This window comes from Pinus tabuliformis, chromosome 4_2 (assembly GCF_031772625.1).
Source record: "Pinus tabuliformis cultivar Carrire ecotype Pingquan chromosome 4_2, CPIR1, whole genome shotgun sequence".
Classification (NCBI taxonomy): Eukaryota; Viridiplantae; Streptophyta; class Pinopsida; order Pinales; family Pinaceae; genus Pinus; species Pinus tabuliformis.
The window spans coordinates 328,146,581-328,290,759 of NC_142304.1; the positions used below are offsets into that span (position 1 = coordinate 328,146,581).

Sequence of the window (144,179 nt, forward strand, 5' to 3'; positions counted from 1 at the left end):
AAATTTCATTCCAAGACTAAACATATACAGCTCAAGTACCATTTCATATGATCAGTGTTGGAAGATGGACAGTTGAAGTTCGAAAAGATACATACTAGCCATAATCCTGTAGATATGTTAATAAAAGTTGTAACCAGGGAGAAACTGAGATTTTTCTTAGTTTCAATTGATATTCAAGTATGATGATGAAGATGAGAAATAACCAGGTCCAAAGTGGATTCATTTTCCAACAAATGAAGCGGTGGTGGAGTTGTTATAATCAGTCTCCAAGTGGGAGATTGTTAGATGTGGAGCCTGATTATCTTCTTTATTTAGAGGTATCATCGCATCGGACCCCAGTTCGTAATGTGGCGGAAATGTCACCCGTAAAATGCATGCCGCCAGGGGGGTCCAGGGGGAAGATGGTGATTATTTGGAGCCCCCCCCCTGGTGGGGGGTCGGGTGCAGCGCCCCTGAAGCTAAAAATAGATGTAAAATTGCCTTGTAAAATGTTGTAATTTCATAGTCAATTTGGGTCGTTCATTAGGTGGAGATATGACGATAGAAGTTATGTTTAATTTAGGGGTTTTTTTTCCCTAGAAGGAAACCCCTTGCTATATATGATGGAATTGTATTGCGTCTATGTAGATTGGTATTCTGAGTGAGAAAGAGAGAGGAGATTGTGTGAGAGAGAAGAGTGAATTACAACGGATTTGTTGTAGGTTTTATCTCTTCATTTTGCTCGATAATACAAAAGGAAGGGTTGGTTGTTTCTCCATGGACATAGCCCAAATTGGGTGAACCACGTATATATGTGTCTCTCTTGTTTTATGTGTTTTCTATGTTTATATTTCTACAATATATTTTATGTGTTCCATTGCTCTGTAATATATAATTTTCTAACAACTTCCTATGTAGCAACTAGCATGATGAAAAAAACTCCTTGATTTCGATGAAGATCTATCTATGGGAAGGAAGAAACAAATAATGATGTTGTAATCAAAGGTGCAATAAACAAGTGGTTCCTAATTAGATATTTCAATGTACTATTCCAATGTAATTCAAAACCCTATGTGTAATGAAAAAAATGATTCTTTTATTTTCTTTTAAATTTTCAAATGCAATGAAAATGAAAATGTAGCTAGATTATTGACCAAAAGAACTCACATAGACTGGAGTTGTAATATGAAAATTAGTTTAGTGAATCAACAATCATGCCAAGTGTTCACAAACCCTAATTGATAAGAATAAAGAAAAATCAAACAAAGTCTCATCAAAAGAAAATCAATATCCAAATGAAAACACATTGACGACTTTACAAAGACAAAGACTAATTAAGAGACTTGGGTCGTTCTAGAGAGAGAGAGACATGTGCGTTGGGTCGTTTTATCTCGGACAAGAGAGTGCACTGTGGCTAATTTTGTTCAAAAAATGAAACAAAAGCCCTACCAAGATCTGAATTATGTTTTCCTAAGATTGATTACTGCCTAAAAAAGTCAAATTGAGTCAGATTGAAAGTTCTAAAATGACTAGGAAAAGGAAAAAACTATAGGAACACATCGGTCCTAGGTGGAGTATCCAAGTTGCTTGAAAGAAAAGTCACTTATACAGACATAAGTGAACTCCCTAGATCTAGTGGCTTGATCTAGAAACAAAAGAAACAAAATATGTGCGCTCTCCTTAGAGAAATTAGAATATGGAGGAAAGATTTACCTTGAGTCCAACGCAAGTTCTCCTCTTCTCCCTTCTTGTGAACTTTAACTCCAACTCCATTTTCTATAAATGGAACCTACAAAAAAACTTAGATAACAAGCACACGAAGTAAAAGATACAATTAACATAATATAATATCTCTAATCAATGAGCCAAGAAGGCATTTAAATACATATGCATCAGATAGACATAAGTATAGGAAAACAAAGAATTTTGTATTAATGAAATGTAGGAGAATATTACAAAATTTTTATAGATCTTGATAATGTAGATGTCTCCCACCAAACTTGTCCTTCATTAGCCATAAATCCATATTACAATCATAACTCAAGGATGGTAATGGATCCTTAGGTAAAACGCAATAGCATCAGGGCATAACTAAGAGTTTCCAAAATCCAACCCAGACTATATGGCAGGCAGTGAATTTATAGGGTAAATAGGGTAGTTTGGGTTTTACCATTATAGGACTTAGATCCACATATGAAGGAGGATAAGCTCTAGGGATAAGAGACAAGACCTTTAAGATAGGAATTTGAAATCTCAATCAATAGTAAATGGTTAAAACAATTTTAGAAGATTCTCGAAAGAGAAGATTCAAAATTATATTTTATTTTTCTCAAAATTCTAGAACCATCACACCTATAGCAAAGACAACATGTGTTGGTTAGTGTAGGTGCTGAGTTATGCAATATGAAATTGTGCATGTTGCTAAAAGAGAAAGTTTAATGGGTCCAAAAATTGTGTTTTTGAGCTTATTAGCCCAAAAAATTGGATGTTTTGGAGAGATAATGCTTAAGGTTGTGCAAAGGGATAATTGCAAGGTGTCAAGGAAGTTGATTGATTTTATTTCCAAGCCATTTGAGCAGATGTGACAAAATGACCTGTAAAAACCCACATTGAGATTAATGCAACTTTTGAGATTAACCATAGCTTCAATTGATTCAACATTGCAATTTTTAATACCCAATCTCTAAGCTTTCTAAAATTTCATAAAAAAAAATACAATAGTAAGATACTTTAAGACAAAGAAGGTACTTACACTTTAGAATGTATGTATTTAACAAGCTTAATGGAATGTCCTTTTGTACAAAACACATATCTCATATATATATGCACCATAAATCATGCATTCTACTTATACGCATTCTATTTTCACTTGATGAATTCTAGTTATCATTTAACTTGAAACATACATCACTTGAAAAGTTGGTTTGTGGAAACTATGACTATTATAAACGGTATCAAAATTTGGGTTCTAAAACTCCACATATGTGAGCCATACAAAGTACCATCTAAATGCAAATTTACTTTCATTTATTCATATTCATGAACTTAAATGTAAAACCTTTAAGCATGAAACCATGCGTCATGCAAAATGTACCATGTTTTATAATGTTGATTTTTTATTAAATTCAAAAATTATAACTTGAGACCTTACATCAAACAAAGAGTTGGAAGTTAACTAGAACAACCAAGAAAAGTTTGATAAATGTGTAACACCCTCCTCCAACATTTACCCAAGTTAATCATTCTGATGGGGTAAACATGTGACGAGAGGCTACTAGAATATGATTCAACCTCCTAGGTCACCTTAAAGAAGTGGAACTGACACAACCCAACTAATCTGAACTTCTGCACACACCACAAAACCTACGGGAGCCAACCAATCCTTCTAGATGATCAACCCTTGCAACAAATTGACATTTCATTACCCTAGAGCCTCAATCACTCCCAATGAATCTGACTGGGACACTCCAGTCACTCTCACAGCATGGGCTTGCAAGCGATTGGGGTCCTTTTCAGCTAGTTCAAAACCTGCGACCCTAGATTTCGTGCCAGTTTTTCAAGGCTAGGACTCAGGCCACTACCCTAAACTCCATGAAACTTTCAGGAATGAAAAGTAACATCAGAACAATGATACAAATGAAAATACTTGAACAAAGACTTGGTTGGACCCCTACTAGCCATGATAGGCATTTCTCAAACATGTCAAAAATATGCATTCTACAGGTCATAACAACATATCTAAGCATAGGGGTATTGTGTGTATCTAATAATCGCTAAGAAGCATTGATGTCTTATCACATTAGTTGCATTATCATCTATTAGTTCATATATTCATTGTACATTCATTCACAAATCAAAACATGATGAGAGTCATACATCATCGTTGTCATAAAACATGCTCAAAACCAACATATAACCAATATAAATAAAAAGGATACATCAACCATAAATTTATCATATGAACAAGCATATTCGCTCATAGAATACCAAGGAGAAATAGTTCTTATTAATGAATGATTAGGCCAACTAGGTTCATGACTTCCACGTACCACCCGACCATAGAATTAGCTGAACCAAATCTTTATTTCAGCCAATCACCCCCTACCATATTCCAAGAATGAAAGTGGGACTTATAATAACCAAAATCAACCAGGATTCTTGAGGCTATTCCACCTCAACCTAAACAATAGAACTAGGATCTACCGCAATTTCCACCAGATCACTAGGCCATAAACAATAAACATAAAATACCAAGATTTACCACAATCCTCACCGGATCACTAGGCCAAAAACAAGCATGGATGCTACAAAGATCTCTCCACCTACATCGTGAGGAATTTTTCCATCCTAACCTCTCGGCTTTACCATGTATCCTGCCATTACCGATCAATGGATTCCCAGGCCTACGAGGTCTCCACCCTCTGGGATTTGTCGTGTATCCCATCCCAAGTTTCATAGGCCTAATCAAGGGTACGCAGCACTGAGCTTTACTGTGTATCACTCCATTCACTGGTCAAGGGATTCCTAGGCTCAATTGAGGTGTTCACATTCAAGATTTATCGTTTATCCCTTCCCGGGATTCCTAGGCCTTGTGAATAATCCTGGGACCACCCCACTCAGCTTCGAGTCCATCCAACAATCCAGCTCAACCACATACAAAAGAACCCACCACACCATGGTTATCCAGAAATGGCAAGGCTATGTTGAAAAACCCATGCCCGTGAAAACAAGAGAACCACGAACACACATAAATAACCATGCATGCTAAATCTGGCAAATCGATACCTGCAAATAATCTTGTTGTAGTTGTTAGATCCTACTCTTTCTTGCTTGACCTTTGCTTCCTCTTGCCTTCTTTTCTTTTCTTGATCCAATGTTGAAGTGCTCCAAGAAAACTCTAAGTGTCCAAGAGTGTGTGAGAGGGAAAATAAAGAGAGAGCTCTAAAATTGAACTGACAAAAGTCTGAGCAAAATACAAGGAAACCAACCCCACACCTGATCCCAATGAAAATGGTACCCAAAACAATCCTGATGCAAAGGTCCCCGCGGCTAGAACGTATATAAGACTACAATCCTTAGAAGCCATTTTATTAATAATACCTATGTTTTCTTCATTTTCCATTATTTTCCTTCATTTTCCTCCTCACATGCAACCTATGACCTTTCACCTTCCTTTTCTCCTAATTTCCTTTATTTTCATAAATGAAATTCCAATTAATGCCTCTTGCCTTTCCAAAACCTTTTCCACTGCCTTTTCCACTTTCCTTTAGCCATAATAAACCAAAATGACATCCACACTAGGATGTTGTTCCCACCATTCGACTTGGAATATGTGTCACATGACCTTGGTCTTATTTTTTTTTTACATGAATTTTTAACCAGGGTTGTTACAGAACCCTCCCCCTTGGGGGAACATCATCCATGGTGTTCAATGACACCTATAACCAACAAGACTGTTGAAAAGCAAAACATACTTCCTATGGATATTTAGAACACAACACGTTTGAGTATTTACAATGACCACTATTGAAACATGACAAACATACCGTTTACTGGAGGTTTATAACATAGCTCATTATGGTATTTACAATAACAAACACATATACTCATGCACATTTGCTTCAACCAACAAATAACGATATTGTCTATGGAGCTTTATAAATCCATCTCGATATAGTATTTACAATAATATACACATATACACATATGAACATCTTCTCAACCAACAAATAAAGGGATATGATGTTTGCATATGCAACAAGGGAATCCAGAAGCTCGCACCTACATCCTCAAAGTAATATTAGGATTCACCTCCTTCTCGAGAAGTCCAAAATTCACTGCCAAAGTCAAAGTTTCATCCAATGTCCAGTGCTACAATCCTGTGTTCTTGTCCTCTTAGTGAACAATTACCGGCTCATTGTTCGAAGGCACAGTCCCAATGTGCATCTAATTCTATCTGGCCATGCTAATGACCAAAATAAATCCATCCTTGCCCTTCTCTTCTCTGTTACACAGTGCCTCAGACAATCTGGTCACCCCCTATCCTTGGTGATCCATTCCTTGGCATGGCTTCCTCACATCGGAAGGTCAAACAACCAAGGCATATCCCTACCTCAAAACCATCATATTGGTCATAACATGCTCAAGGAAATCAATGGACATTATTGGGCACCAATGTCCCATAATGGCCCTACTCCTGAAGTGATTTACCAACATAATGTTTCCTGTTCGAATTCCTTTTGCTGCTACTACTAATCATTGTAGTCAATTTCAACCACCCAACAGAGAATTTTCATGCTTGTTGTACCAAGCACATAACTTCCACTAGCTTTAAAATAAATTGAAATAAATTCACATCATACCTCATCGGTAGCTTGTTAACAAGGTACACTTGCAATCTTGTTTACTTCCTGTCACAACCAGTCAAACTAGCATCTTTGATTAAATCATTATGTATAAACATATCACATCCGGTTAGCTCAAAATGAAACCATCATAATCAAAATCATAGATCACATGTAACCATCATAAACCAAAATCATAGATCACATATAATCATCATAAATCAATGTCACATATCACATGCATAATGAAACTGAAGTAAAATATTGATACTTATCCTTTAATCAATCATTATCTTCTACATTTATCCTTTTTCCTTTCCATATGCACACTAGATCAATTTCCATACCTGAAAAACACCCATTGCCTTCTCTTCAACCACGTACACAGACACATAATGTGCATCACACACATACAACCACACACGACATACAACACATACACTTACACATGGCGTACAACAAAACACATAAACCTACATCCGGTGTATTGCACAACACATACACCTACATCCAATGTACGACACAACACAATACATACGCCTACACCCAGTGTACGAGACACCACAATACATATACATACACAGACTACAACACAACGAATACACATTTTGCGATACCAGGACTACACAATGCACATTCACTGTACCATAGGTACACAAAACGACATGTACAACATGTACACAATACCACATATACACAGCACAGCATGTACGACATGCACATAATACCACATGTACAATAGTACCACATGTAAAACATGTACACAGTACCACCTGTACACAACACCACCTGCGCAACATGTACACAACACCACATGTACATAACACCACCTACACAACACCACATGTACACAACACCACATGTACACAACACCACATTCACGACATGTATGCAACACCACTTGCACATAACACCCCATGTACAACATGTACACAAAACCACACGCACACAACACCACATGTACAATCATACACACCACGCCATATGTACAACATGCACACCACACCATATGTACATAGAACCGCATATGAAACATGCACAGAGCACCATATATACATAGCACCACATATCCAACATGTACATAGCACCATATGCACACAACACTGCATATCCAACATGTGCACAGTACGATATGTACACAACACCGCATATCCAACATGTACGTAGCACCATCTATGCCCAACACGGCATAAACAACATGTACACAACACCATCTATACAAACCACTGCATAAACGACATGTACACAATGCCAGTTGTACATAGCATTGTATAAAAAACATGTACACAATGCCATATATACATAGCATTTTATAAACAACATGTACACAATGCCATTTGTACATAGCATATCTTAAACAACATGTACACAATGCCATTTATACATATCCTTGCATAAACAACATATACACAATATCATATATACACAAAACCGCATCTACACAACATCACAAGTACAACATGTACAACATATACACAACAATAGTACTACACATCCATAGACCACACACTAACTCTACCAAGCAACCTTGCTTCTAGGGTCCTTTCACGATTCACGCATGGCACAACATGCCACCAGTCACACTGCTTCCATTATGTTGATGTATCCCTTAGCATTACCTGTCCATAACATAAACATAGGCATAGTAAAAACATATAATATCAATTCATATCCACTTGATATTGACCTTGTAGATCTTTCAGGTTTACTCTTTCCACTTGATTCCTCATAAGCCAGGAACCTCTTCATGCCATTCACCTGCATAAGTAATCATTCATCCACAAGAATGATCCCTGACAACCATGTCAGACAACTACACACACACACACACAGATATATACACACATGTGAACACTAGCACAAAACAATCCTAATGACCCTGTCAGTTAACAACGTGCATACATACATACATATATGCATATATAAACATAAACATAATCATAGTCACAATACAATTACTAGATATCATAAGGTGTTAGGTCCCTATGCTACTAGTGTAGCCCCTCATTGTTATTAGTGAAACCCCCTTATGGTATTGCTATGCCCATGTAGTCCCCATGTTGTTATTATTGTGCCCCGTAGAAGCCCACTATTGTTATTGTTGTGTCCCTAAATTATTATTGTTATGTAGGCTTTGATTGTATTGGGACCCCTTAGACTTCTATATATAGAAAGGAGGCCTTGTCATTTGTATCATCCAAGAATTTTTCATTTGTGTAATGTAAAGGAGGTTTTCCCCTCGAAAATGTTGATTTTTAAGTTGTTGATCTATCTTTTCTATCTTTTTGTGAGCTGGTTTCATAACATGTGGTATCAGAGGTTTGGATTCTAGGGTTTTGCTGCTCCAAATAGGTCGTCATGGAATTTTTTCTATAAATTTTTTTCTATGAAGTTTCAGAAGCTGAAAAAAACATCCATTTGAGCCGAAATCATTCTAAACCTCAAGTAAAATTTCAGATCTTGTCCCGCTATATTTTCAGAGCTATGGTTCGAGGAGGTTAGGGTTTTCGCAAGCTCCAGAATTCCATCTCAAACCAGTCATCCTGGAATTTTCGCTATAATTTTGTTTCTACGAAGGTTTAGACTCTGAAAATAAAACCCATTTGATCTAAAATCTTGTTGAAACTTGGGCCCAAATTTCAAATCTTGTTTCGCTATATTTTCGGAGATAGGGTCCAAGACATTTAGGGTTTTTGCAGGCTCCTGAATTACATCCCAAACATGTGACCTTGGGAAAATCATCATAACTTTCTCTTTGAGTATCAGATTGAAATTCGCAAGAAGTCACTAAAATAGGATGGATTTTACTTTTCTTTGTATTGTTTTCAGGTCCGAAGGTCGAAAAAGTGACATGTGGCACTTCGTACAATTTCTCTCTACTCAAAAAGTATATAATCAGGTCGTCTTGGGAGATTGCGCATAACTCCTTGGAGAATCCAATTTTGATCAGACTGGTGGCATTGGAAAGAGGGCACAGAGGGCTATTGCAGATCATAATTTCAGACCTTGGAGATTTGAAATTTCAGAGATACAATAGATTCAAGATCAAGCTGCTAAAAGAAAGAAAAAGAATGACTCGAATCAAGAAAATAGAAACACCTAGTAAGAAAAATTGGATGGATGATTTGAAGAATGCGATCGAAGCTAAGATAAATAGTTTTATATGTGCCATGGAAGCTAATATCGATGGTAGGGAAGCATATTTGAAGAAAGGCATGGAAGATTTGAAGAAAGACATGGAAGGTTTGAAGGAAGGTGGGACAAAGCTGCTACAAGAAAGGCCTCCTAATGACGAAAAGGTAGTAGAGGAAACTCATGATGAGAAAAAAAATAAATGTTAATCATGATTTCATAGAATCTAACATTGGATTGAAGACCCACCATATTCCAAAGATCGATATGAGGAAGTTTGATGGCAAGGATCCCATAACATGGATACTATAGATGGAGAAATATTTTGATCTACATGATGTGCAACTGTTACAAAAGGTATGTATTGCATCTTTATATTTAGAACCAAATCAATTTTTATGGTATAAAGGAATTTATTCTCATAAACTACTTGTCACCTGGTATAAAGGAATTTCAGAGAGGAAATGATAGCACATTATGAGGACACAAAGAGAAACACCTTCTTTAGTCAATTGACAAATCTCAAACAAAAGGGTTCAATGGCAGAGCACATTGAGGACTTCCAAAAACTGAATATAAGGGTAAATGATATTACATAAAAGCAGAGGATTGATGTCTTCATAGGGACCTTAAAGGATAACATTCAACATGAGGTTTGTCTTTGGGAACCTGATTCATTGGAGAAGGCATTTAGGTTGGCAAGAAAAATTGAAAGAAAAATTATGGAAACAAGAAATCCAACCACTCACAATTATAAAGATGGAAGTGTTGTTGCTCCTAGCCTTCCACAACCTACAAGGTTGACACCAAAACAATTAGAAGAAAAAGGAGAAAATGACCTTTGTTACAGTTTTGATAACAAATACACTAAATGTCATAAGTGTGTTGAGAAGAAATTAATTTGCATAGATGGGGAAGAGGAGCAAGAAAAGGAACAAGAAACGTCAAAAGAAGAGGATATACACTAGGAACCAATCCTAGAGAAATAAGAAATGAATCTGACCATATCTTGTAATGCATTGATAGGAATTACCACTCCTCAAACTCTCAAGATAGAAGGACATATCAAGAAGAAAAAGGATAACCTCACTTTCGTGCAAAATCGAATGAACAACGGGCAGAACAACATAATAGCGAAAGAAGTTTTGACATAGGCGATGGGGTATTTTTACGACTACAACCATACAAACAAATGTCCCTCAATCAGACTAAGAAGGATAATAAATTATCACCAAAGTACTATGGTCCTTATAAAGTGCTGCAAAATATTGGTACTATGGCATACAAATTGGAGCTTCCTGCATCTTCTCGAGTGCCCCCAGTTTTCCATGTTTCATGCTTAAAGAAGGTTATAGGTGACAAGGTCCCAATTCAAACAATATTATCAGAACTTGACGAGGAATGAAAAATCATATTTGGACCTGAAAAAGTCACGGAAACAAGAACCCGACAACTACGAAATAAATCAATTTCAGAGTATCTCATTAAGTGGAAAAACTTAACCACTGAAGATTCCACATGTGAGGATGAGAATTTTATACAGAAGCATCCAGAACTACTCAAGTGTTAAGGAAAACACTTTTTGAAGGAGAGGGGCATGTTAGGTCCCTATACTACTAGTGTAACCCCTCATTGTTATTAGTGAAACCCCCTTATGGTATTGTTGTGCCCATGTAGTCCCCATGTTGTTATTATTGTGCCCCATAGAAGCCCACTATTGTTATTGTTGTGCCCCTACAATTTATTGTTATGTAGGCTCTGATTGTATTGAGACCCCTTAGACTCCTATATATATAAAGGAGGTCTTGTCATTTGTTTCATCCAAGAATTGTTCATTTGTGTAATTTAAAGGAGGTTTCCCCCTCGAAGAGACTGATTTTTAAGTCGTTGATCTATCTTTTTTATCTTTTTGTGAGCTAGTTTCTTAACACGTAAGGTCTAGGTTAAGATAACTCCCTTTTTCTATGCAACACATGCACAACGTCGAGAGCAACAGTTCCCAACAAAGCTAAGGAATCTGATGCCACAAGTCTATTCACTTTACCTTGATTACTTTTCTCATGATCATCCTGCCACCATCCATTTACACCAATGGACCCAACCAATCCAATTCACTATCATATTCTTGCCTTCAACTGCCCTTACTTAGGCACCGAGCTTCATCTGAGTCTTGCAACACCTGTTGGGTTTCATTCAACTCTCCTCAAGCTCCATTAACTTTCGTCCTTCCCAACCAATTCCCAAGACTCTCAAAACATAAAAGGAAAGAACAAGAAATAAACCAAAAGAAAACCATGAAAACCAATAGCAATATGGCACCAAAAGCAAAATAGTATGGCCATATACTAGACATAAAAGAAGACGCAAACCAAGTGAAACAATCATAAAAGACAAAAATCACAAGACTAGAAACAAAATCCATTACTTAATCCCCATGGTTCCTAGTGCTTCCAAGGGAAAGCTAAACCCGAGCCTTCTCCAAGATTCCATGGAAGTATTTTTCCATGCAATCCCCTACATCATACTACCATAAACACGTAAATGCCAGTGCATAAGTAAACATAACTATATATAAGTGATCTTACCTTGTTGTTTCAAACATGCTACCTTGTAACTGAACACACATCTCATCCACATGTTCCAAAGATCAAGACATCATATCTATTAATTGAAATCAACCTTTACGAGGTTTAAAAACCATGTCATCATCATCAATCATTCAAATTCATCGGTCATAATACATAATGCTACAACTATCACCTACTTACCCTCAAGCACATATCAACTGCCTCAACACATACTCATATCATGCAATAAATCAAACATTCAAACAACAAATATATGACATAATAGACACCAACCACTCAAACACCAAATAGACGACATAATCAAACAGTCAAGCACCAATTATATGACATAAGAAAACTCATACCTTAATGTATCTTAGGGGAGGCTATCTTGTTTGCACAATCAATCTAGATCAGCACAATATAACTTCACAACATATCAACTTAAATGTAAATGAGGTCATGATATCCACAATAGTAACTAGATAGTATCCTCATATCATAAACTCATAAACAATTTTTATTCATGCATAAAAATAAAATATGCACATTCAGTCTAGATTAGTATAACACAATGTCACAAATAGGTTGACTCATACCTGATTGTCAAAACCATTATCATCTGCATAGGTCAATCCAAATTAGCACAAAACATAATAACATGAAGAATGAATATCTTAATGTGATAACCTTAATCATCAAGTTAATAACATACAACAACAAGTTAACATACAACATAATCATCAACAACATATAACATAATCATCAATTTAACTAACATATAACATCAATGCATATAACAACAATTTACTATCCTACATGACCATATAACGCACATGCATATGACCACACCTAACTAGCATCTACCATGCATGTAATCAAAACAACAATAGAATGACAAGTATATAAGTAACCCTAATTATTTTAATCACATACCTACATGCCAAACATACAAACCTATATGACGATCTACTCTCACCCTGAAGTCTAATGCCACAACTTCACTTGATGATTTTCATATCCTTCTCTATCTCAACCAACACATTAACATCATAACAACCAACAACATCATGATGACCTAAAATGCATATAATGACCTCAGGCACAACAACCATTCCCATAATAATGCATGCATAACAACATATAGACACTGACATGCATAACAAATTCATATACAATCAACATGCATTCATGGCTAACGTATCCCAACAACAACATCATCAACTTCCACATGTCAAAACAAATGTAACAATTACCATAACCATGCGTACATAACAAGAACATATGCAACCTACATGCATGCATGACAAACACATTCCACCCTTCCACTCCAAGTGTTGAACCATGCTCTAATACCACTATGTAACACCCTCCTCCCACATTTACCCAAGTTAACTGGCCCGTTGGGGTAAACATGTGATGAGAGGCTACTATAATATGATTCAAACTCCTAGGTCACCTTCAGGAAGTGGAACTGACACAACACAACAAATCTGACCTTTTGCACACACCACAAAACCTACATGAGCCAACCAATCCTTCCAAATGATCAACCCCTGCAACAACTTGACATTTCATTGCCCTAGAGCCTCAGTCGCTCCCATGAAATGGGCATGCATGCAACTGGGGCCTTATAATCACTCCCATAGCATGGGCATGCAAGTGACTGGGGTCTTTTTCAGCTAGTTCAGAGTTTGTGACCCCGAATTATATGCCACTTTTTCAGGGCTAGGACTCAGGTCACTTCCCAGAACTCCATGAAACTTTTAGGAATGAAAAGTAACATCGGAACAATGATAAAAATGAAAATAATTGAACAAATACTTGGTTGGACCCCTGCTAGCCATGACAGGTACTTCGTCAAACATGTCACAAATATGCATTCTACAGGTCATAACGACATATCTGAGCATAGGGGTCACGTACTTATCTGAGAATCACTAAGAAGCATTGATGCTTTATCACATTAGCTACATTATAATATATTAGGTCATATATTCATTGTACATTCATTCAAAAATCAAAACATGATGAGAGTCATACATCATCATTGTCATAAAACATGTCCATAACCATCATATAACCAACATAAATAACAAGGATACTGGTGGGCTCCAATATTGTAGCAATAATGCTACAACTCCTGGAGCTTCCTATCTCTAATTTTATCAACCCGGTAGTTCGTAACAAACTTGGAAGCGACGGTGCTGTATGCACAAGTACTAGCTCTTGTCGCAGCTATCACTTGGTCAGCTGGCACAAGTCCGCTAGGGCTCAAGCCAACTTCTATGTGTTCTCAGAAGAAGCTTTCTAAATGATGGACGAAGGCTATCTCAAAGGAAAGTAACCTACTTTGCAAGAATGAACTGAAAGCCAACCAAAACATGGAAACCCTAGTAAACCCTAATCTGACTAGTTTAATCTCTATGATGCAATGGTGGGAGTGCAAATGTCTAGAAATGATGCCATTAATTCTAGTGAGATGAGATGCATGAATTTAAACTACTTTCATTGAAGAGAACTCATTTTTGTATTTTTGCTCAAGTGGGTGGAGTTATTGTGATTGTGCTTCTTACTAGGTCTTGACTGTGCAGGGGTAGTTCAAAGGGAGGAAGGCTTGGGAAAGGTCAGGAGGGCTCTGAGAGGTTCCAGGGGATCCATCACATCATTCCACAGAAGTCCACAACGTTCAGGTGCTTGGCAACCGTGTTTGCAGGCTTCTACAGGATGTCTGCAGGGGATCCTACAGGAAACTCGGGATTTCTACAGGAAGTCTGCTAACTTCTACAGGATGTTCTGCAATGGGAGTTTTGGGTGATGGAGGAGTGAAGGAGCTGTATGGGTGGATAGGTAAGATGAAAGAGGAGCTTGAGATGGCCTATGGACAGAGAGGTGAGGTGGAGAAAGAGTGGGTAAAGTTGGTTGGTGGATAGAAGGGTGGAAGCAATGAAAGGTCAAAAAGATGGAGCTACGTGAAAAGTAGAAGGGTTGGAAGGCAAACGAGTTGAACAGAGGATGAGTAGATGACTTTAGGCGCGGTTTAGAAGAAGAAGAAAATAATAAAGTGATGCTACGCAGTGTAAAAGAAACAAATCCTCTATGTCTTGCACAAAACCAAGAATTCATCAACCTATCCTAACTGTGTTATTAAACCAACGAACAGCAATGTAAATTGTGGAGAGAAATCGTGCATGGTGTTGGAACGAAGAAGTATTGCTCAAGATCAGAATGCATGGACAGTTTTATGACTGAAATGATTGTGTTGCAGCTTGCATGAACGTATAAGATTGCGTTTTTTGGTGGTTGGTACGGTCCACACCCCCAATCTCTAAACAGAGATGGCAGCGAGTGCACTATCAACCTTTTCTTGGAGCTCTGATGAATTACAATCCTCCTACTCTAATCTAAGCTGCTAAAAGCACTTTAACCATAAACTAATCCTACTCAATCACATTAAAGAAATTAAATCAGCAGACTGTATTTTTCAAATGCATGTCAAAACAAAGAAATGAAGTGCTGAAAGGAAAGACAAGTAACAATACAAGGGAAAGGAGGTCTATTGCTCTCAGGTTGGGCCCTAACCTGAGAGCTATAACTCCCTTAAGAACTCAGAATTGAATCCAAAGCTGCCTTCCTTTATTAAAAGATCATAATCATGAGTCTAACATCATGCCAAAACTGGCTTACAAAAAGCAAAAACCGAGCTGTAGCTCGTACTCAGAAATTGCAACAGTAGTCCAAAAGTTCAAAAAGCTCCTATCAAAGGCTACGGCCTCAATATTTATACATGATGAGGATCAAGCTGGATTCCTCAATTAGTGGAGCTTGGCTGTCCAACTAAAAGTAAACTGCTGTTCCTGTAGAATCCGTTGGCTGCCTTCTAGTTCGGTGGGGATAGCTGTTGGAGCTTGGAGTTAGGGTGGAGATCACAAGGAAGGTCATTCAAGATTGTGGACAACCTCCCTATAAACCCGCAATGCCACCTTTGCTGTGTCCTTGTCTCCATCTGCGTGGTCTTTGCTCCCTTTAATGCCAAAAAACCTGAAATCATCATGTATTAGCCACATAGATATAATGCCTGCCCTTCTTCCTACAAATAACACGAATATACTAAGAAATGATGCATAAGTGATAAAAGATGAAGGGTTGAGCAAGGTAAGTAAGCCAAATGAGCCCAAATTGTTACCAAAAATTGGGGCTCATCATCACCCCCCAGCTAAAATATTTGCTCATCCTTGAGCAATTTTGCTCTGGCTCCTTGTCCTTGGCCGAGAACTAGGCTCCGGAATACGCTCTTTCTTTCCTACCCTTGGTGGCTCTGCCTGTTCTTCCCTTGGTGGCTCTGCCTGTTCTGCCCTTGGTGGTGATGAGGGTGCCACTCCTTCCCTCTTCTTTGTTTCCTTGACCTTGAGCCGGGCTTTTGAAGCCGATTGGTCTAACTTTTCCTTCCAGGTATTTGTTTTTGGGCTCCCCCTCTCGTAGGTGACCGATGTCTTCGAGGGGGACCTCTCACTGGGTGACGTAGGGGCATCCCCTGTAGTGATTTGGCTACTGGATGTAGGCTGTGGCTTGCCCGTCTTTATTCTCACACTTCTTCGAGCTTTAAAGTATAGAGGGGTCTCCCTCTTTCTCTTCTCCTTTGGCTTAGGAGGTGTGTTGAGACCGGCCAGCACTGCTGCTGCCTCCCTTTCATGAATATCAACTTTCTTCTCCTTGGGTTTCACTTTGTCAGGGCTTCCTGTAGAAGACCCTGTTTTAGTCAATTTCGGGCTTCCTGTAGAAGACCCTTTTTCTGTTAATTTTGGGCTTCCTGTAGAAGCCGGTTTCGGCTTTCCTGTAGAAACAGGTGTTGCCGCCTTGGTTTGCTTTGCTGCATGGGTTTTGCTTTTTGACTTGGTTGCGGTCGCTGTCGAGGCACTCTTGCTGACGTGGACCTTCTCAGCCTTGTCCACTCTGCCTTGCAACCTTTTCTCTCTTGCTGTCAAGATGGTTGTGTCATCTTTTTCTTTGTCATCCTTTTTCTCATGCTTCTTCTTTTGCTCTTTCTTCTGCACTGTGGTCGGGGTCTTCTGGCCTGTTTCTTTCTTTCCCACGGCCACTGATTCCTTCTCCTCACTACTGGAGGAACCGCTTTCTTCAGTCAACATCCTTATGTCTCCATCTCTTGTCAAATTTCTGAATGCTTCCCATGAGAGAGGAACCTTGTATGAATGAAGCGCATCCTCCACGAGAAGTTTGATCAATCCATGGTGGGCTACCTGGTCTGGTATGCCTTCTTTTAACTTTGTGGCACACTCAATTAGAGACTGTAGCAGGAAATAAGGGTTGCTCAGTTTATTTTCTGCAGGAAGATCAATCTGGTGCCTCAATTCAGTGAGCAACCGAAAGTGATACCTGTACACAATGCTAAAACGGCCTTCGCAGGTTATATACTTCATGATCTGCAGGCTAACTTCATTCCATGGTGGCAGCAAACTGGTTCTACGGACCCCATTTTTGTCCTCCGAGAATTCCTCCTCTGGGGGAAAGAATTCTTTCTTGGCCTGTTGGCTCAACTTCCTTTCTTCCTTATCCCATGGCAAACCCATTGGAAGTTCAGTAATTCGACTGATATATTGCGGGGTGATCTTGAGGCTTAGGCCCCTGAAGTTCACGGTGGCCAATGTTTTGGATTTCGACCTCAGAGCCTGCAAAAACTCTTCTGCCACTTCGTCGTCATAACCCTGCAATTTGTCACAGAAGGCTATCCATTGTGCTCGTGTGAAGAGCTCCACCACCTCCGGATTTTCTCTTAACTTTGTTGAATCAGTGGGTTCCCTTCTAATGAACCCGCCCGGCATGATAAAAACTGTTGCTTTAACTAGAGGTGGCGAACGCAGAAGAAGTTTGGTCTACTGAGACAGAGCGTAGAATTACGCTTTTGTTATGCACAAAATCCACGAAGCTTATCTCTGAGGACCTTAACACACCTTTAATTACACTGACATCCTATAGAATGACAGTTTATGCACAACAGACAACAATTGCAACAATTTTCTACGACCAGACTGTAGACGACGATTCTGCCACCTTAAAAAGCCAATTGCATGGGGAGTTCAAGTTTACCTTTTTAATCCGCCACCTTTTGATGTGAGGAACCTGCCTTCCTGTAGAAATAGCTTTCCTGTAGGAGCAGCGCGCGATTTCCGGGGAATACTGCAGTGGGTCTGCGCTCTTGCTGTAGCTTCACAGGCGTTCTGATGGCCAAAGACTCAGAGTATCGAACTGCAGAGGGATCCAGATGATCACTCGAGTCACAAACGGTGAATGATAAATGCATGAGGTTGATAATCTAGCCGATTAGATTTGAATCGGCGGAATCCATGGCGCGGGGGTGAGCTGTCCCTGCCGGACCGTTGGTCGACATCACACCATCATTCTTCTGCACGTTTACTTACTGCCGCATCATTCCCCATAGATCCGCCGCCGCCATTCTCGTTAGAACTCGTTTCTCCCCGAGTGGACGGTTCTCACGTGTCCACTGCCCGTTTTTTCACGGCCACCATTCACACATCCAGCTCGACCAGCTGACTGGTCGACGTGGCCAATCGATTGACCATACCACCGCTCAACCCATCCATTTCACACTTTGCAAACATTTTCAAAGTAAAATTCATGCAATTCGTTGGAAGAAAGGGTCGAGACACTTACCTGTGCGGCCGCAACACGATTGTTCAGGCCCTTGGACGACGATGAGTGGATTTGGTTGTTGCTGCTTGATTTGCACAGGCCCGGAGGTTCACATTCATAGGCCGCTGACGATGGATTGGATGCTTCAGCTGCATGCGCCTGCGTTTTCCTTGTATATGGCGTGCACTCTAGCGGGCTTAACTGTTACGGGACTCCTATAGGATGTCCTATAACAGTTTCTTCCTCCTAGGGTGCATGCTGCACGACGAAGGCAATGGCCCCACGATCATGCTCACAGAGCTCATGGACGGCTGGGATGGATATGGTATGACATCTCAGCATTTTTTTATCTTAAAAATTGCTTTCTCTTTAATAACTCAACGATCTGCTTTGCTGGTGCAGGTAACTTTATTGCATGTCGACAAGGACGGTAGAACGAGGTGACAGCAGTGTGCAAGGGTGACAACAGTAGCTTGCATGCATCCAAACCGATCCTTAGTCGTTAGATCTCCTCATAAAATGAATTCTGGGCCGTCCCGAACTTCTACAGGAAGTTTCCTGTAGAAATACAGAACTTCCTGTAGAAAGGTTGCGTTTCCTGTAGAGGGTCTGCACCTTCCTGTAGAAAGTCTGCATCTTCCTATAGAAACTCAAGCCATGGTGAAATTGTGCACATACCTTGGAGGAACTGAATATTCTTGGAGGAGGTGCTGGTGAGGTCCCCTGGCAGCATGATAAGGATCTTTGGCTTTGCATTAAGACCTCCTCTTCTTCATAGAACACCTGCAACCTGCATGCATTTTCACATTATGAACTTGCTGTCCCTATCTTTTTGCTTATTGTTTTTTTTTTTTTTTTTTTTTTGAAAGATAACAGGGGCGCCTCAATGAGGTTTTCACCCTTGCCATCTGCCTTAAGCGCCTCAGAGAGGTTTTCACTCAAGGATCTTTTCAAATCTCTCTTTTTTTTTTTTTTTTGAAAGACAATAGGGGCGCCTCAATGAGGTTTTCACCCCTACCACCTGCCTTGGGAGCCTCAGAAAGGTTTTCACCCAAGGATCTTTATTATTTATTTATTTATTTATTTTTAAATCTTTCAGGGTACGCCCAAAGTAGAGGCAGAACCCTTCTCTATGACCAATACAGATTTCTCCATAGTTTTGACGAACTCTTGTCTTGAGAGAGGTTTCCTGTAGATCTTCAATCGATGCCCATTGACAAGCATGCGGATGGCTTCCTCATCAATGGTCCGAATAAGAACAGATCCATTGTCATGACATTCTTCCACTGCATATGGTCCTAGCCATCTGGTTCTCAGCTTCCCCTTGAAATCTTTGTATCTGGAGTCATACAACAAGGCCCAATCTCCCGAATGGAGTTGCTTGTCATGGAGGTGTTGGTCATGCCACACCTTTCTCTGAAGTTGAACCACTTCCGAGTGAAGGAGGGCCTGCATCCGGTGCTCGTCCAGTCCATTTAGCTGCAATAACCTTTCTTGCTGTGCATGGCTGAGATCTAGGTCCAGCTGAGCTGCCATCCTCAAAGTGTTGTATTCAAATTCAATGGACAGCAAAGCTTTCTTCCCATAGACCAGCTCATAAGGTGTGAAGCCGGTGGTGGTCTTCTAGGTTGTGTTGTAAGCCCATATGGCCTCAACCAGGCGATCTGCCCAGTCCTTTCTACTGCTGCTCACCACCTTAGTCAAGATCCCTTCTAATGCTCTATTGGTGACTTCCACCTGCCCATTTGCTTGAGGGTGATAGGGGGTGGAAGTCCTATGCTTGATCTTGTGATGAGCTAGTAAGTCTTCAACCAGGTTGGATGTGAACTGGCTCCCTTGATCGGTGACCAGCTCTCTTGGGTAGCCAAACTTGTAGAAGATGTTTTCTCTTAAGAACTCGGCCACCTTCTCTTCTGTTGCTGCTTTGATTTCTTTAGTCTCTACCCACTTTGTCAGGTAGTCAGTACACACAATGATGTAAGACCTTTGCCTCGAAGGAGGGTTGATTGGACCCACAAAGTCCATACCCCACTTCTCAAATGGCTCAAGAGTCACTTGAGGTTGGAGAGGCATCTCATCCCTTTGAGTCGGTTTACCCATTCTTTGGCATTGGTCACATTGGCTGATATATCTTCTGACATCTTGATGAAGTGTGGGCCAATAGTAGCCTGCCTGCAGGATTTTGAAGGCAGTCCTCCTTGCTGCAAAATGTCCTCCACAAGGCCCATCATGACAGGTGAGGAGGATATCAAGGACTTCCTCCTCCCTTACACAACGCCTTAAGATCTGATCAGGGCCAAGCTTGAACAGGTTGCCCCCGATCCAAGTAAATGAGGCACTTTTTTCTGATGATTCTGCTCTTCTCTCTTGAAGATAGGTGCGGAGGGAACTGTGCTAAAACAAGGTAGTTTGCTATATCAGCAAACCATGGAGAGAGTGCTGAGATAGCAAACAGATGTTCATCGGGCATCTGGTCATCCACTGTTCCATCCTCATCTGCAGACAAATCCAATCTAGATAAAAAGTCAGCAACAACATTTTCTTTACCTGGTTTGTCAACAATGGTCAAATCAAATTGCTGCAACAAAAGTAACCATCTAATAATACGAGCATTCACATCTGGTTTATTCATTAAATATCTAATTGCAGCATGATCTGTATGTACAAAGGTTTGATAGCCAGTAATATAATGTCGGAACTTGTTCAATGCATGGACCACAGCCAAAAATTCTTTCTCGGTTACAGTGTAATTCAGCTCGGCTTTGGACAAGTTTTTGCTAACAAAGTAAATGGCATATGGAAGTTTCTGCTCAACTTGTCCTAAAGCTGCACCTATGGCTTTGTTCGAGGCATCAGTGTGGATGTGGAAAGGTAGGGCCCAGTTTGGACCTCTCAAGATTGGGGCTGACACCAACTTGTCCTTTAATTCATTCAAACTCCTCTGACAATCGTCAGTCCACTTAAACTCCACATCTTTTGCCAACATGCCAAACAATGGCGAGGCTAGCTTGCTGAAGTCTTTAATGAATCTCCGGTAATACCCTGCTAATCCTAAGAAACTCCGAACATCCCTTACCTTTTGAGGAGGTGGAACCTTCTTGATGAGAGCAATTTTGTTAGGATCCACTTGTAACCCTTGGCAAGAAATGGTATGGCCTAGCACAGTCCCTTCAGTCATCAGGAATTCACATTTTTCAGGACTAAGGGACAAGTTCATCTCAATGCATTTGGTTAGGACCTTTCCTAGATTGGACAATGCTTCCTGGAAGTTGGACCCATAAGGAGTGAAGTCATCCATATAGATTTCCACTGCATCATGGACCAGCTCCGAGAAGATGCTTAAGACAACTCTCTGGAAGGTAGCAGGAGCATTGCATAGCCCAAAGGGAAGGACTCGGTAGGCAAAGGTACCCCAAGGACAAGTGAAGGTGGTCTTATCTTGGTCTTCCGTGCTGATTTGGATTTGGTTGTACCCTCTAAACCCATCCAGGAAAGAGAAGAACTTCTTTCCTGCCAGTCCATCCAGCACTTGATCTATGAAAGGTAGAGGGAAATGGTCTTTCTTGGTAGCTTTGTTCAGTTCTCGGTAGTCCACACAGATTCTCCACTTCCCATTTTTCTTGGGAACCAATACCAAAGGGGACACCTATTCACTATCTGAGATGGGGTAAATGAATCCGGAATCCAACAGTTTTTGCAATTCTTCCTTGACAATGTCCTTAAGGGCTGGATTCATTCTCCTCTGAGGTTGCCTAACCGGTTTACAACCCTCTTTGATGTATATATGATGGGTACAGACCGAGGGATGGACTCCTTTCATCTCCTTATAGCTCCAAGCAAAAGCATCTAGGTGACTGGCCAACAGGCTACACAGCTCCTTTTCCTGGGAAGGAGATAGGGAGGAGCTGATCTTTAACGTTCTCTCAGGGCCGAACTCCACATTCTTGACTCTAGGTGTGACAGGGTTGGTGGCACAAAGGTCCACTAAGGTGCTGGCTTGGGCATCCTCCACCAATTTCTCTAAGGATAGTGCACTGGAAGGTGGATTCTGGATCAAAGTCTCGATCAAGTCATCCTCGGTTGGGGGGTATCTTCTAGCGATATCTAGGGCGCACAAAGGTGCTGAGTACACCTCATCTTCTTCTCCTTCCTCCAACCACAGAGGTAAGTCATGCTCTAAGGAGGGTTGGGCAGGAGGGTATAGGACTAGCTGCTTAGACATAGGACCGTTTTTGATGGTCATGTTTCCTGCACGGCAACTGATGTAAGCATCTGCAGTGGCTAACCAAGGCCTTCCCAAAATGAGAGGATATCCAGTAAGCTTTGCCTTGGGTTGCAGAACCAAGAAATCTGCAGGGTATTCCCAAGAGTCGATAGAGACCAAGACATCCTCCACAATCCCTTCGGGAGTCACAGTGGAGCAATTTGCTAGTTGCAGTATTGTCGAGGTCTTCCTCAAGGAACCCTGAAGATTGAGTTTGAGCATGGTATCCCTGGTCATCACATTAATGGCAGCCCCCAGATCAATCAAGGTGTGAGGTATGATGGTGCCATTGATGTGGACATCTACTACAGGACTCCCAGGATCTAGGTACTTTGGGCAGATGACTTGTCCTAACATAAGATCAGACAGTTGTCCTAAGACATTGATGGTTGAAGCATCTCTCTTTCGCTTGCCTGGGTGTTTAAAACACTTTTCCTTAACCATTTTGTTGTATATTGGCACATCCTTGATGGCTTGGAGAAGTGGTATTTTCACACACAACTGCTTGAGCTCTCCTAGAAGCTCATCCTCCTCTAGGTTGGGTTGTGTGGTGGCTGTTAGTCTCTCAGGAAAGGGTGGAATAGCCTTGGGTTCACTTTCCTGTTTATCCTCCTCGTCCTCTGGGGGAGGAGGTTGGCGATCTGGAAGAGTCTTTCTAGATCGAAGATTGATCTCCTGGATCTCCACAGCATAGGTAGGACATGATGTTTCCCCAGTGTATACCTGCTGGGCCTGTCTATTGTTGGGGTTCAGGTTCGGTTGAGCAGGCATTTGAGGTTGCCTTGGAGGAGCAGGAGGTAATGGTTGAGGTTGAACTGGTGGTGGAGGCAAAATGGCGGGAGGAGTGTTGTACTGGGGCCTCCACCCCGACTGAGGTGCATTCCACTGAGGCTGTGGCTTGGCATGTGAGTGATAGGAATGAGTAGTGGGTTGAGTGGGGTACTGAGGTGGGTAAGACCATGGAGGAGGCATAGACCAGGAAGGATGAGCAGGGGGACCCCAGGAAGGCATAGGAGTCGATTGGTTGGGGCTGTAATAAGCTTGGGGTGCCCCTTGCATCCCCTGCTGGTAAGGTCTAGGTCCTTGTGGCCTCCTTTGGTTGAGGAAATAGAGAGGTTCAGTGGGAGCTTCTGTCCCTTGGTACATGGCTTTGAATCCAGGTAAGGTTGGACATTGGTTTGTGGGATGGTCCTCCTCACAAACGAAACACACTTCAACCGAATGCAATGGACATTCGTTCTTAGGGTGTCTCCTTGTACATCTAGGGCAGAAGATAGCCAAGGCTCTCTCAGCTTCTTCCTTCTTCTGCTGGATCCTGAATGTGTCCAGTTGCATGGCAATGGTCTGTCTCACCTCACTCTTAAGATCTTCTAATTGATTTGCAAACTCATGTTTGGAGAAAGGAATACCAGCTGAGAGAAGGTTTCCTCTACCTTGTTTCCGGGCTTCCCTAGAGTGATTTCTAAACACAGTCTTGATGTCTTCATAAGGCAGTTGGTAAATATCCCCCCCAGCTAACATGTGAAGGGTATCTAAGAGGTCTTCAGGGACTCCTCGGAGCAGAACCAACTTGAGGGATTCAGGGTCAAGTGTGCACCTGGCCCGCTTATAGCTAAGTTGGAACCTCTCCTCATAATCCTCTAAGGACTCATCATTTCCCATAATCATCCGAAAGATTTCTCCCTTGGTTTCCTTGGACCTACAGTAATCCTGGTACTTGGTATTGAAAGCTTGCTGCATCTGAGCCCAAGTGGTGATATTATTCCCAGGTAAGCCCATGAACCAGCGTAATGCTGCATCCTTAAGAGTGGAAGGGAAGAGTTTCAGCTTCTGCTCATCTTCAGTATAGTCATAGGTTCTACAAAGGACAACAAACTCAAACAGGAAGGTATCAGGATCTTCAGTAGTCAGTCCATGGAAGTGGGGTAGAGCGGAGGGACTAATATTTTTCATTTTCATGTCTGCATTGGTTTCTCGGATGGGGAAGGCACTTTCTATTCTCTCATCTTCTCTTCTATTGTCAGCCATAGCTTCAGATGGGATGGTCTCTAATTCTTCTTCTGCTATAGGATCTTCGTATATCTCAGGAGGTTCACCTATAGGTTCTTCTGGATCACTGTCACCTAAGAAGAGAGAAGGGTGACTCAGTGATGTGGTGGGGGTATTGGGTAGGAATTTGCCTGTTTTATCTCGGTTCCTACGAGGCATGAAATGGAAAGACTTTTTGATTGCTTTTGTTTTTTCTTCTTTGGTACCTGCAAAATTGAAACAGATTGATCTACAACTAACTATCTTACTGAAATAAAGATGCAGAATTGAATTGAAAGCAGGAAAGAACTAATCTACTTTGCTCAAATGAAATTGCAGGAATGGAAATGCTAGTCTACGCTTGCAGAATTGAAATACTAATCTACGCTTGCAAAATTGAAATTGCGGAATTGAAATGCTAATCTATGAAAGCAGGAAATGTCTATGCTACTTTTGCAGAATGGAAATGAAATAAACTACTTGGCAGAAAGCAAGAGTAAGAAAATATAAGAAAAGCAACAATTACTAATACTCTGACGCTTCCCCGGCAACGGCGCCAAAAAGATGGTGGGCTCCAGTATTGTAGCAATAATGCTACAACTCCTGGAGCTTCCTATCTCTAATTTTATCAACCCGGTAGTTCGTAACAAACTTGGAAGCGACGGTGCTGTATGCACAAGTACTAGCTCTTGTCGCAGCTGTCACTTGGTCAGCTGGCACAAGTCCGCTAGGGCTCAAGCCAACTTCTATGTGTTCTCAGAAGAAGCTTTCTAAATGATGGACGAAGGCTATCTCAAAGGAAAGTAACCTACTTTGCAAGAATGAACTGAAAGCCAACCAAAACATGGAAACCCTAGTAAACCCTAATCTGACTAGTTTAATCTCTATGATGCAATGGTGGGAGTGCAAATGTCTAGAAATGATGCCATTACTTCTAGTGAGATGAGATGCATGAATTTAAACTACTTTCATTGAAGAGAACTCATTTTTGTATTTTTTCTCAAGTGGGTGGAGTTATTGTGATTGTGCTTCTTACTAGGTCTTGACTGTGCAGGGGTAGTTCAAAGGGAGGAAGGCTTGGGAAAGGTCAGGAGGGCTCTGAGAGGTTCCAGGGGATCCATCACATCATTCCACAGAAGTCCACAACGTTCAGGTGCTTGGCAACCGTGTTTGCAGGCTTCTACAGGATGTCTGCAGGGGATCCTACAGGAAACTCGGGATTTCTACAGGAAGTCTGCTAACTTCTACAGGATGTTCTGCAGTGGGAGTTTTGGGTGATGGAGGAGTGAAGGAGCTATATGGGTGGATAGGTAAGATGAAAGAGGAGCTTGAGATGGCCTATGGACAGAGAGGTGAGGTGGAGAAAGAGTGGGTAAAGTTGGTTGGTGGATAGAAGGGTGGAAGCAATGAAAGGTCAAAAAGATGGAGCTACGTGAAAAGTAGAAGGGTTGGAAGGAAAACGAGTTGAACAGAGGATGAGTAGATGACTTTAGGCGCGGTTTAGAAGAAGAAGAAAATAATAAAGTGATGCTACGCAGTGTAAAAGAAACAAATCCTCTATGTCTTGCAAAAAACCAAGAATTCATCAACCTATCCTAACTATGTTATTAAACCAACGAACAGCAATGTAAATTGTGGAGAGAAATCATGCATGGTGTTGGAACGAAGAAGTATTGCTCAAGATCAGAATGCATGGACGGTTTTATGACTGAAATGATTGTGTTGCAGCGTGCATGAACGTATAAGACTGTGTTTTTTGGTGGTTGGTACGGTCCACACCCCCAATCTCTAAACAGAGATGGCAGCGAGTGCACTATCAACCTTTTCTTGGAGCTCTGATGAATTACAATCCTCCTACTCTAATCTAAGCTGCTGAAAGCACTTTAACCATAAACTAATCCTACTCAATCACATTAAAGAAATTAAATCAGCAGACTGTGTTTTTCAAATGCATGTCAAAACAAAGAAATGAAGTGTTGAAAGGAAAGACAAGTAACAATACAAGGGAAATGAGGTCTATTGCTCTCAGGTTGGGCCCTAACCTGAGAGCTATAGCTACCTTAAGAACTCAGAATTGAATCCAAAGCTACCTGCCTTTATTAAAAGATCATAATCATGAGTCTAACATCATGCCAAAACTAGCTTACAAAAAGCAAAAACCGAGTTGTAGCTCGTACTCAGAAATTGCAACAGTAGTTCAAAAGTTCAAAAAGCTCCTATCAAAGGCTACGGCCTCAATATTTATACATGATGAGGATCAAGCTGGCTTCCTCAATTAGTGGAGCTTGGCTGTCCAACTAAAAGTAAATTGTTGTTCCTGTAGAATCCGTTGGCTGCCTTCTAGCTCGGTGGGGATAGTTGTTGGAGCTCGGAGTTAGGGTGGAGATCATGAGGAAGGTCATTCAAGACTGTGGACAACCTCCCTATAAACCCGCAATGCCACCTTTGCTGTCTCCTTGTCTCCATCTGCGTGGTCTTTGCTCCCTTTAATGCCAAAAAACCTGAAATCATCATGTATTAGCCACATAGATATAATGCCTGCCCTTCTTCCTACAAATAACACGAATATACTAAGAAATGATGCATAAGTGATAAAAGATGAAGGGTTGAGCATGGTAAGTAGGCCAAATGAGCCCAAATTGTTACCAAAAATTGGGGCTCATCAGATACATCAGCCATAAATGCCTCATATGAATTAGTACATTCACTCATAAAATACCAAGGATAGATAGTTCTCATTAATGAATTATTAAGCCAACTAGGTTCAAGACTTCCACTTGCCACCCGACCATATATTGGTTGAATCAAATCTTTCTTTCAACCACTCACCCCCGTGCCACATTCCAAGAATGAACGTGAGAATTATAACCAAAATCAACCAGGGCTTCCCAAGGCTATACCACATCACCCTAAACAATATAAATAGGCTTGATCGCAATCCCCACCAGATTACTAGGACATAAACAATAAACATACAATGTCAAGATTTACTGCAATCCTTACCATATCACTAGGCCAAAAAAAGCATGGATGCCACTGAATCTCTCCACATACACTATGAGGGATTTTTGCATCCCAACCTCTCGACTTTACCGTGTATCCCGTCATTATCGGTCAAGGGATTCCTAGGCCTACGAGGTCTCCACCCTCTAGCTTTACCATGCATCCCATCCAGGGATTCCTAGGCCCAATCAAGGGTACACACCACTGAGCTTTACCGTGTATCTCACCATTCATTGGTCAAGGGATTCCTAGGCTCAGTCGAGGTGTTCATATTCAGGATTTATCGTGTATCCCATCTTGAGATTCCTAGGCCTTATGAATAATCCTGGGACCACCCCACTCAACTTATAGTCCATTCGAAAATCCAGCTCAACCACATACAAAAGAACCCACCACACCATGGCTATTTGGAAATGGAAAGGATAGACTAAAAAACACTATCACAACTGGAAAAACCCATGCCCATGACAATAAGAGAACCAAGAACACACATGCATAACCATGCATGCTAAATATAGCAAGGAAAAAACACATGAAAATCAATACCTGCAAATAATCTCGTTGTATCTTATAGATCCTACTCTTCCTTGCTTGATCTTTTCTTCCTCTTGCCTTCTTTGTTTTTCTTGATTCAATGTTGAAGTGCTCCAAGGAAACTCTAAGTGTCTAGGAGTGTGAGAGAGAGAAAATAGAGAGAGAGCTCCAAAATTGAACTGACAAAATTTTGAGAAAAAACTACCAATTGATCCTCATAAGCCTTTTTATTAATGAGGTCTCTATTTTCTTCATTTTCCATTATTTTCCTTCATTTTCCTCCTCACATGCAACCTATGACCTTTCACCTTCATTTTCTCCTAATTTCCTTTATTTTCGTAAATAAAATGCCGATTATTGCCTCTTTCCTTTCCAAAGCCTTTGTCATTTTCCTTTGGCCATAATAAACCTAAATGACACCCACACTAGGATGTTTTGCCCACCATTCAGCTTGGAATATGTGTCCCATGACCTTGGTCTTATATTTTGTTTTACATGAATTTTTAACCAGGGTTGTTACACAATGAGAACTTTGGTGGGTAATAATGGCATCCAAAATGTGACTTATATGTGACTATGTTCACAATTTTGATGCATTCTACTTATCCACATTTTAACTATATGCATTCTACTTATCACTTGATGCATTCTACTTATCATTTAACTTGAAACATAAATCACCTAAAAACCTGGTATGGGGAAACTGTAACTATTACAAAGGGTATCAAAAGTTGGGTTCTAAAACTCTACATATGTAATCCATACAAAGTACCAACTAAATGCAAATATACTTTCATTGCTTCATATTCATGAAATTAAATGTAAAATATTTAAGCATCAAACCATGCATCATGCAAATATACCACATTTTATAATGTTGATTGTTGATTAAACTCACAAACTTTAACTTGAAGCCTTACATCAAAAAAAGTTTTGGAAGTTAACTAGAACAACCAAGCAAAGGTTGATCAATGATAATTTTGGTGGGTAATAATGGCATCCAAAATGTGACTTATATGTGAATAGATTTGTTCACAATTTTGATGCATTCTACTTATCATTTAACTTGAAAAATACATCACTTGAAAATTTGGTATGGGGAAACTATAACTATTACAAAGGGTATCAAAAGTTTAGTTATAAAACTCTACATATGTGAGCCATACAAAGTACCAACTAAATGCAAATTTACTCTCATTGCTTCATATTCATGAACTTAAATGTAAAACCTTTAAGCATCATGCAAAATGTACCATGTTTTATAATGTTTATTGTTGATTAAACTCACAAACTATAACTTGAAACCTTACATCCAACAAAGAGTTGGAAGTTTATTAGAAAAACCAAGAAAAGGTTGATCAATGAGAGCTTTGGTGGGTAATAATGGTATCCAAAATGTGACTTATATGTGACTACATTTCTTCACAATTTTGATTCATTCTACTTATCCACATTTTAACTATATGCATTCTACTTATCATTTAACTTGAAACCCACATCACTTAAAAATTTGGTATGGGGAAACTATAACTATTACAAAGGGTATCAAAAGTTGGGTTCTAAAACTCTACATATGTGAGCCATACAAAGTACCAACTAAATGCAAATTTACTTTCATTGCTTCATATTCATGAACTTAAATGTAAAACCTTTAAGCATCAAACCATGCATCATACAAAATGTACCATGTTTTATAATGTTGGTTGTTGATTAAACTCACAAACTATAACTTGAAACCTTACATCAAACAAAGAGTTGGAAGTTAACTAGAACAACCAAGCAAATGTTGATCAATGAGAACTTTGGTGGGTAATAATGGCATCCAAAATGTGACTTATATGTGACTACATTTGTTCACAATTTTGATGCATTCCACTTATCCACATTTTAACTATATGCATGATATTTATCATTTAAATTGAAAAGTACATCACTTGAAAATTTGGTATGGGGAAACTGTAACTATTACAAAGGGTATCAAAATTTGGTTTATAAAACTCTACATATGTGATCCATACAAAGTACCAACTAAATGCAAATTTACTTTCATTGCTTCATATTCATGAACTTAAATGTAAAACCTTTAAGCATCAAACCATGCATCATGCAAAATGTACCATGTTTTATAATGTTGATTGTTGATTAAACTCACAAACTATAACTTGAAACCTTACATCAAACAAAGAGTTGGAAGTTAACTAGAACAACCAAGAAAAGGTTGATCAATGAGAACTTTGGTGGGTAATAATGGCATCCAAAATGTGACTTATATGTGACTACATTTGTTCACAATTTTGATGCATTCTACTTATCCACATTTTAACTATATGCATTCTACTTATCATTTAACTTGAAACATACATCACTTGAAAAGTTGGTATGGGGAAACTGTAACTATTACAAAGGGTATCAAAAGTTGGGTTCTAAAACTCTACATATGTGAGCCATACAAAGTACCAACTAAATGCAAATTTACTTTCATTGCTTCATATTCATGAACTTAAATGTAAAACCTTTAAGCATCAAACCATGCATCATGTAAAATGTACCATGTTTTATAATGCAATTTTATAGTATTTTTTCTTTGAACAACTTTATATTAAAAGTTAAGTATCAACCCACATCCATAGTAGCTCTTCTATACAAGATGATGATCTATTCATGAATGAAAAATGTATACCATGTTTTATAATGAAATTTTAAGTTATGATTGTTTTAGACATCTACGCCATGATAAGATTCACGAATGCAAAATGTACCATGTTTTATAATTTGAAATTTTACTATTCATTAAACAATTTGACCAAACCTAACAATCAACCCAAATGCATATTATCTTCTACTAACATTATAAGAATCATCATGCAAAATGTATAAAATACAAAATTTTCATATTAAAGATCAATTCATAATAAAGAGTTATATTTAAAATGTCCAAAATTTATATCATGATAAAAGTAAATATAATAAACAAACTGTCAATAAAAATACACATCAAAGGTATTGATTCATAATAAAAATTTATATTCAAAATATGTCCAAAATTTATATCATGATAAAAGTAAATATAATAAAAAGATTGTCAAATAAAAATATGCATCAAAGAGAATCTTGCTAAAATCTACGATCTACAATCATCCTTGTCGTATCATCATCCTCATCCTCATGGGTCCCTACACAACATGTCTAATATGCATATATACATAAGATTTTGTACTTTTAAATAAAAAATTAATGTATTAAAATTAAATGAGAATTTTATCATGAAAACAAAATTATAAAAGGTTTCAAATTCCATGCAATACCTTGTGGTGTTCCCCCTGCATTGCGCCCTCGTGGATGCCCTGTACAACACATGTACATGTAGATATTAAAAATTTAAAATTGCATATGAAAATGCATGAACTCTTTTTAAAATTACTATTTAAAATTATTTGGAATTCAAAAAATTAATAAGACAAATAAATGTAACTATCTAAGGGTTTCTTAAAAAATATTTGGTGTAAATTTTTCATTTCAAATCTACTCAAGACTAGAAACACAAATGCTAAAGTGCACATCTTGATAATTAAAAAAAAAAATTTAACTTCTTACTCTGATAATTCACCTAATAATTCATAAAGTTGTGATTACCCAGCGCGGGCACACTTAGTATAGTATTGAAATAAACACATGGTCATTAAAGATGCCACATTTATAACTAAAAACACACACACATATCAGAGAAATATTACAATGTCCATCAATAAATTTTGATGGAGTGGTTCTTGCCACCAATTCATATTTCACACACGAATCTTGAATTGGCATTGCCCCATACAATATATCAATAGACATCCTATTAACATTTGCATAATGACTTATGCTCAATGATTGAAATTAACTAGCAATAAAGTTTGCTTCTCTATGCAGTTGTTTTAACTTATCCTTTTTTACTTGGTACATGTCTTTCATATGGTTGCACATAAGTTCAGAATTAGTGAATACTACAATTCCATTGGATCCATAGTTCCTAGTTGTTCCTCTGCCTTCCATAAGTGCAATATAATATGCTTCATTGTTTGTTTTCCTTCTAGATACATCCATTTTCCTTTGGAGGACTCTATTCATCGCAATATTTCATAGCACATATGTAATCACTGCTTGTCTTGGATTGGTATAACAAGAAAATTCAATGCATAATTTTATTTTTTCAACCATGTTTAATGGGTTTTATGATCCCTGTAAAAAACAAATTCACTAAAATGAATAATATATTTCTTTTTGCAAATGCCTTGGCCATAAAAAGTTTGATCTAGAACTTTATGGGAGAATGATGAAAAATAGATATCTAAAATCAAATTCTATAATGAAATACATTCTAAGTCTTGGGTAGATGGTTAGCATGGAGAGTGGGGAGTAGTATAATTTTACTTCGTTTTGGCAACATTATTCTCAATTGCTTGTTTCAAGTGGAGAGATATAGAAATAGATGGAAAAAACTAGTGAATATGGTTGTTATTTGGTTCACTGAGTTCAAAGTAGTAAATAAGTATGATCTTAGTTAACATTACAGTGATCGTAATTGTGATACTCTTAGTAACATGAGTGTAATTTTGTAATTCAACTTCTAGTTCTTATATTAGCCAAGTTAAGCCCATTTTAGAGTCATATAATCCTCCTAGTTTCTCATAGTAGGGGACCCATTAAAGGATTGATTTTTTTATCTCGCTATAAGTCTACAAGAGACTTAAAGAGGTGACCTCCAATCTTCTTGAAATGACAAGAGGTGACCTGGTGCATCTAGGGAATACTTGAAACAGCGTACATGTGTCGGTTATATATGTGTGTGCCGAATACAAAACAACATAAACTCTTATTGAATTGGATTTAGTTTATTATGAAGGTCTATATGGAAAATATTAAGGGTTAACCCTCCTATTTGATGTGAGGAATTCCCATGATATACTTGAAGGAAAGTTGATAATGTCCTTGCCTATTTTGATGATAGAAGTATGCTATATGGCATGGATTTTTATAAATGCTTGGAAGTACTGCTTAATAAATTATTTATGAATTATTCAGGATTTGGAGTGAACTATTCGACAGATTCCCATGCGTTACGCACTCGTTCGCCACTTTGCTTGTTGTGCCCATCAGGCTCCAGTTTTGGCAGATTTAACACTACTTCCTCATCTCCTTTGTAAAACATGTACTAATTGAGTAGCTAGTTTTGATGTCATCTCATCTTAATAATTTATGTGATCGCCCTAATTCTGTCACAAAAATTTAGCATCTTAGATATTGCAACATTTCACCTTTGTATCTATCCATCATTTTCCTTAGGCTTGTGTATCAAAGGTAGATTGTAGGAATTTATTTAACACATTTGAATTTTTTGAGGGGAGAAGTGTTTCAAGCTTAGAGATGGTATTGTTGACTATATGTCTAGCCTCTCCCCTGTTGAATCTGTAAGTATTTGGCTTGTGATCAAAGGAAGCACCTACTAAGAATTGGATTAAACCTAACTGAGGCTTTGAGACAAATTCAATAAAGCATTGATTAAAGAAATTGGTCTTAAGGTTTATGTGAATATTGATGAATTTAATGTTAACTAAATATGTTAAAGCTCATATCATAGTCCTATAAATATGTTGGGAAAAGAATGATTAAAAGTATTACATGTTGTTAAATGCTTAGACACAGTCTAGCTTTCCTAGTTTATTCTAGTGTCCTAGAAAGACACGTCCCCAACACCAATGCTCCCCACACTCCTTAGACTTGGGAAATTTATTGAGAAAATGGATAATTTGAAATCATTTATCTAAACCAATTTCAAACTATCCATTTTTACAAATTATCAACATTGTAAATGTGCTTTTTGCAATCATATAATATATCTGATCTTACAAAATAAAATAATATAAACAAACAAACAAACAAAACATTCTTCTTACTTATAAATGCTCTTATTTATAATGATATATATTTTCCCATAAATAATTACTCTCCTAAATAGTCATAAAGAAAGTGTAAATTTTCTATTTACACAATCAAGTTATATCAGAATGAAAAGACATTTGCAAAATAATATCAACAAATATTTCACTATTCCAACCATATAAATAACAGTTTTTGAAAATAGCATTTAACATGGCCCTTGACTCATTGACCAATGATCTTTAATTATATTAGACGTATCATTTTCTAAAATAATTATAAAGTGAATGAAGATTTCTATTTATAAAATCAGGTTATATCATAATTGAGAGACATTTTCACAATAAAATATGCAAATGTTTCACTTTTCCACTGAATAGAACTAACAATTCATTTTGCAATATTTCACTTGTTGTGGAACAAAGCTAACAACTCATTGTGTGACATTTAACTTTTGACAATTTGTTTATAGATTGGTATCTTCCATTGTTCTAGTCCATAGATAAAAAACTGAATGTAAAATTGACTAGGAAGATATATATCAAACTCTATGTAAACAAACATTATATTCTTGCATACACATAAAAATATAACACAACAACTGTAACATTCACAAACATTAACATCCAAATTCAAACACATAAACACACAAGCCACTCAAAGCATCCAAACAGAGACATACAAACCATTCAAGGCAAGTAACACAGACTAAATTAAAGAAGAGAATGATATTGTCATGCCAAGCAAAGAAAGAATAATGTGAATTTCGAAGTTTATCTCAAACATATACATAATAATGATAGTCTAAAAATGTGAAATTGTTTCCCTCAACTAGAACCAACTTAGATCCATCTAACACCAGATCTATCATGGGTTGAGAGGGATCAAATCCCTCGAGGTGCAAACCTTTCCTCAAGTTCTACACACCAAAAAAAAGGTTTTCACCTTGAGAGATTTGATCCCTCTCGGTGCATGATAGATCCGGTGTTAGATGGATCTAAGTTGGTTACTTATGGTGCTCTGCAATGGATGTCATATGTTTTCCAACTGTTTGAAATACGAATTAATTTATTTATTTTTGGTATACAACACTCACATTATTTTTGGTATACAACACTTACACTTTTATTCTCTTTTGCTCAAGAACTAGATTGATTTAAATTGCTACTCATTATGAACTAGTGTTAATTAACTGAATCAACAATGGGTATTACATGGTTCACATTGAGCGCTACCCTTATTGTGCACTTCAAATCCTTAGTACATTAGTCAACAAACAACACAACATATGAATATGCTAGGACATGTGTGCCAACAATGGTTATATTTGTCTCTAAGGGTGTAACCCTAGTTCCCTCTAGTTCAATACAATACATGTTTTTTCACTATGACAAATATTAAACTGATAGTTAATTCATTTTCCTTAACATTAACCTACAATTCAACAACTGCTAACTCGCGTCCTAGTCATGTATCACTCTTGGTATGAATTGTAGAGCATCAATCACAATATTTAAAAGTTATAAAGGATATCTATATAGTCATGTCATATTATATTGAACCAAATGGGCTTACAACTACGAATTTAGATGGACAATAATTATAACCATCATTCAACAATTTCATTCCAAGATTGCCTTAGATTATCCCCACATTAAATTTGAAAGAGGACAAATCTTCTTGTACAAAGTGATGGCTTATTTAGTGTAATGTTTATTTAGTTATTGGTTAGGTTTAGATAATAGATCAAACATATGATGCACTATGAGTGGTTTAGTATTTATTTCTAATACTATTACATTCTGTCAACATTTGGGAACAATAAAAATTCAGGATTGAACTGTTCACCCCTCAACTGTGGAATGTTGATATTGTTTTCATTTATCCACGAATGAATAGTTACCATGGAGTGTTTGCAAAGATTAAATTTCATCACAGATATGCTATATATCTCACAATATGCATTGGATAAATAGTTTAAGATCCACCACCAAGGGGATGTAACTAACGGCCATACCAACATGGCACAAATACCAATTCGATCGTGACTTAGGAGAGTTGTGATCAGAGCTTGTTGGATGATAGTGTAATACTCAATTTCTGTACAACTCATTGAAATTTGCAATATGGATACTTGATCCAGATTTATGAAGGAACGAAATGAAATATAGATATAAACATAAACATAGAGATAAAGAAAAATAAAATTTCAATTCATTAATAAAAATGTACTGAAAATTATTTACATACAAAATAGAAATAAACTAGCTCAAGCAATGGTAGCTTATCTTTGAGAAGAGTTGTGGTAGTTACATGGCTTGTAAATTGTGTTAAAATGAAGCTCAAAGGCCTATTTATTATTTAGAAAAAATGAAAATTCCTAAACATCTAAAAACCAAAAGTTTGTGGGCCCTGTTGGGTTAAATTAGTACATCAACTTCTTAGGGCCGTCACTTTGGCATACAATCTTGTTTGATGCATACAATACCTTTTTAGAAATATTTATATGAGGACTACAAGATTTGACTGCAAATCCATTAAATAGGCCATTGGTTTTCCCGTTTTCCAAAAAACAACGTTTAGGGCCTCAAAACGACTCCAGAAGGTCAGGACCCGAAAAACTACCAAAAATAGTAAATTGTGCTACAATTAAGGAAACTGAAAGAAACAATGGTGGGGGTCCAATTGGAATAGGTGAGTGGCCATCAATATTCATTTGGGTCAATCCTCCCCCCTTAGGAAGCAATGGTCCCCATTGCGTTGAGTGCCTCCATGAGATGGGGAAACTTCTGTTGAACTTGGTCCTTGGTGAGCCACTTGTCTTCATGCAAGAGTTGGGCAACTTTGACAACCCCATACAGTTGGATATTCTGCTGACAAGTCTTCTTGATCTGTGTATCCACGATCTGATCAGTTGTGGCCTATTCCTTGAATTCTAGTTTTAGCTCTATTGGTGTGAGTTGTTTTGTAATGTCTGATGTGTCTTGTAATGGTAGAAAGTATGGTCGAAGGTGGTTCACATTGAACATTGGGTGCATGCCAAGGAATAGGGGAATGTTGAACTCAAAATCATTGTCTCCCATATCCTTGGTGATGGTTTAAGGTGCATATCATAGTGGTATGAGCTTCTGATGGGCTTCTATAAGGAATTCTTTCTGCAAATGCAACCAAACTTTGTCGCCCACCTGAAAATTGTGTGGCACCTGATGTTGATCAAGCCACTACTTGTACTTGACATTGGACCTATCCAAGATGTCGCACACATGTTGGTGGATGTGTTGGATGTGTTAAATAAACCAGGTTACTTTATCAACCTCACACTATACATGTGTGGATTGTGTTTGTGTAGTCGCATGAGGTAGGGCAACATCAATCAGACACAATGGTTGAAAACCTAGACCCACTTGAAAAGGATTACGACTACTTGAGATATGGAGAGTTGTATTATAGTTGTGCTACACATAAGGAAAGCTCTCTGTAACAACTCAAGGTTAAAAAATTCATGTAATAAATTTAATGAAGGAAAAATAATAACCAAGGCCATGGGACACTTAATACAAGCTAAATTTTGGGCAAAAAATCCTAGTGGGTGTTCATTTGGTTTATTATGGCTAAGGGAAATTGGAAAAGGCAAAGGCTTTGGGAAGGCATGAGGCATTAATTGGAATTTTATTTATGAAAATAGTGGAAATTAGGAGAAAAGGAAGGTGAAAGGTCACAAGTTGCATGCGAGGAGGAAAATGAAGGAAAATAATGGAAATTTGAAGTAATTAGAGGCCTCATTAATAAAAAGGGTTGTAAGTATAAATTTGTAGCCTTTTATCAGTTCAATTTTGGAGCTCTCTCTCTCTCTCTCTCTCTCTTGGACACTTCGAGAAATCTTGGATAATTATAGCATTGGATCAATAAAAGAAAAGGAAGAGCAAAGAATGAAAAGGGAAGAAAAGATCAAGCAAGGAATAACATAATCAAGTGACTACAGTTGGACTACTTGCAGGTATCGATTTTCATGTGTGATTTCCTTACTAGATTTGGCATGCATAGTACATGCATGTGTCTATCTCATTCTCTTGTTGTCATTGGTATGGGTTTTTCCAAGTGTGACGGTGATTTTCAGCCTTGTCTTTCCATTTCCGGATAATCATGGTGTGATGGGGTTATCTTTTACTCAGTTGAGTTGGATTTCCATATGGTTTCAAAACTGAGTGGGGTGGTCTCCTAAGAAGAACACAAGGCCTAGGAATCCCTGGACCGGTGAAGATTGGATTGCGGTAAGTCGAATTGTGTGTACCTCGGTGGTCCTAGGAATCCTTGACCGATGAATGGTGGTATATACGGTAAATCCTAGGGGGTGGAGTCTTAATTAGACCTAGGAATCCTCGACTAGTGAATGGTGGTGTTAGTGTCAGTCTTTCCAGCCTTCCTCCAGTGATCAAACGTGCTCTTACAAAGTGATTTTGAAGTGTCAAGGTCAAATTTTGTCATTTCAGTGAGTTTTCAAGCAAAATTTGGTCACTAGGCATTAGGTCTAGGGTTTGCTCTCACTGTTTTCAAATTTGTCCAAATGTCAATCTATGTCACTATTCAGCTGAGTCTATCATCATTCATAGGGTTTTCATTATCATCTCAGTGTCTAATGAGTCATTGTACATCTTGTTCATGCTTCAGTTGCGCCTAGGTAAGGTCATTTCCCTCTCCTAGGGTTTTGAAGGCAATTTCTCTTAAACGGTCAAATCATCGGCAAAACTTGTATCCTGATGTTAATAAACCTTCCCCTATCCTTAAAGTACCTTATTAAATGCTTCCCATCCCTTAGATCCCCCAAATTCTTCATTTTTACACAAACCCTAGTTTCTAGCTACAACCTGGCAATTTTCTAGGTTTGGCCTGTGTTTTGCCCTTTTCGACCCCTTCCCCTCACTCAATCTCTGCGATTCCACTTTCCCCTGCTTCCTAACATCCCTCCCCACTCCCAAAAATTTCCCCAAGAATTTAGAAGCCCCCTATCCCCTTCATTTCGCTCCATTTCGACAAAATTCCTTGTTTCACACATCGGGACAAGTCACACTCAAATGATGTTTCAGAGCAATAAAAGATGAATTTTGGAAAACTGAGAGAGGTTTTTGTCCAAAACATGCCAAAGAAGAAAAACCTCCTTCACTTTTTGCACAGATGTCATGGTTTTATAGAAATGTCAAAATTACAATCGCCGGATCCAAGGAGGTTGGCCAAGGCACTAAAACGACGGAAAAGGCCCGATCCACTCTAAATTTTGGCCAAAGCCTCTTTGACTGAGCATGGTACTTGATTGGGGACTCCCAGCCCAAATTTCAAGAAATTTGGAGAAAATTTTGTCAATTGTGAATTTTTTGTGTCAAACACAGGTTTTGTCCATTAACGGGTCTCAACCCCCGCGCGACCCTTCATCTTGGCAACTCCATTTTGCAAAAACTCAGAATTTCCAGATTTTTCATGAGAAGTTACATATGCTCATCCATGGACAAGAGATTTTATGAAGTTTTGGGCCTCCAGAAAGTCAAAAAACAAGCAAAAATTGACTTTCTACCACATTTTTGAGACACAGAAAGCAGTCTTGGGAGATTGCAATTTTGAAAGGGAAAATGACCACCAAATTCAGAAATTCTAGTTGGGTTGGAAAGTAGACTCATAGACCTTTCCAACAAGCCTACTCTTGCTCAATTTGGACACCTGGAAGTGCCCCAAAAGTGGTCCCAAAGGCGCGCGACCCGTCAGGCAGAGGTGCGCGACCCGTCAGGCAAATTTCCCCAAATTTCAGTGTACAGCTCAGAAAAACGCAGTTTGACCCTGTTTGAATTTTTGGGGTGGATTATTATCCTCTTTGATGTAATTAATGTACTTTTATGACACTTTTACACTTATGTATCTCTTCTAGAAGATTCATTCATGAAATAGGTGAAAATTAAATGAATGAATTGGTTTCCTAGCTTATAGAGGCAAGTTGTTTTGACTGCCTAGATTTTAGTGCTCAGTTTAGAATTGGTTGAAATAGCTCCTAGAAGGATGAGCTCGACCCCTAGAGGCAAGGGAAGAGGTTGGCTTGCCTATATTATGTATTTTCTCAATCATTTTCATGGTTGGAGAGGTTGGACTCTTGAGGGAGAAGCTCTTATTGTATTACTCACTGTATCTCTGCAATTTTTGGCAAAGGAAGACCAAGGTTTTGCAGTCCTTTTTGGGATTCTTGTGGTCACATGTATTGATGGTGTGTTTCTCTTTGTACTTGTAAGTGTGTTATGTGAATCATTTCCTTACTTTTCCTTCTGCACATTAGGAAAATGAAGTGTTAAAGTAGAACTCATGACTGTCATGCTCTGCTTTTAAGTTTGCTTAATATCAATGTTTTCGACTGTTTAAAGGGAATTCAAGGTTATTGCTTGCTCTCTTTAACTCCTCACCGGTCATTCTGATCCATCCATCTCTATTAAAGGCATCAATACTGTTTCCTACCTCGCCCCAAAGAACCCCCTGCAAAAACTGTGTCTAATCCCCGCACCTAAAATTGCCATTTCCCCAATTTTCCACCAAAAACCCTAAAAATCCCAAATCAACCCTTTTGATCAGTTTACTAGCCTAAAATCAGTGTTACCCTATTGGTTATCTCGCCCATTGAAGATCTTTATCGAGATAGACCGGAGAGAGCCCTCTCCTGCCCCGTAGGGCTAGCTACGAGGCTAAGTGGTTTGATGTTGCCTTGAGGTTTACCTTTCTCAGCCTAAGGTGAAATTTCAAGCGCTAACATATTGACGACCATACTAGGGAGAACAAATTGTTTGTCGATTGATGTGTTGGTTTCATAAGTCTTAGACGAAGCCTGAAGTTATGCCAGGTAGCCTTCGAAACGCTTTTGCTTTGCATTAGCGGAAGTAGATAAATGCTGCTTCAGTCAATCTCCGTGAGCTTGTGAATACAACACTTCATTTGTATATTACCCCAGTAAATGAATCAAGTTCAGATCTGATTGTTGATAGTGGACAACGGTCAGACACTTGAAAGGCTGAAATCATTCACTTGGCGACTCTAAATCAGTTTCGAGATCAGATCCAAAGACTCCACTGGAGGATGATCCCGACCAGCAAAAACATGAAAGGACAACATGGACAGATCAGGTACTCAAGTTGGAATTTCATCCAAGACATTTTGTTCTTTGTCATAAATTATTTCTTCTCTTTTCCCAAGAATGTCAAGACTGTGTTGCAAAGTATACTATGCTAGAGAAAAGATCCCAGGCTTGCAGTTGATTCTTTCCCTTTGAAGATTGTGAATACCAAAGATTTGCGTACCTTTGAGCTTGATCAAGACCTTTCTTCTAAATTTTGTGATGAGCATCTTCAAATTGATGAGCCCCAAGCAAACAAGACTAATTCTATACCTGTTGTACATACCCATACACCTTGTAAAATTCCAGATCGGTATAAACCTCTTGTTTTACCTCCTGTTCTTCATGCTTTCCCCAAAAACTATGATCTATACTTGCCGAGGTTTGATGGTGAAAGTAAGAATGTCAACGCTGAGCAACATGTGCAGAATTTTGAGAATTTTCTAGATCTTTTTGAAGTTGATAGCGAAGATGTTAGTATAAGGCTTTTTGCTCTTTCTTTGCAAGCCAAAGTGAAGAGTTGGTTCAAAGCCCTGCCTGATGCGAGCATCTCAGATTTCCAGCAGTTTGTCAAAGTTTTTCTCGACAGGTGGATGATCGGGCAGAACCTTTTCTTGATTGTAGAAGAATATAACCAGCTAAAAAGATTGCCAGGGGAGACAATACAACAGTTTTCGGCCAGATTTAATCAAGTTTATTATTCAATGCCAGTTGATATAAGACCTTCTCCTAGATCTGCTCTCTTGCACTATCCGGGTGCCTTTGATCCGGAGATGGAGTTTCGGCTGAGAGAAAGGAATATTGCAACACTTCACGAGATGCAAAACAGTGCAGTAAATGTAGAGGCTCATCTGTTGATCCGAAGGGCAAGGATGAAGGAAGAAAAGATGAAAAACATAGATCCGGAAAAATCGACATCTCTAGAAGTAAAGCTTGACATTTTGATAAGTGCAGTGGAAAAGATGATGGAGAAGGTCAGCGCGAGAAATGATTATGATGTTCAAGCTCATGGCTCGCTGATTGAAGAAGAACAAGTTGCTGATCCAAAACATTTTGTTTCTTATCCTAGCTATTATAGATCTGATAATGATTGTTTTGTAGATCACCTTGGCGAAGAAAGAACTGTTGATATGACCTGCATGCTTGATGATATGTTTTATACCAATGACTTACCTCAGTTTGATCAGTATGATGATGATTATGTTCTCCTAACAGAAGCTAATCTTGCCATCAAACAAGCAGCTAGTTTGTGGGAGGAAAAAGTTCATTTTCAGCAGCTTGAATACAATGTTCAGCCATCACATATCAGCTATGACATTGATGAGGAAAGTGCATCAAAGTTTGAAGTAAGTGAAGGATCTTTGCCTTTTTGTTTTGATTCGTTTCAGTTCATCAGAGATAACTACCATGCAATCAGAAATCAAATGTCAACAAGTCTTGATTTGAATCATCCTGAGAACAATGAAAATTTTGTTCAAGACTTCTCATATTCAGATTTGCAACCCCCGAAAGCCATTGATTGTCAAGTTGCAGCTAAATACTTGGAAGTGGACACACGTGATTTAATGATTCAAGGTGACTCTGTACCATTCTGTTTTGAATCACTTCAGTTTTTATTGCATAGTAGATCTTCAAATGAACAACCTATAACAAATCAGCAATCTCTTAGTGTTAATGTTGAGGATGAGACAGATACCAAAATTCTTGAGCAGCCTATAGCATTAGATTTGCAGCCAACAAATGAAATTGAAGGGCAGATTACATATGAAGCTGTGGAAGATGAAATACATGATTTGATGATGCCAAAAGATTCTATACCCTTTTGTTTCGAAGCATTTCAGTTTATAAGGCAGAATCTTCATAAAATCTCTCAACGAAAAGATGAACAGCTAGAAGGATGTCAGACATTTTCAAAGGATACATTACAGCAGTCTTTCCAAGTTTTTCATGATCCAATAGCTGATGTTTTGGATGAGGTTTGCAGTCAAAGTCTTTCTCCATTGACTACATGTGAGCTTGAAACATGTGCTGATATGAATTTGATCCGGCAACCGGTTTCTTTCTCATTTTTAGCAGAGGTCTCATCACAAGGCTCAGATCAAATTTTGCATTCATGGTATGAGGAGAAGAGAAGTAATACATTGGATGAGCCAAGTCCCAGTGTGCATGAACTTCACGATCCGTATGCAGTGTTTTTGGAGGCGGATAGAGAATTCATATCATTCAACGGATCTGTTTCTAAGTTGTCATGGAAGTTGCCTTTCAGTAGTTCTCTCTTGTTGTTCATAAGTGAGCACTTATGGAGAATTCGAACAGCAGATGGGATACTTACTTGGTTGCATTGGTTGTTTCATTTCACTTGATCAGGTGATGAATGAAACTGTTAGAGTAGGTTTTGATGAATAAGCTCCCCTTTGAGCATCATTTCCAGTTTGTCGGTTGTGTTTAAGTATTGAGTCAGTTTTTAGTTGAGTGAGAGTCAATTTGTGTTGTCAAGTCATCATTTTTCAGTCATGCATTTCAGCTTGAGTTTTTGACTCCATCGCCCAATGGTTCAAAACACTGGTCTGCTCTCCCAGAGGTTTGAGGTTCTTGGCACCTCCAAGGAGCTACCATCCCCATTGGAGCCAATGTTAGTGTCAGTCTTTCCAGCCTTCCTCCAGTGATCAAACGTGCTCTTACAAAGTGATTTTGAAGTGTCAAGGTCAAATTTTGTCATTTCAGTGAGTTTTCAAGCAAAATTTGGTCACTAGGCATTAGGTCTAGGGTTTGCTCTCACTGTTTTCAAAGTTGTCCAAATGTCAATCTATGTCACTATTCGGCTGAGTCTATCATCATTCATAGGGTTGTCATTATCATCTCAGTGTCTAATGAGTCATTGTACACCTTGTTCATGCTTCAGTTGCGCCTAGGTAAGGTCATTTCCCTCTCCTAGGGTTTTGAAGGCAATTTCTCTTAAACGGTCAAATCATCGGCAAAACTTGTATCCTGATGTTCATACACCTTCCCCTATCCTTAAAGTACCTTATTAAATGCTTCCCATCCCTTAGATCCCCCAAATTCCTCATTTTTACACAAACCCTAGTTTCTAGCTACAACCTGGCAATTTTCTAGGTTTGGCCTGTGTTTTGCCCTTTTCGACCCCTTCCCCTCACTCAATCTCTGCGATTCCAATTTTCCCTGCTTCCTAACATCCCTCCCCACTCCCAAAAATTTCCCCAAGAATTTAGAAGCCCCCTATCCCCTTCATTTCGCTCCATTTCGACAAAATTCCTTGTTTCACACATCGGGACAAGTCGCACTCAAATGATGTTTCAGAGCAATAAAAGATGAATTTTGGAAAACTGAGAGAGGTTTTTGTCCAAAACATGCCAAAGAAGAAAAACCTCCTTCACTTTTTTCACAGGTGTCATGGTTTTAGAGAAATGTCAAAATTACAATCGCCGGATCCAAGGAGGTTGGCCAAGGCACTAAAACGACGGAAAAGGCCCGATCCACTCCAAATTTTGGCCAAAGCCTCTTTGACTGATCATGGTACTTGATTGGGGACTCCCAGCCCAAATTTCAAGAAATTTGGAGAAAATTTTGTCAATTGTGAATTTTTTGTGTCAAACACAGGTTTTGTCCATTAACGGGTCTCACCCCCCGCGCGACCCTTCATCTTGGAAACTCCATTTTGCAAAAACTCAGAATTTCCAGATTTTTCATGAGAATTTACATATGCTCATCCATGGACAAGAGATTTTATGAAGTTTTGGGCCTCCAGAAAGTCAAAAAACAAGCAAAAATTGACTTTCTGCCACATTTTTGAGACACAGAAAGCAGTCTTGGGAGATTGCCATTTTGGAAGGGCAAATGATCACCAAAATCAGAAATTCCAGTTGGGTTGGAAAGTAGACTCACAGACCTTTCCAACAAGCCTACTCTTGCTCAATTTGGACACTTGGAAGTGCCCCAACAGTGGTCCCAAAGGCGCGCGACCCGTCAGGCAAATTTCTCCAAATTTCAGTGTACAGCTCAGAAAAATGCAGTTTGACCCTGTTTGACTTTTTGGGGTGGATTATTATCCTCTTTGATGTAATTAATGTACTTTTATGACACTTTTACACTTATGTATCTCTTCTAGAAGATTCATTCATGAAATAGGTGAAAATTAAATGAATGAATTGGTTTCCTAGCTTATAGAGGCAAGTTGTTTTGACTGCCTAGATTTTAGTGCTCAGTTTAGAATTGGTTGAAACAGCTCCTAGAAGGATGAGCTCGACCCCTAGAGGCAAGGGAAGAGGTTGGCTTGCCTATATTATGTATTTTCTCAATCATTTTCATGGTTGGAGAGGTTGGACTCTTGAGGGAGAAGCTCTTATTGTATTACTCACTGTATCTCTGCAATTTTTGGCAAAGGAAGACCAAGGTTTTGCAGTCCTTTTTGGGATTCTTGTGGTCACATGTATTGATGGTGTGTTTCTCTTTGTACTTGTAAGTGTGTTATGTGAATCATTTCCTTACTTTTCCTTCTGCACATTAGGCAAATGAAGTGTTAAAGTAGAACTCATGACTGTCATGCTCTGCTTTTAAGTTTGCTTAATATCAATGTTTTCGACTGTTTAAAGGGAATTCAAGGTTATTGCTTGCTCTCTTTAACTCCTCACCGGTCATTCTCATCCATCCATCTCTATTAAAGGCATCAATACTGTTTCCTACCTCGCCCCAAAGAACCCCCTGCGAAAACTGTGTCTAATCCCCGCACCTAAAATTGCCATTTCCCCAATTTTCCACCAAAAACCCTAAAAATCCCAAATCAACCCTTTTGATCAGTTTACTAGCCTAAAATCAGTGTTACCCTATTGGTTATCTCGCCCATTGAAGATCTTTATCGAGATAGACCGGAGAGAGCCCTCTCCTGCCCCGTAGGGCTAGCTACGAGGCTAAGTGGTTTGATGTTGCCTTGAGGTTTACCTTTCTCAGCCTGAGGTGAAATTTCAAGCGCTAACAGGTGGGATATACAATAAAGCCTAGATATTGGAGAAAAACAAATTCCTCATGGTTTAGGTGGAGAGATTTGAAGGAATCCATGCTTGTTTAGGGCCTAGTGATTTGGAGGGATTGTGGTAAAGCATGGTTGTATTGATTAGGGGTTCCGGCCTAGGAATCCCTTGGTGGGATATATGGTAAAGCTTGAGGAAGTCCTGGTTGGTTTTTTTGTGAGTCCCACATTCATGGTTGGAATATGTCACAGGGGTGATTGGCTAAAAGAAAGATTTTGGTTCAGGCCAATCTATGGTCGGGTGGTTTGAGGAAGTCCCTAACTTGGTTGGTTTATGCATTCACTAATAACAGATCCTTCTCCTTTGGTGTTTCACGTGTAAATTTCCTTGTTCATATGTGGTTTCTATGGTTGTTATATCCTTTTTATTTTTGTTGGGTATATGCTAGTTATGAGTATGTTTTATGTCAGACTTGATGTATGGAACTTATCATGTTTTGATTAGAAAATGAATGAACAATGAATATATGACCTAATAGATGATAATGAAACTATTATGATAGGGCATCAATGCTTATTTATGAATCTTAGCTAATTATGAGACCCGTATGCTCATATCTATTGTTATGGCCTGTAGATTACATATTTATGACAAGTTTAACAAAATTCTTGTCATGCCTAGTAGGGGTTGGATAAAGTAATTGTACCAATGATTGCATTAGTAACCTTATTCCATTGTTATTATTCATTTTTGGGAGTTTAATGAAGTTTTGGGCAGTGGCTTGAGACCTAGCCCTGAAAAAGTGGCTTAGAATATGAGGTCGTTGGCTCAGAACTGCCTGAAAATTGCCACAGTCACTGGCATGCCTTGTTGCGGGAGTGACTGGAAGTCCTAATTCACATGATTTCCTTTTCATGGGAGTGGCTCAGGGTCTAGATACACAAAATGAAAATTTGTCTCAGGGGTTAAGCACCTGGAAGGTTTGGTTTCCTCCTAAAGGGTCTGTAGCTCTTGAGGAAGGTCAGATTGGTTTTTTTTTTTGTCGATTCCACTTCCTTAACTATACATGGGAATTTGAATCACATAATTTCTGCCTCCACATGTTTACCCCAATGGACTGGTTAGCTTGGGTAAATGTGGGAGGAGGGTGTTACAAAGTGGTATCAGAGCATGGTTCACCTCTTGGGCTGGATGGGCGGTGTGTTGGTAATGCATACATGTTGGTTGCATATGTGTTACTTATGCTTATGGTCTATGTGTTTGTTGCATATGCATGGTGGTGGTCATGGTTACAGTTTTTTTTCCATGTGAAAGTTGATGGTGTTGTTGTTGGATGTGGTCCTCATAAGTGTATGTCGGTTATGCATTGGTTATGCACGTCAATGTTTATATGTTGTTATCCATACATTGACATGGTGATATTTGTCATGAGGTCATGGTATGTTGTCGGTATGGTCATGCATTGATAACTCGATAATGGTTGAAATGATGCTTATATACTACTATGATTATGATTATACATGTATCATGCTGATCTGGTTGATCTTGCAGACGAGATGTCCTCCCCTGAACTATACTGAGGTACATTGGTTATGTTTACATTTTGGTTTAGCTAACATGATATACTTGTAGGAAGAAGATCAAAATGACTAGCAAGATGGTATACTACAATTCAAAAGATTCTACCTATAGATCAAATGAGAAGTATGGTGATGGAAACAGGTTCTACTCTAGTTCTAGTTTTGACACACACTATGATCGTCATCGTTATCATCCTTACAGGAGGAGTGACAGGTGTTATTTTCCAAATGAGTTTAAAAAATCTATGCCACCTACTTTTGATGGGTATTTGAAGATTTCGGAGAATGCAGAGGAATGGTTACTCATGATGAATACGTTCTTTGAGTTGCATGATTACATAGAGAATATGAAGACTAGAATAGTTATCTTCAACCTCGAAAGGAAATCATAATTTTGGTGGAAGATGTGGAGCGGGTTAGAGACATCTGGATGGAAGAGTTGAGTTGTCATGAATTCAGGAGACTTTTTTAAGAAGTACTTGTCAGAGAGGTATTATGATAGTAAGGCCAAGTATTTTTATGAGCTAAATATGGGATCGATGATGGATGAGGAGTATATGACCAAGTTCCTGGAGTTATTGAGGTACGTACCATATCTTAAGGATGAAAAAGCTAAAGTTCAGAGATTTTTAAGTGGATTTCCATTAGCATTTAGAGATCAGAATGAGTATGATGAGCCTTGGTCACTTGAGGAAGTTATTGGGAAAATGAAGCACTGTTATGAGCAGTCAAAGCTTAAGACAAAATCTCAGAAAGGTTGGAAAGGGAAAGACAAAGCTAAAGGTAAATGGCAGTAAAAAATAACAAGACCTCAGGATGTAGAAGAGAAAGAAAATGTTGCACCTTATAAGAATTTCCACGTAGTTAGATAGGGACATGGGTCATATCCTAAAGGGCTACAGAACATAGGTGATGGTAAGGGATAGTTGTAGTGTTAGACATGTGGTAAGGAGCATCCTAAGAGGGATTGTCCACAAAATCAGGGTGGTGGGCCTCATATTTATAATGCACAGTAAGAACAGATAGTTTGGGATGTTGGGCAAAGAATTTCATGGATCTATACAGTGTTGGATAACAGGCAGGCAAATCACCAGGCGTCTATTATTGAGATGGACAGTAAGATTTTTGATCGAGTTATTTCTATTCAGATTGACCCTAGATCTAATTATAGTTGTGTTAACCTTGACTTGGTGGATAAGTGTGGTTTGAATAAAGAAGTGCATGTAGAATCTTTCTTAATGCAGTTGGCTATATGTACAAAGAAGGGAGTTCATCATTGGGTAAGAGCTTGTGCACTTGAGTTGAATGGTATGCCTACATCAATGCATTTGAATGTCCTTCTGTTGGGATCATACAATATTATTTTGGGTATGCATTGGCTGTATCTTCACAGGACTAAGGTGGACTGTTATAAAATCTATTAAGTGTTTGGATGACAATGGAGAACAATGGATCTTTCAAGGTCAGAAGAAGGCAACATCAATTAGAATGGTGATGACCATGCAAGAAAAGCGTGGTCACAGAAAAGGGTGTGTGTTATTTGCAGTGCATATTTCTAGTGATAAAGGTAAGGATGTTGAGGATGTGCATGTATTGAGAAAGTACCCGATCTTGCAGTAGTTTCAGGATGTGTTTCCAGCAGAGATTTCAGAGTTTCCACCTCATAGGGAAGTGAAATTTTCTATTGATTTGGTACCAGGAGCAACACTAGCATCAAAGGTACCTTATAGGATGAGCACACTAGAGTTGGTGGAATTGAAGTTGTAGTTGAAGGAAATGCTTGACAAGGGATACATTAGGCCAAGTGTATCTCCTTGGGGTGCATTAGTGTTGTTTGTAGAAAAGAAGGATGGTACTTTTAGGTTATGCATTGATTACAGGAAGTTTAACAAGGTGACCATTATGAACAAGTATCAGTTGTCGAGGATTGATGACTTTCTTGATCATTTGAACGGATCAGCAGTGTTCTCAAAGATTGATCTGAGATACGGATATCATCAGGTATGCATCAAGGAAGAGGATATTTACAAGACTGATTTCTGGACCAGGTATGGGAATTATGAGTTTTTTGTAATTCCATTTGGTTTGATTAATGCTCCAAATAAGTTTATATGATTGATGAATAATGTGTTGCATCCTTGTCTACACAAGTTTGTTATTGTATTTATTGATGAAACCTTGATATATCCTAAGATAAGGCCTATCGTGGAATGGGCAACTCCTAGGAATGTGGATGAGGTAAGATCGGGACCAGCAACGTATTAGAGGAGGTCCATCAGGAAATTCTCTCTGATTGCATATCCTATTACATCACTATAGATGCAAGGTAAGAAATTTGATTGGACAAAGGAATGTGAAACTAGTTTTGAATAGTTGAAGAAACTATTGACAAATGCTCCAGTTCTAAAGATTGCATATTCGGACAAAGAATTTGTGGTATGTATAGATGCTTGCAAGAGAGGGCTTGGTGGATTCCTTATGCAGGAAGGATAGGTGGTATGCAATGAATCAAGGAAATTGGATGAGAATGAGTAGAATTATCTGACACGTGATCTTGAGTTGGAAATGATCATCCATGCATTGAAGATGTGGAGGCACTATCTTCTTGGTAGGAGGTTTTTATTAATTAGCGATCACATTGGATTTATGTATCTATTTGACCAATCAAATCTTAATGCCTGGCAAGCCAAATGGTTGTCCACGATTAGTGAGTTTGACTTCGATATCCAGTACATTAAGGGAAAGGATAACAGGGTTACAGATTCTCTTAGCAAGAGAATACATGTGAATCATATAGCCTCTATGAGTTCTTATGGGACAGACTTACACGATTGGATCTTATAGGCAAGACAACATGATGACATGTATATGGAGCTTATGCATACGTTACAACAGGGTACGCGTAATCAAGATGTGGACTATCATCTTAAAATAGATGGTTTGATCAGATTTAGAGATAGGATATATGTGTCGAATGTCAGTGAGATCAAGAAGACTATCTCGCAAGAGTTTCATGCAAAACCGTATTCAAGTCACCCAAGATACGATATGACATTAACAACAGCGAAGAAGTTTTATTATTGGTCGAATCTAAAGAAGAAAGTGGCAGAGTTTTTGGCAAGATTATTGGATTGTCAACAGATGAAAGAAAAATGTAAGCATCTAGGTGGAATACTATAGCTGATTCTGATTCCAGAGTGGAAGTGGGAGGTCATGTCCATGGATTTCATCAATTTTTTTCCAAGGACATATGCACAACATGATTCCATCATGGTTGTGGTAGACAGGTTGACAAAGGTAGCACACTTTATTCTAGTGAATTCTACATATTCATCTAATGATGTAGCACAAGTCTTCATTAGAGATGTAGTGACACTGCATGGTGTTCCAAGGAAGATTGTGTCAGATGGGGATGTTACATTCACTTCCAAGTTTTGAAGGATTTGTTTGCAGGTTTGGGGATAAAGTTGGCCTTCAACATAACTTATCATCCGCAAACAGATGGATAGACATAGAGGGTCAACAAGATATTGGAGGACATTTTGAGGATGTATGTGATGCATTAGAAAATGATATGGGAGGAGTACCTTCCATTGGTTCAGTTTGCTTACAACAATGGGTACCAGGAGTAACTAAGGATGAGTCTATTTGAGGCACTCTATGGGCAAATTTGTAATACTACCATTAGTTGGAGTGATCTAGTTAACATGGTGTTGAGAGGACATGACATGTTAGCAGAGATGGAACGAGAAATGCAAGTAATAAGGAAGAATCTGAAGGTCACATGATAGACAGAAAATTTATGCAGATCAGAACATGATGTTTAAGGTGTTTTAGGTTTGGGAACAGGTGTACTTTTGCATCAAGCCCAAGAAGATCTCCTTGAGGATTAGTTCATGTGCCAAGCTGGCACCTCGGTTTTGTGGAACTTTCAAGATTCTTGAAAGGATTGGACCAGTAGACTATCAACTTGCATTTCCTCTGATCGTGAAATTCCATGATGTTTTCCATGTGTCATTGCTTAAGAAGTATGTTAAATATGTTGATCATGTGATTGACTAGTTTGTATTGCAAGTGGATCCATAAGGGGAATTCGAGTCAAAACCTCAGTGTATTTTGCAGAGAAAGAGGCTCATGCTCCAAAACCGAGAAATTGAGCAGGTTAAAGTGCAGTGGAAGCACTTTGTACCCGATGAAGCTACATGGGAGATGGCTAATCAAATGCGGGTTATGTATCTTTCCCTATTCATTGGTTGAGAAAATATTTTTGGCATATGTTTTGGTATCTGTATATATGTATATGGATGTAAATACCGCCATGAGTTGTGCTATAAAGCTCCAATAAGTGGTATGGTGGTCATGTTGGTTTTCTTCTTAGCTGGATGATCATTGTAAATATTGCATTGAGCTAAGTTATAAATCTCCATGGGTAGTATATTTGGTTTTCAGTGTCTTATTGGTTTTAGGTGTCATTGACCACTGAGGACGATGTTCCCTAAGAGGGAGGGGTTTGTAATAACCCTTGGCTAAAAACTTCATGTAATAAAGTTAATAAAGGCAAAATAATAACGAAGGTCATGGGTCACTTATTCCAAGATGAATGTTGGGAACAACATCCTAGTGGGTGTTAATTTGGTTTATTATGGCTAAGGGAAATTGGCAAAGGCAAAGGCAAAGGCCTTGGAAAGGAATGAGGCATTAATTGGCATTTTATTTATGAAAATAATGGAAATTAGGAGAAAAGGAAGGTGAAAGGTCACAGGTTGCATGTGAGGAGGATAATGAAGGAAAATAATGGAAAATTGAAGAAATTAGAGGCCTCATTAATAAAAATGCTTCTGAGGATCAGTTTGTGGTTTTTTATCAGTTTATTTTTGGAGCTTTCTCTCTCCTGCTCTTGGAAACTTAGAGCATTCTTGGATAATTCTAGAATTGGATCAACAAAAGCAAAGGAAGGCAAAGGAAGGAAAAGGGAATAAAATATCAAGCGAGCAGAATCAAGCAGCTACAATGGGATTACTTACAGGTATCGAATTGCATGTGTGATTTCCTTGCTAGATTTGGCATGCATTGTACATCCATGTGTGTATCTAGTTCTCTTGTTGTCATTGGCATGGGTTTTTCTAGGTGTGAAAATGATGTTCAGCCTTGCCTTTTCTTTTCTGGATAGCCATGGTGTGATGGGGTTCTCTTTTACGTGGTTGAGCTAGATTGTTGAATGGTTTTGAAACTAAGTGGGGTGGTCTCTGGAGAAGAACACAGTGCTTAGGAATCCCTAGGCCGATGAGGGTGGGACTGTGATAATCTGGATTGTGTGTACCTTGATGGGCCTAGGAATCCTTAACTATTGAATGGCGGGATATACGGTAAATCCTAGAGGTGTATTCCCTCGATTAGGCCCACGAATCCTCGACCAGTAAATGGTGAGATATACGGTAAATCCTATAGGGTGGATGTAACAACCCTTGGTTAAAAGTTCATGTAATAAATGTTAACAAAGGAAAAATAAGACCACAGTTAAGGGACACTTATTCCACACTGAATGTTGGGCAAAGATATCTTAGTGTGCATCATTGGATGTGTATAGGACTAAGGGAAATTGGCAAAGGCAATGGCTAAGGCATTAAAAAGGAAAAAAGGTATTTTGGCACATTTATTTATGAAAATAAAGGAAAATAGGAGAAAGGAAGGTAAAAGGTCACAAGTTGCATGTGAGGAGGAAATTGAAGAAAAATAATGGAAAATGAAGAAAATATAGGCTTCATTGATAAAAAGGCTCTGAGAATTAGTTTGTAACCTTTTGCCATTGCAATTTTGGAGCTCTCTCATTATTCTCTCTCACACACTCTTGGACACTCAGAGTTTTCTTGGAGCATTTTAGCTTTGGAGCAAGGGAAAAGCAAGCAAAGGAAGGACAAGGAAATGAAAGGAAAGCAAGGAGCAAGAAAGGAAGAGTAGGATCAAGTAGCCTCAACATGAATACTTGCAGGTAACATATTGCATGTGTGATTTCCTAGTTGGTTTTAACATGCATGGATTTGCATGTTGGTATTTGGTTCTCTAGTTGTCAGTGGCATGGTCTTGTAAGGTTACACTAGTGTTTTTCAGCCTTACCTTTCCTTTTTCCAAATAATCATGGTGTTATGGGATTGTTTCTTGGTTTTGAGCTTTGGAATTTCTAGATGGTTTCAAAATCCGGGGAGGAGGTGGTCTTAGGAAAATTTCCAAAGGCTTAGGAATCCCTTGACCAGTTTTGGCGGGATACATGGTAAATCCTGAGGGTGGAGTCTCGGTTTAGGGCCTAGTGATCCTGTGTGGATTGTGGTAAATCCTGAGAGATAAGGAAACGGAAAATTCCTCAAGGATAGTGATGGAGTCCGGAAGCATTCCAGGTTCGGTTTGGTTTTGTGACCTCGATGCCGATTTTGGTGAGATCATGAGATCCCACATTCATGCTTGGAATATGGCACAGGGGTGATTGCTGAAAGAATTAATTGGTTTAGCCATGGCTATGGTCAGGTGGTACGTGGAAGTCCCAAACCTGGTTGGATCGTGCCTATGTTTAATAAAAGCTATGTTCTCTTGCTTCTATACTTGTTATTATGTGGCTGTAATGGTTGTTATCTCATTTTTATTTACGTGGTTTAATGTTGGTCATAATCAAGGTTATATGACTGGTTGTAGTCATGGTTATTTCATGTATTTACTTTTAACTGAAAGAATAATGGATATAAGACCTAATTGATGTCAAAATAGTTAAGGGAAGTGGGTGGTGATCCTTCTTTTCAAGTCTCATATGAGTTATTAGTCATTATGCTCTGCCTTGTATTCATGTCATGTAGATTGCATTGATGCCAAGTGTTTGATAGAATGTCAGTCTTGGTTGGGGATGATCAGGCCTAGTCTTGGATCTAGTTTGTGGCTTGCAAGTTTTGTTGTCATGTAAATTATGGATTCTGAAAGCTACAAGGGTTTTTGGGCAATGACTGGATTTTGGGCTTCAAAATTAGCACAAATATTAGAGACACAGGCATAGGTTTGAAGAGAAAAGTCTCCAAATGCACCCATGCCTTGTTGTGGGAGCATCTCGAGCCTCCCAAACGCACCCTTGTCCATAGCAAGGGAGCGTCGAGGGGTTCGATGCATTAAAAAATTAGTGGGACCCAAGGGTTGGTCATGGGGATGACTAGGAAGGATTTTGGGAGTCCTGTAGTAGGTATAGAAGGTCTGTGTTTTGGGTTTTCATCAATTCCACTTCCTTAAGGTCACCTAGGAGGTTGAGTCTTGTCATAGTAGCCCCACATCTCATGTTTACCCCAAGTAGGGAAAAAGGTGGGTAGATATGAGGGGACGTGTCATTACAGAGTGGTATTAGAGCAGGTTGTGCTCTCTATGGGAAAAGTATGATGTTGTCAAGGTCATTGTTGTCATGCATGGGATAAGGGTATATTGCTGGTATGGTCATGCATGATGTTGTGTTGGTAATGTTACATATCCATATGCTTATTTTTATAAATGTACATGTTGATGTGGACCGATCTTGTAGATGAGATAAGCCTCCCCTGAACAACAAAAAGGTATGGATTTTATTTTGTTATCTGTTTGGTTTTTCTGACATGATATACTTACAGGAAGAAGAGAATCAAGGATGATGAGAAAAATGGTAGACTATAGCTCTCGTGACTCTCCTTATAGATCAGTTGGGCAATAAGGAGATGAGCATTCTCTTGGTATGGCAGATACATTGAGGAGCTTGAGGGCTGAAATCAGAAGTTGCAAGGCAGATAATGAAAGGTTGGTTGAGGCTCAAGAAAGACTTGCAAGGGCTCAGGAAAAGTAGATAGAGGTTAATGCAGTTATCCTTCATAGCTTGTCAGAGTTGCAAAGACAGGTAAATATGAGGATCATTTAGGAGCAGGAAGAAAATACCAATGGAGCCTATGGTAGCAGGTCTCGGTTCAGACATAGGTTGGATAGAGGGGACATAGTTACAGGTGGAATATCACTGGACACACCTGATATGAGGACTGGTATGTATGGGAATCATTATAGTTCCTCTTCTAGGAGACATTACCATAGTCATCACCATCATCATCCTTATAGGAAGGGTGATTACTTGCCTGAGGATTTTAAGAAAGTCAAGTCACCTACATTCAATGGAGAGATGAATAAGTCGAAACATGTTGACTTATGGTTGCCTAGGTTGAAGAAATTATTCAGATTACATAGTTATACATAGAACATGAAAGCAATGATAGCCACATTCAATCTTAAAGGAAAAGCAGATATCTGGTGGGAGGATGTGAAGAATGTTAAAGGTATTAAGGAAGATGACTTGAATTGGAATGAGTTTGAGAGGATCTTCAAGAAGAAGTATTTGTTGGAAAGGTACTATGATGGCAGAGCTAAGAAGTTTTATGAGTTTCGGATGGGTTCCATGACAAATGATCAGTATATAACTACCAGGTTCTTAGAGTTGTTCAGATATGTGCCTTACCTCAAGGAGGAGAAGGTCAAGGTTCAGAGGTTCATCAGTGGACTGCTCGCAGCATACAGAGACCAGATTGAGTTTGATGAGCCTAGATTGTTGGAGGAGGCCATCTAAAAGCTGAAACATTGTTATGATCAATCGAAGTACAAAGTTGAGAATAAGAATGACTTGAAAGGAAATGAGAAATTTAAAGGAAAATGGCCACCAAAGTGGAGAAGACCTCAAGATGCAAGTGAGAAAGAAAATGTGGTCCCTTACAAGAAGTTCAATACAATTGAGAAGGGACATGGAGAGCAGCAGACTAGAGGAGATGGTAGAGCATTGTTGCAATGTTGGATATGTGGCAAGGATCATCATAAGAGGGATTATCTGCAGTATCAGGGTGGTAGACCCTATATATATATAGTGCTTAGTAGGCGCATACAGTTGTGGATGTTGGTCATAGGATTCCTCAGATTTATGCAGTTGTGGACAACAGGCAGGTGGATCATTAGGCATTTATCATTGAGATGGATGGTAATATTTTTGTTCAAATTGTTTCTATTTTGATTATTCGTGAATCTAATTATAGTTATATTAATCCTGACCTGGTGGATAAGTGTGGTTTGAGAAAAGAAGTGCATGCAGAATCCTGATTGGTACAGTTGGCTACAGGTACAAAGAAGAGAGTTCACCACTAGGTAAGAGCTTGTGAGTTAAATGGTATGCATATAGTGGCACATCAGAATGTACTGTCATTGGGATCGTATAACATGATTTTGGGTATGGATTGGTTGTACCTTCACAGGACCAAAGTGGATTGCTTCGACAAGGCCATTGAGTGCCTAGATGATAATGGGGAAAAGAGAATTTTGCAGGGAAAGAAGAAGCCTACATTAGTGAGGATGGTTACCGCTATGTAGGTTAAGCGTAGTTGCAGAAAATCTTGTGTGATGTTTGCAGTGCATATATCTAGTGATAAGGGAAAAGATGTTGAGGATGCAGAAATCTTCAAGAGGTACCTTGTATTGCAACAGTATCAGGATGTGTTTCCAGCAAAGATTCTAGAGTTACCTCCTCACACGGAAGTAGATTTCTCCATTGATTTGGTGCTAGGGGCAGCACCAACATCGAAGTCACCTTACAGGACGAGTACCCGAAAGCTAGTAGAGTTCAAATTGTAGTTAAAGGAGATGCTTGAAAAGGGATAAATTAGGCCAAGTGTATCACTCTGGGGTGCACTAATGTTGTTCATAAAGAAGAAAGATGGTACTCTTAGATTGTGTATTGATTACATGTTGTTGAACAAGGTGACGATCAAGAATAGGTACCCATTGCCAAGGATTGATTATTTGTTTGATCAGTTGAAGGGAGCAATAATGTTCTCTAAGATTGAATTTTAAGATCAGGATACCATTAGTATGCGTCAAGGAATAGGATAGCTACAAGACTTCCTTCAAAACTAGGTATGGGAATTATGAGTTTGTTGTAATTCCATTCGGTTTGAGTAATGCCCCAACTACATTTATGTGTTTGATGAATAGTGTGTTGCATACTTATCTAGACAAGTTTTTTTATTGTATTCATTGATGGAATCTTGATATACTCCAATAATGAAGAAGAGCATGATGATCATTTAGCAATAGTGTTGATATTTCTAAGAGAGCATCAGTTGTAGGCCAAGCTTAGCAAGTGAAACTTCTTTCAGACAAAGGTGCATTACTTGGGACATGTTGTTTCCAAGGAAGCCATAGTAGTATATCCAAAAAAGATAAGGGCCATCATGGAGTGGGTAACTCCTAAGAATGTGGATGAGGTGAGATCATTCATGGGATTGCCAAGTTACTATAGGAGGTTCATCAAGAACTTTTCACGCATTTCATACCCTATGACATCCTTGTAGAGGAAAGGTAATAAGTTTGAATGGATAGAAGAATGTGCAGTTAGTTTTGAGCAGCTGAAGCTATTGTTGACCAATGCTCCAGTCCTTAATATTACAGATCCGGATAAAGAGTTTGTGGTGTTTACATATGAATGTAAAAGAGGGCTTATTGGATTCCTTATGCAAGAGGGATAAGTGGTGTGATATGAGTCCAAGAATTTGAATGAGCACGAGCAGAACTACGTGACTCGTGATCTTTTTTACATCTATTATTCATGCCTTGAAGATGTAGAGCCATTATCTTCTTGGCAGGAGATTTGTATTAATAAGCAATCACAGTGGGTTGAGATAATTGTTTGACCAGTTGAATCTAAATGCCAGGAAAGCTAGATGGTTGGCTACCCTTACTGAGTTTGACTTCAAGATCAGATACATTAAGGGAAAGGAGAATTGAGTTGCAGATGCTCTTAGTAGGAAGGTACAAGTGAATCATATAGTAGCTATCATCTCTTATGGGACAGATTTACAAGATAGGATCTTACAGGCAGGACAGCGGGATGATAGGTATATGGAGATTATGCACAAGTTACAACAAAGTATAGATAAAAGTACAGGTGATCAAGATGCATACTATCATCTCATGGTAGATGGCTTGGTGAGATTCAAGGATAGGATCTATGTGTTGGATTGCAGTGAGCTCAAGAAACTTATCTTGATGGCGTTTCACGTCAATCCATACCTGAGTCACCCAGGATATCACAAGACATTGACAGTGGTGAAGAAGTTTTACTATTGGACAAATCTGAAGAAGGAAGTGGGAGAGTTCGTGGCTAGATGTTTGGATTGTCACCGTGTAAAGGCAGAATGTAATCATCCAAGAGGTCTACTGCATCCTATTCCAATTTCAGAATGGAAATAGGATGTCATTTCCATCGACTTCATTACAAGTATTCCAAGGATAGTGAGATAGCATGATTCCATTATGGTCATGGTTGAGAGGTTGAGAAAGGTAGCTCACTTCATTCTAGTGAAGACTACATATTCAGCTAGTGAGGTAGCACAGGTTTTCATCAGGAAGATCGTAAGACTACATGGTGTTCCGAAGAAGATAGTGTCATACATGGATGCGAATTTCACTTCCAAGTTTTAGAAGGAACTATTTGAAGGTTTGGGTACAGAGTTGGCCTTCAGTACAACCTATCATCTGCAGACAGATGGAAAAATAGAGAGGGTCAATAGGATATTGGAGGATATGTTGAGGATGTACGTGATGCACTAGTAGAGGAGATGAGAGGAGTACCTTCCATTGGTTGAGTTTGCATACAAAAATGGTTATCAGTAGCCATTGAGGATGATTCCTTTCGAGGCATTGTATGGGCAGAGTTTTAATATTCCCATCAGCTGGAGTGATCTAGTTAACATGGTACTTATTGGACCAGATATGTTGGCAGACATGGAATAGGAAATGCAGGTTATAAAGAAGAATATAAAGGCAACACAAGATAGACAAAATATTTATGCGGACCAACACAGGGCATTCAAGGCATTTTTGGTTGGGGAGCATGTGTATTTGCACATCAAGCCCAAAAAAATCTCTCTGAGGATTGGATCATGTGCCAAGTTGGCACCATGGTATTTCGGGCCTTTTCAAACCCTTGAGAAGATTGGACCAATGGCCTATTGACTTGCACTGCATCCAATAGTGAAATTCCATGATGTTTTCCATGTTTCATTGCTTAAGAGGTATATAAAGGATGTTGATCATGTTATTGATTGGTTTGTATTATAGGTGGAGCAAGAAGGAGAATTCCAGTCAGAACCTTAGTGCATATTGCAGCAGAAGTTTCTCATGCTCAGGAACAGAGCCATAAAGCAAATTAAAGTGTAATGAAAACACTTTAGGCCCAAAGAAGCTACATGGGAGATGGTGGATCAGATGTGGGCCATGTATCCTTCTTTGTTTGTCGGTGGAGGCAAAGTAGTTTTGGTATGATGTTTGGCATATGCTTTTTTGATGTTTTCGTATATGTACATATGTATATGGATGTAAATATCACCACGAGTTGTGCTATAAAGCTCAAATAAGAGGTATGGTTGTTATCTTGTCATGTTGTCATGATGTTTTGCCTAGGTCATTCATTATAAATATTGCAAAAAGATAAGTTATAAAGCTCCATAGGAAATATGGTTTCCTTTCAACAGTTTTGCTTAGGTCTTGGTAATGTTTAACACTGAGGACGGTGTTCCCCAAGGGGGAGAGGTTTGTAACACCCCTTGGTTAAAGGTTCATGTAATAAAAGTTAATAAAGGCAGAATAAGATCACGGTTAAGGGACACTTATTCCAAGTTGAACATTGGGAAAATATATCTTAGTTAGCATCATTGGATGTGTTTATTGCTAAGGGAAATTGGCAAAGGCAATGGCTAAGGCAGTAAAAAGGAAAAAATGTATTTTGGCACATTTAGTTATGAAAATAAAAGAAAATAGGAGAAAAGGAAGGTAAAAGGTCACAAGTTGCATGTGAGGAGGAAATTGAAGGAAAATAATGGAAAATGAAGAAAAAAATAGGCCTCATTGATAAAAATGCTTATGAGGATCAGCTTGTAACCTTTTTTTCAGTGTATTTTTGGAGCTCTCTCATTATTCTCTCTCTCTCGCACTCTTGGACACTTAGAGTTTTCTTGGAGCATTCTAGCTTTGGAGCAAGGAAGGGAAAAGCAAGAAAAGGAAGGAAAAGGAAAGGAAAAGAAAGAAAGGAGCAAGAAAGGAAGAGCAAGATCAAGTAGCTTCAAGAGGAATACTTGTAGGTAACATATTAGATGTGTGATTTCCTAGTTGGTTTTGAAATGCATGGCTTTGTATGTTGGTATTTTGTTCTCTAGTTGTCAGTGGCATGGTCTTGTCAGGTTACACCAGTGTTTTTCAGCCTTGCCTTCCCCTTTTTTGGATAGCCATGGTGTGATGGGATTGTTTCTTAGGTTTGAGCTTTAGAATTTCTGGATGGTTTCGAAATCCGGGGCGGAGATGGTCTCAGGACAATTCCCAAAGGCCTAAAATCCCTTGACTAGTTTTGGCAGGATACACGATATAGCCTGAGGGTGGAGTCTCAATTTATGGCCTAGTGATCCAGTGTGGATTATCATAAAGCTTGAGAGACAAGGAGACCAAAAATTCATCAAGGATAGTGATGGAGTTCGTAGGCATTCTAAGCTCGATTTGGTTTTTTGATCATAGTGTCGGTTTTGGTGAGATCATGGTTTGGTGAGGGTGGAGGTGGTTTAACCTCTGGCTTCCCTTGGTTTTTTTTGGATTGGTTTATCCATGAGATACCACATTCGTTCTTGGAATATGCAAGAGGGTGAGTGGCTGGAAGAAATATTTGGTTCAGCCATATCTATGGTCGAGTGGTACATGGAAGTCCCAAACCTCATTGGCTCTTGCCTATGTTTAATAAAAGCTAAGTTCTCTTGCTTTTGTAATTGTTATTATGTGGCCTTAATGCATGTTATCTCATTTTTATTTATGTGGTTTAATGTTGGTTATAAGAATGGTTATATGATTGGTTGTAGTCATGGTTATTTCATGTATTTACTTATAACTGAAATAATAATGGATGAAAGACCTAATTGATGTCAAAACAGTTAAGGGAGGAGGGTGGTGATCCTTCTTGTCAAGTCTCATATGAGTTATTAGTATTTTATGCTCTGTCTTGTATTCATGTCTTGTAGATTGCATTGATGCCAAGTGTTTGAAAGAATGTTAGTCCCAGTTAGGGATGGCCAAGCCTAGTCCTAGAGCCAGTTTTTGGCTTACATGTCATGTAAATTATGGATTTTGAAAGCTAAAAGGGCTTTTGGGTAGTAACTTGGATTCTAAGCTTGAAAAGTGGCACAAATATTGTAGTTACAGGCACAGGTCTGAGGAGAAAATTCCCCAGATGCACTCATGCCTTGTTATGGGAGCGTGTGAAGCCTCCCAAACGCACCCTTGTCCATATCAAGGGAGTTTCCAAGGGTTTTATGTACTAAAAACTCAATGGGACCTAAGCGATGGTCATGGGGATAAATGAGAAGGCTTCTGGGAGTCCTGTAGCAAGTATAGAAGGTTTGTGTTGTGGGTTTCTGTCAATTCCACTTCCTCAAGGTCACCTAGGAGGTTGAGTCTTGTCATAGTAGCCCCTAATCTCATGTTTACCGATGAAAGTGAGTAGATATGAGGAGAGGTGTCGTTATAGGGTGGTATTAGAGCGGGTTGTGCTCTCTATGGGAAAAGTCTAATGTTTTCAAGGTCATTGTCATCATGCATGGGATCAGGGTATACTATTGGTATGGTCATGCATGATGTTATGTGTTGGTAAGGTTACATATCCATATATGCTTATGTTTATACATGTACACGTTAATGTGGACCGATATTGTAGATGAGATAAGCCTCCCCTGAACAACAATAAGGTATGGATTTTATTTTGGTATATATTTGGTTTTTCTGACATGATATACTTGCAAGAATAAGAGAATCAAGGATGACGAGCAAAATGGTAGACTATATCTCCCGTGACTCTCCTTATAGATCAGTTGGGAAGCAAGGAACTGAGCATTCTCCTAGTATGGAAATACATTGAGGAGCTTGAGGGCTGAAATAAGAAGTTGCAAGGCAGATAATGACAGGTTGGTTGAGGCTCGGGAAAGACTTGCAAGGGCTCAGGAAAAGCAGATAGAGGTTAATGCAGCTATCCTTCATGCTCGGAATATGGCACAGGGGTGATTGGTTAAAAGAAATATTTGGTTCAACCCAATTTATGGTTGAGTGGTTCGTGGAAGTCCCTGACTTGGTTGGTTTATGCATTCACTAATAAGATCTCCTTCTCCTTGGTATTTCACATGCAAATGTACTTGTTCATATGTGGTTTTTATGGTTGTTATATCCTTGTTATTTTTGTAACTTGGGTATATGTTGGTTATGAGTATGTTTTATGTTAGAATTGATGTATGGCTCTTATCATGTTTTTATTATAAAATTAATGAACTATGAACATATGACATAATAGATGATAATGTAGTTATCGTGATAAGCCATCAATGCTTCTTTACGAATCTTAGATATGTATGAGACATCTATGTTCAGACATGTTGTTATGACATGTAGATTACATATTTATGACATGTTTGATGAAATTATTGTCATGTCTAGTAGGGGTTAGATCAAGTAATTATACCAATGATTTCATTAGTATCCTTGTTCCATTGTTATTATTCATTTATGGTAGTTTCATGAAGTTTTGGGCAGTGGCTTGAGACCTAAACCTGAAAAAGTGGCTCAAAATCTGGGGTCGCTGGCTCAAAGCTACGTGAAAAAGGCCACAGTCATTGGCATGCCTTACTGTGGGAGTGACAGGAAGGCCTAAGTCACATTCTTGTCTTGTCATCAGAGTGGTTGAGAGTCCACATATGAAAAATGACAGATTGTCTCAGGGGTTAAGCACCTAGAAGGGTTTGTTGCCTCCTGAAGGGTTTGTAGCTCCTAAGGAAGGCTAGATTAGTTTTTTTTTTTTTTTGTCGCTTCCACTTCCTTAACTGTACATGGGAATTTCAATCACATCATAGTATCCTCTCCTGACATGTTTACCCCAATGGGCTGGTTAGGTTGGGTAAATGTGGGAGGAGGGTGTTACACTCTCATCCCAAGTTTGTGCATGTTTAGAGTTGTACATGTGTAGGATGTGCATTATCATCTTGTTGATGACCTATGTTTGGCCATCAATCTCGAGATGGAATGCAATTGAATTGTCGCGATTATTTTCCAATAATGTCTAAAGGCTTGACTAGAATGTGCTTAGGAAATTTCTATCCCGATCTGATATAATGTTCTATGGGATTCCAAAATGTAACAATACTCATTCAAAGAAGAGTTTAGCCGTGTCCTCTGCTATTTTGCTCTTCTTGCAAGCTGACAATATGGTAATCTTAGAAAATATGTCCACTATCACAAATACACAGTCATTACCATGCTTGGTAGAAGGGAGGCTTGACAGATAGTCCGTAGAGATGGATTCCTACGAGTGGTTGGGAGTAGGTAGACGAGTGTGTAGGCCTTTCTTCTTAATGGTTGGCTTGGCAATGGTATAAGCAGTGCATGATATATTGTCCAACATTCTGTCATAGTTTTGGCCAATAAAATTACTTTTGTAGTACGACCACAATTTTCTCCATGTTGGAGTGTCCTATGACCCAACTGTAGTGCGCGTCCCAAATCAATTTAGCACTCTCACTTGAAGGAACAAAAAGGTGGCCCAAGTAGCATAATAATGCATCATGGAGGTGGAAATAGGGATTATTTTTACCATCCGCTAACATTTGGTAAGTGGTGGAAAACCTTGGATCATTCTTGTATAATTGCATCCACCTAGAGGTCTCGTGGGCACAAGAGTTGAGAAAAGTAGTTAGTGTTGCAAATGGGGGCCAAAAGAGGTAATCTACAAAATGATTGGTGTTTCTCTTATTGTACTTAATATTCAAGTGGAATTGTTGCAAATATGTAGACCACTTTTGATAGCGATCATTCTAAAACTTCCCTTATGTCTGTATGAACTGAAGAGTTCAGTGATTTTTGTGGATGATCGTCTCATTCCCCAGAATGTAATGTTTCCATCGCTGACAAGCCTTCATGATAGAATACATTTCTTTGTCATATGTGGGGCACTTCCAAACTGTATCAGAAAGTGTCTCACTCTGATAGCCCACCAAATGCCCTTGTTGGGAAAGAACTACACCAATAGCATAGTTGAAGGCATTTGTCTTGATTTTAAATGGTTGTTGTAGGTATGGCTATGTGAGTAGAGCTACAGAGAAGAGGCAGTGCCTCATCTCAAAAAATTCCTTTTGCTGCGACTCAGACCAAAAAAACCTTGCTTTTGCTCCGCCCTTGGTAACCTGACTCAAAGGCCAATTGATATGGGAGAATCCCAACACGAACCTATGATAAAAATTTGCATGCCCCAAAAAGCTATGAAACTTTGTGAGAGTGATCAAGGCTAGCCAATCCCAAATGACTTGGATCTTAGTTGGAACCACATGTACTCCTTGCTCATCTATGATGTAACCTAGATATTGGACCTGACCCATGCCAAAGGTGCATTTCTTCAGGTTGGCACATAGTTTTTTTTGTCGTAGGGTCTGAAGGACCTGTTGAATGTGTTGCAAGTGCTCTTCCCAACTCTTGTTGAAGATAATAATGTCGTCTAGATATACAACCACAAACGAGTTGGTGAAGGGTCGCAAGATGTCATCCATTAGACTCATAAAATTAGCAGGGGAATTTATCAACTTGAAAGGCATGACCAACCATTCAAAAAGGCTCTCCTTGGATTTGAAGGTGGTATTCCATACATCTGTGGGCTCTATTGGAACTCGGTAATAGCCAGACTTTAAATCGATCTTGCTAAAATTCTTAGCCCCCTTGAGCTGGTCAAGAAGGTCATCAATCCACAGGGTTGGATACCTATTCCTGGAAGTGATTCTTTTCAGTGCCTGATAATCAATGCAGAACCTCCAGGTTCCATCCTTATTTTGTACAAGTACAATCAGGCTCCCACAAGGTGAGGAACTAGGTCAGATTTTCCCTTTTTGTAGTAGGTCCTGGACCCTCCACTTGATCTCTTCCTTTTCTAGAATGGAGAGGCAGTATATCAGCCCATTAGGTAGAGGTGCTGTGGGGGTCAAATCTATCAAATGCTTAACCTGATAATGTAAGGGTACCCCTGTGGGTAAGGAGAATATGTATTGTATTCTTCCACAACCTTATAAACCTTCTTCTGATGCGTGGAGGAACCTTTCCTAGGGGCCATGGATGTAGCCATGACCTTCCCCTTACTCTGAGAGCGAATAAAAAGAAAACAAATTTCCTGGTCTGGGAGATGATCTTACTGCATTTCTTAGTAGATATCAAAGAGATGGCGGTAGGCAGGGCTACCTTTGTTATCATATATAACTTATTGCCTAAAGTAATAATAATAGTGCAAGGCTTAGAATCATATGCAACATGCCACTTCCATAAGTATGGTTTGCCTAAGAATACATCACAAAATTCAATAGGAGCAACATCACATAGTACCTCATCCATGAAGGGCTTGATGCTATAAGGAATGTGATGTTGTTGAATGATGCGGATATCTCGTCCTTGTTGAAGCCACTCGATGGTGTACAATTGCGGGTGTGGTGTGGTTGGTAAGACCAATCACTTCATGACTTATGCTAAAATGAGGTTCTTTTAGCTCTCGTTGTCGAAAATGAATTGTAGCAGTGAACCCTTCACCGACATATGTGAGTGGAAAATGCACTCCCCCTCCTTTGGATCTTCAGGCTCAATATTTTATACCTTGGTGGTGGAAACAATGGCATTTGGTTTAACGTCAATAATCTGCTTCCCCTTATCATTGCCCATATTTGGTTTTGGTTCAGAAATAGAACATGCATTAGACTTTGAAGCTTTTATCTCGAACACGAGTGAATGCTTGGCGTGACACTCATTTGTGTTGTGAGTGGGGCTCTTGTGGAAGTCACACCACTTTCTTGTGTCCTTCTTTGTCTTCATGATGCCATTCTTTGCTTGCAGCTTCGATGGGTTGTCCTAGGTCACTTTTCCTTACCTATATCCTTTTTTCTATGGTTTGGGAGCGATCTTTCCCTGCTTCTGATTCGCAAATCCAAAGTCACCCTCTTTTTTTTTTAATTTTGTTCAATCTTAGCAGCATATCGATACTTTGCGCCAAGCGAGGAGATGTCCAAGAACTCCATTTCTTCCTAAATGTATTTGTGTAGACAACCACAGTACTTGAGCACCAAATGTCGCTCAGAGTCTTTGATACCCAACTTTGTGCATGGGGTATGAAAAACATTTGTGAGCTCATGCACATCTTGGTCCCTTTGTTGTCGTAGTGTGGTTCACTGTATGTACTTATCCTCATAGTTCCTGACGGGGTAATATTGTTCCTTGATAGCATCTCGGAAAGAGTTCCAAGAGGGGGCGAATGTAAACAGAGAGGGTTCCTCTACCCTTTTCTCATAGTAATTTTCTCACCAATCCTTGATATGGGGAACAACCTTGAGTAGTGCAAAAGTAATCTTCTCCTTATCGAAGAAACTATGGACTGAAAAATAACCTTCCAGCAGATTCAACCATTTATCTACAATATATGCATCTATTTTACCTTTGAATATAGGGATATCAAAGTTCACTTGTACCTTGAAGGAGGTGGTGCCTTCGAAGTGACTGCTAGATGAAGATGCGTCATCGGTGGGCATCTGCCAAAGGATCTGGGAAAAATTGTCCATCATCACGTTCCTATGTCGCTCGAGGACTTCTTTGAGAAAAATTTTAAAAGGATCTGTTGCTCCCTCGTCTTTCTTTTATTTCGCCATGGGAGGTTGTCGAGATCAGCAAGGTCGGTCTTGCAAAGGTTCAACCAGTTAGAGCCCTAACTCCTTATACCCCAAACTCATTGGGGACATGCATAGAAAATAGAGAAAGAGAAGACTAATCTGATACTACTAATCTAGATTTAATGAAGGAACGAATTGAAATGCACATATAAATAACACAAAGATATAGTGAAATGAAACTTTAATTAATTAATAACAAAGTATTGAAAATTGTTTACATGCATAATGGAAATAAACTACCTCAAATGATGGTAGTTGATCTCTAAGAAGAGATGTGGAGGATACATGCCTTCTGAAATATGTTACAATGAGGATCGAAGGCCTATTTATTTTCGAGAAACAATGGAAAACCGTAAGAATCCAAAAACCTAACCTTGGGAGATGAAGAACCAAAAGTTTGTGGGCCCAGTTGGGGTAAATTGGTACATCAACTTCCCAAGGTCATAACATTGGCATACAATCTCCATTTGATGCAATACGATACCTCGTTAGAAAAATATATCTGAGGACTACAACTTTTGACTGCACACCCTTATCGCGGGTTATGAGTTTTCCCATTTTACAAAAAAACATCATTTAGGGCCTCAAAACGACTCTTAAAGTTCATAACCCGAAAAAACTACCAAAAATGGTAAATTGTGCTACAATTAAGGAAATTGAAACAAACAATGGTGGGTGTCCAAGTGGAATAGGCAGGTGGCCACTAATATCCACCTGAATCAATGTTGTATCATAATTTGAGAGAATGAAATTTTGGGATTCATTCCAAGGGTTATACTTGGAATAATGTTGCACCCCTAAAGCATTATATTCCACTAAGCAATTCAAGATAGAGCAGGGGTTTCATATCAACAAATTTTAACAATTAAATATCATGATACACAATAACTGAGAAGGTAACTTGCTCTGCTCCAACAGATTAGAGGATATCATGTTAGACTATACAGTCAACACTTTTGATTTGTGTTGACAATTACATGGGGTTAACCCCATATGATAAAGTTTTTAATATATATGTGTGTGTGTGTGTGTTGTTGAAGGAAGTCTAACTAGGTTCGTTCTCTATAAATGTAAGTTTGGCTTTTGTATTTATTCAAGAAAAGAGAAATTATTTTTATGATATTTGTCAATTAGTTTCTTGCTCATTGAATTAGGTCAAGCACATGTTTAAGTGCTTCTAGGAAGTCAAGAGTGAATGTGTTTATGTAAGACCCTTTAAGGGCATGTTACTCTATGTATAAAATAGTATAACAGTCAAAGGATACCTCCACGCAAAGTCCCAAGTCCTATCCATGCAACAATGTCTTTCAAATGAAGCAAAACGAAGAAAATAGTGAAGATATGGTCATGTTGGCTTGAAGACAGAATGTTGGCCTAATGTCAACATAGAGGAGGGACAGTCCTCTATATATAGATGTTGTCCACTCCCTCATAAAGCATATAACGCAAGCTCTGAAATTAACGAAGTTGGAAGTCAAGAAAGTGAAGGGAAAAGGAAACTCTAAGGGTCTCCAAGACAAGAGAAGAAAACTGGAAGAAGGCCGAAGTATAGGGGACTGTTTCTAGGGCTAGAGATAGTCACACGTGCAAGGAGAAAGAGGAAAGATTGCAGATATAATAGCAGTAACATTTCAGTGCAAGATTCGTTGGTGTTTGAGCTAGATGTTAGGCTTACAAGGCCTCCCAATTCAACTGAAGAAGTCTCACTCTCTAGAGAAGGTGAAAGGACCCTAATTCAGTAAGGGTACGCTCCACACGTGAGAAAACTAGGGCCGCAGAACAGTTGTATAGTCATACACCCATATCTCAAGAAGGATCTTGTTTGGTCAACAAAAGAAGAAGTCTACTTGAGTAAAGGATAGAAGAGGGAAATCTCATCTAGAAGGCTCAGTCAAGGAAGGTCTATCTCTAGACTAGAAACAAAGAAGGAGGACGAAGTGCTAGGGAGCAAAGTGTCAGAAGAAGGAAGTCTGTGTGTCGGGAAACAAAGTGCAGAAAAGAGGAGAGGACTTGACTTGTGCTTGGAGTACATCCTAGTCAAGGGTCATCAATAAGAAGCTTCAATAAGAGAAACTTACCAAAGGGTTTTCCTCTCTAAGAGAGAGAGGTTTTGGCCCTAGCAGAGAGCCAACATTTGTGTTCTTGTCTTTATGTTTTTGGTAGAAATTTGATGAAACACACACACTAATAATAAGAAGAAGATAAATCTAAGATAATTGTAAAAGTGTTTCACAAATTTTTATCAAGCAGTGAAGAATCCTAACAAACACCAATGCCCTTAATTCTTCAACATGTGTGTGTGTGTGTGTGATTTTCCCTTTGCATTTCTAAAGGATTTTTTCTATTTCCCTTCAGATTTCAATTATCTAGGAGGGACATGCTTCTTTGGAATCCTTCCTTGAATTGTGAACTTGAATACGTTCCGAGTGTAACATTTTATGGAGTGTTTTTCATTATACATTGGGGAAATTACGACACTATTAGCTAACAAATTAGTTTATGATATACATTGCTTAAAGAATTTTACGATATTGTATGAATAACTACAACACAATAGACATATTGTTGTATTAACATAGTTTAATTACACGTATCTCATGCTTTCATGAACAGGATCACAAGGTGTTACTAGTATGAGTTAATGGTGATCATAGATAAGCTCTTAACAACTATGATATCAATAATGAGTTGAAATACTAATAGTTCCAAAAGATTTTAGTAGAGGTAATCTAAACATACCAGTGTCGAACTCCTCCAGCCCAATAGACTTGCCAAAACAAAAAACAAATTAACAAAACTGCATACAAAAACAATACCAAAAACTTGAAAACTTCAATGTAAACAACAAACAACCAACCTACAATGTAGGAACAATTACAATGCCTTCTCCTATGAAACAAACATCTGCAACATTCAACAGAAGAAATCATGAATAAAACATCGAGTGAAAACTTTGCAACGCACTCACGGTCCACATACATATAGGAATTTTTGACCAAAAAAAAAAAATCCGGTCAAAAATATTGTTCGACTAAAAAACATAGTGGCCGGATTCTCCCCCCACCGGCTAAAAATCTATTGCACGGTATTTGAGGTTGTCATTAACTTTAACATTAAACTTTTTAGCCAAAAAAGTTTGAATAATTCAGCCAAAAAAGTGAATAGTTTAGTCGAAAAGGTACAATCATGATTTTTCCACGAGCAATTCTCGCAAAAGTGTAACCCAACTTCACATTTCTACCCTCTTGGCACTCGGAAACCCTTAAACACATCACTAATTTGATTGTGTTTATATGTTGTTACAATTTGTTGTTCTTGGTGCTTGGAAACCAATGAACAATGACTATAGGTTATAGTATGAGATCCATGTGTGTGAAACACGTCAAGTTGTTTGATCAAAATTTGAACACATTCAGTTGCCAGACCATCCTCCTAGCAACTAACGTATAGCCGAAAGTGAGATATCAGACAGATGGTGATTGGTCTATAGGATGGTTTATTACTTGACAACTTTTATCGCAAAAGACCCGATGAGCCGAGTTTGTTAATATTGTTAATATTTCAAGTTCATCAAAGATGGTCAAAGGTGGTTATGTTTTAAATGGAAGTCAAGTGAAAGATTGAAGATGTGGTGGTGAAGAAACAGGGGTGTGTGCGAGATTCCAAAGTGAATGTGAGTGCTGATGAAGACCAATCAGATAGATGTGACTATATGTGAACTGTAAATTTTAATTCTTGTATTATTCTTTGTAATATTGTAATGTAAGCATTAAGGGAGGGACTTCGAAAATAACGCTTACATTAGTGTATAAGTATATTTAGTTTGTTGAGATATTTTCTCAACAAACAATGTCTTAGTTTGGAATTTGTTGGATCTCATAAGCACTATTTATGTGGCTTGTATTTTTGTCTTGATTTGCAATATACTAATAGTTTTTGTGTGGAATTTATGTGCACTATGTGTTCTCTTCAAATTTATTATTTTCATGTTAGTTGCTTACGTTTTAAAGGGGGAATTTATTAAATGTTTTTAATAATTTATAGTAATTTAATAAAAACAAATTTAAAATGAAATTTAAATAATATTTTATTTTAAAAATAATAGCTTAAAGTTTTGAGAACTATTACCATACTTACATTTTAAATTATTTTTTACTCACGATTTAGATTTCCTTTTTATACGATTGAAAAACTTTATTATTATCAATATTAATGTTATATATAAATTTATTAAATGTGATAAATATACATCCTTTTTATTCATTCAAATTAAAATTAAAATTAAAAATTAAATAATAATAATAATTGTTGTTGTTGTTGTTTGGAGATCGTTGACTACTACGTCCATGGAATATTTGTGCGAGAAAAATCTACTCAAAGCGATCACTTCCTATAATCGATAACTACTATGCCCACATAATATTTTTGTGAGGTAGATCCACCCGAAGGGATCACTTCCTACTAGCTCAAACATACAACCTAACCCCGAAGGTGTGGAGAGAATTGAACTCATGATCTCTCAATGCAAAGGCGCTTTAAGGACGATAAATCGACCAAATGAACTAACCCTCAAAGTTATAATGAGTATGATACCTAATATGTACTATATTAATTTATAAAAAAAAATAAAGAAAAAGTGTGTAATAAATAACACTTAAACGTATCTAATTTTTGGATGGATTTTTTTCTTTACTCTAATTAAAAGAATTGGTTGGATTTTTTAAACGGATGTAAAATTATAACTTTAGCAATTGTGAACCATACTTTTAAATCAACTAGAGGAAAAATCTACCTTACGTTCAAAATTATCAAGTATTTTTTGTTTTAACAAGAACTTAAATATATTATATTACATACAAATTTGTGGTTAGAACATGTACTTGCAGTACATTGGACATAATGCTACAGGTAGAAATTCTTTAGAGGTTCTAAAATGAAGAGGGCAAAAAATCATCTCCTTTCAATAAAATGAAAAAGGGAGAGATCCAATAATGAACATTCTAAAACTTGTTGTATTTCTTCCTGAGTACAAGAGTATATTTTTACAAATTGATACAAATTAAAATATGTTTAAGATTAGAGTAAGATCACCCCCTACTAGATCCAAGGGAGTCGAGAGAATGTTGGATATCATATTTTGAGGATTTCTTTCTTCAAACTTTTCTACTTATTATTAGAGGAGGGAACAAACTGGATTATTTTTTAAAACATCGAAATAGGAAGGGGAAGAATAGGAAAGAATGGCCTCCTCTTTCTCCTTTCTAGCTTCTACTTCTTTCCTTTTCTAAAACTGAGTTTTTTCTTTTCTTTTAAGGATTCTATAATTTCCCCAATTAGAATCTCTTTCTTAGCGTGAGAATTTTTGTTCTCTATTTGCACTTGATCTATAGTTGACTAATTAGAATGGCGCACCAAATGAGATCCAATATGGGCTTTTGAATTCTTATCTTTTTCCTTTAAAGATTGCAATGCTCCACATCTATTTGTGAAGGGAGTAGGTTGGAGTGACTTAGGTCTGATGGCCACTTTCGCCCTCTTATACCACTGTACCTTTTTCTTTTTTGGAACTTGTTTAAATGATCCTTGTGCATCATTATTTTGAAAAGATGTTGTTGGTTTAAAAGGTGGCTAATATGCTTAAGCATTAGGATAACTTTTCACAAAGCACCCGCACTCATGGAAAAAATTGCATTTAAAATGAATTTGCTCATAATCCAACGATAGGAGATGGCTCCAACCCTCCATGTCAAGTTGAATCACCTTAGGAAGTCGTTCTGCCAAATAAGTTTCTACACAAATTTTGGCATATGAGAAATTATTCTCCTTAGGCTCTGAACAAGTTTTATGGCAACTCAACTTGTCTCTAATCGCTGTAAACATATCATTGCCCCAAAAAATAAGGGGTAGATACAATAATTTAATCCATACAAGGGCAGAAGATATTTCCATATTGGGGTTAAAGTCTAGAGTCTAGTGGGCAAGAAACATTCTCCTAGAACCCATGAAGTAGGTTCCAAATCTAAAGATCAAGTCCTTGTCCTCTTTGCTTTCAAAAATAAAAGCACAAAAACCTTTTTTTATAATACAAAGAACGAGATGGTCCATGATCTATCTAATTTTTAGAGTTCTAATACAAAATAGAGCTAGGACTAGGCCAAAGGCCAGTGAACTTACCAATTAACCCTTTTTCCTTAAAGATATTGATGTTCTTTTTCATTGAAGAGGACCCCAAACTAAGAGAAGAGATTGCTTTTGCTTGGTTTTCAAATCTTCTTTGCTCAGGACATGCCTAATCCATCTAAGAAGAACCACTGGGCAAAGAGCCATGACTTGCAATAGTGGCACTAGAAAGACCACCCATTGAGAGACAAACACAAGGAGATCTTCAAAACTTGACTACTTTATAGCAATAGCAATCTCTTGGACCACGGTATTGCAGAAGCAACTTGGCAACACTATGGATTTAGATTCGACTAGCAATAGCTAAATCCAAACTCATGAAGGTAAAATCTCTAGATCTGAACTTACAGAGCAAAGATCATCCCTTTGCCTACACTAAGAATGATCAGGTCTCTACAACTCCATCCTAGGACAAAGCAGTGATGGCTAACTCCATCCTGGGACAAAGCAGTGATGGCTAGGAAACCATAGCCATGTGGAACATATGGTACCAACTATTCATAATTGAGGAATTCTTCATAATTGAAAAACATTGATTTTAAAAAGACTTGTCTTTAAGTGCGACTTTTTTGGAGTTTCTAGTGGATTTCTAGCCGAAATTTGACAGAAAATTTGTGGTGAAATCTTGATATGTGTTGTTTAAATTGATCTTTTGACTGCATATATAGATTATGCACCCTGAAAACCCTTGGGCACTTCGATTGTACAAAATACACCCATCAAAACTTGCGATTTTAATGAATCCCTTATGAAATCAAAACAAATTAAATAAAAAAATAAACCATAAAACTTTTCAAAAAAATTACACTTAAAAACAAAATTTTAAAATAGATTTAATGTATCACACTTAATTAGAACTTTTAATTAAATACAAAACTATTAAACAATTACAATCTATACTCTTAAATCAATTAAAAATCTTTAAATACTAAAAAAAAATACAATTTAAATAATAAAAATTATTATTCAAATAATTCTCCATCATGTGAATGCTAATGGATATAAAACTTTCGTCTACTCAATTTAATTGTTCATTTAGTAAATTTAATTGTTCGGTAATTAATTTAATTGTTCATTTAGTAAATTTAAAGGTTCGAGAATCCATGCCCAAAAAAGTAAAACCATTTGCATTGGAATAAATAAAAAATAATAATTACTTTTAAAATATATATATATATTTTAAATTAATTTTTTTACAAAATGATATTTTTTTATAAAATCAATGCTTGAAAAATCTTAAATTGTTTATTATTTTTTAAAATATTTTATATTTTTATAATTTAAATTTATAAATCAATTTTTATTTTTTTCCTTAATTATACACTCACATATTAAGAATCTTGTAGTAAGTCAATTATATACAACCTTTGTAGTCATGAATTAACACATTTAATTCAATGCGCACTTGTAGAGTGTGAAAGAGCAAAAATTAAGAAGTCTAAAACAAATTGCTTTCCGGTTAATGCTTGGTTCTGACATGGAATGCAAAAAGGCAAGGAGAATGTGGAAGGAGTCAAACAAGGATAACATAAAGCTCAAAGCTTACAAGTAGTTATCAAGCAAGAAAAAGGCCGATTTCATGGTTTCAAGGAGGGAAGAACTAATCTTCCTTGGGAAAAATAATCCCAAATTATTTTGAAAGGAGCTCCAACCGAAAAAGATACAAATTGGAAATAATATTATAGCTTCCAAACGGTTTGACTATGCCAAACAACTCTATTAGCAGGTTCCCAAGGGTGACCCTCCCCCCTTGGTCAACACTGATACTAAACTCTTCACAGTACAAGAGGCAGAGATGGGTATCAAGAAGTTGGGTGTTGGAAAAGCAAAAGACTTAGTTGAACTCCAAGAAAAATGTCTAAAGTGGGACTCAAAGATTCTTTCACCTCACATTACGAAGATCTTCAACAACTTCATACAACAACGGCTCCCCACAGATTGGACCAGTCTGGCAATACCTCTTTTCAAGAGCGTTGACATCAATAATCCATCCAATTATAGGACCATCATGATAAACCCATTGTTTGCAAAGCTATTTGGAAGCATGCTAGAAAAAAAAATTAGCAAGTGGGCAGAAGAAAGAAAGAAAGTTTTAGACCTAAACATTCCACAGTTGATCATTGTATAACTTTAAGGCACATCATTGAAAAAGTTTGGGAGAAAAAGGAAGAAGTCTTTTGTTGCTTTGTTGATTTCAGAAAAGTGTTTGACTCAGTTCCTAGGGATAATCTTTGGCACGAAATGGAAGAACTTGGGGTTCCTAAACATTTGAGAGCAACAGTGCATAGGCTATATGAAGAGTTGAAAGTCAAAATTAGAACTTTGGCAAACATTTCTGAAAGTTTTAGAAGCGATATCGGAGTCAAACAAGGTTGCCCACTGTCTCCTACCCTTTTTTGTTTATATATCGACAAGCTTGAGGAGTGGTTAAATTCGCAAGGGGGTGATGGTATCTATTTGGGCAAGTTTGTTATGCAGATGACCTTATTCTAATTGCTAAATTGGCTCTTAGTTTGCAAGAGCACTTACTAGCCCTTGAGCATTTTTGTAGAAGTGTGGGGATGCAAGTCAATATCAGCAAAATGAAAATAGTGGTCTTCTCTAAGAAAAAAAAACATAACCAACATAAGTTCTACTTTGAAGGCAATATTCTAGAAGAAGTTGTGGATTACAAATACCTCGGAATTGACTTCAACAAAAATCTAAGCTAGAATGGTTGTAGAAAGAAACGAACTTTGGGGGGTTGGAAAGCATTTTATGCTTTTCAAAATAAGTGTAGAGAGGCAGAGTTATGGGACTGGAAAATCACTCAAACTCTTTTTGGGCTTCTAGTGATTCCGACGATTCTCTATGGTTGTGAACTATGGGCTAGCAGTACATCCGACATGCAATGGAGACAAATTGAGAAAATTCAGAAGTGTTTGATTACAAACAAATTTAAGATTAAAAGTGCAGTTCCTTGTGATATTTTGTTAAGTGAAACAGAGATTGCTCCTATTGAAGCAATTGCTATGGTGCGAGTCATAAGGTATTTAAAAAAATGAGCAAATGGAAGAGGGTAGATGGCCTAAGGTTGTCTTTAATGATAGATTGTGCAAGAACAAAAATACTTGGATGCAGCAAAATAACAAATGGTTTAGTAAATGGGGTATTTGCTTGAACGCATGTCCCATAAATAGCAAAGAGATAAAAGCTTTCGTTATGGAAAAGTTCCACAAGCGTACTTGGGATAAGGAGTTAGGAAGAAAGAAAAATGACTATATTGAAGTGTTTAATCCCACTCATAGTCATCGACCAAAAGCATACATAGAGGCCAATATCTCTTTGAGAGCCAAAATTCTAATTGCTCATTTAAGGATTAATTCTCATCAACTCTGTTGTGAAACAAAGCGCTAGAAAATGCCAAAGGAAGTGTGGGAGGAAAGAGTATGCATTTTTTGCTCTTCCGGAAAAGTGGAAACAAAAAACATTTCATTTTAGAATGTGAGGCTTTCAAAGACAACATGGAAAGTTATGCAGATATGCTGGCAGCTAGCCCTTGGGATAATCTACTTAGCAAGAATCTGGGAGCATTTATTTGAAGCTTCATAGAAAAAGGGCCAAATACATCAAGCAGATGAAGAAGCAATCTGTCCCATATGCTATCTTTAGCCTTGTGAACGTTAAAATAATTTCTTTCTTTCTTTCTTTCTACAATCAATCTTTATCACATTAAAGAGAAATCAAACCACAAACCTCAACACTTCCACGACTCCGAATACTTGTTTTAATAACACTAATTAATTAAGCTCATAAAATGGTGGGTATAAATGAAAATTTTAGTATCCGGGTGAAATTAAGGCACATCCCCATGTTAATTTTTCATTTAGGGCCTCCATAGAGATCGCCATGTTAAATTTTCATTTAAATTATTTTCATTTTCTTATAGGCTTTTGTTAAAACTTAAATATATTTTAACCTTTTGTTAAGCTACTTATTTAAATATTTCTCCAAGCAAGTGGCACCAAACGGAGCCGACTCTAGTCGGACGGACGGGCTGGGGAGAGATGAATGGGATGTGTGCAAAGTTGGAAAGAGTGAGATGTGTGCAGGATGAGGAAAGGCACTCTGCAACCATGAACAACATCGTAGTTTTTTCAGAAGAAACCATGAACAACATCATAGTTTGCAGAGACTCTCGTTTGGTGGCATTAATGGAGGCGCTGGAACAAGAAGGGGCATTCGGGTTCGGAGGATGAATAGTGCTTTCCATAGAGTGGGAGGGAACAATCTATAACTCCATAGATGGGTTGTTGATTTTTTCCGAGCATGAGGTGACAGCACGATTCCATAGAAAGGAATTTAGGTTGAAGCAATCGATGTGAGGATTTTAGTTCGATGGTGGTGGTATTTGAGTTGCGGGAGCTCAACAGGTTCTGGAAGGGATTGAGGATGGAAGGTGAAAAGGGATATGGGTATAGGGATTCTAAACAAGGCCTGCAGAGGTCAGGCGCAACCGAGCTCGAAGGTCTGCTATACTAGAGCGTAGACCCCTGTGGTATTGACAATGGTAGAATACAACTCTCGTTTCTTTGCAATGATAAACTGGCAAAGGTCTGCTATACTAGAGCGTTAACCTCTGTGGTATTGACAATGGTAAAATACAACTCTCGTTTCTTTGCAATGATAAACTGGCAGGAGGAGGTCAGAGAAGCGAGAGGAAATACATCAAGCGATCAAGTGGATGAAAAAGTAATGTCCTGGGCTTGACAAGGTCTTCTCCTGTAGCAAAAACATAAAATACATAAAACCGGGTTGAAATAGTGTAGAAAACAAGGCTCCACTGCACAAGTGAATCCTGGACAACTTAAGAGGAGCTGGACATTTCACCATATAAACATCCGCTTAGCTTTGCCGAAACTGGTCATATTTTTACTCAGAAAATAATAGAAGTTTTTATTCAGAAAACCATAGAAATTTCAGTATGATTGTGAGAAGATAATTTTTTGAAAATTCAGGTTTCTGGCTGTTTGGGTGATGTTCAGTTTGATGACGATGATTGTGAGTGTTTAAGATTTGTTTTTAATATATTTCACAGTAAATCTATTTCCACCATTAAAAAACACACACTCTTGACACTGAAATCTTAGATCTTAGATTTTGGGTGCCCAAAATTCTTAATAATTTTTTTTTTATGATTTTAGGCTTTCAGAAATTTTTAAGTTGCCAAATCCATTTCAACATGACTTCATTTCCACCGAAAAAACAAAATTCTAACTAAAAAAAATTCACCTGACAGGATTCCGGCTGGAAATTCCTAAACCTGGCGGGACAACGCCCATCAACATCTATGCCTTTGGAAGCAATGTCACAATCAAGATAACAGTTTTCTTGTTTTCTTGAAGTGGACATAAGTAACAAAGAGAGAGATTGAATAAAACGAACTGCACTAAATACTAGATCTACTAACAGCCGAAACAAATTCTACGCGTCGCATTCTAACCTGCTCAATGTTGAAATGTATTAGTACAGGCGACAGTCGGCCCTGCTAAAACTACAGTCATGAACAACAGCATCCGCCAAAACAGATCTGGACAAAGAAAATACTACAAATAAGTCTTCAACTAACTCTACGAAAAAAAGGAACTATAGGACCCCAAAAAAAAAGAAACATTCCAAAATCAAATGTGCTAAAATGCCATTACTACCCCACATCTAGCGATATTGACATAAACAGTTTGCAAAAATGTTTGCTAGCGGCCTCTTTTCTCCGCAAATCTTGGATGATTTGGACGGAGAGGCGGAGAAAAACATCCCTACAAATCAGCGCATAGCAATAGTTACAAGCGTAACTTTACTTTCAGCAAAACGTGGTCGCTCCGATGATCAGTCGCCGGAGGAATGGAAGCTTTGCATGCCATTAAACAGAAACACGAACATAAATATTGATTTTGCATTGAAAACTACTCTGCAGAGATTTCATGAACAATGAAGCGGCTTCACTCGACATGCCTGCCATGAATTGGCCGTTTCAAGTCCGCCTCCATCTCGCTCGGGCCTGCTCTGATGCCCTCTCCATGGTTATATAGAAAAATAGTTGGAATCATTCTGAAAACCCTAATTAGGTTTCCTCATGTATCCTGGAAATCTAATAGTCTCTCATTCTCGTTGATGTTGGGAATTTCTGATAATTCCAAACAAAAATTGAATAAAACAGAACAATGCTCTGTTTTAACACAACTTAAATTAAAATTGTTTTGTAGGAAGAATAGTGTGTTTCACATGTACAATAAAAACTTTGTATTTATTAATAAAAACAATAGTTGTTACAAATTTTTTCCTCTCACAGAAGGATTCTCCAAGAACGCTTCGGTTCCACAAAAAAAAATTTACTCTGTCTTCTCCTTCTCCTGAAAAATACTCTGTCTCAGCGACAAATTTTTCACTCACGCTGCTGTATTACAAAACAAAACTTTGCTGTATATATTTACACTGCTATGTAAAAAATTCTAAACTTTGTTATATATATTTACACTGCTATGTAAAAAATTCTTCACATGTGTGCCGCTGCGTGCTTCCCTTACATTACATATGCAATGAACAACAAAACATTACATTCAACCTGCTGTAGTGAGTTTTTCTCTTTTGCATATTCAACAACACTCAAAAAAAACATAACAATACATATTTCTATGCTATACTGAGTTAAAAAAAAAAAAGGAAGAAAGAAGATTTTTATCTACATTCTACGACCATAGTAAATATCATTAAATTACTTTACTGACAAAAACAGTGGTCTACGAAACTTCCACTTCACGTTAAGTCCATATGGTGCAGGCTTGTACACAACCATTGATATAATCGAACGGTTGACGACAATTCTCCAGAGGTCAAAATCGCACGGACTTTATGCGCCGGGGAAAGGTTGTTTTGGAAAGTACTGCCCGGACACGTGTCAGCTGCTGAGCATGCTCGTTGTGCCTCGGAGAAATACCAACATTCAACAAAAGTAGTGTGGGGAGGATCCATGGCGCTTTTGGCGTCGTTGTACAACAGTTGCATGGCAGTTGAAATTACATTTCAACACTCCCCTTTAATTTCAACTGCTCGGTTATCAGTCATACCCAGACATTTCCTCAAAAACTCAAAACTTTTCTGCCCCAATGGTTTAGTTAGAATGTCTGCAACCTGCTCCTGAGTTCTGCAGTGTTTTAAAACAATCTCTCCATTGTTTACCAATTCCCTGATGTAATGAAACTTTGTGTCAATATGTTTCGTTCTCTTATGAAACACAACATTCTTGGATAATATAATAGCTGAGCTATTGTCACAAAAAATCACAGTTCCTTTTGCTTACTCTTGGAATAAACTCCTTAACATCCTTCTCATCCAAACTGCGTGACATGCTGTTGCTGTAGCTGCCACATATTCTGCCTCTTCCTTGAGCATTTGCTGGACTGTTTCTTCCATCTCTGTTTTGGCTTCTTCCTCTTCGAAATGAACAGGGTCATCAACATGACAATATAAAGCAAACAAATAGTTCATACCTTCATTTGCTGCCTCTTGTTCATAAATGTCACTTAAATTTATGAACTTCTTACCTCTTTCATTTGGTGTGCAAGTGCTTGAAGAAGCACTTGAATTTCTTCCTTGTGGTGTGCTTGGAGAAGCACTTTCATTTCTCCTCAAGGGTGTCCCTTGCTGCCTCTGTGTTGGTGCTGCTGTTTGGGGATGTATTTCAGCCATCTCCTCCTCATCTTCATCATGTGATAAAGAGTTTTTAACATTCACTGTCTTCTCTATTCTTCCATCCCAAGCTTTCTCCTCAATGAACTGAACATCTCTACTCACAATAAGCTTCTTGGTGGATGGGTTATACACCCTGTAAGCTTTGGATTCCTCACTGTATCCAATGAAAATACATTTCTCCCCTTTGTTGTCCAATTTCTTCCTTAATTGATCTAGAATGTGTGCATAGGCCACACATCCAAAAACTTTCATGTAGGTGACTACATTTCCAATTTGATAAATTATTGATCCAATTGAAAAAATAAAGAGTATAACTGGACTTATTGATTTTCATTGGAGAATGGGAATTGACGGATTTTCCATCGGACCTATTTGACAGGATTTGTTACCACTTTGGCCATTTCAGTTGCTTGGAAAAAGGGTTTTCATCTTGAAAAGATGTGGATCATACGATGAGAAATGGACACCCAAGCCTTCTTTCTTCGTGGGAAACATGAGCCCTTTATCGGACTTGAACCGATGACTTACGCCTTACCATGCCTTGCTTTGTCCCACTCCATGCTTCTTCCGGCACTCTGTTTATGACTGCTTTTGTAGGGCATCTATTCAAAATGTACGCTGCACAATGTACAGCGTCAGCCCAATAATCATTTGGCAAATGCTTTGCCTTTAACATAATCCTCGCCATATCCATGATTGTTCTATTTTTCCTTTCGGAAACTCCATTTTGCTGCGGAGTGTACCTAGTGGTAAACTGCTTGTGAATTCCATTTTCTCTACAAAAACGTAGAAATTCTTTGGAGATATACTCACCTCTTCTATCAGTTCTTAGAACTTTGATATGCAGCCCACTTTGGTTTTTTACAAGTGCTTTGAAATTGCAAAATCTTTCAAACACTTCACTTTTGTTCTTCAGGAAATAAACCTAAGTTTTTCTAGTAAAATCATCAATAAATGTTAGTAAATAGTGGCTGCCTGCAAGTAATGGAGTTTGCATCGGTCCACATAAATCTGAGTGGACAATCTCTAAGGGTGCTTTTGCCCTTATGCTTTTTCCAAATGGAAAACTTTCTCAGTGTTGTTTCTCCAAGATACAACCTTCACAAACGCTGTCTGGTTTCTTTATCAATGGTAATCCTCTTATCATTCCTTTTCTATTCAACAAGTTAAGACCTCCAAAGTTGAGATGTCCAAATCTCAAGTGCCACAACCAATTTTCATCCTTTGGTTCGCTTTGGAAAGCCTCTTGAGTCACTGCTGCTATTTCTTCTTTATTTTTTAAATCTGCTTTCATTTTGAGAGGAAACATCATGTTCCTTGTCATCTTCATTTCAGCAATACATCGTTTGCTGGGTGTTTTATCCATGATGGTGCATACATCATTCACAAAGAAAACATTGTACCTCTTTTGAACAAGCTTTCCAATACGTAAGAGATTACATTTCATTCCAGGAACATAATAAACATCTGCTATGGTTTTCTTTTCACCTTTCTTTGTTAAGACATTTACCTCTCCTTTTCCCATAACAAAAACTTTATTATCAGTCCCTAGCGTGATTTGTGACTTCACACTCTGATTTAACATACAAAACATGGCTATGTTTCTTGTCATATGGTTACTGCAACCGAAGTCTAGAAACCATACATCTTCACTCTTTTTTTCAGCCATATTAAAAGCTAAAAACAAATTATTTTGGCTGATATTTTCTCTAGTGAAATTTGCATTAGTTCTATTACTCATATCATGTTGCTTCTTTCTACATTCATTTGCACAATGCCCATATTTTTTACAATAGTGACATTGGACATTGGATTTATCATACCTTTGTCCTTGAGCATGATGTTGTCCATTTGTTCGCTGCTGCCTTGGCCTTGGTTCTGATTTGGATTGCTGCCTCTTCCCTTCTTGTTTCCTCTGCCTTGACATCTTCCTCTTCCAAAGAACATCTGGGTCTTAAAGGCATGTTCTAGAGATGAGTTTTCATTCCTACTCAATCTTTGCTCATGTGTTATCAATGATGCATGTAGTTCATCAACTGAAAAGTTTGTGAGATCCTTTGTCTCTTCTATGGTGGTGACAATCACATCAAACCTTGAGGGTAGGATCTTTAATAGTTTCTCCACAATCCTCCTTTCTTCAAGAATCTCTCCATGAAACCTTATCTATGTGACTAGTCCAATTACATGTATGAAGGATGAGTCAATATTATCTGACTCCTTCATGCAGAGATTCTCAAAATCTCTCCTCAGCGACTGTAGTTTTGTTGTCTTCACTTTCTCCATGCCTTGATAGGCTATCTTGAGAGTTTGCCATTTTCCTTTGGATCTCTTGGCTGCTGTTATCCTTGGAAACACACTCTCATGCACTGCTTGATACAAAAAGTAGAGGGCTTTTGAATCCTTCTTCTTATTTCTCTTCAACAGATTTTTCTCTCCCTGAGTCAAGTTATTAAACTCATTTTCATCTACTGGTTCTTCAAAACCATTCTCAACAAATTCCCATAAGTCTTGAGAAGCAAGCAAAGCTTTCATAGTTATTGCCCAATAGTCATAGTTTTTTGCATTAAATTGTGGGAGCTGAGTATTACAGGTACCCATGCTAGTGCTGACTCCAACCATTCTTGCACTCTTAACTATGCTTCAAAATACTTGACTTTGTATTTAAAATAACTGATTGTCTTCAACAGTGACACCAAAAACTGACTTGAGAAATACCTTGGATTTTTTTGACTGAGTCTTCACTCTCCTGGAGAAGCTGTTGCAACAAGAAATCCTTCCTTCAGCTTCTTTGACACCTTCAAAGAGCCTGGACAAACTCTGATACCATGTTGGGAATTTCTGATAATTCCAAACAAACAATGCTCTGTTTTAACACAGCGGAAACTAAATTTTTTTTCTGGGAAGAACAGAGTGTTTCACATGCACAATAAAAACTTTGTATTGATTAATAAAAACAACAACTGTTACAAATTCCTTCCTCTCACAGAGGGATTCTCCAAGAACGCTTCGGTTCCACAAAAAAAAAAATTTACTCTGTCTTCTCTTGAAAAATACTCTGTCTCAGCTGAAAATTTATCATTCATGCTGCTGCATTACAAAACAAAACTCTGCTGTATATATTTACACTGTTGTGTAAAAAATTCTTCACATGTGCGCTGATGTGTGCTTCCCTTACATTACATATGCAATGAACAACAAAACATTATATTCAATCTGCTGTAAAAAAAAAAAAAAAAAAACAAAAAAACAAAAAACTTCTTACGTTCGCTGCAGCGAGCTTTTCCCTTTTGCATATTCAACAACACTCCAAAAAAAACATAACAATACATATTTCTATGCTATACTCCCGTGAGTTAAAAAAATAAAAAAATAAAAGACTTTTACCTACATTCTACGACCATAGTAAATATCATTAAATTACTTTACTGACAAAAACGGTGGTCAACGAAACTTCCACTTCACGTTAAGTCCATATGGTGCAGGCTTGTACACAACCATTGATTTAATCGAACGGTTGACGGCAATTCCCCGGAGGTCAAAATCGCACGGACTTTATGCGCCGGGGAAATGCTGTTTTGGAAAGCACTGTCCAGACACGTGTCAGCTGCTGAGCATGCTCGCTGCGCCTCAGAGAAATACCAGCATTCAACAAAAGTGGTGCAGGGAGGATCCATGGCGGTTTTGGCGTCGCTGTACAATGGTTGCACGGCAGTTGAAATTACATTTCAACAGTTGAACTATTGTATTCTATTCTTGTTGAATGATTGGAAGTAACTTTGCTTTGCCAAGCAAAAGCATCCACTTTAAGGTACATCACATCATAGTTAGATTCAGAGAAAATTCAATCCTAGTTAGATTCAGGGAAAATTCAATTCTATAAAATTTAATATGGAAAAAATTCGATAATATACATGTTACAAATATTTAAACATATTAATTTTTTTAATAGGAGTTATACATTTGAAACTTAAATATATTATTTTTATAATCTTTTTCCAATATAGAAATTACCTTTTTTTATTTTTGTTTTTATATAGGAATTACTAATTTGCAACCAAGTTACTATTTTATAATTTTTATTAAGATAAGGCTTATCTTTTTTATATCTTTTTACATTGCAATTTACCATTTTATAAATTTTTCTAATATAGAATTACTGTTTTTAAATTTTTTTCATATAAGAATTATAGTCTTTATATTTTTTTTTTATAAAAGTTTCCAATTTGCAAATGCAAATTTTTCCAATATAAGGTTTTTTCCTTTTTAATTATGTTTTTATATAGACAGAAACTTTATAAAAACTATTTTTTTTTAGTATCTTTACTTTTCTTTCTATTATTTATACCAAAGTTGCCTAAACCCAAACTTGTATCCTTCCGTTATTTGTACCAAAGTTGCCTGAATCCAAACTTGTATCCTTCTTTTATATATCACAGAAAAGAAAGTATAATCATAATATTGACAATTAAATGAGCAGAACTATATATGTTTATTTTTAGATCACTGACTTGCCCAAATCTGTATATATACATTGTTGGATCATTAATTAGTTAAAATTTAATAGTAGGCATATAGAGCACCTGCTCATTTAATGTCATTAACAAATTAATTATTTTCAGATGATAATATTAATTGGTCATATGGAGCAACTATAACTATTGGTCATATGAAGAAGCTATGCCCGGAGTTATTTGAAAAATTGTACTGCAAGATCAAACAGTTATGATGAACGATGTGACTCTTGCAATGGATGTGGTTCAAATGGACATGAAATGGTATTTGTCATTCCACATTTCCAATAAACATGACATCATGGATAAGGCCTTTGGGAGGTTCAAGCACTCTCCATTAAATAAAATTTGCAGGCTGCCCTTAAACCTTCCATGTGCAAAACAAGTGGCCCATGTTCACAACCCCACAATTACTCGACTCTCCTCTCGATTATACCATTGTATAAAGAATGCTATACACCACTGTAAGTATGTTATTCAATCCTTGTTTTCTTTTGTCTGTTTGTTTTTTTTTCCACCGATGCTCAAGTGATTTGTTGTTAATATTAGTTTAACAGCGAACAGGGTTCGAATCTCGTCGCCGTCAATGGAACCCACAGCCTCCAGTTTCGTAGTCACGCCAGAACCTTATAGGACAACAGAACGGCCCATCCGAGGGAAGAGTAAGAAAATGGAAAAAGCATAATAGGGCAATATGGTTTTAGTCTTTGGTTCGAGGTAGGGGATTGGAGTTTTGGGATTTCAGTGTTTTTCATTCTTTCAGGGTTTATGTCGGTGACGAAGTCTAGTGTTTATGGCGGGCAATGTGGGTATAGGATAGGGGTCCGTTTTTTTGTTGTATTTTTTTTAGGGTTAAGTTTTAGGTATTTATTTTTAGTGTTTTTGGAGTTGTTTATATGTGAGATGTTTTAAGAGGAGCATGTCCTCAATATTTGGGGATACACCCACTCTTTTTGGTGGCCCATCTCTTGACCGATTTCATCCTTTCATTGGGCATGCTCCCTTAGTGGCCCCTTCTACCTCAGTATCATGCATTATGGAGAGACATGAAGGACTAAGAACTCATTTACCTGGATCAATTTCTAGGATCGATTATGCTCCTCTTTCTCCTAGAAAAGAATCTCCATCTCCTATGCTTTTTTAGGTAAGTTTATTCAGACACTTTACTGTTGCAGAGATTAATATGTTGGATAATCTTGAAGTTAACTCCTCTCAATCTGTTGTTGTCTTGTTGTCTATTTCTTTTTATGATGAAATCTCTAATTATAATACTCAATCCACTATTAGTATGTATCGTTAAAATTTTCCTCGTCTGAGTAGGAATCCCTCTCTTCCTACTAAGCAATTTCACTCTTCGGTCTCTGTTACTTGCCTCAATCCTCATTTAATTACTTCTAGTACCCCTGAGACATCCTTGTTTACCTCAGGTCTTTTCAAATGTTTTGATTCTTTTAGCCCCTTAGGAAGGTTCCCTGAGCACACTCCTACCTTTGAACAACCTCTTTCATCCCCGAATCCTTAGCATGCTTCTAACCTTGAGAAGGGGGTATTTTGTACCCAATTCTTATCCCCTTGATCCTTCCTATAAGGACTCTTTAGACCTCTACCCCATTCCTGTCTTTCACTCTCGTCACCTTTTGACTCTACCTTCCACAAATCTAAACTCCTCATTCAAAAAATGTGACTATTAAAAAGAAAAAATAAAATAAAAAGAGCTTTCCCACGGGGGAACAGTTCGAGGAGGGCAATTTAAGGAGGTCACAAGCTTTTATATTAACCATAGGGAAGTTAAAGTAGCAAAGATCTCAAATAAGTTTACATCATGATCCTAATGTCCTTCTTTATTCATGAAACTATCTGTCAGGCGATAAAGCCAGGGAGGAGTTACATAAGATCTATCATGGGGAGTATATTTTCTCTATTGATGTTGTGGGATGCTCTGGGGTCTCTTGGTCATGTGAAATCCATGTGATGTTTTACTTAAACCTTTATTTTCTAAGGTTGTTATAATTTTGGAAGGTCATCTTAGAGATTTGGAGAGTCTTGTTTGGCTTGTGAACTTTTATGGGCCATATGAGGATAGAGAGGTGTTTTGGAGATAGATTTAGGCTAATTGTTGGTTTCTGGGACACTCTCTCATTTTAGATGGGGACTTGAATTTCACCACCTTTGTTAATGAAGTATGGGTGGTCAATGCTCAGATTGACCCTCTTGTCCTAGTTTCCTCTCAGTTAATTCAAGATTCAAACCTTATTGATGTTTTTCCAGTCCCTTTAGCCCCTACCTAGAGGAATGGGTGATTGGGGGCTCATAATATTGCTAAAACATTGCATTTTTTTCTTATCTTTGAACCCTTGGCTATTAGGATGGGAAAAAATTGGTCCTAGATTTGTTTGCAAGGCATATATGATCATTTTTCCATCTTCCTACAATTGTATTTTAACGCTCCCCCCATCAAGGTACCTTTCAAATTCAATCACTCCTGGATAAAAGATAATTCATTCATCTTTTTGGTTAATTCTTGTTGGAAGGAGTTGTCAATTGGGCCCTCACTTTCGGCTATGGAATCTTCGGTTTTCAAAATGAAGGAACTCAAAAAACAAAATCTAGGTAAAGAATAAAGAACTTGAGGGGGTGAGGGAGTTCATTTCTATTGAACTAGAGTATGATACCACCTTCAAATACTACATATCCTCAAATTTCCATGATGAAGTGAAAAAGAACCTCTGTAATCTAGAAGAGAGAAAAGACCGATTACTTAAAGTTGACGAGGAGGAATGGCGAAGTGTAGAGCTATCTGGCTTAAGGAAGGAGATGGAAAGACCAAAATTTTCCATAAATTTGCAAATTTTAGGAGAGTTAGGAAATCTATGTGAGATATAAAGGTTTCTTTTGGAAATACTTATAGCTCACAAGTGGATTTCAAGGATGCAACATAGGATCACTATTTTATCCTTTTCAAAATTCTATACATAAATTTGATTTCAGCACAACTTCACACTATATAACACTTTCCTCACTTTTTCTCAAAGGAGGACTCAACTAAGGTGGGCATCCCTGCCTCATTAGATGAAATTAAATTGGTCTTAAAATCCTTTGCTAAGGATAAAAGCATTTTCCCTAATGGGTGGATCATTGATTTATACCCTGCTTTCATTGATCTAATGGGGAATGACATTCTTCAGGTAGTGGAGGAGGCCAAAACAACATAGTTTTTTTATGGGGCTATAAATGCCACCTTTATTGCACGTTGATCCCCAAATGCTCCAAACCTTCTACTTTTAATTATTTCAAATTGATTTCTCTATGTAACATGATCCATAAAGATCATCTCAAATTGATTAAAAACAAATCTCTCTAAAATGTTATCACTGGAACAATTTAGTTTCCTCCTTGGTCTCAAGATTCATGATGCTATAAGTGTGGCACAAGAGTCCCTCAATACCATCAAAACTAAAAAAAATAATGTTATGATATTAAAAAAGGATTTGATTTAAGCATATTATAGAGTAAATTGGGACTTCCTCAGGCTTTTACTGCTTCATATTGGCCTTGACTTGAGGGTCACAAATTGGATTATGGTGGGTTGTGTAATAATTGCAATTTTTTTGGTGCTTGTAAATGGCTCTTTGACTGGTTTCTTCAACAGTACTAGAGGCTTGAGATAAGGGTGCCCCCTATCTCCTATGTTATTCCTACTTGTCATAGAAGGAATGAGTAGAATGGCCTTATAAAAGGGGTCAAGGTGACCAAGTCACTTTTTATTGTACATCTACTTTTCACAGATGATATTATGCTTTTTGGGGAAGGTAGGGTTGTTGGATGGGATATCTTTCACAGAATATTCAATTCTTTTTTCCATGTATCTAGTGTGGAGATCAACAACAAAAAATCTTCTTTTCTTTAGAACGAGACTTTGGATGAGACCATAACCTCCATCAATTCTTTCTTTCCCTTTAAGGTGGAATCGCTTAAAAAAGGATTCACATATTTGGGCTTTCACTTGAAACTGAATTTTTACCACTTGGAAGATTAGTCCTAGTTAATTAAGAAGATAGAAAGCATAATTGGTAACTGGTGTTACAGGTGGCTATCTATGGGAAATAGAATGATTTTGGTAAATTTTGTGTTGGAGAGTATTCAAGTGTATTGGTTCTCTCTCTCTAAGATCATTATATCTATTATTAAGAAGATTTGTCATTGCATGTTTAATTTCCTCTCAATTGGTAAAAAGGAAATGGTGGGTCTCCATTTGGTAAAATGGGATCTTTAACCACAACCTAATTGCTTAGGGTGTTGAGATTTAAAAAATATAAACTAGATTGGTTTGGCTCTCTCTATGAAGAGCGTTTAGAGAGTTATGGATGGTTCTAGTCTTTGGAATCACATTATCAAGGAGAAATACTTGGAAATTAGGTCTGTCACTATCTGGTTGAGATCTTATGACAAGAATATCAATGCCTCTATTTTTATTACCTAGAGGAACTTGTTCGAAGCTTACCCTTGGTGTAGAAAAACTTGTAGATTCACAAGCTCATGTAACCAACTAAAACAAGAGACAAGAATCTACTTCTACTCTTTACAACGGAAGCCCATAAACATCGAGCAAACAATAATCAATAGAGGAAGAGAATCAAAGGCACATAACACAATAAATATCTGGGGAAAGCCACAACTCAAAACCCCACTATCTGTTTTGTATTAATCCGAAAAATCAAGATGAAATTACAATGCTTGTTCTCTCAAGAACAATCCCAACACTCAACAAATTCAATCTCCAACTCATAAGCAAGCTCAAGGCCAAATCTTAGCCAATTCACAAGCTCTCCAAGTCTCTATTCCAATGTGTAATTCCTATGAAGGATAGCTTGTATTTAAAGGGAAATAAAGCCTCTAAAAATAGCACAATCCATCAACGATCAATTCCTGAATGCATGCACTATTAGTTCAACTCAGAAGAATCTAAAACAAATACTACACTGTCCCTACACTCTAGTCTCAACTGGGTCTTTATCATAAACAACATGCATGAGTTTCTAATGGTGGAATCTTCAGTTAACTGGAGTAGCACTAATTAGGTCACTAGTGTCCCAACTGATTGTTTACTCATTATTAGTTCCTGAAAGTGATTGGAACTAATTTAACTAGACTTAACTCAATAAACTAAGTTAACTAATTACAATTCATTCATAACTCTTCCTGAACTCCTATAAGTTAGGGAGAACATATACATGTCTTGTAATAGACTTCCAATTCGAATTTCCTAAATTAATTAAGTTAATTAAACTTAATTAATTATTTTCAAATTGTTATGAGAAAAGAATTCTATTTTAATTCACAGTTTAATTCAAGGACAACTTAAATTGGAATTTCTTGTTGCCATTTCTCAACACTCCCTCTCAACAAGAACGGGATTATCCACTACCCCGATCTTATCTATGAGAAACTCGAATTTACATCTTGGCAATGCCTTTGTCAAGATGTCAGCATATTGCTCTTCCATGGGAATGTAATCTAACAACATGGTCCGCCTCAATACACAATATCTAAGATGATGATACCAAATATCTATATGCTTGGACCGATTATGAAAATCTGGATATTCATAGAGTTTGATACAACTCTGATTATCACAATAAATCATTGTCGGATCCATCTACTGACCAAACAAACCAACCAGGATCTTCCTCATCTAGATAGCCTCACATGATGCTTGACTTGTAGCCATGTACTCTTCCTCTATCGAACTGAGTGCAAACAATCTTTATTTCCTTTTGTACCAAGACACTGTAGCTAACCCAATCCTAAAGATCCCTCCTGATGTGCTCTTCCTGTCAGATGGACTCCCTGCCCATTCTACATCAGTGAAGCCTTGTAGTGTCACTCTCTTTGTCCGTCTGTACCATAACCCAAATTGAGTAGTGCCTTTGACATATCTCAATACATGCTTTGCCGCTTTCCAATACAACTTGGTAGGCCTAACCATCGATTAAAAAATTTGGTTAACTGCATAACGCATATATGGTCGTGTGTTCACCAAATACATGAGTGAACCCACAAGCTTCCTGTAAACAGTAGCTTCCACTACTTCTCCTGATGTAGCATCGTCCTTCCTCCAGTTACTAGCTAGAGGAGTCTCCATGGGTTTACTGCTCTCCATGTGGAATCTCCTAAGTATCTCATTGACATACTTGCCTTGAGAAACAAACAACTCCTCATCTCCCTGCCATACCTCCATGCCAATAAAGTAATGCATGAGCCCCATGTCCTTCATCTCAAACTCTCTTGCAAGGTCCTCCTTTCAAGATTTGATGAGCTTCTCATCACCTGTCAGTATGAGACCATCTACATAAAGTACAATGACCAAATTCTTACCTTCCACCACTATGTGATACAGGTTCACATCTGCTTCACTCTTCGAGAAGCCCAACCCATTGAAGTAGTTATCTATCCTAGTGTACCAAGCATGGGGTGCTTGCTTCAGCCCATACAACGCTCTCTTGAGTCGGCACACATGTGACTCACAGTCCAAGGTTTCAAAACCTTCAGGTTGCTTTATGTACACCTCTTCCTCAATCATGCCATTGAGGAAGGCAATATTCACATCCATCTGATGGATACTCCAACCCATCTATGTATACACTACCAAAATAGGTCTAATAGATGAGTACCTTGCAATAGGAGAAAAGGTTTTATCATAGTCAATCCCTCTACCTGTGAAAAGCCACGGGCCACAAATCTGGCCTTATGCTTCTCAACACTACCATCTATAGCTTGCTTTACCTTGTAAAGCCAACGAGATCTCACAACTGACTTGTCCTCCGGTCTCGGGACCACATCCCAAACATTGTTTTGAACTATGGAGTCATACTCCTCCACCATCGCATCAACCCAAATTGGTTGTTGCACTGCTTCCTGAAAGGAAGATGGCTCTATCACAACACATGCACCCATAAGTTCCATGTATCCAGTGTACCTCTCTGGTGACCTCCTCTGTCTGCATTGAGAAGAGGGTGCTCCCACATTCTCCCGTGCATCATCCAACAATCTGTCAGCCTCTCTAGTGCGCTTTCTTCCCTTTCTGGAAGAATCTGCCTGAGTGGATGTCCCCACTCCCAGAACCTCTGCATGTGGCTAGTCCACATCAATCTTAGGCTCCTTAACCTTAGGAACTAAAAGTTCCTCCTTCGCATGTAGCTCAAGCTCCCTCTCAAGGGATACTTGCATGGCCTTCTCCTCATCAAACTTGACATCCCTGCAAACCACTGTCATCCAACTAGTTTTCATGTACACCTGATAGTTGTGAGGAGTATCAGTGTACCCCACGAAGATCCCCAACTTTGTTGTTGGCTCAAGCTTCTTCCGTGCATATTTGGTCACATGGAAATAAACCGATGGCCAAAAAAATCTTGAAGTAACCAACATCTAGCCTCTTACCAGAATAAGCTTCCTCTAGTGTTTTACTCTCAAGTATCTGATGTGGGCTATGGTTCTGAACATAAACTGTTGTGTTGCATGCCTCAGCCCACAAGTGTAGTGGTAGACCTTGATCATGCAACATCACCCTTGATTTCCATACTATGCTCCTGTTCTTCCTCTTGGAAACCCCATTCTGTTGAGGATTATGAGGTGTCTTCAACAATCGTTTAATCCCTTCCGCTGTACAGAAGTTCTTAAACTCATTGGAGACATATTCTCCAACATTATCACTCCATAGAGCTTTAACCTTCTTACCTGACTCCTTCTCGACCAATGCTTTGAATTCACAAAACTTTGTGAATGTTTGATCCTTTCTCTGCATGAAAAATATCCAGCATATACGAGAATAGTCATCTACAAAATATAACATAATACATATGTTTGGCATTGGATACTATCGAGAATGGTCCAAACACATCTGAATGGACTCTCTCTAGAATAGACTCTTCTCGACTATCTCTATCTCCAAAGGAAGGCTTGGTGTATTTTCCCAAAGTACAACCCTTGCATGTATCAACTTTCTCAAGCATACCTTTGGGAATACCGTATATATTTGCTGCAATATCTTCAAATCCCCATGATTCAAGTGGCCCAATTGCCTGTGCCAACAGTCACTGACATATTGGCTCAACATCTTTTCCTCTTTTGAACTCAAAGCAACACAATCCTCTACCTCTATCTTATAGATATTCTGAACTCGAATCCCTATCTTCTTTACTTGACCCGTGGCTATGTGCTGAAGGAACACCTTTCCTTTCGAGAAGATCACATCATAGCCTCTATCCTCAAGCACAGAGATAGATACCAAATTCTTCGTCAGACCAGGTACATGCATAACATTCTCAAAGGTGAGAGAACCCCCATGCTCCCTCTGAAAGGTTATAGTGCCAATACCGGTAACACTATGCTTCCCCTCATCACCCATCTCGGTATGCATCTTGAGATATTTCTCCTCCAGTGCACTGAATAACTCTTTATCGCCAGTCATGTGGCAAGAAGCTCTATTGTCTGAGTATCAGACACTTCCCATCATTGAAGACACCATGCATGCAATGGGGGAAAAGTCCAATTTGAATTGGGAGGTGAAAGCCTTACCCGCCGCTCCTCCTGAGGACTTCTCCTTGGACTTCTTCAATGGAAAATTTGTAGCAAAGTGACCCATCTTGTGACAATGAAAGCATTTAGCTTTTGTCATTTCCTTCTTCTTACCTCAATGATAAGAATTTGATTTGGAATGAGAAATTTTACCTTGCCCCTTCCTTGCCTTAATCTCCAAGGCACAGTTCTCTTCATCATCAGTCTTGGATGAAGATCCATCCCTGGTGTCCTCATGATCTCATCCTACATCAAATCCGACCATAGTTGTTCCCAATCTGGTAGCTTCTCCCGACCATTGACAAAGTCCTGATAACTATGCCAACTCTTGGGAGTCCAAGAAGAGTAAGGCTCAGCATATCCTCCTCGGCAACTGTGATTCCAACACTTCCAAGTTCATCCTTTCATTGAGTGAACTTGGTCAACTTCTTTGGAATCATCTCGCCTTTCTCCATCTTGATTTTACAAAGTTTATCCTTTAGTGCCAACTTCCTTTGATCACTACTATTCTGATGCAAATCCGTCAATGTTTTCCACATAGCATGCGGAGTTTCCTTGCCATGGAGACTCAAGACAATGTGGTCTCGAACTCCCTCAAGGATTACCTGCCTTGCCTTCGCCACACACTTCTTCCATTCGGCCAAGTTCTGTGGATCCGTAGTTGCTGGCTTAGGGACTTATTTCTCAATGAATTCTTTCAAGCCATTATCTTCTAGCACAACCTCCATCATGTCCCTCCAGGCTATAAAATTTGAGCTGCCTTCCAAGGAATACTCAAGCCTCAACCCATGGAATGCCAACTGTCGATCCTGAAGTATGTATGCAAATTCGACTTTCACCTATAACCTAGAAACTCAAAACTTCGAAATCTCCTCTAGAGAGTTGATTTTAAATCAGCGATATCTCCCTCATCCGAACCCAGATTTGGTCGGTTTTTTTTTTTTTTAATTTGGGTATATTTTCCCAAGGAATCCAAATCTACAATTTTTCTGAAAAATTTGTACATAAATTCTCAAATATTCTCTGCAAACTCTCGGCCCAAAAAAATTCTTACTCTGATACCGTGTAGAAAAACTTGTAAATTCACAAGCTTTTGTAATCTACTAAAACAAGAGACAAGAATATACTTCTATTCTTTACAGTGGAAGCTCATAAATATTGAGCAAACACTAATCAATAGAGAAAGAGAATCAAAGGCACATAACCCAATAAATATATGGGGAAATCCACAGCTCAAAACTCCACTATCTATTTTGTATAAATTTGGAAAATCAGGATGAAATTACAATGCTTGTTCTCTCAAGAACAATCCCAGCACTCAACAAATTCAATTTGCAACTCATAAGCAAGCTCAAGGCCAAAGATTAGCCAATTTACAAGCTCTCAAAGTCTCTATTCCAATGTGTAATTCCTATGAAGGATAACTCGTATTTAAAGGGAAATAAAGCCTCTAAAAATAGCGTAATCCCTCAAGGATCAGTTCCTGAATGCATGCACTATCAGTGAAACTCAGAAAAATCTAAAACAAATAGTACATTGTCCGTGCACTCTAGTCTTAACTCGTTCTTCTTAGAATCAACATGCATGAGTTTCTAATGGTGGAATCTTCAGTTAATTAGAGTAGTGCTAATTAGGTCACTAGTGTCCCAACTGACTGTTTACTCACTGTTAGTTCCTGAAATTGATTGGAACTAATTTAACTAGACTTAACTCAATAAACTGAGTTAACTAATTACAACTCATTCATAACTCATCCTGAACTCCTATAAGTTAGGGAGAACATATACACGTCTTCTAAAAGACTTCCAATTCGAATTTCCTAAATTAATTAAGTTAATTAAACTTAATTAATTATTTTTAAAATGCTATGAGAAAAGAATTCCATTTTAATTCGTAGTTTAATTCAAAGACAAATTGAACTAGAATTTCTTGTTGCCATTTCTCAATACTTGGCTCTCCAACTGGCTTGCTTGGAAGGTGGTTAATGGTAATCAAATCATCATTGGGAAGGATCCTTTCACAGGAGGTGCTACATTTTACAAACAATATTCGAAGCTAATTTTCGTCTTAAACGCTTAGGGTTGCACATATTGAGCCATGTTGTGAGATTTGGTCAACATGTACTTCTCTCTAATAGCTGGAAAAACTTAAATGATCTAGCTTTACATGGGCCCCTGGCTACTAAATGGGACCTTTATGTAAAAGGTTTGTATTCTAATAGTATTTACCTAAGTAGCAAAGATGATTCCATAGTTTGGAGTTGGAACACCTCTTTTGGGCATGTTTTTGCTATAGTAGCTTATGAACAGGGAAAATTTTAAGAACCCCCCCTAAATTTATATGTATAATAAATAGGTGAACCTCCATGGTATATAGGAAAAATGGAAGGTGATTTTATCAATAATATAATATGTATATATAATTTTTTGGCGAATCTCTCACCAGGCATGGCAAATATTTTACTCAATTATAAAATCTTGTAAGATCTTGGCGAGTCTTTCACTAAATAATAAAACTTTGTAAAGTCCTAGTGAATCTTAGCATTGTGAACTCTTAGAGAATTTTTTGAAAAAGTATAAAACCATATATGACAAGAGCCACATGGTGGCAATATCATTGTTTTTTTTCACATTTCCACGACATGGAACTTTTTTATAAAATTAAAAAAAGGCCAACCAAGTCCCTTATAATATGCAGGTAAGCTTATAACAGAGTCTAATACCTATACTATGCTTGTCTTCATTCAAGTGTCATAGCTGCTATACTTAACACTGTGAATCACAACTCTCTTAGAACTCAACTCTATAGTGTAATTAAAACCTTTGGAAATTGAATCTAAAAACTCTATAAAAAGGATTAGTGAAATAGAAGCTTTTGTGAATGAGCCCATTAAATATTACTGCTAAACAATCAATCTAAACTATGAAGTCTTCCATCTTGATCACAATCGTGCTCACGATCAAGGGAGTGCGACCACTTGGCCTGACATAATGGCCATCATAACTTCCAATAATTAACAACCACCTTGCAACGGAATCCTAGCTCATGTCTCATGAATTTTATTCATCAATATTAACTGATATAAATCTTATAAAGATAATCTTAGAATCCTCTCCAGATTCACTGTTAATACAAGGGTAAAGGAAATTTTCTAGCTCAAGGCACTAGCCAATACCAACTTTGGTATTTTTGACCCCTTTGTGGGTATGCACCTAACCTGCCCCGTTGGGTTTCTGCCTTGTAACATAGTTCAAGGATCACAAGACTTTCCAATCTTCCTACTCCATTAGACACACTTTATATGCTATACATAGTGAATGGAAAAGAAGCATTATAGAACGCACAATTTCATAGAAGGAAGAAAAATCTTAGCCAGTCAATATCAAAATATTAACCACTGATTAATAAAGAATAACAAGTAGTGTAATGAATTGTTTCGAGTTATTTATTTACAAGCTGTAAAGAATGTAGTGGAATGGAAAATATTACTTAGGCAACCCTTCAATATTTTCTACTAATATGTCTGTGCATGTGAATATGAAATTAAGAGCATTGTTGAGTACAAAGTTTCCTTTTCTCTTGCCTCCATTTTGACAAATCAGTGTGAAATCAGTGTCACTTTGAATCTCCTTTCATGTGTGGATGTTTTGACAAATCAATGTGAAATCAAAGTCACTTTGAATTTCCTTTCCTGCGAGGGATCACATCCATAGTTGATTAGTAAAAGATAATATACTATATATTATGTTCAAGAAATTGACTGCAATCTATAGTGGAAACGAGACCTCAATTCTTATTCTAAATTTGAATATCTCAGGACAACATAAGAGATAAAAATGCATATGGCCTTAGTAGCTAGAAAACAATCACTCCATCATTACAATACCACCTAGATTTTGGCACTTAATCTAAATAATGGCACTAGTTGCAGTGCTTATTTGCATTAACACCATGGAAAAGCAACAACAATGTTTCAAAGGGCACTTAATGGACAAGTTGTAACATTCCGAGAATATTTAATGATAGCATTTGAACCTCATAGCTATGGTGGGGAAACTAGGGAACCCAAATCTTGGAAGATTTCTCATACCAAATCTAAGAAAAAAATAAAAACGGGAAAAAAATCAAAATCTATAAATCAAGCAATGAATTGTTTACAAATCAAAAACAATTCCTTTAACTAATAGTTAAATTATGGTGATATATTTAAATATTTAGTAAGAGGGGAACTTCAAACCATGGAATATTACCTTTGTCATTATTGTCATCCCTCAGTGATTGAGATTACAAATCAATACTTATGGAAAGATTGTAAGAAATTCTGTGAAATAGTAAAGCATAACCTCTATTTTCAAGCAAAAAAATCAAGACATTGTTACATCAAGAGCCATAATTGATACATAATCAATGAATCAAGTCCTTGTATGGCACATGCTTGTTTCAAAACCTCTATTTTCTCAATAACAAAATCAAGACATTGTATGTGGTTATTGCCAAAAGAAAACTGCATTCTAATTTGGAAGAGGATCTTATCAAAAGACACGGATTTATTGAAAGCTACAAAGCCTAATGGGTTACTGAAAAATAAGTTGGAATATGGGATCATGATACTTAAATTGAAAAAATATGCTTTCCTTTTAGAAGCATTGCAGTTATACAATGTTTTTTGAAAGCATTAGAATTTGAAATTGGGTCTTTCTATCAAGACAAATTTTCATTAACAGAATGTACTTTCCTACCTGAAACGTTGTAGATATCCAAGAAAAACTTGAAAAGCATAAGAGAACTTAGCATAATGTACTTTCTTTCCTTCCTTAACATTCTTAAAGAGTTGAGGTTCCCCAAGTCATTAGGTAACTTTCGAAGGAAATGACAGTTAGTAATAGTCCAATTCACAACTGAAGATGTGTCACAAATACGAGGGGGCATCTACTCCAAATCACAAAAGTGCTCCAGGTTAAAATCTAGCATTATTGGAAGCTTAATGCTCGACTAGGTGTTATTGAACCCATACATTTTTCCAATCTTCACTAAAAGCTTAACGATGGCTTCTCTAAGTTCTACATGAATTTACTATGCTCTTGAAGTGGGGGCACATGCAGCCTCTCCAAGTGAATAGTCTTAAACTAAGTGAAGATAAGGCTGATAGATCATTCAGTGTGGATCTCTTTAACCCATAATTGAATACTATGTCTCTCTTGAACCCATAATTGAATACTATTAGGACTTTCAAATTTTTCATGGAACTCAAAAATGTTGGAAGAAAGTATTTGCTTCCAGAAAAGAGTAAAACTAAAGCCTCTGCTTGAGGACAATTGATGTCACACCACTAATACTTCTCCATGGAATATGTATAGGTAAACCACAAATGCATAATTCCATTAGAATATTGTGTTTATTGAATACACAAATGAAATCATTGCATTTCTTTAAAATATCTTTTGAAATCAAAATTACCAAAATTACATATCGATAACCTAGTGGGTGTAGGATAAAATTCACCCGTGTCATTCACAGAAAGCATGAGAAAAAACCTAATACTATATATAAAACCAAGAAAAATTCAAATTCATCACTTCTAGGGACCTCGTAACCACCCTGCCAATACACAAGTATGTTCCTATTTGCAGTTAGAAAAATTACCCAAATTATAATCTGTTTACTCCAACGTATGTTGGAAAGTTATAGAAGGATGACTAGTGCAATCAATCCATTCCTTTTAGCCCTGGATTTGTTTTAGTTTAAAACAGAAGTATAAAAATATACTTGTCTAATGTCTATGCTTTAACCATTCACCTTAAGATGTTTTTACAATATAATTTCCTAAGTCTATTTAATATCTTCATTATCATAAAAACCAACCTATATCCATCTTAACTCCACATCTACCACTCTTAGGGGGATGAAATATACTTATCCTTCTGAGCGCTTGGTAGACCCAGAATTAAGATGGATCTAAGATGATAGAATTTCCCCTTTAAATAGTCTATGCTCACATGAATACCATGGTATTACCATGGATTATCATAAACCTGGAGCTTAAAAATTACAATTAGTAATTTATAAAAATTAATAAAATTAATAGTTGATTTTTATTTTATTTTTTATTTTAACCAAGCTAAAATGTTTAACATACATTAAATTACAACATCCATTTTTACTCTTGATCTACCAAGCCCCGAGAGGGATCAAATATTTTTTCACCCTATGCTAGTTTGCATATCACGATATTTGATACCTCTTGGGGGTTAGTAGATCCAGAGTAAAGATGGATCTATGCTGGTTTAATTCCAGCATTTAAATAGGCTACATTCCAAGTGAATACCATGGGTCAATACCATGTGACATTTTTATTTTTATTAATACTGATATTAGGGTTAATAATGTTTTTTTGCATGTTATTAATAATAATCTAGCCCGTGGTATTTGTCCCATAGTATTTTGCCCATATGTTTCACCTAAATATAACGCATTTTTTGAGTGTTCGTAAATATAAGGTGACTTATGGAGTAAACATAAAAAAATGTTTTATTTGTTTACCATACCTCTCGTCTATTGATATTTTTATTAATTTACCATACCTCTTTTACAAGTATGGTATTTGGCCGATATGATTCACTTAAATAAAACCTATTTTTTGAGCCTTCATAAATAGAACGAGGGTTATGGACTAAATATAAAAAGAGGTTTTATTTATTTACCATACATCTAGTTTATTTATATTTTTATTTATTTACCATACCTTTTGAGTAAGTATAAAAAGGCGTTTTATTTATTTACCATACCTCCACTTTACTTATATTTTTATTTGTTTACACCCTTGCATGTATATAAGGTGACTTATGGAGTAAATATAAAAAACGTTTTATTTATTTACCATACCTCTCATTTATTTATATTTTTATTAATTTACCATGCCTCTTTTATAAATATGGTATTTGGCCCATAGGATTCACTTAAATAAAGCCTATTCTTGAAATTAGGGCGAATGGAAGGTTGTAACTGCTAATTTCAAGGGCTAAATTTACCTTTTTTACCCTCTCCCTTAAAATAAGGTGGGCTATTTGAGGTGATTTGTAAAAATGTACTATGATACAAAATATTCGCCGGTTAAAAATTTAAAACCCCTTAATTTCGCCAAAGGGCGAACATTCGCCCCTAAAATTTTCCATGCTTATGAATCTAACTCCTCTTCCTCACTGAAACACAAAGATATTTGGTGGCACAAAAAGATATGGAAATGACCACTGCCTTAAATACATTGGTGCTTTTGACGGCTCCCTCACGGAAACCGTATTCTTACATGGGACAATCTTCAACAAAGGGGATTTATTGGCCTGAATGTTTGTTGTCTTTGTATGAGTGGGCCTAAATATGTGGAATGCTTCTTTATTCATCATTCCTTTACCAAGGATGTATGGAAGGGTGCTTTATCTATTCTCAGACTTTAGGGCACTAGATCTACCTCTTTTTTCAAATCTTGTCTCCATTGGTGGGATCCAAAGATGGAAGATTTAACACCATGCTGGTCTTTCTTTCTTGGGGTGTTTGGGAGGTGAGGAACAAATACATCATTTTAATACTTGACCATCAAATATGAACATATTCTTCCTCAAATTATTTTTCTTTTTTAAGGAATATATGAGACCTGCAAATCCTAAGAATGTCTGGAAATTTTGTTATCCTTTGGTATCACAGTTCTGCATTGTTGGTTTTTTTTTATGGTGCATAACAACTAGGCCAATGTGGCGGGGTGCTTTTATCATGCTCCCTAGTCTTCTCTCTTTCTTTGTTTGGCCGAACATTGGATTTATAACAAACACTGAGGCTAAAATCATTGCTTGTCGGAGACTGCTATATTTTACTTCCTTCAAAAAGTTTGCTTTTTACAAATTTGTGGTGACTCTAAATGCATTATTGATTAGTTATTAAGCTCCACAAACTTACATGTATTAAAATTGTCTCATTAAAAAGACAAGATAACAAACACGAAGAGAATTTTTCAATACCTCTTGTTTCAACACATACACAGAGAATGAAACACTCATGAAAACATCTTATTAAAGAGGGCTCTTTCCGCAGTCCTCTTTTCTCAAAATATTAATTTGTCATAAATAAGATCAACCATGCATCATTACCTTTCCATATGCAGATATACCTATACAACTTGTTGTTTTTCCATGGAAGTGATCTCTTAACTTGTTGAGAGAAACTAATATAATGATAACTTTTTTTTATTACTTTCTAGTAGGATTGTAAGCGGAGTTTTTTCATCTTTGCGTATCACTATACTTTTTTGAGCTTATTAATTTTGTTTCCATTTTCAATTTTTTTTGTTGACATTTTTTACATTTACAAGATTCCATGGTTTTCTGCCTTGGACATATCCTATTTTGGAGCTTTGCATCCCATGTAACGATGTTGTATATAACATTTTTTATTTGAATAGAAAGATATGATATTTTTCATTGAAAACAAAAGCCTTTCTGCCCAAGTTTACTTGTCGAACATGAGGATTCATGGACGTAGAAGGCTTATGTGTAGGACATAACTAGCAATTGCACCAGATGTTGCAAAGGAAACGTCGTAAGACGATTTCGTAAGAAAGAGTAACATAGAAGAAAGAAGATGTGATATACAATGATAATCTCGAAAAAACATTATAATAGGACATATGAAATGTCATTTCAATATTGGTAATTGAAAAGTGATCATTTCTCCAAATGTGAATCATTAAATACATATTCTTTTTAAAGGAAAACAAAACCACATTTGAAGAGTTAAATTTTCACTTACTATATGAATCAATGGGGAACAAAAACATAAAAATCAACGAGACTCGTATAATACTGCATCAAAAATTAAAATTTAATATAAAGCTTAGCCAAAAATAGTAATTTACAAAGTAAAAGGATTCTCAGGAAAAATCTAAAGAAATAGTTGTTGCATCCTAGCTTGTATGTGCGCATAAAGCTTTTAAAGAACTAAATACTTACAGAAAAAATAATAACTAAGATTTTTGGGACAAATATAGTAGATTCTGCTTAAAAAAAGGCTGAAGTTATGTTTAAAATTCCAATAGAGAGGGCCACAGAACAATTGAAAAGGCCACTCCAGATTACTTTGATATTATGCTCAAAACAACCAATAAACCCCATTGCGCTTAAAATGACAAACAAAAAGAAGGTGACAGATTAACCATGGAGCAAATTCCAGTACATCGCCCGTTTCATCAAAACCTTTTCAGATCACTGGATTCTCATACCAAAATGCTCATCAAGAAGCTGGCAAACTATATAAATTCCAAACCGGTTTGTATGAATTGGTTTTTGGTGTAATTTTAGTTATGATTAATTGAACCACTTCCTTTCATCATTCCATCAAGCTATGTAAATCAAGGAGGCGGGATGATGCATTAAACCACTTTTTTCAATCTCTCCTTCAACGGTGCGAAATCGTCCAAAATGGCAGTTGGGAAAGTCTTTCTCAGAGGGAAACACCTTACAATGTAAATATTTAATACAAATATTTAAAAACTTAGTTTTAAGTTTAAGGTTTTATTATAATTTTATATTTATAATTTATGATTTATTTTTATGTGTTTGATTATTTATTATAATTTTATTTTCTAAATATTTAAAATGGTTATGTATTTATGTTGAGATATTTAAATTTTTATGTTGTGCGTTTTTTTTTGGGCATTTAGAAAATTATTAATAATATTGGTCAATTTATATGTTTTAATGAAAAGTTTCATTATAAGTATAAATTTGGTGAAAGACGTATCATCAAGGTAAATTGATAAATAGATTTGGGCAAAACATCTATGGTCATATTTTGAATTTTAGTTGAGTCATAACTATCAAATCATCCACGATAATCATTTTATAAGCCTCATGTGTATCTCTCTATTCTTGATATATAAAGTTTTTCTATTATTCATATTTATCTAACATATTAAATTGAGTGTGTTTTTGGTTCACTCATATTTGATGGTGTATTTTCAAGGAATTTTTTTTATCTCGTCTTTATTGAGAATGTTCGTTACTTATTCATTTGGGTTGCATTTATGGCATCTCATCTTAATAACGAATTTATGATCTATTGGTATAGTAAAGATATTGTTCATTTTAGTTGTACAAATGGTATCTCATTTTAATGATCAATTTATGGTCTATTTGGACAATAGGTATAGTGGGAAGCATCATTCTCCTTCCTTTTTCATCCATGGAAGCTTGTTTAGTAGAAGAATGGGGATGAAAAAAAGCTTGATCTCCCTGTCATGAATCTAATGGGGTAGACCACACAAGCATAAATCTTAAGATGTGGATATGCACTATATCCAAGGAGAAACTAGAGAAGAAGGTTCTGTCACTATTTGATAATTGATGTGTTTTGAGAAAATGTATGAAGAATATCATGTAGAAAAAAAAAAGAAACAAAGAAACAAATAATCTATAAAGTAGAGTCGATTAGGTAAATTTGATAGAGCACCCAATGGACATAATATAAAAGTTTATATTATTTCACCAAAATATCCTCCAAATGCTAAAGATCATAAAACATATTTTAAATTATTATATTAATTATATGAAATTTTAGATTTAATAAAATTTCATGATTTGAAATTTATAACATTAATGCACTAATTAACACTGTAGAAAGCTATAGTCTATTATTCCCATGACTATGGTTGCTATTTAGATTAATTATATGAAAAAAATAAAAATCTAAACTTAAAAATTGGAAAAAGTTTCAATAATAAAAATAAGATAAGCATTGTTGAAAGTATCAATTTCATTTATCATGAACAAATATACCGGAATAATTAAATAAATTATTTTGAAAAGATAAATAAAATAAAAATAAATCTACACAAATAATTTATTTAATTATTTTGAAAAAAATGACAAATAAAAATAATTTATTTTGTTAATATCAAGGGGAATAAGTCCTTTGAAAATCATCTTCAAGTCCAGAATTGAGATTAGAAAACAAAATTAAACTTTCGAACCCAATCAATTCGCTTATTACTATTATGGTTCCAATCTCCTTTTTCTAACGTTATAGAAGGATAAAGGTAACACACATTTCTGAAAATTATTTTTAAATACTAGAGTAATAATATAAGTTTGAATTATTTTTAAAAACCATGCCCATGAGTTAAAATCCAAGGTGAGTTCAAATTTGAGTGGTTCTCTAAGGTGAGTTCGTATTGGAGTGATCCTCCAATAGCCGTTGGGAAATCAAATGGGATTGTACATCTAAAACTTTGGTGGACCATTAACAATTTGGTAGAAGCAATTTCTTTTAAAAAAAAGATAAACATGGCAAAGGAATTATAAATCAAATATTTTAAAATTGGAAGAAGAATCAATAGTAATTAAAAAAAGTTATGATTAATTATTATGTAATTAAAAGAAACCAGTGACAACTCCCCATTCAAACATAGATAAATTTATCTTTTGAGATATATAGTTCTTCTTATACCTCAATTTTCAAGGATATCTGTGCAACATAGATGGAAGTTGTAGCAAATAAAGTTTGCACTGTGGGATAAAATCTTAGATGAGTGCAATAAATGTTATGTGTAATGGAAATTATCCATATCTGTGTAATGGAAATTATCCATATCAATTTCACTAGTTAGGAAGCATTACATGCATCACTACACACTTGCTAGGTATCCATAAAAGAATTATGAACTTTGGTATTTTTTATTATTATTGTTAAAAATAATTATTGATATTTACTTAATAATTGAACATATTGAATGAAGAGATTAATTTAAAAATCGTTAATTTTTAATTTTTATTATATGGATAGATGTGTTTAGTTTGGAATAGGGTTTTTATAATTTATTTTAATTATCAATAATTATTAAGTGGACGGAAGAGATTTAACTTACAAAAAATATTTTAAAATATTCATAGTACTATGCACAAATTAAAGATTGAGAATTATCTCCAAAATAGTTATGTTCTTTTTTCTCTTTTAATTAAATTAATTAATTAAGAAAATGTCACATGAACTAAATTATCGTTATCTGGCATTTGATGTTGATAAGCCATGGTATTGGCCCATAATATTGTAACAATGTTTATTTAGAGCTTAAAAATCTCCATGGTAAAATAAGGATAAATCTTTATAATTAAGAATTTTGTTGCATGTTTTTTAAAATATGTATACGTTTAATTTATATATTAATTATTTTTATTATTTCATAATAATAATAATAATAATAAAGTTATAATTTTGTACAATTTTGTAAATTTTAGCAATGTGAAATGTATCATGTACTAAGCGTTTGATGTTTTTATATGGATTAATATTGATATATGTTTACATGCCATTTAATTTATATGGTGTGATAGTATATTCGTTTATTAAATTACAGATACTTGTATTAATAAGTAAGTTAGGAAGAAAAAAAGAGATGGCATTCAATCTTGAACTATTTATTTTATGTAACAAAAAAATATTTCCAAATCTAAACTTTGTATTCTATATCAATGTTTTTTTTGCTTGCTAAATTTTGTCTTAATAAGTAAATTAGGAAGAAAAAAAGAGATGGCATTCACTCTTGAACTATTTATTTTATGTAGCAAAAAAATATTTCCAAATCTAAACTTTGTATTCTATATCAATGTTTTTTTTCTTGCTAAGTTGTGTGAGTCCTCAAATGATTGCACGTTTAACTGGCTTGAGAAATTGCGACCTAGGGGCATTTGAGCCATCAAAATTACTATGGGATAACACCTAACTTGGGCCACACTAGCGCTTAACATGGTTGGATTTTTACCCAAAGAGTTTCGAACTGGTGATTTTCATATCACAGAGTGCCTTAACTCTACACCACATCACCAGCTAATACATCACCATCTATTAGACGCCCCATGAGCATTTTATATATCAATGTTTAATAAAAAAAATTAACCTTATTTCATGCTTAATGTTTTGTCATATTACTATCTTAATTTGGTGTACCCCATATTTATGAGCTATCGCATTTGTTATTTTATGAGTATCTTACTTGATTTTTTACTCTTCATCTTTACAAAATACTTTGGTGCCAATGGCCAAACAAAAATACAATGGTAGTAGTCTAAAAAGATAATTTTTACTCTTTTTGGGGTAAATTTCATGGTCAATTTTGTTAGGATTTTAGTAAGAAATGGGGAGAATCCTAGTTTTAAGTTGTTGGGTCTACATAACTTATATGGCCTAGGATTTTCCCTAAATCCATTTCTACATTTAAAAATACAATTTAAATCTTGAAATGTTGTGATCTAACTAAAAATTGAGTCAACCAATTCTAGAAATAAAATCCAAAAAAATTCTTAATTAAACAACTCCAATACAATGTCCAAAAGTTCCCTATGATTCCAAATTCAATATTTATATTGTAGACTCCCCTACAAGTATTTCATTTACCTCAATCTAGGTTATCCAACAATTGTTTTGTTCATTTTGACCATTATTCTTACATTCATGTTCATTGTGCATCACACTATATTGTATTATGTATGTTTGTTGTGATTGTGATGTAGGAAATGGTTACAGTAAAATTGGGTCAAGTACTTTTCTTCCAAAAAATTCTAAGTATCTAAATATCTATTTATTGCAATTCTAAGTATCTATTTCAAAGTGAATAAAATATTTACCATATTGTATGAATCACATTTTGTTACCACTATCTTAATGTAATGATATAAGGTTTATATGAAGCTATTTCATATCAGAGCTTTCTATTATTCCATTATTTCTCATGAACCACATTGTAATGGCTTATTACACATTTTTGTTATTTTAAATAATTAGTTTTTTTAATATATCTGATGGAAATGGTCAGTGTCTCTAATATAAGCATGGTAAAGTAAGGTAAAGGTGTTGGTATGGTAAATATAACCATCACTTGTAATTAGTTATCTTCGCAGACTACTACTTTGCAGACTACTACTTTGAAAACTACTTTGCAGAGATTCATGAACAAAGATGCGGCTTTACTAGCCACGCCTACCATGAATTCGCTGCTTCAAGTAGGTATATAGAAAAATATAAAAAATAGAAATTAGTTGGAATGATTATTCTGAAAACATGGCTGCTTCAAGTAGTTATATAAAAAAATATAAAAAATAGAAAATAGTTGGAATGATTATTCTGAAAACCCCAATTAAGTTTCCCCATGTATCCAGCAAATCGAATAATATCTCATTCTCGTCGAATTGTTGCATTCTATTCTCATTGAATTATTGGAGGTGCCGTTGAATATTGGAGGTGAGGTACAGAAAAGAAGAAAGGGTGGTGATAATGTTAGAATCATAATCTCCTATTTAGTCAAAATAAAAAGTAATAAAAATAAAAATGGTTTATGGTATTGAGAATTCATAATCTTCACGTCGATATAAAGTCTATTTAAAAGGGGAATTAAACCAGCCTAAATTTATTTTAACTCTTGATATGCCAAGCACCTAACAAGATCAAATCTATTGACTTTGACATTTTAAATTTTTTTCTATATATTTACTCTTTTTTAATATTAGTAATTAACTCTTTTTTGTCTATAATATACTAACCTATTAATATCATATTTTCAATTTCAATGTTTATGCTATCTATGTAATATATTCTTGTGATACTTAATAATTTATGACTTTATTATATATATATATATATGATTCATTTTTATGTATATGCCTAATTTTAATTTCAAATATTTATGATAATTAAGCATTTATGACACGATACTTAAATTCTTGGGTGTCATTTGTTTTGAGCAAATGATCAATAATATTGATCAATTTACATGTTTTCACGAAAAGTGACTTTATTATATATATAAAATTTATGATTCATTTTTATGTATATGCCTAATTTTAATTTCAAATATTTATGATAATTAAGCATTTATGACACGATACTTAAATTCTTGGGTGTCATTTGTTTTGAGCAAATGATCAATAATATTGATCAATTTACATGTTTTCACGAAAAGTTGCATTAAGAGTATAGACTTGGTAGGGGAATTGCAAAAACGTCTATGATTAAATTTTGAATGGTAATAAAGTCATAATTATTAACTCATTTTCCATAATTATTTTCTTAGTTTCGTATGGCTTTAAATTTTAATATATAAAGTTTTTTTATTATCTATATTTATTTAATGAGTTAAATTATGTGTGTTGGTGGTTCATTCATATTTTGTACTTTTAAGAAGTTGGGTATTTATTTTCATTGGCCATGTTTGCAATTTATGGTTTCGGGTTGTATTTATGGCATCTCATTTTAAAGATGAATTTATGGTTTGTTTAGATAGTAAAGATAATGTTTATTTTATTTGTACTCATGGTATCACATTTTAATAATCAATTTTTTATCTATGTAGATAGTAAATACAATGAGAAACACTATTTTCTTTTCTTTTTTATCATGGAAATTTACATTAAAATGTAGAATCTTTAGCATATATATAGAGAGAGAGAGAAGGCTTCTGGGTATGTTTTCATATGTAGGTATGGGTTGAAGTATGGCTTAAAACTATTTCTATTTTTCTAAGAGTTTATTTTCTTCAAACCCAAAAAAATAGGTTAATGACTAACGACTCAAGATCCAGAAGCATTTTAACAAAATGAAAATTTGTCTCCTTATTGACCACCAACAAAATAATAGCCAATAACTATCCAATTGTTAATTTAAAAACTAAATTATAATAAATATTTTTATTATATATATTTTTCATTTGTAAATATATTTTCATGTGTACTTTAGCACATGAGAGTATGTCCACATCATTTATAATACATAGAATAGGGAAAATGGGGTAGGAAATCTTGGAAGATGCGAGATGTGTTTTATAGCGATGTTAAATATGAGGGGATTATATAGTTTATGACTTTTAATTTTTAGAGATTCTTTTACATATGTATCACCTTTTATATTATATTAGTGTCTCAAATTTTGCATATAATATAACATATTATTATCATGAAAAATGTTTCGTGTTACTTGGGTTATGTAATATTAGAAAACTTAGTTGTAAGTTTACGATATTATTATGATGTTATATTTATTGTATATGATTTATTTGTATGTGTTTGATTATTTGATATAATTTTATTTTTTAAATATTTAAATTATTGTATTTAATGTTTTTTTGGAATTTAGAAAAGTATGAATAACATTGGTCAATTTATATGTTTTAATGAAAATTGCATTAAGAGTATAAATTTTAAGAAGAGTTTTTTTTGGTAGAAATCATATGGGAGAAAATTTTTGCCAACGTGTTTCCAACCAACTAGTGTGGTTCATCATCAAGACCAAATGAAGATGTGGATCATGGCACAGGCTTAAATAGAGTGTGATGTAGATACCAAAAGATCATATAACTGCTAGCTTATGAGAAATAATATTTTAATAAAATCATGTAATGGCTAATATAACCACGAGTTTATGAATTATAATTATTAAAATAAAAAAATATATATTAATTAAGAAAATATATATGCTCATTTGGAGGACAAATTCAAATCAATCAAAGAGGGATCGTTAACTAAATTAGGGTCAACCACAAAATAATAAGGGTTTGGGGCCCTACAATCTAGTTTTGATTTTGCCTTGGTCAAACTAGATTAAAATTCAAATTTCAATTTCAGTAAAAATACTTGGAGGTAGTTAACTAAGGTGACATGGCACTTGTCACTACCTCAGTTAATTCAAATTGGAGACACTTTAGTTCAGTTTAGTATGATTGATTGCTAATTTCTAGCAATATATTTCATTTAATATGAGTTATTGTGAGTTAAACTAGTTCTAAGTGTTAGAGAACTAGTGGAGGGTCCAGTAGTCGAGTGTGTACCTCAATGATCAACCAGTTAATTCATTAATCAGCCTAGAATAGTTAATGCATGAAAAAAGATCAAGTTACCCAGTTGAGATTGGAGTTCAAGGGAAATGTACTATCATTTGTAGACTATTCTAAAGTGTACAGGTGGTGCATGCAGTCAAAGAAGGGTTGAAAGGAATTGCACAATTTTCAATGTAGAATTTCGAAACCAATTGGGGCCTAATTCCTCAAGGAACAACCCAAGGAAATAGGAGTTTGGAAAGCAGGAAAATTGGTAAAGTGTTGGCCAGAGTCATTTGGTGAGGTAGTGAAATAAACTATACTAGTGCAGAGGTTGCTAAGGCTTGAGCAAGCATTGTATTTCTTCCCTATTTTCTGATTAATGCAATACAAATAAGAAGGGGTTTTGAGAAGTTTCTTTCCGTTATATAAATATTTGTGCATGTGTATTGAATCATATCACATGTTTATGATTTCCTTTCTCAATCGTGAATTTCTTCCCGCAAATGAGTAGAGTAGATTCAAGTTTTATGTTTTAGTAAATTATATGAGAAGTTTTGAATTTACATAGAATTTTTACATGGTATCATAGCATGATTCACAATAGAGAAGAGAATTTGAAGTTGTGTTTGCAGGAGAATCAAATTTGCAGGATCAATTCTTCAGAGTTAGCAGGATGACGTTCTATGGTCTAAGGCTTGAGTATTCCCTTGAGGGTAGCTCGAAATTTGTTGCTAGGAAGGACCACATGGAGGCAGTACTGGAGGACATTGGGTTTAAAGAATTCATTGATATTGACCAGGATCATTGGACCTCAAGGATCTAGCAGAATGGAGAAAGTGTGTAGCCAAGGCGAGGAGAATCATATTGGAAGGTGTGAAGGATCACATTGTCTCCAATATTCATGAGAAAGAAACCACATATGCAACGTGGCAAGCACTGATAGAGTTGTTCCAAAATAGTAGCGACCACAGGAATTTGACACTCAGGGACAAGCTTTGGAATCTCAAGATGCAAAAGACTGAATCTATTCAACAGTACCTGAGTCGATTCATACACTGTCATGATGATATTAGAGGAGTTGGGGTTACTTTCATGGAGGATGATCTCATGAGCCCAGCCTTTTTAGGCCTTCCCAAGAGCTGGCACTGTTACCAGGATTTAGTAAATGGGAGGGAGAAGCTACCAAATTAGGAACGCATATGGTCTGATTTGTTAGAGGAGAAGATAAGGGGGGAATATTAGAGATGGGACCTCACCCAAGGTTGAGGACAAGGAGAAATGTGCCTTGGCTGGAAAGGAAAAGAAAGGGAAAGGGAAGAAATACCAATCCAAAGCAGAATCTAATCAAGAGGGCAAGAAGAAAGACTTGTCCAAAATCAAGTGCTTTCATTTTCATTAACTGGGACACTATGCCACGAAGTGTCCACACAAGAAGTCGAGAAAGAAGCCCTTAGTAGGAGCGGAAGGTGAATTTTTCGCTTCACAGTTCGAGCTTGATTTCACCCTCATTACATGCATGGTTAGTGCAATGATGGGTAGTATGTGGTATCTGGATAGTGGAGCCTCATTCCATATGACGGGCAACAAAGAATTTTTCAGTGACTTGGAGGAGAAAGACCCCCAGATGCACATCAAGATGGGAGATGATGGAAGGTATAACATGATCGATATTGGTACAATTACTTTTCAGAGGGGGTCTGACTCCCCTCTCAAACTCAAGGATGTCATGTATGTTTCAGGTCCGAAAAAAAATCTCGTTTCAATTTCTATGTTGGAAGATCATGGCTATGATGTGATATTTAGCAAAGGGAAGGCTTTCTTGAGACACATCGCCACGGGACAAGTTAAGAGGATCGGGGTTCGTGTGAAGAAACTCTACAAATTAGATGTGGAAAATTGTGCAACATTGAGCACAAAAGTAGAGAAGGTGCAGAGCCAAGACATCAGTGAAGTATGGCATAGAAGACTTGGAAATTTGCATCATTGTGCTTTGAAGATCATGTAGAAAATTTCTACAAGACTTCCAAAAGGAGCACTAGAGCAATGAGATACATGCAAAGGGTGTACATTGGGGAAGTACACAAAATCCACCTTAAATGATCGGGACAATAAAGTACAAACAGTCCTTGAAAGGGTTCACTCTTATGTGTGTGGACCTTTCTCGATGGCCTCCACTACCAAGCAAAGGTTTTATGTATATTTGTAGATGATTTCTCACGAAAGTGTTGGATCTCCTTCATGCAGAAGAAGGACCAGACATTCTCTAAGTTTTTTTAATTTAAAGAACTTGTTGAGAAAGAAATTGGCAAGAAAGTGAAGGCTCTTAGGAGCGATAATGGAGGTGAGTATGTGTCAAATGAGTTTAAAAATTTATGTGCAAAGGAAGGCATTCGACAGGAGTTGAAATCACCCCACAACCCACAACAGAATGGGGTGGCTGAGAGGAATAACAAAAGTATTGTGGGAGAAGAAAGGGCAATGTTGCATGACCAAGGCCTAATACTGCACTTGTGGGCTGAAGCATGCAACACAATGGTATTTTTGCATAACAAGAGTCCTCATAAGATTCCTAGCATGAGTACACAGAGGAGTATTTTTTAGGGAAGAAACTAGATGTGTCACACTTCAGGATCTTCGAATCATCAGTTTACTATCATGTTTCTAAGGAATCAAGGAAAAAGATAGAGTCAAAAACAAAGTTGCGCATATTTTTGGAGTACATAGAAACACTTCATAACTATTGTGTGTACTTTCCATCTCTTAGGATGAGATTGTTCAAAGGGATGTGAATTTTGATGAGGAAAAGGAAATGAGGTGTTCTCTTGAGAGAGAGCTTTAGTTTCATTCATATCAGGAGCTTTTAGCTCTAAAGGAAGAACCTCAGGAAGTTGTGGAACAGCCACAAGCAGAGGAGCAAAGAGTGGAGACATCTAGAGAATGAAGGAAACGTACCAGGGATGTTGATGGATTATTGCATGATGTTAGAGAGATTGTGGGAGCACCCACTTCTCAATGCAGGCAGAGGAGGTCATCATATCAATACACTGGCTACATGGCTTTGATGAGTGAGATTGTAGAGACTGAGCCATCCTCATTCAAGGAAGAAGTAGAGAACCTTGTATGGGTTGATTTTATGTTAGAGGAATATGATTAAATTATCAGAAACAGTGTCTGGGAATTGGTCCCAAGATTAAAGGACAAATCAGTGGTGGGTTTGAGATGGATCTACAAGGTGAAGCAAGCAGTAGAAGGGAGCATCGAGAAACACGAGGCCAATTTTGTGGCTAAGGGGTTCTCTCAAGTGGAGGTAATTGAATATGAGGAGACCTTTTCTCCAGTAGCAAGGTACTCTTCCATCAAATCAATTCTAACACTTGCAACACCTATGGGATGGAAGATCCGTCAGATGGATGTGAAGAAAGAATTCCTCAATGGAGTTATTGAGGAAGAGGTGTACATTGAACAACCAGAAGGTTTTGAGACCTTTCACAGAGAGTCGCATGTGTGCAGACTCAAGTGAGCATTATATGGATTAAAGCAAGCACCTCGTCCTTGGTACACTAGGATCAAAAACTATCTCACTGGGTCGGGCTTCACCAAAAGTGAAGTAGATGCAAAATTTTATTGTATTGTTTTTCAAGGTAAATTATTGATTATATTATTATATGTTGGTGATTTAATTTTTAACCAGTGATGATAAGTTGATTAGCTCTTGCAAAGAGGATCTTGCAAGATAATTCGAGATGAAGGATTGATATGTAAACTATCGTGGATATTCCACTAGACAGTTCATCACAACAGATCTGATAATATTATATTAAAAATCTAAGATTCTACATTATTACAGTTTTATTTACTTTCTAGATATGTAAAACTAACTGTAATTAGTGCGTGCATGTAAAATTAAATCAAGTAGAAAAGTAGAGAACGAAAAAATAATCTCACACACACATAATACACAAGATATGCTCTCTGGGAAACCCTTTCGGGAGAAAACCCAGCTAGAAGGTGACGTCACTTCACTCTCTTTCTCTATCTGGAAATATGGCTACAGATACAAATAAGTAACGTTTGTAGCTTGTGGGATGCTACATTGCACATATCCTCTCTGTGTGCTCTACCTCCTATCTCTCCTGGCTATCTTTTCTCAACTATGGAACGAAATTCTCTTGAAATAATGGAATGCCTCTTCCTCCTAGTGGTCCATTTATAACACAATGTGATAGCCTACTAATAGTTAAGTTTGACTACATCAACTCTTAAGTAGAGTTACAAAATAGAATATTCTAGAGTATTTTACATCAAAAACATGTGGCTAACCCATTTTCCATGAATAATGGGGGCTGACACGACATCTTCCCAAACTATAGTTGTGAAAATAAGAAAGTCAACTTCTCATTGGCATAACTTTTTCATATGGACTCTGATTGACATGATTCTTGTGCCGTTGGAAAGATCTTTGTGTGTATAATAGCATGAAAAGGTGTTGGGATTAAGTAGCGATTTGTTACCCCCAAAAAACATCATTTGATGCATTAAAATGCTCATGGAAGGTTTCAGACCTCGTTTTTCCAAACTGGGTATCGCTGGTAACAACAATCCCATGAGCTGATTCCTCCACTTTTTCCACTCTAAATGCATCGATATGGATGAAAAAAAATATAATGATGCAATTCGGATCAAGGAAATTGGACTCATGCATTATTTAATCAGTTTGGAAGTATGGAAAGGAGATGGGGAACTGTTTTTCTCTCAAGGCAAGTATGTCATCATCAGGTTTTTTTCCTGATGATGGGTCAATGTATTGACCCGAAACGTCAAAGACTAAAAATGAAAACTGTGGAAGTTCTAAATTCTCATAATCAAGATACTGAAGAAGTTATGCATGGAGAGTAACAAACCCATGGACACTTCTACAACACCCTCCTCCCACATTTACCCAAGTTAAGTAGTCCACAAGGGTAAACATGTGAAGAGAGGCTACTACAATATGATTCAACTCCCCATGTACAATTAACGAAATGGAACTAACACAAAAAAACCAATATGACCTTCTGCACATACCACAAAACCTACAGGATCCAACCAATTCTTCCAGGTGATTAACCCCTACGACAACTTGACACTTTGCTACCCTAGAGCCTCAGTCACTCCCATGACATGGGCATGCATGTGATTGGGTCCCTCCAGTCTCTCTCACAACATGGGCATGCAAGAGAACGAGGCCTTTTTTAGCTAGTTCTAATCCTGGGACCTTGTATTCCATGCCACTTTTTCAGGGCCAAGACCAGGCTACTGCCCATAACTCCATGAAACTTTCAAGAATGAAAAGTAACATCGAAATAATGATACAAATGCAAAGACTCGGTTGGACCCTACTAGCCATGACAGACATTTCGTCAAACATGTCACAAATATGCATTCTACAGGTCATAACAACATATCTGAGCATAGGGGTCTCATAATTATATGAGAATCACTAAGAAGCATTGATGCCTTATCACATTAGTTGCATTATCATCTATTAGATCATATATTCATTTTACATTCATTTTCAAATTAAAAGATGATGAGATCCATACATCATCATTGTCATAAAACATGTTCATAGCCACCATATTATACCAACAAAAGTAACAAGGATACATCAAGCATAAATGACTCATATGAACCAATATATTTTATCATAAAATACCAAGGAGAAACAATTCTTATTAATGAATTATTAGGCCAACAAGGTTTGTGACTTCTACATACCACCCGACCATAGATTGGTTGAACCAAATATTTCTTTCATCCAATCACCCTTGTGCCACATTCCAAGCATGAATATGGGACTTATAACCAAAATCAACCAGGGTTTCCCAAGGCTACACCACGTCACCCTCAATAATAGAACTAGGCTTTAATTTAATCCCCATTGTATCACTAATCCATAAAAAATAAACATATAATACAAGTCTTTACCGCAATCATCACTGGATCAATAGGCCAAAAACAAGCATGGATGCCATCAGATCTCTCCACCTACACCATGAGGGATTTGTCTATCCCAACCTCTCGGCTTTACCATGTATCTTGTCATTACTTGTCAAGGGATTCCCAGGCCTACAAGGTCTCCACACTCTTGGATTTACCATGTATCCCATCTAGGGATTCCTCAGCCCAATCAAGGGTACTCACCACTAAGATTTACCTTGTATGTCGCCATTCACTAGTCAAGGGATTCCTAGTCTCAATTGAGGTGTTCACATTCTGGCTTTACCGTGCATCCTATCCTGGGATTCCTAGGCCTTGTGAATAATCTTGGGACCACCCCACTCATATTTGAGTCCTTCAGTCAATCTTGATATACCAATTATCAAGCCAACTTGTCCCTAAAATTGTATGCAATGGAATGATCAATATCTTCAAGAAATTCCTATGGAAAGGGCCACACACAGTAAAAAATGGGCACTGCTATCTTGGAACTGGCTAATTAAGCCAAACAAAGTAGGCGGGTTAGGACTCCGAGACCCATATATTCTAACTAGGTAATGGGCACTAAGTTATGGTGGAGATGGATTCATGGAGGAACAAACCTATGTAAAGAAATATGGGGGAGAAAATACATAATGCCAATATCGACAGAAGGAATATTACGAGTCCAAGAAAAAATAAAGGGGTCGGCTATATGGAATGTGGCATCAGAAAACTGAGAACTAATAAGAAATCATAGCTTTTGGGAAATCAGGGGAGGAGACAAGGCTAGATTCCCGCAAGAGGCCTGGTAGCATAGAGAGAAATTATTTAGTAAGACAGACCTAGTGGGCATATTCCTATATACAAACAACCCAACAAATCAGTCAATGAAAAACTATTGGGAAACGGATACAGGGGAACAATGGGGAATGGAAGAGAAAACAAGATTGGCCTGGAGCACCAAAATTGATTCAATTGGAAACCTACGAGAAGGAGATGGAATCCCAAAGAATAGTGATAGTGGAAGGATCAGACATAATAAGGTGGGGATATAGAATAAAAGGGATGTTCACCATCCAAGAAGGATACTATCTGCAAACAACACATCATCAACAGTAAGGGTTACCCATATGGCAACGAATCTAGAAGGACAAATTGTCGCCCAAAATAGCCTTCTTCCTATGGGTTGTCCTGCACAGCAAAGCACTAACATGGGATCAACTACAGGTAAGGGGGATGCAGGGACCATTGGTCTGCTGCATATGTGAAAGACAAACGGAATCAATGGAACACCTATTAAATGCTTACAGTTACAGTGAAGTTCTATGGCAACATCACGAACAACTATTCGGCCACAGGGACAGGGATCAATCAAGCATGAAACAAGAATGGAAAAATGGCGAAAGAAGCCATACCATAATCCCATCTTGAACCAAGCCTGGCATATATCCCTTGGATTCTTTCTCTGGGCGGTGTGGAGGGAAAGGAACTGAAGAATTTTTAAAGGGGAAAAGAGAAAAACAATAGAGTTATGAGGAATGATAGTTTAGAACATTCGAGAAACAATTCTTGTTGAGATCTAGTACCCAGATTATTGGGAATCCACTCCACATGAATGCCATATAATGGAAAGGCTAAGCCTGAATCCAAGCATGTTGATGGCCAATTCATGGAAATAGAAACATACTCCCTGTGATTCCTAATTAAGTCTTAGCACAGTCACTGTAATTATTTCTTTTAATAAAAATAGAACATATTTATTAAGTCCTTATTCAACTAGAATAAAGTCCTTATTAATAAAGTTATAATTTAGTTATTTTGTACAATTTTGTAAATTTTAGCAATGTGAAATGTATCATGTACTAAGTGTTTGATGTTTTTATATGGATTAATATTGATTGATGTTTTCTTGTCATTTAATTTATATGGTTGTGTTAGTATATTCTTTTATTAAATTATAGATACTTGTATTAATAAGTAAGTTAGGAAGAAAAAAAGAGATGGCATTCACTCCTGAACTATCTATTTTATGTAACAAAAAAAGTTATTTCCAAATCTAAGCTTTGTATTCTATATCAATGTTTTTTTTGCTTGCTAAGTTGTGTGAGTCCTCAAATGATTGCAAGTTTAACTTCTGGCTTGAGAAATTGCGACCTAGGGGCATTTAAGCCATCAAAATTACTATGGGATAACACCTAACTTGGGCCATACTAGCCCTTAATGTGGTTGGGTTTTTACCCATAGAGTTTCGAACTGATGATTTTCACATCACAGAGTGCCTTAACTGTACACCACATCATCATCTATTAGACGCCCCATGAGCTTTTTCTATATCAATGTTTAATAATAAAAAATAACCTTGTTTCATGCTTAATGTTTTGTCATATTACTAATCCTAATTTGGTGTACCCCATATTTATGAGCTATTGCATTTGCTGTTTTATGAGTATCTTACTTGATTTTTTACTCTTCATTTTTACAAAATACTTTGGTGCCAATGGTCACACAAAAATACAATGGTAGTAGAGTAACAAGATAATTTTTACTCTTTGTGGGGTAAATTTCATGGTCAATTTTGCTAGGATTTTAGTAATAAATTGGGAGAATCCTAGTTCTAAGTTGTTGGGTCGACATAACTTATATGGCCTAGGATTTTCCCTAAATCCATTTCTACATTTAAAAATACAATTTAAATGTTGAAATGTTGTGATCTAACTAAAAATTGAGTCAACAAATTCTACAAGTAAAATCCAAAAAAAATCATAATTAAACAACTCCAATACAATGTCTAAAAGTTCCCTATGATTCCAAAGTCGATATTTATATTGTAGACTCCCCTAGAAGTATTCCATTTACCTCAATCTAGGTTATACAACAATTGTTTTGTTCATTTTGACCATTATTCTTTCCATTTACCTCAATCTAGGTTATCCAACAATTGTTTTTGTTCATTTTGACCATTATTCTTACATTCATGTTGATTGTGCATCACACTATATTGTATTATGTATGTTTGTTTTAATTGTGATGTAGGAAATGGTTACAATAAAATTGGATCAAGTATTTTTCTTGCAAAATTTCTAAGTATCTAAATATCTATTTATTGCAATTCTAAGTATCTATTTCAAAGTGAGTAAAATATTTACCATATTGTATGAATCACATTTTGTCACCACTATCTTAATGTAATGATATAAGGTTTATATGAAGTTATTTCATTTCAGAGCTTGCTATTATTCCACTACTTCTCATGAACCACATTGTAATGGCTTATTACAAACTTTTGTTATTTTAAATAATTATTTCTTTTAATATATTTGATGGAAATGGTCAGTTATTTTAAATAATTAGTTTTTTTAATATATTTGATGGAAATGGCTAGTGTCTATAACATAAGCATGGTAAGATAAGGTGGGAGTGTTGTATGGTAAATATAACAATCACTTGGAATTAGTTATCTTTATATAAAATTTATTAGAATTTTTTATTATTATTGCAACTTAATAATAAGATGATGACACTTTATAGTCAATAAATGAGTATTTAAATTTTATGCATGATGATAGGTTTTAGTTAATTTTCCAAATTAACACTTAGAATTATAGAATGAGAAATAAAATGAAAGCATTTATCCTTTGTCCTTAATAATGCAAATGCAAATGAATTTATTTTTTATTTTGTATTATTACTTAATTTAATTATGAAATAATGGGAAATTATATATATCTATATATATAATCCAAGTGTATTATGAAGTATTTAAACATAATCTAATGATAATAAGGATTTTTAATTGGTAATTTTTAGTTAATAAGATGATGACACTTTATAGTCAATAAATGAGTATTTAAATTTTATGCATGATGATAGGTTTTAGTTAAATTTGCAAATTAACACTTAGAATTATGCAATGAGAAATAAAATGAAAGCATTTATTCTTTGTCCTTAATAATGCACATAAATTTATTTTTTATTTTGTATTATTACTTAATTTAATTATGAAATACTAGAAAATATTATATATATATATATATATATATATCCAAGTGTATTAAGAAGTATTTAAACATAGTCTAATTGTAATAAGGATTTTTAATTTGTAATTTTTTTTATATAATTCCTTTAAGCATCGTGACTATGACCACCTACTTTCCATATAAAAATGTATAGGTTTATCATTTTTGTTAAAGTCTTCATAATTGATTGTGACTCTTCTAACATTATGTATTTGATTTCCTTTAAATTTCTCATAACTTTGCCAATTTTAAAGTATTATCATTCAAAATGAAGATTAAACATGGAATAAAAAACTCTTTAATATGTAATTATTTTTTATTTATAAATATTACATAAATAAAATATGTCAAGACAAGTTGGAGATATTTGTCATGGCAACCAACACGGCCTTCACCTTCACAGGGGCACTGAACCTGTTTTAGCCCACAGCTCATCCAAATGGCTTGAGGAGCAAAAAGACGGCATTTTGTCAAAGATCGATAGCTGCTCGTCAATTTAGAGAGAAACATCAAGTGAGGAGTACTAGCACAGTCTTGGTGAGGGTGTCGGACAAGGATATATTGTTCGATTAGGCTTCATGTGCACCGGTGCAGAGGGGCATTGATAAATTGGTAGATGTCGTGGGCGATACACCGGGGCTCAGAGGGCAGAATGTTGTATTGGACGAGTTTGGAATGCTAAAGCTGGTGAATGATGGTGTTACCATCGCTAGTGCCATTAACCTTTATGATGACATGGAAAATGCTAGGGTGGCCTTAATCTGAGAGGCAAATATCTAGGGGATGTCAGATCTCGTCAACTTCTAGGGGATTCGAAATCGTACCTTAGATCTAGTGCACACTGCAACTGCTTGGGATCTGATATGGTTAAACCCCCCTCAATCAAGAATCTATTTAGCAGAATATCCCCTGAAATGGGTAGATCTAAATCAATATTCTCATATCTGAGGGTTCCCACAGCTCGAAGACAGGAAGGAATTGGCAGGGGTGCACGACAAAGCAAGAATGTGGGCAAACTTGATAGACATCAATCTCTCAATACAGAAAGACACAATATTAAACACTGCAAGGCTAGAAAGTCCATCAGATAACCCAGATCCAGAGATGCAAGAAACAGACAAAGCCCTGATATGCCTTGATCCATAAAATTTGGATACCTAGGCAACAGATCGATCCCTTTCTCAGACAGATCTACACCCTACCAAGGCAGATCTCACACAAATTTTCATCAAAACGCTAGAAGGTAGGAATCTTTGCTGGAGGATTTGAAAGGGGAGCAGGACCCAACAACTAAGGCATAAAATATAGAACCACCTTGGTATACTAGCTAATAGGAAAAATATAATCTATGCGGGTCATAGTTTAAAAGATAACTACACCCTACAGGATTATAATATAACCACAGACTCGACCATCATCATCAATCTCCATCTGCGGGGCGGATGCTCGGGAACTAATTCTATGAGCACAGGCTCCTTCAAGGATGCAGTCAAAGGCAAGGAAAAAGTGCAAACCAAACCAGCAACAATGCTTGAGCTTCCTAGGCCCTACATTGTAGAATAAAAAACTGAGAATCCTGTTCTCACCATTGCAATGCCTGAGGTAAAGGGCTTGTACTCAGATCTATACTCCAAATAAGTTATATGTAGATTTAATGGATTTTGGCCCAAATCTGAAGTTTTGCACCAATGGATATATGATACATGGTCACCAAATTTCGAAATATACTTATGCCCCAGGGGGTTTTAATAGTCGGATTCAAAACAGAACAAGAAAGGGAATACATCCTCAATAAGGGACCATGGTTCTAGGGCAACACAGGGCTCTTCATGACTCCTTGGTTTCTAGATTTCGGTGCCAACACATTGGTGTTATCAAAGATGCCAATTTGGGTCAGGCTACACAACCTCTCATTACACTTCTAGCGTCATAATGTTTTAATTGCCATAGGGAACACTCTGGGGAAGTTCCTTAAGATTGATGGGGACAGACTCACAAGAGGATTACCAAAAATCATAACACTAAATTTCAACAATACATAATGGATACAACCTTTAGATTACGAAAATACAGCATTCTAATGCCATGGATGCCTACAAACAAGCCACCTTCATAGTGCTTGCCCACAAGCAAAACAAATCCCCAAATGGAACAAGAAGGAACAGAGAAAGCCAAAAGGATGGCAATATACAACCCCTTTGGATGAAGAAGCAGACATAGTAGAGGCAACAAAATATAAAGTAGAAATGGAAGATCAAAAAGTCCAGAACAGCGCACTAAAGGAAAAGGAAGCTCCTAGTAACCCTCTGCAGCAACAGGAAACTCAGACAACAGGAATGGAAATATTTGGCAACAAGCGAACTCATGGATCAGAAGGATCTAATTCTAACAAAGACTCTCCCATAAATACAAACAAAAACCATCTATCCATTGTAACTGCCACCCCCAACGCTGGAGGTTGGCAGAAGGTGGAGAAAAAGAAAGGGAGAAAAGAGTAGTATTTTATTTTTTTTATTCTTTTTGTTTCTGTGAAAACAGAAAAGGATCATATGCATATGCTTTTAGCATCTATAGAATGTAATTTTGTCTTATGAATAAAATTACGACTTTTTCCAAGGGAAAAAAAAAGTATGTCAAAGAAAAAATATTATATTAAGAAGTTTGTAAATAGTCTAGGATATTACAAGTTCCATTACTCAATAAAAAGAGCATAATTTTGATTTGAATGAAGATTTGAATATAATGAGGTCTAATGAAAAATGTGTTAAAAGAACTTAAAGGGAGTTAACTTAGCACTAAAAAAAAAGAGAAAGTAAGATGAGAATTTGGTGATGAATGAAAAACTTACAATTTAGACAACTAAGCAATGAGCAATTAGCATTACTTACTATATCACACAACATATTCATTAATTGTTGATAACAAGGTTCCATTTGTCTTGAATAATACCATGGAATCCATCTATACATCTCCAACAACATGCCATGTCTAAAGCAAACAACCATCACTTCTCATTCTGAAACAACCTAGACCTAGTTGTCAACAGATGTCTTAACTTGTATTACACAAATTGAAAATATGCTTAAAACTAAAATTAACACACACAGAAATATATATATATATTCAAATCTAAACAATTTAATAACTTTCAAATGGGAAATAAATTATTATTATAATTTTGTTCCCATAAAAAAAACTAATAAAAAAATAAGAATAATTTTATTTTGACTACATTTAGACCTTTCATATGCTAACCCACTTACTATGTTTCCATTGCAACATCGGGTAAACATCACTAACAAAGAAAAAGAAAATTGAACAAAACCAGCACTAAATGATAGGCCCGCTAACAAGCGGAAAAAAATAAAAAAAATGCTACGCATCGCATTCTAACCTGGTTAATATTGAAATGTATTAGTAAAGGTGTAAGTCGGCCCTACTAAAGTAGGGTCATGAAGATCAGGATCCCTCAAAACAGATCTGGATAAAAATACGTCAAATAAATCTTGAACAAACTGTGCCAAAAAAGGAAATATAAGAGCCCAAAAGAGACAAAATTTGTCTTAAAATGCCATTACTCCCACCACATTTAGCGATAGTGACATTAACAGTTTGTGAAAATGTTTTCTAGCGGCCTCTTTGGTCCGCAAATCTTGGATGATTTGGACGTAGAGGCGGAGAAAAATGAGCGCGTAGCAATGATTACAGGCGAACTTTAATTTCAGCAAATCAGAGGAACGAGAGTTTTGCAAACCAATAAACAACAACTAATACTTGAAAACTACTTTGCAGCTTGTTACTTGAAAACTATTATATAAAGTAAAAAATACTAATGTAATGTAAAATAAATATTTTAACTTAGTCAAATATAAAAGTCAGAATAAAAAGATAATAATAAAAATAAAAATGGTTTATGGTATTGAGAATTCATGGTATTTAGGGTTTTTGATTGTATATTTAATTGTCTTTTTTTTTTTGAAGGAATGAATATTGGGTGAAAGTACATCGAGGGTGAAATCACGACTTCGCTGCATTTTGAACTAGGGTTTTGCATTAGGGTTTGTCACTGGTCTCCATGGCGAGACGTGGAGGAGGGAGTTTTGCTCCCTCCTACAGTCAAGTAGTTGCGGATAGAAGAAAGGGAGCCGGATCACATCGCTTCAAGAAACCAATGGAGGTGGAAACAGAGGCTATTAACATAGAAAAATCAGAAAATATCGGACCTCATGGATAGGAAGGGAATCATGAGGAAGCTAGTAGGGAGAGGAGGACAGGGGGCAGCGGTCAGAAAGTTTCTCCTATGAGTACAACAGGGGTCTATAAACCCAAGTCGACCATTATTCCTAGGGTCGTTTTAAGTGACCTAGCGCTACAGGTGCACAGAGATCACATGGCGGAATACGCAGTTATATGCAAATTTATGGGGATTTGGCTGATGGAGAAAGCTTTGCAAACATGGAAAAGGAACCACTAGAAACCAAAGGGGGAAATAAACCTTCACCTTGGGTCTAAGGGCTTATTTACGGTGGCGTTCACAAGCTTAGAGGATAAAGACAGAGTGTTCGAGGAAGGACCCTATTTTTACGCTGATGCAGGCCTTTACATGTGACCATGGATAATGAACTTTGTCCCAAAACGAGAAACTTTCACATCGGTACCGGTATGGATAAGACTTTGCTCCCTTCCTTTAGATTATTGGCTGCCAGAGTCTCTAAAGGCTAGCGGCAACAAGCTAAGGCATTTTCTAAAGATATCATATGCGACTCTAAAAGGCAAATACACATCCTTCGCCCAGATATGTGTGGAAATGGACTTATTTGGGCACTTCCGGATGTGATCATTTTAGAAGTGTATGACAAAGAATGGGTGCAGGCGGTGGACTATGAACATGTCCCATTTAGGTGCCACAAGTGCCATGAACATGGGCACCTATACAGAGACTTCCCATTAAACAAAATGGAGAACAACACAAAAATCACCACAGAAAAGGATCCCGAGGATTTTACTAAGGTTGGAGGCAAAGGGAAAGGAGAAAAGTGATACCAAAAGAAGATTAATGAGGACAAAAAATTGAGCCACAACAGTTTCAAGATCTTAGAAGAAGAAGTTGGAAACAACACAACAAACCAGGAATAAGAGAATAATCCCACTAAGAAGGAAAGGGATGCTAGCATGGAGGATATACCAGAGAACAACCAACAAAAGGATGATCTGCCTAGAATTATGGAGCTTAGTAGGGACCCTGAGATGACCCCAAGTGAGGCTGGAAGGAAGGACCATGAACTACAGGAGATTCTAGAAAGGGAGAATTTAGATCTAGAAAAGTTTTTGGAGCAAGGACTAGCCAAAGGGGTAGACTCCCTACCAAAAGAGGAGTTTTATAGGGTTCAACAGCTCTTCCTCTGGAGATCACAATTGAAGGGCTCTGGAGTCAAAAGAAACCATGATAGCTAGGAGAATAGAGGGGTGAAAACGATGGAGGATACACCGATGCATTCTTCCAAGAACCCGGGTAGGAAAAGAGGAAGAAAAAGACAAAATGAGATGTTGACCGAATGTGGGAAACTCATGATTAACTTAGGTAAGATGAGAGATCTTACCAATTACTCCTTTACAAACCTTTCTTAATGAAGCTTACAACCTAGAACATTAGGGGTCTAGGAAGTAAAAGGAAACAAAGAAATCTTAGTAGTAGAATAAAAGAAGAAAAACCAGATATGGTTTTTATTCAGGAAACAAAGTGTTTGATGGACAAGATCAGAGAGATACACAACAAGTGGTTAATCAAGTATGAGTATCTAGAGGTTAAAGCAGACAACTCAGCGGGGGGGGGATTCTTACGCTTTGGGACCCCCAGAAACTTGGAATCCTGGATGTTGAAGTGTCCAGGAACTATCTATCCTTGGTGATTCAACCTTTGGGTGATAAGGAGATATACATTATCAAAAACGTCTATGGGCCTCAAAAACAAGAAGACAAACTCAAGCTTCTCACATCCTTTGAGGAGCTAAGAGAGAGATATCCTGGTGTGCCTTGGATTCTGGCAGGGGATTTCAATATGATCAGATCTATTACAGAGAAAAAAGGTGGTACTAGAAAACTAGGCAGAGACTCGATTGCCTTCCAAAACTTCATAAATAACATGGGGCTAGTGGACACTGAAACAATAAATGGCACTTTTACCTGGAACAATAAGAGGGGAGGGGCTGCTCAAGTCGCCTCTAAACTAGATAGATTCATAATCTCAGAGGACCTCCTTCTCACAGGCCTTGACATGTTAGCTTTAATCCTTCCCTTTGGAGGCTCGGATGACTGGCCTATCTAGCTTGAAGCTACTTTTATGGGCAGACCGAGGAACAAACCTTTTAGGCTTGAAAATGTCTGGCTCTCTCACCCTGACTTCACTAGCAATATTGACAAATTGTGGATGGAATATATGTCCATTCAAGGCACTAAAATGTTCATGCTACAACGGAGACTTTAAACACATCAAATCCAGGCTTAAAGATTGGAACAAAAAGGAGTTTAGCAACATTTTTAAAGCCACAAGAGAATTTGAGCAGAAACTCTAGGGGATTAATCAGATCATCATCACAGAGGGTTTTACCGAGGAATGGAAAAATCAAGCCAACTCTCTTCAGAATGAATGGGAATATCGGTGCATGCAAGAGGAGATTTTCTGGAGACAGAAATCGAGGGTGCAGTGGATTAAAGAAGGAGAAAGAAACACACATTTTTTTCATAAATCAACCCTGGATCACAAGTCACATAACAGAATTACAAAAATCAAAGATTCTTAAGGGAAAGAGCTCGTCTCTCACAAAGAAATGGAATCTGTCCTAGTTCAGCACTTCCTTAGCATAGCAAAGGAGCCTCTCGTAGACAGATCTTAGTTCATTAACAATTTCACAAAGCACATTTCGAAGCTTGTAACCAAGGAAGACAACCACAATCTTAACAGGCCAGTGTCTGAAGAGGAGGTCAGTGAAGTTATCAATGAGATTCAAATTGGGAAAGCTCCGGTCCCGGATGGATTCAATGTGGACTTCTTCAAATCTTGCTGGAAAATAGTCAAACAAGATATCCTTGAGGTTGTGGAAGACTCAAGAAGATCCAAAACGATTTTGAAGGCTCTTAATGCCCATATCATAGCTTTGATTCCAAATCAAGAAAAAGCTATGACACCGGACCGATTTAGACCCATAACTTTATGTAATGTGGTGTACAAAATTGTTTCCAAAGTGATTGCTAACAGACTCATGCCCCTGCGTCCAGCTCTTGTCTCAGAGGAGCAAACTGGTTATGTGGAAGGAAGACAGATTTTCAATAACATCATTCAAGCTCACGGGGTGGTACACTCTCTTAAGAGAAATAAGCAAGATAGTATGGTCATACAGCTTGACCTAGCGAAAGCTTATGATAAGCTAAGCTAGTCTTACATCAGGGCAGTGCTAAGAGCTTATGGATTCGACCACATCTAGATAAGATGGGCTATGGCCCTTGTATCCACGGCTAGTTTTTCCATCCTACTTAATTGTTCTACATCCAGAACCTTTATGCCTTCTAGGGGTCTTAGACAAGGGGATCCGCTCTCCCCCTTCCTTTTTGTTCTCATGATGGAAGGGCTAGGCAGAGCGATCAAAATGGAAAATGCTGAAGGAAGAATCCAAGGTCTGAAACTTACCATGGATGGTGTTGCTTTTACTCATCAACAATTTGTGGATGACACAATGTTAGAGGGTATTCCCATGGTCAGGGAAGCCAGAGCTTTCAAACAAATCCTGAACAACTTTGCTATTACCGCTGGTACAGAGGTAAGCCTTGACACATCAAAAGTTTTATTTTTTAACACTAACATTACTATTCAGAGGAACCTCACCAGAATTCTCGGGTTTCAAAGGGATCAGTTACCTTCCAAGTACCTTGGAATGCCTCTTAGGGACAAACGTCTAAGCAAGGGAGTGTGGGAGCTGGTAATGAATAAACTTCAGGACAAGGTTAGGAAATGGACATGCAAATCTTTAAATTTGGTGGGGCATCTTGTGCTTATGAAGGTGGTCCTGTAGGCTATTCCCCTTTTCATGTTTTCAGCTCTTCCTGCTCCTAAAGGAGTTATGCAACAAATTAGGAGTATTCAACGAGATTTTCCTTAGGGCAAAGGGGAAGAGAAAAAGAAGTGGGCTTTCATAGCTTGGGACAAGCTATGCAAAACCAAGGACTATGGTGGTTTGGGGCTTCATGACCCTGAAACCCTCAGCAGAGTTTCAGGAGAAAAACTTTGGTGTAGGTGGCTTAAAGAATTGGAAACCCCTTGGACCAAACTTTGGAAACAAAAATATGCAAATAATCTGTAGGAGAGGGATCATATCTGAATGTCAAGGCTCATAAATGGCTCCCACATTTGGAACCTTGCTTGGGAGAATAGAGCCATTGTCCAACAGCATAGTTTCTGGGAGATCCGAGTTGGGAACCTGGCACGGTTTTAGGAGGATAACTGGCAGTAGGAACCAAATTTGTTCAAGGAAGAATTAACCACTCTCAAGAATGACACTGAAAATAAAGGTTTACTTATGGTAAGTGACTTTTGGGATCAGGTAAGGAAAAATAGTAAATGGAGAATACGGAAGGATCTGGGTTACAGTGAAGAGAGCCCTTTGAAGACCCAGGAAGTTTCTCTTGCTTTGAACTTGGAATAGAGGAAGATTTTGGTGTCATCCTTGTCTGACTAACTGAGATGGGGAAGAAATACTGAAGGCAACTTTAACCTTAAAGAAGCTAAACAAATGGCCCTAGGGTTTGATTATCAAAACCCTGATTAGGTATGGAAGAACCTTTGGCAGAGCCCGCATTGGATGAAAATAAAGTTGTTTATGTGGTTGGTTCAACAAAAGAAAATTCTAACTTGGGAGAATCTTCTGAAAAGAGGTTTTGTTGGACCATCCAAATGCCATCTATGTGGCTTACAAGAGGAGATGATGGAACACTTACTCAACCTCTGCCCATTCACCTCTACCTTGTGGGATTGGGTGGCCTTAGTCTTCAGGCAAACTGACAAGACAGACTCAGCATCACCAACTCTTTGAAGAATTGGAGGAAAAACTTCTCAAGAAATGAAATCATCAATAAATCTTGGACTCTGGTTCTAGGCTTTATTATCTGGGATGTATGGAAAGAACGTAATGGCAGGATTTTCAAGAACAAAACTAGCTCGACCCAGCACATCATTGCACAAATATTATGACAGCTCAAAGACACAGTTGGAGCCCTTTTGTGGAAACTTCCTGAGAACCCTCCTTTTCCCCAGGATGCTCGCATACTGCTGCAGTTGGGTCTCCATTTGATAGTTCCCCGGGGCATAAAAAAGGGTGTGAGCCAAACAACTGTTGATAAAGACATTTGCCAACCTCCTCCTCATGGTTTTTTGAAAAGCAATATAGACATAGCCTCTAAGGGCAACCCTAGGATGGCTGGATTTGGTGGGGTTATAAGAGATGAGCAGGGGCACATAAAGGACATCTTTCATAGTCATTTGGGGAATTCCACTAATAACATGCTGGAGCTCATGGCCTTAGAGCAGTGCTTGGAAATCCTGATCGAGTCAAATTTATACAACGCCATCATTGAAGCGGACTCTAAATTGGTCATCAATGCGGCCAAAAAGATATGTAATGGAACGGCACTAGGAAAAGTTTCGAAACATTGGAGGCTATCGCAGGTCTTTTAGCATATTTCTTCCCACTTGCAAACCCTGAGAACTGTCAGCTTCGTTCATGTGCGAAGAAAAGCCAATATGCTAGCTGATCATCTGGCAAATGAAGGAGTGATTCGCAAGGAAAGTTACAACAGGTACACTTGGGATTCAACACCCTCGGGGAAATTGTGTGATGATTGTCAAAGATAGGTAGCCAAAGACATGGATCACTTCCAGACCATGAGAAATGAGCACAAGGAAGATCATTGGAAACAGGATAGAGCGAAAGTAGGAGTCAATCCTACCCATTGATCCCACAATGAATGCTTAAGACAGCAGGGGAGGAGTACATGGTAAATAGCGGGCTAGTAGAAAGGCTGCCGACCAAAGATTTTTATGGCCTTCATTATCGAATGGTTATCGGGTTGAAAAATGACCAAATGTTAAGTCTACAAGCATACCCAATGATTTATAGATTAGCGGTTTATAATGTATATCAGCTCCGTAAAGCAGGTAAAGGTCGCGCCAGTTTCTGATCTAATATCTCTGATGACTGTGAGATAAACAGAGGCTTGATCGTTTGGATATTCGGTTTTAAAAGTGATCGAAGGTTAAGACTTAGACTGGACCCGAATTTTCAGTAGGAGATGAAGGAACGACATAAACCCGAAGTGAAGAGAAGGATGCACAAGAATCGTTTGATCATGGTGGATCAACAGACATATTTGGTGGAAAAGTTTAGTGGGAGTAGGAGCGGACGAAAGTTCTTGAGCTGGGCTGAAGTGCCACAGTAAATCCTGACCATCGATCCTTTTTCCATGCACAAACGTCATATTCCATTACGGGGGTTCAGCCACTGGTAACCCGCATGCTAGTTTGAATAGCCACAGACCGTTGGATCTAAGTACCCCGTCATTGAATGGATATTGGGTTTTAAGATGGGGGTAGTTAAGCCGAAGAGCGGACCTGAATTTTTATAGATCACAGGTTCTTTTATTTTTCAGGTCCGAAAAGCAGTTAATGGGCACGCAAGTTCCTAAGGCGATGCTGCGTCAACCGTCGGATCAAGAACCAGATCGATAGTAGAGATTCAATCACATTTTGTCTTTTGGTAAAAGTGTATGGCCAACGATAAACTTAGTTTTGCGATATGGCGATGTGCCGAGGTTTGCGGGGATGCAATGGACTATGGACCGTCAGATCAATTGTTTGATCGAATGGCAGAGGTTTACTCCCGCATTTCACAGTTTCAAGGGGTGGAGGCATGCAGTCACTGCGATGTGCGATAAGCCGAAATGTGTGATAAGCCGAGATGTGCGATAAGCCAAGATTAGGAGGAAGAGTATTCCTTTTTTCTTTTTATGTATGATGTTTGTGTTATTGTTGACCCTGTTGCTTGTTTTCATCAACAGGTCTGTCTTTTGCTAGTCTTTACACTTGTAAAGACGTTGTACCATATGTAATCTATCTTTGAGGTTAATTGAAGGCACCACTCTTACTTGACCCAAAAAAAAAAAAAATTCATGATATTCACGTGGATATAAAGTCTATTTAAAAGGGGAATTTTTTCTATATATTTATCTTTTTTTAATATTAGTAATTAACTTTTTTTTTGTCTATAATATACTATCATATTAATATCATATTTTCAATTTCATTGTTTATGTTATCTATGTAATATATTCTTGTGATACTTAATAATTTATGATTTTATTATTGATTTTATGTATATAATTTATGATTCATTTTTATGTGTATGTGTAATTTTAATTTTTAAATATTTATGATAATTAAGCATTTATGACAAGATACTTAAATTCTTGGGTGTCTTAATCTTTTTTGAGCATGTGTAATTTCACTTTTAAAAGATTTAAAATAATTAAGCATTTATGGATGGACACTTAAATTCTTGGGTCTCATTTGTTTTGAGCAAATCATCAATAATATTGAGCAATTTACATGCTTTGATGAAAATTTGCATTAAAAGTATAGACTTGGTAGGGGATTTTCAAAAACGCCTATGGTTAAATTTTGAATGGTAATAAAGTCATAATTATTTTATGAGTTCCATATTGGTTTATGTTTTTAATATATAACGTTTTTTTATTATCTATATTTATTTAATGAGTTAAAATATGTGTTGGTGGTTCATTCATATTTTATGGTGTACTTTTAAGAAGTTGGGTATTTATTTTTACTGGTCATGTTTGTAATTTATGGTTTTGGGTTGTATTTATGGCATCTCATTTTAAAGATGAATTTATGGTTTGTTTAAATAGTAAAAATAGTGTTTATTTTAGTTGTACTCATGGTATCACATTTTAATAATCAATTTATGATCTATGTAGATAGTAAATACAGTGAGAAACACTATTTTCATTTCTTTTTTATCATGGAAAATTTTAAGAATGTAAATTTATTTTAAAACATAGAATCTTTAGCAATATATATATATATATATATAGAAGGCTTGTGGGTATGTTTTCATATGTAGGTATGGGTTAGAGTATGGCTTAAAACTATTTTTTCTTTTCTAAGAGTTTATTTTCTTCAAACCCAAAAAAATAGGTTAATGACTAACAACTCAAGATCTAGAAGCATTTAACAAAATGAAAGTTTGTGTATTTATTGACCACCAACAAAATAATAGCCAATAATTACTATCCCATTGTTAATTTAAAAACTAAATTATGATAAATATTCCTATTATATATATATTTCATTTGTAAATATATTTTCATGTGTACTTTAACACATGAGAGTATGTCCACATAGTTTATAATACATAGAATAGGGAAAATGGCATAGGAAATCTTGGAAGATGTGAGATGTGTTTTATAGCGATGTTAAATATGAGGGCATTATATAGTTTATGACTTTGAATTTTTAGAGATTCTTTTACATATGTATCATCTTCTATATTTATAAAATTATATCAAATAATCAAACCAATACAAATAAATCATATATAATAAATATAACATCATAATAATATTGTAAATTTACAACTAAGTTTTCTAATATTATATAACATAAATAACACGAAACATTTTTCAACTAAGTTTTCTAATATTATATAACACAAATAACATGAATAATTTTAACATTTTTCAACTAAGTTTTCTAATATTATATAACACAAATAACATGAATAATTTTTCATGATAATAATATGTTGTTATATTATATGCAAACATAATATAACAACATATTATTATCATGAAAACATGTTATTTGTGTTATATAATATTAGAAAACTTAGTTGAAAAATGTTTCGTGTTATTTATGTTATATAATATTAGAAAACTTAGTTGTAAATTTACAATATTATTATGATGTTATATTTATTATATATGATTTATTTGTATTGGTTTGATTATTTGATATAATTTTATTTTTTAAATATTTAAAATATATAAGTATTTTTGTTTAAATATTTAAATTATTGTATTTAATGATTTTTTGGAATTTAGAAAAGTATGAATAACATTGGTCAATTTATATTGAAAATTACATTAAGAGTATAAATTTTAAGAAGAGGTTTTTTTGGTAGAAATCATATGGGAGAAAGATTTTGCCAACACGTTTGGAACCAGCTAGTGTGGTTTATCATCAGGACCAGATGAAGATGTGGATCATGGCACAGGCTTAAATAGAGTGTGATGTAGAAACAAAAAGATCATATAACTGCTAGCTTATGAGAAATAATATTTTAATAATAAAAATCATGTAATGGCTAATATAATGGCAGTTTATGAATTATAAATATTATATATATATATATATATATATATATATATATATATATATTAATTAAGAAAAGATTTATGCTCATTTGGAGTAGAAATTCAAATCAATCAAAGAGGGATTGTTAACTAAATTAGGGTCAACCACAAAATAATAAGGGTTTGAGGCCCTACAATCTAGTTTTGATTTTGCCTTGGTCAAACTAGATTAAAATTCGAATTTCAATTTCAGTAAAAATACTTGGAGGTAGTTAACTAAGGTGACATGGCACTTGTCACTACGTTAACTCAATTAATTGAATTTGGAGACATTTGAGTTCTGTTTAGTATGATTGATTGCTAATTTCTAGCAATATATTTTAGTTAATTTGAGTTAGTGTGATTTAAGCTAGTTCTAAGTGTTAGAGAACTAGTGGAGGGTCCAGTAGTCGAGTGTGTACCCCAATGATCAACCAATTAATTCATTAATCAGCCCAGGATAATTAATGCATGCAAAAAAATTGAGTTACCCAGTTGAGATTGGAGTTTAATGGTAGTGTACTATCATTTGTAGACTATTCTAAAGTGTACAGGTGGTGCATGCAGTCAGAGAAAGGTTGACAGGAATTGCGCAATTTTCAATGTGGAATTTCCAAATTAATTGGGGCCTAATTCCCCAAGGAACAACACAAGGAAATATGAGTTTGGAAGGTAGGAAAATTGGTTAAGTGTTAGCCAGAGTCATTCATTGAGGTAGTGAAATAAACTATACTAGTGCAGAGGTTGCTAAGGCTTGAGCAAGAATTGTATTTCTTCTCTATTTTCTGATTAATGCAATACAAATAAGAAGCGGTTTTGAGAAGTTTCTTTCCCTTATATAAATATTTGTGTATGTGTATTGAATCATATCACATGTTTATGATTGCATTTCTCAATCATGAATTTCTTGCCGCAAATGAGTAGAGTAGATTCAAGTTTTATGTTTTAGTAAATTATATGAGAATTTTTTACTTTACATAAAAATTTTACATGGTATCGTAGCAGGATTCACAATAGAGAAGAGAATTTGAAGTTGTGTTTGTAGGAAAATCAAATGTGCAGGATCAATTCTTCAGAGTTAGTAGGATGACATTCTATGGTCTAAGGCTTGAGTATGCCCTTGAGGGTAGCTCGAACATTGTTGCTTGGAAGGACCACATGGAGATAGTACTGGAGGACAATGGGTTTAAAGAATTCATTGATATTGACCAGGATCATTAGACCTCAAGGATCTAGCAGAATGGAGAAAGTGTGTAACCAAGGCGAGGAGAATCATATTGGAAGGTGTGAAGGATCACATTGTCTCCAATATTCATGAGAAAGAAACCACATATGCAATGTGGCAACCAGTGATAGAGTTGTTCCAAAATAGTAGCGACCATAGGAAGTTGACGCTTAAGGACAAGCTTTGGAATCTCAAGATGCAGAAGACTGAATATATTCAATAGTACCTGAGCGATTCACACAATGTCAAGATGAACTTGGAGGAGTTGGGGTTACTGTCGTGGAGGATGATCTCATGAGCCTAGCCCTTTCAGGCCTTCCCAAGAGCTGGCACAGTTACTAGGATTTAGTAAATGGGAGGGAGAAGCTACCGAATTAGGAACGCATATGGTCCAATTTGGTACATGAGGAGATAAGGAGGGAATATTAGAGATGGGACCTCACCCAAGGTTGAGGACAAGGAGAATTTTTCCTTGGCTAGAAAGGAAAAGAAAGGGAAAGGGAGGAAATACCAATCCATAGCAGAATCTAATCAAGAGGGCAAGAAGAAAGATTTGTCCAAAATCAAGTGCTTTCATTGTCATTAACTGGGACACTATGCCACGAAGTGTACACACAAGAAGACAAGAAAGAAGCCCTCAAGAGGAATGGAAGGTGAATTTTTGGCTTCATAGTTCGAGCTTGATTTCACCCTCATCGCATGCATAGTGAGCATTATGATGGGTAATGTGTGGTATCTGGATAGTGGAGCCTCATTCCATATGACGGGCAATAGAGAATTTTTTAGTGACTTGGAGGAGAAAGACCTCCATATGCACATCAACATGGGAGATGATGGAAGGTATAGCTCGATCGAAATTGGTACAATTACTTTTTAGAGGGGGTCTGGCTCCCCTCTCAAACTCAAGGATGTCATGTATGTTTCAGGTCTAAAGAAGAATCTCATTTCAATTGCTATGTTGGAAGATCGTGGCTATGATGTGACATTTAGAAAAGGGAAGGCTTTCCTGAGACACATCGCCACGGGACAAGTTAAGCGGATCGGGGTTCATGTGAAGAAACTCTACAAATTAGACGTGGAAAATTGTGTAACATTGAACACAAAAGCAGAGAAGGTGCAGAGCCAAGGCATCAGTAAATTATGGCATAGAAGACTTGGAAATTTGCATCATTACGCTTTGAAGATCGTGCAGAAAATTTCTACAGGACTTCTCAAAGGAGCACTAGAGCAGTGATATACATGCAAAGGGTGTACATTGGGGAAGTACACAAAATCCACCTTAAATGATCGGGACAATAAAGCGCAAACAGTCCTTGAAAGGGTTCACTCTTATGTGTGTGGACCTTTCTCGACAGCCTCCATTGCCAAGCAAAGGTTTTATGTAATATTTGTAGATGATTTCTCACGGAAGTGTTGGTTCTCCTTCATGCAAACGAAAGACCAGACATTCTCCAAGTTTTTTTAATTTAAAGCACTTTTTGAGAAAGGAATTGGCAAGAAAGTGAAGGTTCTTAGGAGTGATAATGGAGGTGAGTATGTGCCAAATGAGTTTAAAAATTTATGTGCAAAGGAAGGCATTCGATGGGAGTTGAAATCACCCCACAACCCACAATAGAATGGGGTGGCTAAGAGGAATAACAAAAGTATTGTGGGAGAAGAAAGGGCAATGTTGCATGACCAAGGCCTACTACTGCACTTGTGGGCTGAAGCATGCAACACAACAATATTTTTGTAGAACAAGAGTCCTCATCGGATTCCTAGCATGAGTACATAGAGGAATATTTTTCAGGGAGGAAACCAGATGTGTCACACTTCACGATCTTTGGATCATCAGTTTACTCTCACGTTTCTAAGGAATCAACGAAAAATATAGAGTCAACAACAAAGTTGGGCATATTTGTGGGGTACACAGAAACACTTCATAACTATTGTGTGTACTTTCCATCTCTTAGGATGAGAGTTGTTCAAATAGATGTGAATTTTGATGAGGAAAAGGAAATGACGTGTTCTCTTGAGAGGGAGCTTTAGTTTCATTCATATCAGGAGCTTTTAGCTCCAAAGGAAGAACCTCATGAAGTTGTGGAGTAGCCACAAGCAGAGGAGCAGAGAGTGGAGACATCTAGAGAAGGAAGGAAATGAACCAGGGAAGCTGACAAATCATTGCATGATGTTAGTGAGACGGTGGGAGCACCCACTTCTCAATCCAGGTAGAGGAGGTCGTCGTATCAATACACTAGCTACATGTCTTTAATGAGTGATCTTGTAGAGACTGAGCCATCCTCATTCGAGGAAGAAGTAGAGAACCTTGTATGGGTTGGTTTTATGTTAGAGGAATATGATTACATTAACAGAAACAATGTTTGGGAATTGGTCCCAAGACTAAAGGACAAATCAGTGGTGGGTTTGAGATGGATCTACAAGGTGAAGCAAGTAGCAGAAGGGAGCATCAAGAAACACGAGGCCAATTTTGTGTCCAAGGTGTTCTCTCAGGTGGAGGTAATTGACTATGAGGAGACCCTTGCTCCAGTAGCAAGCTAATCTTCCATCAAATCAATTCTAACACTTGCAACACATATGAGATGGAAGATCCATCAAATGGATGTGAAGAAAACATTCCTCAATGGAGTTATTGAGGAAGAGGTGTACATTGAAAAACTAGAAGGTTTTGAGACCTTTGACAGAGAGTCGCATGTGTGCAAACTCAAGAGAGCATTATATGGGTTAAAGCAAGCACCTCGTGCTTGGTACATCAGGATCGAAAACTATCTCACTGGGTCGGGCTTCACCAAAAGTGAAGTAGATGCAAACTTTTGTCGTATTGTTTTTCAAGGTAAATTATAGATTATATTATTATATGTCGGTGATTTAATTTTTAACCGGTGATGAGAAGTTGATTAGCTCTTGCAAAGAGGATCTTGCAAGATAATTCGAGATAAAGGATTGATCTGTAAACTGCCGTGGATATTCCACTGGACAGTTTGTCACAATAGATCTGATAATATTATATTAAAATTTTGAGATTCTACATTATTAGAGTTTTATTTACTTTCTAGATATGGAAAATTAACTGTGATTAGTGCATGCATGTAAAATGAAATCAACTAGAAAAGTAGAGAATGACAAAATAATCTCACACACACATAATACACAAGATATTCTCTCTGGGAAACCCTTTCAAGAGAAAACCAAACTGGAAGGTGAGGCTGCTTCACTCTCTTTCTCTATCGGGAAGTATGGTTGCAGATACAAAGAAGTAATGTTTGTAGCTCGTGGGATGCTACAGTGTGCATATCCTCTCTGTGTGATCTACCTCCTATCTCTCCTGGCTATCTTTTCTCAAATATGGAACAAAATTCTCTTGAAAGAATGGAATGCCTCTTCCTCCTAGTGGTCTAGTTATAACACAGGCTGATAGCCTACTAATAGTTAAGTTTAACTACATCAACTCTTAAGTAGAGTTACAAAATATAATCTTCTAGAGTGTTATACATCAAAAACATGTGGCTAGCCCATTTTCCATGAATAATGGGCACTGACTTTTGAAAATAGCAACAAGAAATCCTAAAATTAGCATTGCTATGGATAGAATTTCAGGATATATTTCAATTTTAATTTTTCCTTGAATTAAAATTGAGAATTAAAATTCGAAATTAGTCTCACCAGCTGTTTGAAAATAATTAATTAATTCATCCCGAGTTAATTAGCTGGAGAAATTCAAACGTGTAATCTTTGTGAAGTCATGCACCAGTTATCCCTTTGATTGAGGAAGTTATCCCTTAATTAAGGAGATAAGGATGAGTTGTATTTGAGTTGTAATTAATTAGCTCAATTAACTGAGTTAAATCCAGTTAGATTAGTTCCAAACAGTTTGTGGTACTGATTGTGAGTTCAGTCAGTTAATGCATGCATGCATGAAACTAGTGTACTCCAGATAATTGAATATTCTCTCATAAATCACTCATGCATGTCAGTTCAGACAGAGATCCAGTTGAGATTAAAGGCAGGGACTGTGTACTATCAGTTGCAAGAATTTTCTTATAAGAAAATATCATGCATGTAGAACGAATTCATTCCTTGAGATTTGTGCAGTTTTGTAGTGTGTTGGAGCAGTGTGTGAGATCAGTGTCACACAAGGTTATAGCAGAAGCACCCAGGCAAAACAACACAAGGAAATAGGAGGCTTGGAGGACAGAGGGAAACACATATGAGTTGTCTAGTCTGTCTATGAGCAGTGAGAGGGATTTTCTTGAGAGCTGGATAGCTGTGAGAGCTAAAGCTTTGTGTAATCCTGAGATACTTCCACTTGTATGATAATACAGATAGCGGGGTTTTTAGCTGAGGCTTTCCCTAGAGTATTCTTCTGTGTTTCATGTGTGATTGGTTCTTCTTCTCTGTTATATGTGTTCTGTTTGATCTTGCTCAAATCGATTAAGCTTCCGCAAGTTTGATTGTAGAAGTAGATTAAGTATTTTTCTTTGGTACATTGCATAATCATATTAATCTATAGTGAGAATTTCTACACTATCATGGCATCTTCCCGAACTGTAGGTGTGAAAATAAGAAGGTCAACTTCTCAGTGGAATAACTTTTTCATATGGACTATGATTGACATGATTCTTTCTCTGTTGGAAAGCTCTCTGTGTGTATAATAACATAAAAAGGTGTTGGGAATAAGTAGCAATGTTTTACCCCCAAGAAACATCATTTGATGCATTAAAATTCTCCTGGAAGATTTCAGACCTCGTTTTGCCAAACTGGGTCTTGCCAATAAAAACAATATCGTGAGCTGATTCCTCCACTTTTTCCACTCTAAATGCATCGATATGGATGACAAAAAATACAATGATGCAATTTGGACCAAGGAAATTGGACACATGCATTATTTACTCGGTTTGGAAGTATGGAAAGGAGATGGAGAACTGTTTCTCTCTCAAGGCAAGTATGCCATCATCAGGTTTTTTCTTGATGATGGGTCAAGGTATTGACCCGAAACGTCAAAAACTAAAAATGAAAACTATGGAAGTTCTGAATTATCAGAATCAAGATACTGAAGAAGTTCTGCATGGAGAGTAGCAAACCCATGGACACTCCTACAACACCCTCCTCCCACATTTACCCAAGTTAACCGGTCCACGGGGGTAAACATGTGAAAAGAGACTACTACAATCTGATTCAACTCCCCATGTACAGTTAACGAAATGGAACTAACACAAAAAAACCAATATGACCTTCTGCACATACCACAGAACCTACAGGATCCAACCAATTCTTCCAAGTGATCAACCCCTGCGACAACTTGACACTTTGCTACCCTAGAGCCTCAGTGACTCCCATGACATGGGCATGCATGTGACTGGGGCCCTCCAGTCTCTCTCACAACATGGGCATGCAAGCGAATGGGGTCTTTTTCAGCTAGTTCTAAACCTGCAACCCCATATTTCGTGCCACTCTTTCAGGACCAGGACTAGGCCATTGCCCATAACTCCATGAAAATTTCAAGAATGAAAAGTAACATCGAAATAATGATAAAAATGCAAAGACTTGATCGGGCCCCTACTAGCCATGACAGACATTTCGTCAAACATGTCACAAATATGCATTCTACAGGTCATAACAACATATTTGAGCATAGGGGTCTCATACTTATCTGAAAATCACTAAGAAGCATTGATGCCTTATCACATTAGCTATATTATCATCTATTAGATCATATATTCATTTTACATTCATTTACAAATCAAAACATTATGAGATCCATACATCATCATTGTCATAAAACATGTTCATAGCCACCATATTATACCAAAAAAAGTAACAAGGATACATCAGGCATAAATGAATCATATGAACCAATACATTTTATCATAAAATACCAAGCAGAAACAATTCTTTTTAATGAATTATTAGGCCAACAAGGTTCGTGACTTCCACGTACCACCCGACCATAGATTGGTTGAACTAAATATTTCTTTCATCCAATCACCCTTGTGCCATATTCCAAGCATGAATGTGGGACTTATAACCAAAATCAACCAAGGTTTCCTAAGGCTACACCACGTCACCCTCAATAATTGAACTAGGCTTTATTATAATCCCCATTGTATCACTAATCCATAAACAATAAACATATAATACCAGTCTTTACCGCAATCATCACTGGATCACTAGGCCAAAAACAAGCATGAATACCACCGGATCTCTCCACCTACACCATGAGGGATTTGTCTATCCCAACCTCTCAGCTTACCATGTATCCTGCCATTACCTGTCAAGGCATTCCTAGGCCTATGAGGCCTCCACACTCTTGGATTTACCATGTATCCCATCTAGGGATTCCTAGGCCCACTGAGATTTACCTTGTATCCCACCATTCACCGGTCAAGGGATTCCTAGTCTCAATCGAGGTGTTCACATTCTGGCTTTACCGTGCATTCCATCCCGAGATTCCTAGGCCTTGTGAATAATCTTAGGACCACCCCACTCATATTTGAGTCCTTCGAGCGATCCAACTCAACCACATACAAAAGAACCCACCACACCATGACAATCCGAAAATGGCAAAGCTAGGCTAAAAAACATTGTCACACCTAGCAAAAACCATGCCCATGATGGCAAGAGATCTAAGAACACACATGCATAACCATGCATGCTAAATCTAGAAAGGAAATCACACATGCAAATCGATACTTGAAAATAATCGCACTGTAGCTGCTAGATTCTACTCTTTCTTTCTTGATCTTTGCTTCTTCTTGCCTTCTTCGCTCTTCTTGATCCAATGCTGAAGTGATCCAAGAAGAACCTAAGTTTCCAAGAGTGTGAGAGAGAGAGAGAATAGAGAGAGATATCCAAAACTGAATTGACGAAAGGTACCAACTGATCCTCAAAAGCCTTTTTATTAATGAGGCCTCTATTTTCTCCATTTTCCATTATTTTCCTTCATTTTCCTCCTCACATGCAACCTGTGACCTTTCACTTTCCTTTTCTCCTAATTTCCTTTATTTTCATAAATAAAATGACAATTAATGCCATTTTTCCTTTGCAAAGCCTTTGCCATTGCCTTTTCCAATTTCCTTAGCCATAATAAACCAAATGAACACCCACAATAAGATGTATTTCCCAACATTTAGCTAGGAGTAAGTGTCCCATAAACAGGGTTATTATTTTTCCTTTTTTAACTTTTATTACATTGAATTTTCACTATGGTTGTTATAGAACCCTTCCGCTTGGGGGAACACCGTCCTCAGTGTTCAATTAAACCTACAACCCACAAGACAACTAAAAGAAAAACATATTTCCTATGGAGCTTTAAAACTTAGCTTGATGTAGTATTTACAATGATCAACGTGCTGAGAAGCAAACCAACATGACAACATAATTACATGATAACCATAATGACATGACACCCATACTGCTTATTAGATCTTTATAACACAACTCATGGTGGTATTTACATCCATATACATATACATACACATACCAAAAACACCATACCAAAATATATACCAAAAATATTCGCTCAATGAGCAAATAGAGAAGGATACATAGCCCGCATTTGATCAGCCATCTCCCATGTAGCTTCATTAGGTGCAAAGTGCTTCCACTTCACTTTAACTTGCTCAATCGCTTAGTTCTAGAGCATGAGCATCTTTCTCTACAATATACATTGTGGTTCCAGCTGGAATTATCCTTCTAGATCCACCTGCAATATAGACCAGACAATCACATGATCAACATATTTAACATACTTCTTA

The 144,179-nt window shown here is 36.9% G+C and overlaps 1 long non-coding RNA gene across 1 annotated transcript; it reads right to left on the reverse strand.

The window, feature by feature from the left end:
* Nucleotides 1–31,825: 31,825 nt before the first annotated feature.
* On the reverse strand, nucleotides 31,826–80,270 carry LOC149169282 (uncharacterized). Its single transcript, XR_016259378.1, has 3 exons — nucleotides 79,950–80,270; nucleotides 79,595–79,681; nucleotides 31,826–31,864 (listed from the first exon to the last, which is right to left on the reverse strand). It is a non-coding gene; the product is annotated as an uncharacterized LOC149169282 (long non-coding RNA).
* Nucleotides 80,271–144,179: the final 63,909 nt, after the last annotated feature.